General features: G+C 38.9%; 4 protein-coding genes and 1 long non-coding RNA gene across 20 annotated transcripts; 2 read left to right on the top strand and 3 right to left on the bottom strand.

The window, feature by feature from the left end:
- Positions 1-77,800: 77,800 nt before the first annotated feature.
- LOC122866320 lies at positions 77,801-90,343 on the bottom strand. Its single transcript, XR_006375671.1, has 3 exons — positions 90,209-90,343; positions 78,689-78,774; positions 77,801-78,156 (listed from the first exon to the last, which is right to left on the bottom strand). It is a non-coding gene; the product is annotated as an uncharacterized LOC122866320 (long non-coding RNA).
- Positions 90,344-93,861: 3,518 nt separating this feature from the next.
- cdk13 (cyclin-dependent kinase 13) lies at positions 93,862-103,321 on the bottom strand. Of its 2 annotated transcripts, XM_044175793.1 has the most exons (14): positions 101,175-103,321; positions 100,077-100,643; positions 99,802-99,960; positions 99,562-99,701; positions 99,191-99,361; positions 98,895-99,084; positions 98,724-98,780; positions 98,513-98,614; positions 98,333-98,410; positions 97,635-97,751; positions 97,414-97,545; positions 97,114-97,310; positions 95,844-96,344; positions 93,862-95,385 (listed from the first exon to the last, which is right to left on the bottom strand). In XM_044175793.1, the coding sequence occupies exons 1-14, from the start codon at positions 102,320-102,322 to the stop codon at positions 94,685-94,687; spliced, it is 4,260 nt and encodes a 1,419-aa protein (XP_044031728.1). In that variant the 5' UTR covers positions 102,323-103,321; the 3' UTR covers positions 93,862-94,684. The 2 variants fall into 2 exon arrangements, with proteins under 2 accessions (XP_044031728.1, XP_044031729.1); XM_044175794.1 differs by lacking the exon at positions 98,724-98,780.
- Positions 103,322-104,563: 1,242 nt separating this feature from the next.
- Positions 104,564-111,012, bottom strand: ralaa (v-ral simian leukemia viral oncogene homolog Aa (ras related)). 6 transcript variants are annotated; one of them, XM_044175811.1, is made up of 5 exons: positions 110,874-111,012; positions 108,618-108,735; positions 108,279-108,487; positions 107,879-108,053; positions 104,564-107,785 (listed from the first exon to the last, which is right to left on the bottom strand). In XM_044175811.1, the coding sequence occupies exons 2-5, from the start codon at positions 108,729-108,731 to the stop codon at positions 107,663-107,665; spliced, it is 621 nt and encodes a 206-aa protein (XP_044031746.1). In that variant the 5' UTR covers positions 108,732-108,735; positions 110,874-111,012; the 3' UTR covers positions 104,564-107,662. The 6 variants fall into 6 exon arrangements, with proteins under 6 accessions (XP_044031746.1, XP_044031742.1, XP_044031743.1 ...); XM_044175807.1 differs by having other exon boundaries at positions 108,618-108,870; positions 110,874-111,011; XM_044175808.1 differs by having other exon boundaries at positions 108,618-108,907; positions 110,874-111,007.
- Positions 110,475-117,482, top strand: zgc:111976 (uncharacterized protein LOC553663 homolog). 10 transcript variants are annotated; one of them, XM_044175803.1, is made up of 17 exons: positions 110,475-110,617; positions 111,514-111,605; positions 112,532-112,607; positions 112,681-112,751; positions 112,962-113,088; positions 113,175-113,203; positions 113,326-113,397; positions 113,481-113,555; positions 113,948-114,024; positions 114,097-114,159; positions 114,322-114,448; positions 114,560-114,684; positions 115,804-115,925; positions 116,067-116,253; positions 116,360-116,479; positions 116,696-116,798; positions 117,041-117,482. In XM_044175803.1, the coding sequence occupies exons 2-17, from the start codon at positions 111,574-111,576 to the stop codon at positions 117,396-117,398; spliced, it is 1,764 nt and encodes a 587-aa protein (XP_044031738.1). In that variant the 5' UTR covers positions 110,475-110,617; positions 111,514-111,573; the 3' UTR covers positions 117,399-117,482. The 10 variants fall into 10 exon arrangements, with proteins under 10 accessions (XP_044031738.1, XP_044031733.1, XP_044031732.1 ...); XM_044175798.1 differs by having other exon boundaries at positions 110,478-110,617; positions 112,697-112,751; XM_044175797.1 differs by lacking the exon at positions 110,475-110,617 and adding an exon at positions 111,149-111,290 and having other exon boundaries at positions 112,697-112,751.
- Positions 117,483-119,838: 2,356 nt separating this feature from the next.
- LOC122866318 (F-box/LRR-repeat protein 7-like) lies at positions 119,839-143,866 on the top strand. Its single transcript, XM_044175805.1, has 4 exons — positions 119,839-120,298; positions 125,071-125,160; positions 140,524-141,141; positions 142,183-143,866. Exons 1-4 carry the CDS (start codon positions 120,262-120,264, stop codon positions 142,917-142,919), a joined length of 1,482 nt encoding a protein of 493 aa, XP_044031740.1. The 5' UTR covers positions 119,839-120,261; the 3' UTR covers positions 142,920-143,866.
- Positions 143,867-144,179: the final 313 nt, after the last annotated feature.

Raw genomic sequence — 144,179 nt, 5'->3', positions numbered from 1 at the left:
TCAATTGTTTGTAAAAAAAAAAATTAAAATATGCATGAGAGACATGGATCAAGAGAGGAAGGGGGCCCACAAAGACTGCTTATGTATAGGGCCCAGAATTTTGTTATCTACTTGTGAGAGGGTGACACACACGAGTTATCTTCTTGTGAGAGAGAGGCCCGACTCAATTGCAGAATGTCAGCTGCGTAACACTGCTGTTCAAGATGTTTGGCTAGACGTCCAGGGAAAAAGGAATAGCGTAAGTGTTTTAACACCCTGCCATTATAAGTCAAACTGTACTGAACATCGGCCTCTAACAGTAAATGTCAAGGGCAGAGGCAAAGTCAGAGGGCTGAGCCTATGTACTGTAAAAGAAGCCATTTGTCACTGTCCTGCATCCCATTATAGAGGCTCCAATTTGTAGCTGTAGCACAGCACCATACAGGAAAAAGAGGGGGAAAAAATATCACCTCTTACAGCCCAGATAATCTCTAAAGCACCATGCAATACTCCTCCCGTCCTCTTTTGCATTTTGGAAGCATCCTCAGGAGGTAGAGTGGAAAATACTGTTAGGTTTTTGATTTGAATCAATGGTTTGTTCAAACCGCTAATATCATAATAGATTAACTTTGCTCCGTTCTTCTTTTCACACACCTGAAGGAAATGTTCTAATTGGAAGAATCAGAGAAAACCAGCTTTTGCTGCCAGATTTTCATAAAAATCCTGCAAAGACAAATTTTATAACAAAGGGATAATATACCCCGTGCAATTTGATCTTCTGTTGCTGAAGTAGCCTTAGATTCAAGCAATGTTACTTATGCTACAATGTAGTTCTCTCTATTTAGTCCATCTCGATCAATGCTCGATGATAGAGCCATTTTCTGGCAACAGGCATTAGTGCAGCCATTAAACTTTCTCTGATGCAGCACTTTCTGTGTAACTGGACAATTTTGCTGACTTTCCTATTGCAGGTCGCTGATAAATTGGATTCTAAGTAAACAGTGATGAAGCACCTTAAGCAGTCAGTATTGGCATTCATAAACCCTGCTCTATATCCCGGCAATTCCTAATCATCAGTGACAAATATACTTAGGAGCACCTTTGGGGCACCTTTGACAGAGGCATTGTGTGCACCTAAGATGAAACCCTCTCCCCCTGGTAGATCAGCCAGCCAACCTGACCTTCCTGCCTCCTGTTGCCATTTTTGGACTATATTTTCACAGTAATCCACTCATCTAACAGTATCTTCAAGCCTTTTCATAATAATCTTTAATAAGGACGACCTTTGATGCCACAGACAGCTTCACTGGGCCGTCTGATTTCTCCTCAGCATGTCGACAGGCTACTAATCCTCCTCTCTTATCTCGGCTCCCTCTGGTATCAAGGCTTAGTTTTCTTCAGGCTGTGGCAGCTGTTCGTAATGAACTTGGCATTTTTACTCCAGCACATTGGCAGTCTGAGTTAGGATTGATTGTCAAACCATTAAAAGGACATTTCTGTTTTGATGATATGATACTATGTCACTCAGAAGTTCACACAAATTGTGTTCCCTCTTCAAAAGGGGGCCAGAATATCAAGCAGTTCTGCAGCACTGTCATTTCACAAAGGCGGAAAATGTATTCACAAGTGTACCAACAGATTTTGCGGCATTCAAGCATTCACGGTGTCACTTTTCTAAGAAGAATATCAGGCCATTTCAGCAGAATGCTTCCTGTTGGGTAATAAAACTTAGCATGTACAAGAGTTATATGTCCCTGAATTCCCCATCAGGGCAGTACCTGTCAGCCTGTGCCTGTGCCACAGTGCTGAGCAGTGGAAACCGCCTAAGCTGAGCTGATAGATGGTTGAGCTGCAGGCATCTAGGGCTGCCAAGCATCAGTGCTCAGCTCACACCGGTCTCATGCTTGCAGCCCTGGGATATGCCAAAGAGGAGAGCTATTGGAGCACTATCAGTATTCTCTGAGATTATAATGTCATTATAAGCTTGTACCAGTGAGAATAGTACTTGGGAACACTTGTACACACTTCCAGAAGGTGCACTTTAAATGAAAATATATGCAGCGAAATTCAGACAGTGCCAGTGCTGTAAGAAAGACAGACAGGTAATGTATTAATATTCCCATCATGGCTGTCACAGCCAGTCATAGTCATGCGGGTCTCACCACTGAGCCAACATAATACCCTAGTGTCCAGCAATAGTTTTATGAGCAGGCATTAGTCTTGGCTCACTTAGGACATCATAATCTGGAGGGCATTGCATATTCTGTGCATTTGATATTATTGAAATTAAGAAATTACATGTAGCTGCTGAAGAAAAAAGTCAACACTAAATGAGATTCCACAGGGCAACAAGGTGACAACCAAGCAATAAAGTAAGAGGCATGCAGGAATAAAAAAAAAAAGCCCTGGCAAGGCATTTCAAGGCCGTTTCTGGTAATCAGCATCCACAGCTGTTTGCTCCAGAGAAGACACCAAGTGGCACTAACAACAAGCCAGCACCATATGTGTGAGCCATTAATGCTCAATATTTTAATTACTGTACAAATCAGGAGTGTTTCTATGTTGGGATGGGAAAAATATACACTCCTGGCTCACCTGTAACAGATGGTGGAGTTACATCTAAATTGAGCTGTTTATGTCTTTTTGGTCAAGGGGAATGGATTTAACAGGTCCTGCACAGTGGTATAACCTTAAGCCACCAAAAATAATTGAACTGAAACAATCCCCAAAATAATCTGCGCTTGGCTCTCTGTCTAGTGGTTGAAGCATTGCATGGTGTCTTTTCTTTTGCTCCCTCCCTGCCAATTGAAGAAATGCCAACCTGTAATTCTCTTCTCTCCTCCAGATCCCCACACTGACATCAAGTGAAACAAGTCCATCCCTCCTGTCTCCGGAGGCAAGCTGCCAAATAGTTCCATTAGCATGCCTCTAGAGGAACTAGGCCAGGCAATAACGTTGCTCATTCTCTGCAAGTCAGATGGGAAAGTGCTACTGCAACAAGGCACCACGGAGAGTCACTTTAGCAGTGCGATTCAATTGCAAAAGGTGTGAACAAATGATACATGGCTACATACAGATTAGACCATTGTGAAAGTTCCACTTTTAATACAATCTTACTGAACTACTTCTGCTCTTTTGACTTAACCCCTAAGAGGAACTCAGAGAGAAAAAAAATCTTTGCAGCTTTCCAAACAGTCAGGTAACTAGTCAGCTGAGAGATAGTAGAGTTTTGTGTTGCAACATACTGATTTGGCCAAGAATAAATTGACAGCACCATTAAAGTAGGTTGAGGTAGGATAAATGTGTGCAGGGGGACTAAAATCACTTCTATTGCATTCCCTGATATGTGGGAAATTCTAGAGTTTGGGAAGAACATTTCCACACTTGTTTAATACTATCATGCACTTTGTCTCATGAAACTAGCACTGAGTATGCATTTTTGTTACTCCCAAGTTTAGTGACATTTCCCCTGAGTCTGATATTAAAGTGAGACTGTGTAACCTTTTAAAGCTAACAAGTAAAAGTTGAATTCATCAATAAAACCAGTAGCTTATGGTGGATATGTTAGCTAATGTTAGAAACTTTAGGTCGATACGTATTTCCCTTAGTACTCATCGCTTCTGCAACTGTTATACTATGTTTTAGCATTAGCATTATCCCGTAATTGTCAATTGTGGCCACAGCCAGCTGTTCAGCAAAAGTTACTTCTGTTACTTCACCTCACTTAGAGCGAGCCAAGTGACAATTATGGGATAAAAGACTCATAAAGTCAGGGCGCCCTGGTAGCTCACCTGGTACAGCGCACGCCTCATGTACCAAGGCTGAGTCCTAACCGCAGCGGCACAGGTTTGAATCCATGCGCCTTGCTGCATGTCATCCCCTCACTCTCTCTCTCCCACATTTCCTGTCTATCTTCGGCTTCACTATCTAGTAAAGGCCCCCCCCCCAAAAAAAAGAGTCATAAAGTCAGCTCAGTAATGTCACAAAGCTAAAGTTTGCTAACATTTGCCACCATATACTGCCAGTGGTGGAAAGTAACAAAGTACATTTACTAAAATACTGTACTTAAATACAATTTTGAGGTACTTGTACTTTATCTGAGTATTTCCATTTACTGCTACTTTCTACTTCAACTCCACTACATTTCAGAGGGAAATATTGTACTTTTAATCCACTACATTTATTTGATAACTTTAGTTACAGTTACTTTGCAGATTCAGATTAATAACACAAAATATAATCAACAAATAAATTATGATGTATTATTATGGATAAAGATAAGACTATATTGATCCCTTGGTGAAATTCACAAGCTATCCGGCAGTAGGGCCTATATATAGTAAGAAATAATCCCCACCTTTACCATCTGCAACATTAAAGTAATGTAGATATTAATGCATCAATAATTATAATTCAATAATATACTATATATTATTCTTAAATGGGTCATTCTGCATAATGTGTACTTCTACTTTTTGTATATTTTGATGCTAAAACTTTTGTACTTTTACTTAAGTACAATTTTGAATGCACAACTTTTACTTATAACAGATGGTAAATGGACTGTACTTATATAGCGCCTTTCTAGTCTTTCAGACTACTCAAAAATACTATGGTATTACTACTTTTACTTAAGCAAAATATCTGGGTACTTCTTCCAGTAATGGCTACTGTATGATTTAGTGCTATAGCAGTAAAACCCAAGTATATTTAACTGAAAAACTGGGTCTTTTTACTTCTTATGAATTAAACTATCCATTTTTTCCAAGGAGGAGAGTGTTATTTCTTCTTTCAAAAATTACGTAGTCTCGTTTTAAGGTATTTTCTAGTCAAGATCGGTTCATTATTGCAGTTAAGGCTGCTGCCTTTGTTTTTCTTAACACATGCATGCATGAATGCAAGTACAAACTATATTTATTGTATTGTATGTGCTTATACGAGACCAATGTATGCTCTGTTTTTAGCAGATTATTATATAATATAACAATGTCTAACACTCTCAATATAACAATGTCTTTTCCTGCTAATTAGTATTCATTGCATGTGCTAAAGTGAAACTGAATATTTTAATAAATCATTTCTTGAGTGACCAACTAGATAATGTGAACAGTAATATTTAGTCCATATTGAAGTGATGAGGTTAGACAGTAGTGATACTGTCAACCAAGAAGGTGGTGCTGCCATCCTGATCTCAGCAGCAGTGAGAGTGTCTCCAACCACAGAAACATCACTGTTTTTACTGCTTCACCACACTCCATACAAATTGATGTAAATGTGACTTTTTACTAAAATATATATATAATTACAGGTTTAAGCTTTAAGTTAATGTCACAAAAAATGTCACATATCCACCTGCTTCTACTTGTCATCATTTCACCACTGTCTCTGCTCAGAAACTTAGCATTTAGGCAGGTTTAGGTGTTCAAGGATAATTCTGGTTATTTTCCACTTTTTTGTCATGATGAATGTGTGTGCTGCTGGGTCATAGCACGCTCCAACTGCCAAACTCAAAAAGTGATTGAGGCACATGCTTTCAACACACGGTAATAACACCCACGCTGCATGCGATTTCTTCACAAAGGAATTCGTGAGCATTGATGAGGAGTCTGGAGAACTGAACAACACTGAAACAACTCAGTGACTCGATCAGTGTACATGGAGCAGACGCCTTCTGGCTGCTGTGATATTCTCTCTAATGCTGGCTTGCAAACTAAATCAGCACACACACACTGCAGTCACACAACTTTAAATATCTGTGGTGAAACAATTATTACATTTCAAATATAACAATGCATTTACACTCATACACTTTGCTGTTTACTATACTGGTTTACTATGCTGCATGGCCATGGAGTTGAATCTCCAGATTTAAGCAATGAAGCGAATAAAACCTCAGCAATCCTCTTCTCCACTGTTCATCCATATGCTCCAACACTCATATTTTTGTTAAAATAAATGCACAACTCCCATCTCCATTCTCACGCACCAATCAGTCAATCTTGGCAATAAATTGGTTGTCTCCATGCTTTAAGCCAGTGCTGAAACAATTAGTTAATTAGAAAATTATTCTGAAACTATTCGATTGATGGAGAAGTCATTTTTCAAGCAAAAATGCCAAAATTTAGCTAGTTTCATCTTCTCAACCTTTAGGGTTTGCTGCATTTATTTGAATTATGTGATAGTAAATTGAATATTCTGGAGGCTTGAACTGTTGGACAGACAAAACAAACAATTTGAAGACATTAACTAGGGCTTTGGGAAATTGTGATGGACACTTTTCACTATTTTCCGACGTTTTATAAACCAAACAATTAATCACTGAATCAACAAAATAATCATCAGATTACAGTTTTTCTCCATTGGTTTGGCTCATTTCTTGAAACAGAAATTACATTCTTAAAACTACATGGACAAACCTCTAAACCCCTTGGCAATTGTTCACAACAGAATTGAATTTCTCATTCATTTTGCAAATTGCAACTGTCTAAGTACATGTCTCAATATCTCAGTACATCTTTACGAATGATTAAGTACAGGTAGCCTACATTTAGCACAATTTCCAAGTGAATAGATCTTGTTGATCTAAACTGATTGTCGATTCTCAGTCTAATGATTGTTTGCTCTAAAACGTGTCAGCGTCATTTCATTGTATAAGTCATCACATGCACAATAGTTTGTTCAATTGTCAAAATTACTCAAGAACATAATACCATGAATACCATATATGAATCCTTGGAACATATGATAAATTATTACAGCAATTGACATTCAGGTGAAACTAGAACTTGACTAATGAAGGAGGAGTTTCACACATCTCAGATGACCAATCAAACAGTATGTTTAGTTACCTGACAGGTGCTGTCCATGACTGTGAATGCTGCCAAACATGTATGTAAAGAGCTTGACCATGCAGGACCAATACAGTTTCTGAACATGGAGGTACCTGGCCAAGTAAATGAACAAGGGCAGCTACCTGCTCGAGGAAGAGGAAGAGGAAGAGGAAGGAGAAGAGGAGGAGGAGTAAGGGTGCGTAGTGGTGGAATAGGGGGAAGAGGCAGAGGAGGACGAAGACACCATGCTGTCCCGGATGAAATTCGGGCCACAATTATAGACCATGTCATCAACCATGGCCTCACAATGGCGGAGGTATCACTTTAATCAAGGGCACAAACAGTGTCTCCTTCACACTGAGTGAATACCTTTACTATCAAAAATGACAAACAGACAGACAGACAGACAGTTAGATAAGTAGACAGATAGATAGATAGATAGATAGATAGATAGATAGATAGATAGATAGATAGATAGATAGATAGATAGATAGATAGATAATGATTTTCAATATGGAATTGTGTTGACAGTGAAGTCTGATTTAGTCTCTTCCCAAAGGCAAGCCTCAGAGGACAGAATTGCACATTAGCTGCTCTCTCATCTCCACACCTGCATTTTCACCAGTGGCAAACTGTGTCTGCTGGTGCATGCCTTTAAGCCATTTTTGCATACATTTAAATGTGAAAGTACTTTTTTTGGAAGGAAAATGCATAGCAGTGGGTGGAGGTAGGTGTGGAGGTGGTGGAAGAGTCCTTTTGTAGCCTGCTGAAAATCTCATCAAATACAACAGAAAAACACATTAGGCTGTATGCATCATCACTGCTGTTATGTCGATAAGTGGTAATACAGATGTACAGCATGAGTACTAATCAAAAACCACTCGCTTTTCATGTATCGCAAGCTGCATGTCAACTAAGGAAAAATATAGTTGCTGTTTAGATTTATTTGACATTATCATATAATGTTTTTCAAGGCAGGAAACAAGGTGGAGTTGTTTGCACAATATGTTGTGTAAGGCTCATGCTGTATTGTGTGAGCTTGTTTTAAAGTGGACACATGTCTATCAGAAATGTACAAATCCCACCACCTGACTGCAAATAAAGAACAGGTAGAAGAGAGATGTCTAATATTAGCCCAGTAATACTCTCGACTCTCTGATGACAGAAGGACAGATGAACCTCTCTTCAGTCCTTGACACCTTATTTAAATGTCGAAGAGGAACATCTCTGAACATTAGTTTTAAACTATTCCTTTGCTATGTTCTGTCACTCAGCATTCACAGTGCGAGACAAAAGTCTGTTGCAATCCCCCAGTCCACTGTAATACAAGTGTACAGCTTTGTAGAGAGTGAATTTTAAAATATGTAACTTATCGTCACTCTGACATCAAAACTAGTTTTGTTTTTTTCCTTCTTGTGAGCAGGTATTATAACCATAACTGGAAAGAAAAACAAATCATGCAAATACTATACTAAAAACTGCCAGCGTCACACTAAAATCACTTGGTTTGTGAGTGTGGTGTTGCTTTTCCACAATGCAACACACACTACAGCTACACCCCAGAAAACAATCAAATAAAAAAAAGTAACAAATCATTAAATGCTAGCTATTTGTGAAGTTTTTAAATTTAAAATTCTATCCATGTAGTAAAATTGACATCCATTGACCTACATCAATAGTACTGATTTATTTTACAACCCCTGTTAATATATTATGGTTTGTATTGGAGAGAGAACTTGTCATTGTGTTGCAATTGTACAAACACAATATAGTATGTTGTGTTAATGACACATAGCGATACATTTGTGTGCTATTTGAAAACGGTTGAGCAAAACAACTCCTTCTCTTACTGGCTACCATTGACAGTTAAGTTGCGTTACACCTGTATAACCCTGAATTGATGTTTAGCATACTCATAATGCTCATAGTAACTTTAAACCAGTGGGAAAACCACAGACAGAAATATCACCTGTGAAATAACCCAGACTGTTGTAACGTTGGCAGGAAATGTTGTAGAAACCCATCACCCATAGTAGGTTTTCAAAATCAGGTTTTCAGGGCCTTTAAGATAAACCAAGAGGTAATAGGTACAGTCAACATAAGACTAGAAAATTAAATATTGCATTGCTGACTACGTACAAACACATTCATTAAATGCTGATTCGAGAGTGAACTACTGTCCACAGTGCATCTTGCATTGAAACTGGTGAGTATAAGTTTGCTGCTGCAATTTCTGCACTGCATCACAACAAAGTAATTAAGTTACAGGGTGCATAATAAAATTATTGGAAAAACATTTCATACAGTCTGAAATAGGTTTATCTCAGACCGCATGGGGAAAATAACTTTATTTTAACATTTTACAAGGTGAACATAAAGTGACTAGGAAGTCATCCACATTAATGCCCCAATTTCTCTTTGCGAAAAGTTACATAAGGGTACAAATCCACTCGGCTGTCCTGCATTTCCCTTCAGCCCATGTCACAAAAGTTGAGACTCTCCGAGAAGTGACTGAATTACCACTCGACTTGTGAATAATGCAGGCAGGATGTCAGTAACATAGGGTGGAGAGGGGTTTCTGCTGAGAACAGCAGGAGCCTTTCATCATCATGACACGAGAAACAAGTGAGACACAGTGGGGTGTTTGCTCAGCACAAAGATAAATAAAGCACATAAGCATGCATGCACGCATGTAGAAAGTGTGTGCTTGTGTGTGTTTCTGAATGTGTGTTTGAGGGCGAGAGGAAGAGAGAAAGAGAATCACATCCTTGGGGAAATTACCCCCAGAATGTGGTACTGAGTGTACTTTACTGATGGAAACAGAAGCATTTTTGAGTGCCCTGCCCAGCAGTGGAATTGAAGGGCGAATTGTTTTGGTGATGTGCAAATGAGTATGAAATAACGGCAGTAGGGTAAAGAAACTTGTAAACCAAGACTATTGTTTTTTCACGCCCACGAATAAGCAGAAGCTAACCCACTGACAATCAGTAGAAAACTGACTTTGTTGATTTATTCCACTTTTTTATCCAACAAATCTTAGAATCATTTCAAAAAACCAAATCATCCTGGGTCCTTTCAAAACATTCATTACTAATGGAACAGCGCATTGATGTTAAATAACTGTTCGCTCACATCACATGTGCAGTTCATGTGTGTTTTCTCTCACATCTCTGGCCAGTGTAGGCCGCGGCACATCTTGCACTAATGAACTCAGCTATCGTAGGGGCACGAAAGTGGAAAAACATGGCGCTGAAAAGCATTGGCATTCCCCTTTACGGATCCAGTGTAACTTTTAATCACCCTTGAAATTCCCTTTGATATGTGTTACCGAGAGGAGAAGGAGAGAGGAGATGAGACAACACATGCTTTCAACAGCCTGTACTGTATGATGATGCCTGCTGTAGATAGCTCTTCTTTCTAATTACCTAAACTTCAGCTGCGATTTCCTTTGAAGACAGCTGCCTCACAGGCATGATCAGACTGTGACCGTAGGCTAAATCACTCTAACATTCACTTCATGTGCTCAGGACTGTTGGGTGAAAAGCTGCAGGAGATTTAAGCGATGATTTGTCATTTCTATGGTAATTTAAAGCTGAAGTTTTGGGATGGAGTTCTTTGAAGCTGGATTTGTGAAGGGTCACATCATCCTAGGCAGCACAGTACATGCATAAAACGTTCTAGAAACAATGATTGTAATTCAGATAAAGAGTTTTGTTGTTGCTGTTGTTTTTCATCAAGTTCATCTTCACAGATCCATTTATACAGCCATAGATTTAGCAATATATTTTTCAGCCCAGTATGTCCACATTGTAGCGAGGTACAAAGTAAGGGTGTGGAGATCAAATGATGAATGGGCATGTAGCACGTCAGACTTTCATCCAGAGTTCACAACCATGTTCTTTCCCTTACCTTAAGTGTTTTATTTGCCTAACCCTGACCATACGTTTATTTGCCATAAACACATAAAAGTTGGTCATTAAAATGATAATTAAATAATTTTAAATAAAGTAACAATGATTAAAACACAACCAAATGTGAGATTTGTTAAAGTCGACTACTCGCCAATGTTGTTGAAAAATGATGTAATGATGCTTATTTTAGTTGTACCACTCTGATTGCATGATCCCAATATTACTGGACATATTGGCTTTACATCTAGCAATAGTCTTTTTAGTTTTTGTGTCCCCCTGAAAAATCTGATGTGTTGTATCGACTTGCAGATTTTCTGTATTTGCAGTGCATTACTCAATGGCCTTTATCACAGCAGACACTTTGACTTGTAGCAAAAAAAATACAGGTGTGACTAATAACATCAACGATGGCTCTGATCTATTCAAGTGTTCCAGTAAGCCGTGACATTGTGACAGTTAACCAGGATGCACAATACCAGGACCCTGAAACTGAAGCAATGAATCAGCCATTATTATTTACACCTATGCTTGTCCTACTGTGACATGTCAAAATGTCTTCTGTGAAAAAGGCCTCTTAGTATCAGCCCACAGTGTTACAGCATTGAAATGCATCCTAAAAAGAAGTGGATGGACATAAGGACTGTTACACAGTGGAACTTGAGCTACATGTTAAGTTTTCTAACCGGCAAATGCTAGCATGGCTCTCGGAAAGGAACGGAACCATAAGATCCGGCTCCCTTCAAAGAGCCGTAATTCCCATCATTACTCTCTGGCCACCGTAAATAACACTTGGCTACAACAAGAACATTTTTATTGAGCTCAAATACATTTTAAAGCTTCCTAATTAAAGCCATTGTATATAAGCAGCTACACCGACGCACTTATGGTGTTCAAACTAAATAAATATATTAACTAAATCAAGGATTATCACATGTATATAGACTCATCAATTACTCCTCCCTTATCTCCTTGCATCAAACACAGATAGAAGTCTAATTTTATACTATCAAATACTGAACAGATGCTGTTCAGTAATTTATTGAATTAGAAGCCAATATTTGTCACCTTGGTGACAGTGAGGAAGTTAAGTCAGCTCCGCCTCCATCATCTCAACTACTTCATATCCCCTTCTATCCCCTGTGGAGTTTATACTGTCTATATTAATCTTCAGCAAATCAAATCAACGACTCTGCCCTCATATTAGCTCCTCCACCTGTTACCATGGAAACCTAAAGGCCAGTGAATATTGTAGGGGGGAGGGGAAGGGATTGGCTGCTTAAAGCAAAGGGGGAGAACATGGCTTTGACACCCAGGAGGGGTATTAGGTAGGGAAGATAGAGGTTAGTGCTGCTCATACATCACATGTGCTGTCATCTTGAGAGTGTCACATAAGGGAACAGAAGGCGAGAAAATCCGGTCAGGAGAGTATAATGTCACTGATGTTCTACTGTACATCATCAAAGATCTGTCTCTACTGCTCCACTCTGCTCCACTCTGCTCCTCTACACTGTTCTTTATTATTATTTTTTAAATGTTTCAATGTCAAACACCTTTTTTTTGTCATATCCCACTTACAACCCCTACTGAGACATTTTCTTTTTTCCTTAGAATGTATTTTTGAGAGCTCAGAATACAACTCTGTGTGATATTTACATAAAATTTCTGCAGGATATTAAAGAAAGTAAGAATAAAGGAGACAAAAAAACCCCAGAAGAAATCCTGAAAGAAATACAGTATACATAACTACACTAATACAATCAGTGTAACAAATGGGAAATATTACCACCTCATTGACGCAGGGTCTCTCATTTACATTTTGTCCATAAAAATAGTTAACGGGTATTTTGTTACTTTGGTTTCAGGCAAGGATTACAGAAAGGATCAAGGTTAAAGGGACAATTTATCCCCAAATCAAAAATACATATTTTTCCTCTTACCTGTAATGCTATTTATCCATCTATATTATTTTGGTGTGAGTTGCTGAGTTTTGGAGAAATCGGCCGTAGAGATGTCTGCCTTTTTTGAATATAATGGGACTATGTGGTACTTGGCTTCTGGTGCTCAAAGAAAATCCATTTGAAAAACTCAATCTAGATGGATAACATACAACGTATCAGACACTCACCTATTTGCTCAGCCAACCTATGGAGCAACATTAGCATTCATTTCGAGCTGTCCACCTGGCAAATGTAAGTTCAAGAAGTTAAAATCTAGGAATATAATATAATATATAATAGAATACTGTGGTAGGCAGGGATACAGTAATGATCAAATGAATAAGGTCAGGTGCAGTAAAAGATCCTGGGTGAAAGAAATTTGGGAAAAGACGTTTTTCCTTTAAAAGTTAAAAGATAAGTGCACACCCTCAAATCTACAGGGAGGCTGATTCAGAGTCTGGGGGTATGAGAACTAAATGCAGCATGCACAGTAGAATTTAGTACTGCAGCAAGGAATAGTGAGAGTTCAGCTGCACTCAGTGATCTCTGAGGAGGTCATTGATGTAATCAGACTGTGAAGTGATTTAAAAACAATAAATAAACAACCTTTAAATCATTTCTGTAGTGTAAAGGCTGCCAGTCAAGATATTTTATATATTTGTGCTGTATCATTTACCAACTGTAGGTGTCTGTTCAAGTTCCAGAAATGGTCTGAAAATGGCAACCTTTAAGTCGAATGTCTGCTTCAAAGTAAACTACTGTTAACTAATCCAAATGACCACCACATTGCTACAGATGTATGTTTAGACAATTAGAGTAAGGTTTAATTTTGTAGGGTTGTAGGATAAGGGTATGCTTTCTGATTCTGATTGTACAATTGTGCCTCCAGTCGTGCAGATTTCCTCCCAGCTCGCTATGTGTGTGTGTGTTTTTCTGTCTATGTTTTCCGATTACAAAATAAAACATTACAGTAAATTAGTCATCTGTGTGTTGGCAAAAACTGGAAAATGCCTGGGGCCCTCTGTCAGCCAATGGATTCCACAAAAGAATACAATAAAATTAAATACATTTTCATCAAACTGAAATACTTGTACTTAATGAGCAGTCTTTATATATAAATACACACACAGAGATTTGTAAGAATAAAAGTTATTTTTATCGTGAAGTTGAAGCCACCCACAAAAACACGAACTGTGAGGCTACAGCACTTGTTTTTTAAATAAATATTGCCTGTTGCCTCAAAGCAAATTTCCCTTGTCATTGCATCAGTTGTTCCTTAGGCAAAAAAAAGAAAAAAACAAACATGGCAAAGAAGTGCAGAAAAATACAAAGAGACAAAACAGAAGTTGACGGCTTATTTCATCAAAGAATCAGTTGCTGCTTGTGATATTACAGCTGTCTCCAAACTCCAGTAACACAAACGATAGGTCTTTTTTCTACATCAACAACAACAACAACAACAACACTATTTTACTGTGTGGATTCAGATATTGTCTTAGTCTGGTGAGAAGCTCCAATGTTTATGTCATTGAAAAACACACCAGACCTTTTGTGCGGCTGCTTTGCTTACATCATGTATTAAAATGGGGGCTGAAATGGCGGACAGCTCAGGATTCATGGGGCAGTGATCTTGCCTTCATCTAAGGCCCCAAATGACAAAAACCCATGATTCTTTGCTTGATATCACTTATCCATCACTTATCCAGTTTCTGAGTGGGTGGCAGAAGATGTAGTATGTTGTGAGGAAAGTTGTTCTCATCATCTAGCATGTCAAGTGCATTGACTGATGATGTAATTCCACAGTAACTGACCACAGATTGCAAAAATGCAACCGGATCATCTTTTGCATCTGTCAAATAATCCAACTTGCTGTGTGTCTCTGTCAGACTGTCAACCAACTGAGATGAATATCCATCCATCCTAATGTATTGGATTTGTGGTATAAAATAGATTCACTTGTGGGGACAATTTTTTTGACCTGCAATAGTGAAAAAAGTGCAAAACATTTGGTATCAAATCTGCATTTGTGATGTGTCACACTAGTATGTGACAAGTAGCAATAGAATTAATTCCATCATTTCACTGCATTCATATCTCTTGAGCTATACATTAGAATTGTTAAGGGATTGACTGCTCTGTCTCCCAGGGAAATCCTTTGTCAAGGTGCTGGAGAGAAGACTCAAGCCTAATGGTAAAGCCTCAGATTCAAGAGTAAAAAATTTAGATTTGTCCTGGTCACGGAAGAATAGACCAGACCTTAGGAGATAAAATAAGGGCCAAGGGAGTTTGTTAATCCTAGTATAAGTGCTGTGTGGATTGGGAAAATGGCTAAAACAGTATTACCATGTTTTCTGTGAGAATACTCGGTACTAGATCCACTTCTGCAAGCCATTTAAAGGTTATATACAAAATACACCACTGCCGAATGGCACACGTCAAAACAGCCGCCCCTATTATTTTCTATGTACAACCCCACACAGCTGGTGGCTAGGCGTGCTCTGGCGCTCACTGACGTCCCGCCCCACGACACTTCACGCCACCGTCCTGCCTCGCTGCCCCTGAAAAAAACGCAGTTTTGTACTTTAATACAATTTGGCCTAACTACAGACGTTATTTACTAGTTGGTTGCTTACTATTTCACTTGTGCCAGTATCTACAAGGCAAAAATAAATTAATTAATAAACACCACTTGCTCCCTGCTTGTACATCCCGGCTCCGGTAGCTGCTCCTCTTCTTCTCTTCCGTGGCAGCTGGACTTCCTTTTTTCACCTCTTGCTGTCGCTGTCTCTCATGTGTGTAGAACATTGGCCAAACAGTGTAGAACAATGAGAGAGACTGGGTCTCGCGCCACAGTGCAACACTTCCTATTGGAACTCTCATGTCTGTATGCTAAATCTGAAGCCAGGAAATGCTTAGCTTAGCTTAGCATAAAGGCAGGAGGAGGGAAAAAGAGCTAGCCTGACTTTGTAGAAAGGTCATTAAAACATTATATTGTTTAATCCATACAAAAAATGGAATGTTAAAATAACAAATTGTGGTTTTACAGGGGGTTGGCCAGAAGTAGTAACATCCTGTCTCCTTTGTTCTGTAGGCAGACTTTTGGACAGAGCCAGACTAGCCGTTTTCCCCTGTTTCCAGTCTTTATGCTAAGCTAAGCTAACGGCTGGTGGCTATAGCTTCATATTTACTTTACAGATATGAGAGTGGCATTTTATTTATTTGTGATATTAGAGGGAATGATGATTTTTACATCATTATTCTCATTTTCATTGAAAAACATTAAAATGATTATAGTGTGATTTTTGCAGGGATCTGTACCAAACAAAGATGTTTTCTTAAGTCTGTAGAATATGATGTGTAATATTTACTTTAAAATGGTATTTTGACACACATTTTGCCTTTAACAAATATTGCGCCTTCTGCAACTTGAAAATTGCAGTAAGCTATATTGCGATTTCGATAAAATTTCAATTAACTGTTGCCCTACTGGTAATACAAGAGGCTAAAATGACGTTTATCAAAATGGCAGCTTGACTCACTCATAAATGTGTTCAGTGACCCAGGAGGACTTTCGAGTCAAAATGCTACTCTTCTGCAGTGTGTAAGGATTCCCGCGAATGGGAGGAAACCCCAGGGCAGACCCAGGACACATCCTCTCCCAGCTGGCCTGGAAACACCTCTGGGAATTCAACAAGGAACTAGAAAATGACAGTCAGCGTGACTGGTTTCTCCTTTTGCACTTCAATCCTGCCCTGGATAAGTAGCAAGCAAATGGGTGGATTAATGGAGGATTAAAACAAAGATCACATACCCAAAAATTAAGGATGTTAATGCACTTTTGTCAATATTACTACTGTAAATTACTCAACCGTGTCATAAAATAGAGATTCCCGGAGGATCCATAAATAGTATATGTGTGTGTTGGCAGTCATTTGTGTGGATTCTTCAGTTCAGCAGGTATAAAATGAGCCCTGAGTACCCACTTAGTGTTTTTTATGACAGTGTAAGTTTAAAAAGGCAATGGTTTTCATCAGTTGAGTACCTGCCAAAATTTGACCTTATACAATAGTGTTGCACTTCAAAAATATCTAACTTTAAAGTGTCAGTGGAATCATCTGCTTCTTAGCACTTCTGTTGATGCTAATTTCTGCATTTTAAACAACTAGCAACCCACTAAGAGTAGGCCAGACCTTTATAGAGTATCCACACCACGAAGCAAAGGCATTTTAAGGACTCGAGAAATCATAGATGAGACACAGGCAAAAGTATACACAACAATAATGAAAAAATGAAAAACGATATAGCTGTGATTTCACCTGTCTTTATATTAAAAAGAAGTCAAAGGGAGCCAGACAGTAATGAGTCTGCTTTGGAGAAAAGATGATACATCACCACTGCTCACTGCGCCCACTGAAGGTTACAGTCTGGAAGTGTACATGTAAAAGTGTCTCTGTGGAGCAAAAATCAAAGCTTTGAGACCAAAGCGGAGCACCTCCTCGTGTCATCTGTCACCAAGCTTCTATGCTCATTTTATTTTGCTAAAGGTGTCTTTTTTTCCACTGAGCCCATTGAGTGAGCGCTTAAAACAAAAATTTGAAGCAGATAACAGCAAGGATGACTTAAATCTTTTTAAGCTACAAATAGCTTACTTCCATTATCCTGCTGTGAACAAGTATTTGCAGCAAATTGTGGTTCTTAAATTAAATGGAGCCTCTGCACAGTTAAAGGCTTTTCATAAGCTATGTACCTAATAGGTTATGTATTAGGTGAACAAACTACTGTAAATGTGGCCTTAGTGCTGTCAAAATAAACCAATTAAATGCGTAGACTGATAAAATGCATACTTTACAGTAGGTACACACTTAACCAAACAGGTGAAAGTGTTTCTGTGAAATTACAAATGATAAGGTGTGATAAATTGCTAGTACCTGACAAAGGAGGTTTTATCTATTAGTATAAGAAATTAAGAAAAAATCAATTATAATTATACTCCTGAAGGATTAATTATCATATCATTAGACATTTCATCTACTGCATTAGCCAAATATTTTTGGCCTGCCTAGACTGTACCACATTCATTCATTCATTGTCTTTAGTCAAACTTATTATTTTAGTCATTTTTATTCTTCTTAGTCTAGTTTTAGTCGACGACAACTCAAAATGTTTTAGTCAACGAAAAGTCATTATATTTTAGTCAACTTTTAGTCAATATGTTTTCTTTCAACTAATTCAATTGCTAATACAGGTATCGGAAAGTTGCTTGTCCAAATATATAAAAACGTAAACTTACAGGCTATAAATGTTACAGCAGCAACATGCACATAATACACATTGGGGAACACGGCTGAAAAGCCAACACGGTTTTTCCCCATATGTTTTACTCAAACGATAGGACAATATATGATAAAGCATTTTACTTGTCTGACCAAAAAGTATACTTGTCCCGGACAAGTAATAATGCTAATTGTCAAGCCCTGCATGTTTCAGTCACAATCTTTGATGCTAGCAAACTGAGGTTAGCTGATACATTAACCCAGCCAATGTTAGCCTGGAAGCCAGGCTCATTCATTCATTTGAAAACTTTCTTTGCGAGAAAAACTGGCTTCCAGCCAGGCTAAGCCAACATGGCTTTCTAGCATAGAGTGGTGTGAAAAAGTGTTTGCCCCCTTCCTGATTCCTTATTTTTTGTTCTTTTGAAGAAGAACAAAATGAAGACTTTGTAGTGGCCTAGTCAAAGTCCTGACCTGAATCCTATTGAGATGCTGTGGCATGACCTTAAAAAGGCAGTTCATGCTCGAAAACCCTCCAATGTGGCTGAATTACAACAATTCTGCAAAGATGAGTGGGACAAAATTCCTCCACAGCTAGTTATCGCAAACGCTTGATTGCAGTTGTTGCTGCTAAGGATGGCCCAACCAGTTATTAGGTTTAGGGGGCAATCACTATATCACACAGGGCCATGTAGGTTTGATTTGACTAATATTTAAATTTGTTTGATGATCTGAAACATTTGTGTGTCAACAAGTGTGACAAACATGCATAAAAGTAAGAAATCAGGAATGGGGCAAACACTTTCACACCACTGTATTTGCAAAGTTGACATAGCCGACTGCCCAGTAACATTGACTTTATATGCTTAGTTAACATTAGGACTTACAGTTAGCTAACTTAGCATGGCATAAATAGCAGGGTTGGCTGTATTATTCCCACCTAATTTGTAGCCACATGGTATCTCTCCGTCTCCAGTTACTACACATTGTGTTTTCCTTTCTGCTGAATTATAAATAAAGTTTGCCCATAGATCTATTATGTCTTTCTGACCAATCCCTTTTTACATTGAAGCCATCATGTTGTCATTAACTTGCTGTCGGTTTGGGACAGCATCAGCTGCGATTCTGGGAATCTGCACACGTCCATCAATGACAGGGATGCACTGTTTATATTTTGACAGACAGACTACTGAAGATCTTTTCAAGTTCGTCTTAGTCATAGAAAAAAGGTTGAAAAACATTTTTGACATTGTTTTCATTAACGAAATTAACACTGATTGGTTCACACTAAAGGTGTAAGTATTAAAAATACTTAGACACTGCCATGTTGACTCTTAGTCTTCTTGTAAAACAATGGAGCTCTATGGCACAGACTAATATGCTTTATTAGCCTTTGGCAGCAGACAACAAGATAGTACGATTGATTCATTGTTGATTTTGGTCTTTTAATGGGATTTATTGACAAAATGAAAATGTGGAATATCACCAGCCTTATTATTTAACTACCAACTAGCATTATACAATATACAGTGTCTCTCTTATAGTGAGACTTTGAGCAAAACTTGCACTTTAAGTGAGCAAAATCTGATACCATAGATGGATTACTAAAATGACTTTCAATGAGATACTGATATTAGTGGACTAAGTTGACTAAATATTTTAAAGTAAAATACTGTGCTGTTTCATGTGAAATATTCAATATACTGCATAAAACATCAAGTAACATTCAAGTTAAGTTGAATGTCTCAAGAGAGACATAGCCAATGGTTTTATAGGTCAGCAGCAGATATAAAAATAAGTTAGTGAAGGGCTTCAAGAGATTTATGTTCAGGCCTGTCATCATGTGATTGGCTGTCATGTTCTATACTCTTACCTGGCTGCTCCCTGAAGGGACGAGCGGTCCCAACAGAAGGCAATGTCCTTCTATTTATGTCTGAGTAACTGCAAATGCTAGGAGACTATAATACACTAATACAGACATACTGTCCCCTGTCTGTGGGGCTTTTTGATGGTTTAATAACTCATTCCCTTTCATTCATCCAAAAAATTACATTTTAAAAAGCTATATAACACATCAAGTCAGATAAAAATAAAAACAAACCTTGTACCACTGATGGAATATGAAGCTTGAAAACCCCAATGAATTTCAACTTTCATCAGGGAGAAGACAATAAAAAAGTTCTTTATTTTCCTGTTGTAACTCCTTTTAATCAAAGCAGCTTTTGCAGTTTATAATTCCTGGATGTGTTGTGTTAGTTTGTACATCTGTTCATTGTAGCCAACATTAGAGGTCTGATTACTGCTAGAACAATGCAATCATGGTAGTGTAAGATTTTAAGTAAATATCAAATGTTGGCCTCTGGTGTTTGTTTTTGTGTATGTGTATGAGAACCAGAATAGTTATGGTTTAATTAGGCAATATTCCTTTTAATATAGCATTTTTGTCTGATCTTTTGTAATGTATTTTGATCAATAAAGGCTAACATCTAATTTATTTTATCTCATGAAAGTTTATTGGAATTCTCTTAGTGCTGTGTGTGTCTATTCCAAACTCCTTATGACTTTAGATACTTTCTTGGCCTCATGACTCAATGAGGTCAAGAAAAAACTTGAGAAAAAATGGTCAGTAAAGTACAAAGGCAATAATTTTCCCCCTCTGGGCCCAGACTACTGCTGTTTCCCTATTGTATAAGATAGTTAATAGCATTCCCTTTGCATACCAGGTGGTGAATCCCTGATTATATGACCAAAAGGAAAACCAGCAGGGCTCTGGGTGCCAATCACTGAACACCACTGCTTAAAGGTGGGATGAAAGTGTCCACCTCTATGCATATTCCCCAGGTCTCTATTGATGGTGCATAACTAGAAACTATGTTCTGTAGTGTATTCTCAGTCCCCTCTGAAACATTATTATTGAGTTGCATGAGTTCCAGTGAAGGTTATGATGGATTTCTTTAAGAACATTGAAAGAAACACACAATGGAGTTATGAAACTGCTACTGAATGGCGAGTGACATCGAAAGATTAAATATTCAGGCCTTTTATGTGAAAGCAACTGAAGATCCTTGGACACTAAGGTTAAGAGTATAGCCTGAATGGTGTGAGGGTTATATAACCAAATGCTATTGTGAACCTTGGCAATCATCAAAACTGCTCCTCCATCCTGCTGCACCTATCTTCCACGACTACTGCAACATTCAGTGCAGTCTAATCTTCCCAATGTGAAAGACAGAAATGTAGACATATTGTAAATCTGAATCTTCCAATGTGGTGTATTTTTTAGAAGATTGCGTGCACCTGAAAGCTGAATTTTTACAGCAGTAGCATGCAAGATCAAAAATTAGAGCTTCAGTGGCTTCTTCATACATCTCTATCTACAAATTTGCATGAACATATGTGCTCACTGCTGATTTTGTGTACACAGACGTATTTGGTTTAGGGTTAGCAGTAGGATGTTTAAATTCAATATATGCAAATACATCACAAATACAAGCACAAAATATTTGGTAAGAAGCTAAGCCAGGCCAGAAACATGAAGACAAATAGCAGTTTATTATTGTTTATGTTGTGTACAATAAGAGTCTGCAGCCATGCTAATGGCTCTGTGACACAGCGGTGCTTTGAGCAAAATGCTAACATGAGCAATCACAATATCAATGCTACAATGCAACAAAATTTCATGGCAAACCCAAATGGTGGTCCGACTGACTAACCTTCAGTTTGACATTGCCATACCTTGCTGCATACTGCTACCATGGCTAACAAATAATTCACTCAAAACAGTTGATCTCTTGAAACATGAAGATACATGTCAATTATCTGTCTATATCAGATATGTGTTTGTGTCAGTTGTAGTAACTTTCTTATTAATTTGCCTTCCTGCTCAAGGTCTTTGTCACTTGATCCCATAGGGGATCAACAACTGGAGGTTTGTTAGACACTGTTGTGTAACGCACAGTAATCACTGATTTTAAAAATGTTACACTTCTCATACATCTCTTGTCCTTGTTAACTCTTTAAGCTAGACTAATTTTTAAAAACTAAAGATTTCTGTAACAAATGTAATTAACATTAATAATTTCTTCATGGTTATTTTCTTGTCTCAGATGACAGTCATTTCCCGGATATTCATGTTCCGAGTGCACATAGTGGAATACATATTGTAGCCTTGAATATGATGCTGACAGCATGGTCTCGGTTAGTGGATGATGCTATTCAACCTAATGAGAGCTAAGCTTAGGCCAAGACTTGACTTTGATTTCTCTCTCTAGTATGATTTTGATGGGCAGCTCTGTTGTCTCATGGATATTCAGAAGCCGCCTCAAAAGGCTGTCTAGAAAGTCATTCGATCGTAAAGTGATGCCAGCTCATTTGGACCTGTAGACATTGAGACGCTCCCTCATTTGCCCCTGGCTGACTGCCCTCAGGGCCTGTCTGATGCTTCCAGAGCAAACTTTTTTATATGAAGTGGCGTGGAAATGTAGATAGGTAAACTGTTTTCTTTCAAGGATAGCCACTTCAGTTATAACAAGAAAAGTTGAGATTTTGTTTCATTGCACATTAGTGTGACACACAAGTGGTTCAAGAAGATGGAGCTGTGAAATTTAAGACCCTATATACATGTATAAACATGCAATCAGTATCTGGTTATCTTATCTGGATGAGGAAAAATGCATGTAAATGCTAGATGTAGCTACTGTAAATGCATGAGGAAGGCATTGCTAAACTCAGTCTCCATACCAGTGAATGTTAATGCAGGAAGTGTGCCCTTTATGTAGTAAGGTAGAAAGACAGAATGGTTGATGGCTTAACTATACTGTACTTTGCGCAGATATTGCAGGAAAAAAAATATTTTACACCAAACATTAAACAAGACAGAGTCTACAGCCATGCTAGCAGCTCTATGAGGCTATAATTAGGCACAGCAGTGCTTTGAGCTAAATGCTAATGTCAGCATGCAACATCATCACAGGGACAATGCTAACATGCTGATGTTTACAATGCTCACCATCCCAATTTAGCATGTTAGCATGCTAATATTTGCTAATTAGCACTAAACACAAAGTACAACTAAGGCTGACAGGAACATCATTATAGTTTTGCAGGTATTGGTCATAAACTAAAGTGTTGGACAAATTGAAATTTTGACCTATTGATGGCGCTAGATGAAAAGTCAGTAAATCCTGTGGGGAACATGATTGACTGAACCAAATGTTGTGGCATCCAATAGTTGTTGAGACATTTCACTCAAAACCAAAAATGTCAACCTGCTGACGGTGCTAAAGGAAAAGTCAGAGGATCACCAGTCATTTAGATACTTTATGAAAGATACTTAGGGACCATGAAATTTGACCATGAAAATTTCTGCCAATCCATCTTGTAAATATTGAGGTATTTCACTTCAGAAGTGAAAATTTTGACCAGCTGGTGATGCTAGATTAAAGTGGATCACCAAAGTCAGTTGGCTTCATCTGCTGGGGATCTTGAATATCTGTAAAAAAATGTCATGGTAATCCACTGAACACTTGTTAAGATATTTCTGTCAGGACCAAAGTGGTGGACAACCATCATTGCCATCTAGAACCACACTGCTAGTTGTCACTGAATGTAAATGGTCAGATGGAGGCAAAAAATCTAAACAGTGGGGACCAGCTGTTGAGATCTGAAAGTGTGCATTTAATGCTGGCAGTGAGCCACATGACAACGACATCAAATTCATGTGAGTTGCAATGCAGTTTCCTCCTCCCTGAAATAGTGTAGGATGACAAGACAAGAGCTGCACTAAAATAAAGATAGAGGGAAACTCACCTGTGATTAAAAAGCTGGTGGAGGTGACCTTTGCCAGTGGATTGTAAATTGGTGAATGGACTTTTTCAGTAGGTGACCATTCATTTGAATTAAATAATAATAATGTATCATAATATATAAAGTTGTCCTTATTTCCCTATTGTAAATATGTCCTTATTTTCCTTTAAGTTATTTGATTCAGTGTCCTCACTCCACAACTAATGTGTTTATACAGCCAGAAGGCAGCAAGCGCAGGCAGATGGTTAAGGCATTATGTGACATTTGGGCTGATTGATTTTTCCATGTTATTCAAACTTAAATAAATACATAATTTCTATTTAAGTGCCTTGCTGTATGGTAACTAACAACTTGTTTTCAATTAACCTTGACATTAGCTTCAGAGTAAAACCTCTTTGTACGTGAATGCATGCTTGATCTCTGTAGGAAACATAACATACAGTAAGTAACTGACTCTATTGACTCTACTGACTATTGTTTTTATGTAATGTAGAAATTAGGTTGTGTTCCGTGCTAAATCTGTATTGTCACTCTTTTCTTGGAACAACTTCACATCAACACAAGGCACAATATTGCCCAAATCAAATTACATGAGGAGGATCTGAAAATCTACAAAACATGGAAGGTTTGTTTTTTCATTTAACACATCATTTCCAGTAACACAGAGCTTATTGGCCTTTTATGACATGATAAAACTACACAATATCACCCTAATAACGGCCAAAATGCAATGGACATGAGAAAATAAGTGTACAAAATGACAGTTGGTCATTTTATCCAGGGACATCTTAAGACTCCCCAAAGCAAACTAGCATGTCAGATTTGTTTTTTGCCTTTGTTATCTTAGTGTGACAGTGTTCCCTTCTCCCTTACACTAAATATAATTCATCTCCCTTCATCCTTTTCCCGCCTATTGAATGTGTCTTCTCTGTAGACCAAGACAAGACAAGCCAAGAGCTGATTGTCAGACATGATCTAAGGAAGTATCCAGAGTGACTACTTTCCTAACATTATTGACTATGAAAGTGAGCCATGAATGGGCTTCAAGATCAGTATTCTTTTAATGTGTTTTTTTTTTTAACCTTATTGGTGAAAGTGAGTTTTAACAAAAGAAACACAACCTGATAATTTCAAGTAAATAAATCTTGACTCACAGAAACACCTTTCACCACAGTCGCTTGGGTCAGGTCAGAACCATAGGAGAATCATTAGTAGTAGTACTAGTAAATTAATCTTTCCAATTAGTCTTTCCAATTGACTCACTCAGTCCCTGTACTGCTGGTTTGACAAAGTGCTGAGGGACAACTAACAAACCAGATGAACTTCCATGCACCTGAAAGGAGAAGGCAAAACAATGAGGAGATACTGCTGGGTTCATTTCCCTGTTCACTCAGATAATAGATTTTTTTTAAACCTGTGAGCTGTTGCTTAGATAATCGCATCACCTTAGCCTTTTATCTTACTTATATCTGTGGCCTGCAAACTCATATCCATACAGAGTGATACTGCTGCTGCAGCAAAACCATCATGAATTAAAAGCTTTCAGCAAATTTGTGAAATTAAGATGCTTATGCTCCTAATGCCACATCATTTTCTGTGCTGTGTCTAACCACACAAACTCAGGGACTGCATACTTGGAGAGCATTAAAATACTGATTCTTATTATAACTAGATATGGGGGAAGGGGGGTTCAGGAAAAATACCTAAATGGTTTTGGTAGAAGGGTATAAACATATTATCCCCCAAATGGTGACACCTGCCCTGTCTCTGTCCTCTGCTTCAGACAATTCAGGCTCATTTTTAGGGAACTTTCCAGACGTTGCCATTCCTCACTTGTCACCCGCCCTCTGCCAGATACCTGATCTTGTTCCTCCCGGCACACCTGTCCACCTGTACATATACCGGCCTCTTTCCCACTGTCATTTGCTCAACACACGTAGGTCGTCCAGTGACTACCAAAACGACATACAGTATATGACCATTGGTAGAGTACCAGCGGCAGGCGTACCGGACCTTTGTCATCATGGTGACAAAATAAACACGTGGTAAACGTTGTGAAATGGTCGCAGTTTGGTTAGGTTTAGGAAAAGATCATGGTTTGGGTTAAAATAAGTACATAAGTTGCGTAAATTAAGTTACGTACATAAGTTAATCATGTCACGTGACTTACGTACGTCACGTGACTTACAAATGTAACTTAACTTACGTATGTAAGTCCTTTGCTCCTGTCATAATTACTACGGCCACTTGAGGTCGCGGCCTAACAGTAAATGTAAATATGGGTCCCAATAAGCTGCTTGCACAGATGACCTATACGGCCGTATTTTGGTGGAGCATGGTCTGCATTTGCTACAGTGTCAGTGTTGCAGTCCAGCCATTCCTGCCTGTGCCTATGTTCTTGCCTACCTGTTACCTGTATTTTTGATTTGCTTCTTGCCTTAGTCCTAACAGCTGCCTCTTTGGACTGCCTTCATGTTGCTGAACTGCAAGCCCATTTACTGACCACACTTTGAACTGAAGTGCCCTTTAACTCAACCTGCTTCATCTTTGTGTGTGCCTTTGGGTCCCCTTCCTTGTTCTCCAGTACCTTGAACAGTTAAAAATCAGTCATAGCTGATGACAAACATGCCAGTTTGTCATCAGCTAAAACAAAACTACCAGATTAAGGAAAGCTAATGTCTAAGAGGAGAAATCATATATACGTTTGTCATTAATTCAGTTAGAGAGCAAAAAATCTTCTTTAATGTGCATTAACTGTTTAAAATAAGATGGTACTTATATCACAACTTTACTTACAAATGCTGAAGATTTGTAAACTCACTGAAAGTACTCCCATGTTTGATCAACAAAGGATAAAGTAGACTAAAGGCCTTTTCACACAAAGTTTGAGAAGAAAACAGTTTTAAGTGTGCGGCTGTTTTTGTTTTTAGGGGTTCAACCCCAAAAGGGCTGAATCGCTTCAATGTTTGTGCCGGTTTATTATTGTTATTTGTTGTCAAAGTCCCAGCTCAGTGTGCTCTATCAAAAAGCTTCTTGGATCACTAAAATCTGCCTAAGTAGATTTTCTGCCATTTTGAACACATTTTTGACATGTCCTCTTAATTTTCAGTGGGTCATCATTGGATGAAGCTAATCAAAAGTTGTATAAATCTTGTTGATATCTTACATACCAAAGTCAACAACCGTTGGGCCAGTCATCACAAAACTTACAGCATATGTCCACAGAAGTACCTGAAACATACCCTGAAGTTTTCTTTCAAATCAACCACTAGGGGGCGCTACAAATGCAAACAAATGGGCGTGGCATAACACGAATCAGACTATGAATCAGAAATAGTTTGTTTTCTTCTATTTGTTAAAAAAAGTTGATTTCACTGCTTGTGTCACATCTAGGTTGACCAGGTCCCGATCAAAAGCTTTGAACTTTTAACTGCCGGCTTTTTTTTTTTTTTTTCGATAGTCCACAATATGAAAAAGCAGATGCAATTTTTTCCCCAAATTAACCTTTAACACCAAATCAAGTGCGAATGTCTTTTCTCAAAAGAAGAAGAAAATCTCATGATGAGCTGTGGTGAGTGACATGATCTAACATTATCTTATCTAACATCAAGCACCAAAACAATTAATTTAATAAATGGACTGATTGGGGTCCCCCCCCCCACCCAAAAAAAGTGAGTGCACATTGTACTTACAAGATAATTTATTACGTTATTCAGCCACAGCTGCAGTGAAGTATTTTTATCAGTATTTGTGTGAAAAAGCAAAACAAAGGGAAGAAAGTGAGGAAAAGACTGGTTGGTTTGGTTCTTTGTGCGTCACTACAAGAAGAGGAAAACTCTGATTGTCTGGTTTACACTCCCTGCCTCACTGTTGATGCTTTGCACCCAAATCGGACTGGGCAAGAGGAAACCAAATCCTTGTATCCATTAAAGTTGTGACACTGAGGGGTCTGCAACAACTTCAGAGGCAGAATTATTCCAAGACAGATGACTCTGGGACAAACCACTGGGCAAAATCTGCCCTGAGCATTACAGATTCCAAATAACCACCCTGCCTAACAGTTATCTCTCTTAACATATGGTTTCTAATATTAGAAAGAGATTACTGGCTGCCTTGAATCACCATCAGAGCATGCAAGGGTGAGAGAATGCAAATGTATTACAAGGAATATTATTTGAAAATATTTGCAAGTTGTTTCTCAAGGTCAAATAGGAGTCCTCCTTTCTGTAAGCTGCTCAAACAGGAAGGGTTGTTGGTGCTAATGCCAGAGCATTTTGATCTGTGATTACCTTCAGGGGTCTGAAAAAGTCTCTAAGTGTGAAAATATGGAAATTGCACTATTAAGCAAAAACCTGACTGCCTGTGCCCTTATTGCTCTGAGTGCCAAAGTGTCCCATTTTCAGAAACTTCATTTTGGTCCTGATGTCACACCATAGAGGCATGTGGGCAGTCTAATGCCCCTCTGGTCACCATTAGTGTCCTTCTGGTTGGTACAAAATACCCTCTGGTCAAATCAAGTGCCCCTCTACTGTGACAAAATGAAAAATGAACAATGGCATTAACCCTGGACATAACAGTTGCCCCCATTTTCCTTCCTTCTTTATTTTATTTTTTACATTTTTACCCCACTCCTAGTCTTTCTGTGCACACCATTGCCCATGGATGTTTAATCTGAAACTAAATTAAGAAAAGAAAAATCTGTTCCAGAAAAAGATGTTTGGCACACTATTCGCATATCAAATTGTATGTAGCATTTTGATGCTAATTTAAACCACTATCTGCAATTCCATGTTATTTACACATCCAGCCGAGAAGGAGCAATTTTGGTATTCATTTGGAGTTGGGTTTCTCTCCTTTTTTGTCACTCTCCTTTTCTAGCTCTGTTTTGCTCTCCACCAACTCCTGAGGGAAATATCTGGCTGTCTAGCAGCTAAATGTTCTGTTCACCAGCTAGTCACTAACTTTGTCTTCTGTTTGGTGTTGGACAGGTAGCATACAGTGGGTTTTTGAGCTTTTTTGTTAACCGCTGCCGGTTAATGACGAGAGCAGTTAGACTGAATCAAAACAGTGAAGGGCTATTACTCACAAGGGCTCACATTAAACATACTGTAGTAATTTGAGCCACTGCATATTTGAAATTATTTATTATAACAACTCTAACTCAATGTCCTTTTATTAGCTTTTTCCAGAGTTTTCAAATACATCTCATGGTCTTCCTCAGCAGATGTGATGCTCAGTTGTCATGAAGAGACAACCCACTGGGCAACATTTCCATATTTGCCATATATTCAAAGACAACTGAACCATCTGCATCCACTGAGGAAGACAGTGAGATGTGGTCAAAAGCTTAGAAAAAGATAGTACTTTTTTTTGTAAAACAATCATTCAACTGTTTGCAGTATAGGCAAAATGAGACAACTGTTGTACCTTTCCCCAGTACACAGTATATTCATAATCATAATGAGCTAACAGGATACACGGAAAACTGGGTGGGAATTTCAGAATCAGAAATACTTTGATTCCCGAGGGGAAACTCTTTTGTTACAGCAGCTCACGATCACGTCAGTGCACACAGGGATAGAAGTTCTAAGCAAATCAGAATATAATGTCAGTCTGCCAGTCAGTCTGAAGCCAGTGATGCTCTTCATGCCGCTCTATACCTCTCACATGTTGTTCTGCTGGAGCTTCCACTCCAGCTTCCTCCTGTACTCCTTGGCCTCCCTGATCACAGTGCAGCAGAGTATTAAACTGGTTTCAATCCTACTTAAAAGGACAGGGACTACTTTGTGTCTATAGGTAATTGCGCATCTTAGTGGACAAAAATTACATGTGGAGCTCCCCAAGGCTCCATTCTGGGTCTTCTTCTGTTTAACATCTACATGCTGCCACTGGCTCAGATTATGGAAAACAACAAAATATATTACCGTAGTTACACAGACAACACAAATTTAAATAACAATGTCACCAGGGGATTATGGTCCAATACAAGTGCTGAGTAAATGCAATGAACAGATCAATGATTGAATGTACCAGAATTTCTTTCAATTAAACAAAGATAAAACTGAAATAATTGTTTTTGGAGTCAAGGATGAACGATTAAAACTCAGTGCTCAGCTTCAATCAGTAATGTTAAAAAACACAAACCAGAATTAAAGGACTTATGTCTCAGCAGGAAAAACTTGTCCATGCCAGTATAAGACAAATAAATAAATAAAAAATAATCGATCAGACAGCTGCAGCTGATTCAGAACACTGCTGCTCGCATCCTCACTAAGTCCAAGAAAGTGCACTATATGTCTAAAACAAACTCCCAGAAAACTGCAGGTCTGCTGCAACTCTCAGTTCTTTTAAATCAATGCTGAAGACTTTTATTAAATCATATGATTAATATCTTAGTATTAATTAATTTATTAATATCTTAGCTTGCCTTGCCTTAATCTAAATAGCTAAGCAGCACCTTACTGAATAGACTGATAATGGACGAGTTGACTTTTCAGACTTTTTGAAGACATTGCGTAGCTGCAAGCAACGTTTGGTAACTAAAAACGACTGAAGATGCCCTTGATCAGGTGCAAAGGTGTTACTGTGTGTTAGGTTTCATGATCTAAAAGACCCAAAAGTAGAACACAGCGAGGGAGAGGACTGGATCATAGTTCTGGACAGGATACTGCAGAGATCAGGTAAACCATGATGGCTGTGATCACCAGCAGGAAATAAATCTGCAGCAGAAACAGACAAGGTCACACAGGAGAAAAAAAAAAATAGCAACAAGAAGACTTAACTGAGTCACACTTTAGGCCAAGGAAAAGGTGCCACAAGGGTGCACTGAGACAATCTGGCACTGGTTGCATGGTAGAGCTGGCTAGATATGCTGTGAGGCTTGATTGGGTGATGAACGTCAGGTGTGCTGGTGATCAGCAGCAGGAGGGAAAACCAGAGTGCCCCGCCCAGGCCAGTACTCACCCACACACACACCAAGAGACAAACAGAGGACTGACAAGGAACACAGGGAGGGGAGAGCAACACTAGAGTACACAAGGATAGGAGGAGAGATGTGGTTAAACTATGACACTGTGTGCTTCAACTATGTCAATAAACAAAATAAACAAGGTTGAGACAAATAGTAAACTTGTGGGCCCACAGTGCAATTGATTATCTACAAAACATTTGTACAGTAGGCTATTATGTTTAATGTGATACTGGAGGAATTAGATGATCATTCTGTGTTTTGTAGATGATATTGTGAACATTATTTCACTCAAATTGTAATATACCAATTCATGTTTAATTAATTACCAATATAATGTAACAGTAATTATTCTTTAGTTTTGTGTTTAAACACAGTAATGTAATTTTTAACAAGATCCTTACATTTTTAGAACATTTTAGGTATGAATTTCATATAAAATTGTTATTTGGTTTTCTAGACTAATGCATGGTGTGGCATTTTGGTATAAAGTTTTTGTATGTACAGCTGTTTTGGGGCATAAATGGTGGCCTGGAGTACAACCTGGCTTTAAAACTACAAGACCATGAGCCAATGGGAAAATATTTTTCAGAATAACAACCTCAGGATCCTGTCATGATACATTTTTATTGAAAATCAATGCACTAAATGGCACAAATATCTTGATTTTTTTTCTACCAGTATTGCTAAAACTGGCATACTTAGACCTGAGATGTCTCTGCCGTTATCAGGCCAGCTGGCAGCCAGTCCACACCACTCACACACCGTCTTGAAAGGTGTATGGCATTTTGATAAGAGGTTTTGAGTTTACCTGCATTACAATGTTTCTTGCTGGGTGTTATGATGGCCTGTATTACTCTATGGGGTGTTGTGTCTGCCCTCCAGGCAGTTTCACTGTTATCTGGGCCCAGCCAGGCTCACACAGGAGACCTATAAATGAGCACTGAGAAATATGATAGCTCATGTGTGGCCATACACTACCTTTTACTCTCATGAATAAAACATGAGGAAGTATGGACTGTTTATGCAAGAAACACGTGAGGATCTATCCAATTACATGCATATCTGTGTGTCTGTGTTTATCACTAGCCCTGTTCCTGTTTCTCCCCTACACATAGAAATTTGAAATTATTTTTCCATCAAACTCCCATTTTGTATTATAATGGCACTCTCTGGCTCTCCAATCATATCTTAATGAGAGGTTGGATTGTGGAGGAAAAACTCTTTCTTTCATTCTCTCCATGAGGCGTTCCTCCTCTGCTCCATGCTCTCTCCTTCAAGAGATAAACAGCTTACCTTTGGCATGACCCATTCCACTTTAATAAGCGCTAAGCACTCCACTGTCCCACTTTTCAAAGCTGTTAATGTGATAAGTGAGGGGATCTCTCACTTAGCAATCATATTCTGGACAATTAAACGCATATCTGAAGAACAAGGCCTGTCTGGAGGGCTTTTTAGTACCAATTATGTGGAACTGTTTGTCTCAATGTCTAATCTCTTGAAATGAGCCATTGTTGTCAGAGAGCCATCTCCGCTATATTGACATAGTGTTTTGTCTTCAGTTAATTTTAATTTAAACATGGAGGAACAGGCTTTACTCTTTCACTGATGTGATGTTGATGGTACAATGGACCCAACAGCACAAAAGTGAGTGGTCTGCTCCTGTGTCAAATTATCTGAACCACTTATTTGGAGGTGTGCAATTTTGGGCTGTCCCAGACTAAAGATGGCAATTGTGAAGGAAGCGTGGTACAATCTTTGAGGTCCTAGATATGCATCAACATTCTGACAGTGTCACAAATTTAGGGCCAAAATCTCTCAATGTGCTACATCCCATGTTTTTCAAACAAACCAATAATTGTTTTCTCTTCCAAATAAGTGGTAAAACTGGAGCTTTGACATGTCTGCTCATGCTCCTGCTTGTATTCGTGTTTACATCATTTTGGACCTAATCCCAAAACAAGCCCAAACCCGAGGTGCATAAATCATAAAATTTTTTTAAAGGATCACAATCTGAAAGGGACCCAAGGACAGTCAGACATGATCAGAATAGACCTGAGGACAATTAGACCTGATTCAAACAGTGGTAAACCCAGACCCTAATACAGAGAGCACCTGAACACTGGCAGCAGCATTATTGGACATCGATTAACAAACAGCTACAGTAGGAAAGAGTAGCAATACATGTTGTTTTTCCTAGACTTAATACTTCACACCCTCCATTTCACCGCAAAAAACATAGTTTTTCCACTGTGACGAATATGATGTAACACATGATCAGGGCTGATAGCTAGCCTGCTTGGATCCCGTCAGGTAGTAGACATACTGACACACAGGCTAAAAACCTGCAGCAGTACAACGTAACCCTAATCAACCCGATTACACTGAATATAGTGTCATTTGGACCCTGCCAGACTCAGATTGGGTCTCAGATATCAGAAAGACCTCTATTTCCTGCCCTGTTGGACTCTGTTATAACAATGGAATATATAGGAATGATAACCAAAATGAAGTCACAACCCAGGTTGTAAAAACAAAACAAAAAACAGCAACAAAAGAATTCTCCATTAACTTCCCTGAATTAATTTAGTCGGGCAGCAGGTAGGCTTGTGGGTACATCGACCTGACTGACCTGAGTTCAAACCCACCGCCAACACCCCCTTCCTCCTGTCCCAACATGTCAAATGAAGAACTATGAGGCTTTGGAACAACTGGATAAACACAAGCAGCAGAGCCAACAGTGTACAGAGATCAGTCAAACGTCATCGCCTTTTGACAGCTGGGTCATCCAGGTCTCATATAATAGTGATGAATGTTCCCTCTGCACTGATGTGAAGTTTCAAGTCCACAAACTATCAAAACCCCTCAACAGATTGTTTATTGCTATATTTGTACTTTCAAATACACCTAGTGGTCTTATTTCTTTCACATTGTGAGTGTGTTTTATGGCAGTGAGTGAGTCATTTGTGTGATCACAGGAGAAAATACTCTACGGGCATGTCACTGGCCGATTTGATTAGACATTCATGATGCGAGCTTTAGTCACACCATGATTCAGATTGCTATTAAAAAAATTAACAACATGTTCGAGAAGAGGCACAAGAAGAGGCACATGTTGTCATTTCACTTTCAAAAGAGGTTTTAGTAATAATCACATCATTACATATCTGAATGGGAAAAATAACTCAAACTTTGGTCATTTAAAAACATTGCAGGTAACTCTTTCAAACTGTTTTCTGTGACATCTTAAAAAGAGCTTTGTACTAGTAGCAGAAATGGGACAGCACACTTTTGGGGTTTGTTTCTGTCTAGATGTTTTATCTGTGGGACAAGCCACCTTGTTTTGGTAGACGAGATTAGATCATGATTCACTTCATGGAATCAATTTCACAGTGTATTACAGCAGCATCCTCTGCAAGATCAGTCTGAATGTCATTTTGGGGAATGATTTGTCTCGCTCGGAGTGCAAAAGCATTTCCCACTTACTGTACCTACACTCCTCAGTTTATCATATTTGCCCTCTGAAAATCTTTATTAGCGTAAAAGGCTTGCATTGGGTCTCATGGGAGAGCAGGCTGGCATTGATGCAGATGACAGCAGCAGTCTCTTTCACACTCTGTAGTGTTGACAGACATGGAAATAGTAAGGATCTGTCAGGAAGCACTGCAGAACTCACTGCTCGAGCTGCACCCGCTATAAATATTTCAGGAAATAACAATCGAGGCTGTTTATTCTTTGCGAAGTTATCCGTAAGTATGACTGACTTGTTTTGAAGATGGTTGTTGTTTTGACAGATTTCATGGCTGACAGTGACTGCTCCCTGTCTGTGTGGTGTGTGCATGCTGACGCTGTGTCTACCCCTTGTGCTGTGATGAAGCCAACAGGCTGCGAGTGCACGGCAGAAGCAATAGTAACACTACAGCTACATGTCTTTACTTGGCTTTCTCTGAAATGTCTTGTTTTTCATAAATCTGCACATATTTTTACATCTGTGTATTTATCAGAGATGGATAAATATAGAGCCAACAAATGAATGTAGTACCAAATTGTTGGTTTAAAGTATTGCATTCAGGGATATATAGGGCCTCAGCTACCACTGAGGACACTGAATTCATGTCCATAGTATTTACTAAATATACTAAGGAGTTAATGTAGTCCTTGGTATTTTTGGGAAGTCAGCCCACCACCTTGGTCCAGACTGAAATATCTCAACAATTACAGGATAAAATTTTGTACAGACATTCATGTTCCCCAGAGGATGAAGCCTACTGAGTTTGGTGATCCCCTGACTTTTCCTCCAGCACCATCAGCAGGTCAAAGTTTTCACTTATCCTGTGAAATAACTCAACATCTACTTGATGGATTGCCAAAAAATTTAGTACAGATATTCTTATACCCCTCATGATTATTGTAAAATAATGTAATGTATTGTTCATCTAGCATCATCATCAGGTCAAATTTTTGTCCTTTACTTTGTGTTTAGTGCTAATTAGCAAATGTTACCATGCTAACACGCTAAACTAAGATGGTGAACATGGCACTGCTTAACATACCTGTTAAACATCAGCATGTTAGCATTGTCATTGTGAGCATGTTAGCATGCTGACATTAGCAGCCGCAAGCATGGCTGTAGACTCTTGCTTTAGACTTAAAATTTAAAATTTTGATTACTTTAAGGCTACTAAAAAATATTAAATATTTCCCCACCACACTGTTATGTTGTTTCTGGCAGTGTGGATGAGGCTTTGAACCGACATTTAGATCATGTTAAATCAAAATGTAACTAAAACATCTGACAGAAAATATAATTAAACAGTTAACTGAAGTAATAAAGCATGACAAATACAAATTGTTAAAACATTTTAATTATTTTATTATATATTTTTGGTGTCTGGTCCAATGTATGTGTTTGAGGAGACTCGGACTCATAACCTCAGTATATCTAAAATCCTGACTACAGCCCTGCTGATATTGAGCTATGCTATACATTGAGTTTTTTTGTATTTTATACCAAGCTAATATTCTCAAGTAATGATTTTCATCTATTTAACAAAACAAACTCAACACACAACAGCGATTTTGAAAGAATTAGAGACATCAGAGAAGAACCTAAGAAAAAATGTCAAATGTCAGTGACACTGTTGTGACAGTAGTCCTTGATCACTTTCAAGACTTGAAAGTTCAAAACAATCCCTGCAGTCATTTGTTCTGCAGCCTTTTTATTTTAATTTTTTTAACAGCCTGGAGTTTGCAAAAGCTACGAGGTGACTGTGACTGATATCTTTGTGCAATTATTCACAAACAGATTAGTAGTTGAGCTAAAATTAGCATCAGACAAACAAGGAATGATTTAGAACAGACCATTGATTACTCCACTGTCATGTCCAATGATGCTAATTAGCAATAGCCTTTAGCCTCACTGTCAGTGTCCTGCCTCAAAAGACTGATTTGCTCAACTAGGTGTTAAAAATATGCTTTGGCAGAACACTTGAATTATGAAACAACTCTGCATTATATTCATTATATTTTTTTCCCCCAAATGCAATGGGAACATTTTTTTCCAAAGCTGTATTCTTCCAAGATCTTGAGTTAATAAAAACTCATCATGATTTTTACAATATTCTTCTGAGCAGTTATTCATACAGTCTGTTATCTTGCAGATAAGCCAATAAAATATCTTGAAAAATGCTGTCATCACTTATTTTTGTAGTCAGTATTAAGGCAAATTCCTAGTAATAATTGAAGTTAAATGTACTTGCTTGCACTATTCTGCATGCATTCTCACAACAGTCTGAAATAAATCAGGGAATCTAAAATTACAATGATAAATCACCTCAACAATGTCAAGGCAAAAAGATCTTGTGAAAAATCTATTTGTAATCCAAGAAATGTCTTCTGGTTTGTGGGATAAATCAAGAAAAAAATGCCTAAAAATAACCAACAAAATTGAGCCATGATTCTTGTGAACACATCTGACATGGCTAAATGTAATGTTTAGCAAATCAGGGCAAGAAGGAAAACAAATAATGTGAAAAAAGGCAGACGAGAGGTGTGAGGCCTTCCTGAGCAGGTGGCAGAGGTGTCCAGATGCTGCAGAGATGCAGCGAAGCAGATGATGTCCTGCCTAGATTACCACCAGGGCCTGATTACAGTGGATCGTCCTCATATGGGTCAGCTAGGAGCTGGTTCTGTAGGGATCAGCTGTTCCCACTGTTGTCCTGATGGTCTGAGGTCTCATCTGTCCCAAAACACAGAGGTTTGAAAACATCTGTATGTGTCATAAAATTGAGTGTTAATTTCAAAAATGTCACTTATCCACTTAGGGAAACAGTTATGCCTGTAACATAAAGTACCAACTCTGTTACATCAAAAAATATTTCAACGGGTAACATGCTAAAATCCTTTTTTGGGGTAGACACATGTTAGTCAAACAGTGTGGCTGCTACTGTCTTGCTTGGTTTTCTGTTGATGTAGCATTCAGACTGTGACAAGTTAATTTCTGTAAATTTGAGCCACTCCAAATAGCTTGATTGCACACTAGTGATGATATAGTATTACACAGTATGTTTATTTTGCTGTAAGTTATGGCAAATGATTTTGCATCTTCATTCAAACAAAGATATAGCATCTATTTAAAGGATGAGGGTGGCATTATTGTAGGCAAATCCCATGGAAAGACCAAAACCAACAATGCGTTAGTCTTATCTCTTAATTTCCAACTTTTCCCTGTCTGTGGCACTCAGCCCCAAGCCCATTTGTTCCCACTGAAGATGTAAATATTTAAAAGGTGTCACAAAAATACAGTTTCATTTAAAGGCTAAATAATTTCCTAAAACACCTGGGCACTGTAGTTTTTAGCAAATATTACCGAAACAGGAGTAAGTTGTGTATTTTTGGAGGGACTATTTTTCGCTGTGGATTAATGTGCATTTGGCTAGGGAGTACTTATGACACAAGAACTGCATGCCCATATTCATGATGGGGGAACACATCACTAGTGCAACAGTGGTTTAATAGTTTCTGGACAACAATGAAGCTCTGTGGCACAGAGGAATAAGAGATATACATACATCAGGCTTTTGCTATTCAGTTTGTTAGCAGGATCAATTAATTGGTGTTTTCATATTGTTGTTTTTTGCTGATTAGAAGTCTTTACCACCTTGTTTTTATTTTATTTTTAGAAATAATTTTGTTTAACCTGACTTAAAAGGTTCATGTCAGTTTGTATAAAAACTGTGCCTCTTTGATTATATGGGTTTATATGCAGGATTTAGAATTATAAACCTACTAATAACTGATGAAAGAGTATGTGTTAATAGCTGATGATTAGAAAATTTTCATTTCTGACTCAGCAAGGCCTCTATCTTTTCATCAGCTACCATTGTCTAACACTGTTAACCTAATTGGAATATGACTGCCTGCACACCAAGGGACTGATGGTTATTGCTTATGGTGGTCATTTTGTATATTGATGTAACTTCCAAAATTATAAACCCCAGAGGTTTAAAATCCTAATCATGACCAATAACCAACATAGATTAGATACTCAATCTTCAGACAAATAAGTGTAATGCTTTTTTTTCTTTAATCCCACAGAGGTACCATATCGACATCAGCATGACCTGTATTAAATGATTTGTGTCAAATGAACAATATGTATTGCATTCATAGTTGTTTTGTTGGTGTATTATAACATGATTTGGTCTTAAAATGAGGTCCTGCTTCTGGAAATAAATCGAAAAACTGTCAGATTAATACGATTTGATACTTTTCTGGTTTCCAGCGATAATACATTTGGAATCATACAAAAGGCAAGCTGCATATTTTAAAGGAATAGTTTGACATTTGGTAAAATACGTGTATTCCCTTTCTTGCCAAGAGTAAGATGAGAAGATTGATATACTCTTCTGTCTGTATGGTAAATATGAAGCTACCTTGAGCAACTGGTTAGCTTGGCTTAGTATAAAGATGGTCAACACGGGGAAACAGCTCTGTCCAACAGTAACAAGATTTGCTTACAAGCACCTCTAAGGCTCACTAATTAACACAATCTTATTTGTTTAATCCGTACCAGTTGCCAGGCAACCAGCAGAGAAGTTTCTGAAATAGTCCGGCTCATAACCCTCCGTAAAACGGCAAATTGTTGTGTTTATAGTTTTTGTAAATTAATTAATTAAAATGAGATATAACGTGTTAATTAGTGAGCTTTGGAGGTGCTGATACTTTTGGATAGAGCCAGTGTAATGGAGGGAAGGTTACCTCCTGGATATTAATTTGGCTGGCTGACTAACTCTTCAGATATTACTATGTTGAGTGGAAAAAACTCAGGTTGAGACGTCTGCAGTTAACATATTTTACTGATGGTGGAATGAGTAGTGCTACCAGTGGTCCAGTGGTCTGCAATAAACATAAATTACAAACAAAGAAACAAAGTACAGGATTTAGTAAAATAATTTAATCTACATAGGGATAATATCAAATTAAACATTCTTATATGATTTAAACATTATAAACTCAGAGTGACAGTTCCAAACTTTTACATAATATCAGATTATTAATCCTCACTTGCTGATTACAAATGAAATAAAACAATATATATACATATTTGTATATATAATTCACCAACTAGGTAGACATTCACGCATGGCAACACATTGTTGAACATTCACCAATCACCAAGGAAAAGCAGGAAAAAATGAGACAAACAAACTGACATTATGTGTCACTCAGTAAGGGGTTTCCTAGTCTGGTTTGCAGGCGCTGTGTCCTATTAACTGCCTAGCAACATTGGCAGCCTCATTTTCATCCATGGGACTTTCGCACAGCCAGGCTAGCTGTTTCCCCCTGTTTCCAGTCTTTATGCTAAGCGAAGCTAACCGGCTGCTCGTGGTAGCTTCATATTTACTGAACTGATGAGAGTGATATCATTCTTCTCATCTAATTTTGGGAAGTAAACCAAATAAGCATATTTCTCAAAATGTCAAACTATTCATTTAACTGCAACATGGTAACATGTACTATACACCCAATTTTGAATACCCAATGATCAAAAAGGATTTATCTCAATAATAGCAATAATAGCTTTTAATAACTGTATTATCCACAGTCAGTTTTATTCACTGTTAATATGCTGTTTAAATAACTTAATGTAGGCTTTACTAGGTTGTCATTACAAATAGAGGCATTTTCCTCAGAGCATCACATTTTAGTAGTTATTTTAGAGTAGGAATAGGCAAAGAACACATACTCTAATGTTATACTTTTATTTGCTTGCAGTTCACCTGCATTTTGACCTCAATGTCAGATATCTGCTGCCGTACTCCATGATGTCTTATATGTATTTAATGAAAGACAGAATTGAGTTTGTTGTGTTTTATCCCCTAGCATCCATCTCTTTGTAAATATACTCTTCTTTTCTCATCTAATGGATTTTTGTCCACATGTTGACATGTAAATAAGATAAAATTTTTACTATCGATTTTCCCTCCGTGCTTAAACGTTGAAAGAAACCAAAGCTTGTGTGTGCGAGAAGTGTAACTTGAGAGACGGAGAATCAGCTGAGAGACACTTGGCAGTGCCATCGTTAGAGAGTGCAAACATAATTAACTAATCATGCTGGCTGACACGTTACAAATACAGATGTAATTGACTGCCAATGTGAGTTTGAAATATTCATACAGATGAGTCGCAACAGTTAGACAGCGATACTGTAACAAACACAATCCCAAAACTAATTGGGTCAGCCACTGCTCAAAGAGGCAATTTGGAAAGCAATTACGGTCTCCAGTTTGCTCATGAGCAACTGATAACCGCGTGAAAATGTTGAAATCTTCTGAATGAATCTCACCAAAATGGAGGTTTGCTCTTTTCAAACATGACTTCACAACACCTAATCAATTCCAGCATCACAGGTAAGTGATGAATGCACAGATATTGCAGCTACCAATCCTTGAAATGAATTATATTCTGTAGGAATGTGTTCAATCCTATGATCCAATCCCATTATCACCAAAGTAACGGTCTCTGGCTGCTTATGATCAAACACTGGAATTGTGCCTCTGAAGTTTCACTGACTGAAACCAAATCCAAAGGAGTTGAAAATGGAGCGACTGATGTTGAAGGTGAATAAAATTGCTCACACATTCACTCTTGTATAAAAGGGTAGCATGTAGAAGGCAACCAATAGAGAATGACTGGCTGATACAAAGTGTCACAGTAATTACTCAGGTATGAATAAAATAATTGATGTCAAGTCAATTCCAAGTTCAAAATTAAAAGGTTATCACAAGTTGTTAACTTATTTTTGTTTATTTCTTAAATGTTTAATATAGTATATTGTGGTGATTGTAGGGTCAGTTCACCCAAATTACAAAAATAAAAAATATAACCTTTGTTCTCACTTACCACTAGTATCTGGTAATGTGAAGATTTTCAGATATCTGCCTCTGGGGTAGATTACAACCCCAATAGAAATTGTGTAAATTTCACGTGCATTGCTGCCAGCTTTGAAAAATGAAAAACTCAAAAGCAGGGACTTCAGAAACAATGTCCAGGTCAACAGTTTTCAGTGCTTTTTATCTTTAATAGTAAATAATTGCCAGTGAAAGTTATTGACAGCAATGTCTTTGAATTTCCATCCCGTCAAAATTCCGTTGAAGGAGTTGATCATGTGGGGATCATCAATGTGCTCAGGAAAACTGTAACTAATAAATAACTTTCAAAGTGCCTTAATGAGATGAATAAAACTAAGTCTACAGCCCCAGTGGTTCTCTGAGGTTGTTGTGCTCATTGTAAAGAAAACCAAAGAATTGAACAAATGGAAATTTTGATCTGATGAAGGGCTGCAAGAAAAGTCAGGGAATCACCAAAGTTCACAAAGATCATGAATGTCTGCATCACATTGCATTTCATTCTGAACCACAAATGTCAACCTGCTGTTGGTGCTAGAGGAAAAGTCAGGGGATCACCAAAGTGATTACAATTCATCCTCTGGGAACTATGAATATCTCAAACAAAGTTCATGCCAATCCATAGCAATGTTGAGACATTTAATTCAATATCAAAAATGTCAACCTCATGGTGGCGCTGGAGGAAAAGTCAGTAGGATTTATCCTCTGGGGACCATGAATAATGGTTAAAATAGTTAAGAAGATATTTCCATCTGGACCAAAGGGGTGGGCCGACCAACCAACATTGCCATCCCTGGAACCAAGCCGTAAGTGTGGCTAAAAAACTAGATAGTAGCAGCAGAGATTAAAAAACACAAACATATATTTAAATGTATAGCATATGAAGAGAATAGCCAAGGCAGATATTATTAGAAAGATAATGTAAAATTACAGCAGTCAGTATATCATTGTGCAGAATATAAAAACAGACATGCATTAGATAAAACTCTTAAAGAGTGAATACCTAAAATGGATACATTAATTCATAAAATACATGATCACAGTGATGATCACAATATATCCTAAAATTCTGAGCAAATCAAATTGTTTAAAAACACTGACAGCAAGATCAGACTGCCTCCAAATCAGAAAGAATTGTTTTGAATGTATGCAAGGATATAGATTCCTGCAGTTTTATGTCCAACTGAAGCATGTTTAATTCGAGGGAGTAGCATAAATTAAGTCTCTCTTAACTTTAAGTACAGATTCATCTAATACTCATTAGAGTTTGATATTTTTTAAGTGGAAATGTTAGCCTAATTGTAGCATTTGAAAGTAGATCACCAAAATATCAGGGTTCATCCTCTGGGGACCATTGATATTCACAGCAAATTTGATGGAAATCTGGCCATTAATGCTTGAGATACTTTTTCATGGACCAAAGTGTTGCTCAAGGGGAAATTTGGACATGATGGTGGTTCTCGACACAAGGTCAAGATGTCAAGACAATGACCAGGAATCATTCTCTGGGGACCGATCGCCCCAAATTCTTCTGGCTTGTAGTTTCAGGCTAAGTGACCCAGCAATTAACTGACATCCCAAAATACTCTTTTTTTGGTATGTATTTCTAATGTGCAACAGAAATATTGTTAAATATAAGGTCTACAATGATCATGGATAAATTTAAGACATCCTATGTTTGCTGTAGCAACAGGGGGACGTCTCTGACACCACTGCTGCTTTGCAAGCAAATAATGATTCACAGCTCTTTCAATTAGCTCAGAAGACCTAATATAGTAGCCAGGGAGCAGCACATTGCCTCAGTCATAAATCAAATGGAATTACAAACTAGAAGACATGTCAAGACTGAACATTGAAATGCATCCCACTTCTAAATATGCATCTACATATTCCATCCATTCATTCATATACTATAATTTCCACATCCATCAGTGCATAGCTTGATAAAGATTAGTCACAATGAGTGCCTTGAGTCAGCTAATGCTCAGCTAAATCATTAATTTGCTTCAATTAAAGAGGCGAAAACCTATTTCTGGCTCGCACACTCTCGTCTTTGAAACAGCTGCGTTATTAGTTGTTGATTAAGTTTGTTTGTGAGCTTCTGTTCATTTGCATTTTTGAAGCTCCTTACAATTTTCAGCCTCCAAAATGCATCCAAAGGCAGCCGGCAGATGGCTGCTATTCAGTGTTTATCAAGCAACACTAACTTTTATGTCTTTCACTATGGTCTCCAGAGACTCATTATCAATGCTAGTTAGATGCTATAGTAAAAGGCAGTTCAGAGGTTGAACACCTGGCAGCAGAGATGAATAATATTACAGAATTCCTTACTTAAGATCCATAAGACATATACTATATAGACATCCCACTGGTCTGGCCATTCATTGATGACCCCCATGATCCTGTGTAAATAGACCATCCTCAAATTGTATTTGTACATCCATCAGTTAAGCTTATTTTCTTTCATAGCCAGGCTTTATCAGTGAGCGGTGTCAGGGCCCGAGGCACAAACCTACTGAAAACCATCAGAATAATTCAATCAGATTGCCCAGAGATCTCATTACAGGTCTGGAGCGGGACGTTAAGCATTAGACTTTCAGTGTTGCCAGCAGAGGCTCTTTGAAGGCGGTGGGTCGGCTGATTAACAGACTGAAGGTTCTTTCAGGGTGAATTCTTAGTTAAATTGCCTTCTGCTCCCCATTCTCTATATCAGTGTTCTGTCTCTCAACTCACATTCTCTGATACCCACTTTGAAGTCCTTCATGTAAAAGGTATAGCTAACACACATAACGATACATTTCATCATAAAAGAGAATAAAATTGTATTCGTTTTTTTCTGGTTCTTAGATGGGCTGCCAGATAGTTCAGTAAAACCAGGTCTTCAGTATAATGCATGTGCTTCAAATATTAAACTCACCTAATGCATTTAGATAGTTCTTTAAATAATGTCTTTTTTATTGTAACTAACTAACTTTGTGTTTAATGACTTACAGTCTGGTTCTATTGGTTGTAATTGGCCATGCTAGCGGCATGGCTCTAGGGATGGCAATGTCAGTTGGTCAGTTGGTCCACTACTTTGGTCCAGACTGAAATATCTCAGCAGCTACTAAATGGACTGCTATTAATTTGGTACAGACACTCATGATCCCCAGAGGTTTGAAGTCTAATGACTTTGGTGACCGCCTGACTTTTTGTCTAGTGCCACTAGCAGGTCAAATGTTTCACCCATCCTGTTAAATATTTCAGCATCTACTAAATGGATTGGCACAAAATTTGGTACAGACATTCATTGTTCCCTAACGATGTATCCTAATGACTGGTGAACCCCTGACTTAGCATCACCATGAGACTGACATTTTTGTTTTTGAGTGAAGTGTCTCAACAACTATTGGATGGAATGCCATGAAATTGTGTGCAGACATTCTTGGTCCCCACAGGATGATGTGTAATGACTTTGGTGATCCCCTGGCGTTTCCTGTAGCGCCATCGTGAGGTTTACATTTTTGGTTTTGAGTGAAGTCTCAACAACTACTGGATGGATTGCCACGTAATTCATGTTCCCCTCAGGATGAATTGTAATAACTTTGGTAATCCCTTAACTTTTTGTGTAGAGTCAGGTCAGTACTTTGTTTTATGACTAAATACCTGCAAAACTAATGTCATTCCCATCAGCTTCAGCTGTACTTTGTGTTTAGTGCTAATTAGCTAATGATAATATAATAACATGCTAAACTAAGATGGTGAACATGGTAACCATTTTCTGCTAAACATCAGCATGTTAGCATTGTCAGTGTGAGTATTTTAGCTGATATTAGCATTAAGCTAAACGCACTACTGTGCCTAAGTACTGCCTCACAGAGCTGCTTGCATGGCTGTAGACTCTTAGTCTTGTTTTAATGTAATGAATGTGTAATCATAGTGGCTTTATAGCAAAAAAAGATATGCTTTCTGCCAAACTGCACAAAAACAATTTCTTCAAGAACATTTCTCCAAAAATATTCATGTTATCTGCGTGACTCATGGGACTACAAAAGATCTTGCCAGTTATTAAAAGCGCCTATATATATAAGTAGAACATCGTACCTGGAACCATGTTTACTCAAAAAAAATCTTGAGATCATTGGATCTTTTTCTCTCGTGCAGTGTTCCTGTGGTGCAGAAATAGAAGTGATTTTTCAAATAGTCTCAAGGGCAAAGTGTGAATTGTACATTGTCAGATAAAAAGCTGTTCAGCTGCTACACAGCATCTAACTAATGAATACAAATCTCAGTTTGAAGCTGTGCTATGAATTTGGTGTCGGGAATCTCTTTATATGAGCCTAACTACAGCATCTGGAGAGAAGACTGTGCACATTTTTTTAAGCTAAAGTCTCTGCTGGGAGCTGCGGGTTTAATGGCTGCTGGATGCTTTGCAAAAGGCTTTTACTTTGTCATGTTTTGTATTATACAAGGTATATAGGGCATAATCAGTAAAATACAACAAGGATACTACTTGCTCATATTCCCCAAACTATACTACATTTGTAGTATACAAAGTATTATTTGTACTAACAAATAGTCACATATGGCTTGTAACAAACTGTTTATTGCACCTTACTTTTGTTATTTCTGTCACTTCACCTCTTTCATGAAGGTTGTCTCTCCAAAAGCAGCTTAACCTGACTTCACTAACCTGTCTTACTCCTGCTATCCATCTCCCACAGACTTGCTCCATTTGTTTTCCAATTATATTCTATTACTGGACCAATACTAGGCTGGACCATTTAGCTTTCTGACCCCTCTTTCTCTGTCTCTCTTAGTCGAGGGTGTCGACCAGTCCATGTGACTCAGATTTAGACACTGAAGAAAGCGGCAAATCCACTGAAGAAGACAAACCAAAAAAAGAAGTAGAATAACAGCCGAAAATAACTCGCTCTCAATAAGGAATACCTTCCGCTGTGAGTGGCAGTCTCTAATCAGAATCAGAGTCGGGTTTATTGCCAAGTAGGTTATTGCATACAAGGACCTTTAGTTCTCAAGTGACAGTTCTCTAAACCCCTGCCCCAAACTGTGAATGTCCAGTCATAGCTTAGCAACCGTTACCAGGCACGCAGGCCTGTCAGGCATCCTGTTTGAAAATATAAACATGTACAGTATGTAAGCTAAGCAGCCTAACAGGATTATGTTTAAACGGAATAACAGTCTGATCTAACACTTTGCCTTATCATACTACGATTATTGTTCAACACTGCAATACAAGAATAATGTTGCTTCTTTGTTTCCATGTTTTCTACATGGATCATCATCTGGTGAGGATGATAACTTTTTGCCTGGGACACGCAGCTTTTGCCTCAGTCTTTTAGCATGCAATCACGTATGTAGCCACAAGTGCATATATAAGACCCGCTTACAGGGTTCATTTTATATGAGTCAGGTGGAAACATTAAAAAGTCAGATGGAAACAGCATTTTCAACCAACTCGTGGACCTAAAATTAGCTTAATTAGCTATTTAGCTACTGCTGATAAAATCTGCCAGTTACAGTATAGCCTGCAAAATCGTGGGCTAGAAATGAGAAGCCTGCGACTGTTGACCCTCTGTCTGAAATCAAGGACCCATTGTTTAAAAAATTCTAAGAATTTCGAGTGGTAAACCTGCTACCATTATCATTGTAAACTGTCAAACTTGACAGGGATAGGAACATTTACTAAGGGGGGTGGGGCTTAGCTAAATGTCAATTGTGGATAATCAAATTTCCATTTTTTCTTAAGCACATTAAGGACAAACTTTAAGGCACATGCCATCTGCAGAGGAAGATCATGTGATACAACTATTAAATTGGACCAGGTAGTGAGATTATTTTCTCAACAAAAAATATGAGGAATATAAGGAAGCAAAAGGTAAAGGAATGTGGATGAAACCTGAAAAGATACCAAACATCATTGGAAAAATGAAGAATTTTCAACACAAAATACAATGCATGCATTTTCTGCAGTAATTTTCTTCTTCTGGTTGGATTTTAGTTACATGCCAAGGCCTTTTTGACACATCATGTGTAATTTATGAACAGTTTACAGTTTTGTTTTCAAATATAAGCAAGCTTTAAATTCCTTTACCACTGTGGTAACCTCCCTAGGCAGCTTTCTTTCAGCTAATCTGGGAATTCTCCTCATGTGACAGATGAATGTTTGTAATGGGGCCACATCTTGCATATATTACATTAAAATAGCAGCGGAGATAAGGAATGCAATGTGTGAATTCTTCCCATGTTTCTTTTGCCCTCTGGCTGCTCTTGTTAGTGTTTAATGAGCACTTAATCATATGTGATGTCTTTTTGGTCAGTTAAGGATAACATGGTGATGAGTGGGATGAGGTGAAGGAGGTCTCCCTAATAATAACTTATCTTCCAGCCCTTTAGTAAAAAAAATACAGCACATTAGGGACACTTGTGGCCTAAAGAGACGTGGGCTTGTGTCTGCAAGGTCAAGAGTTCAAATCCTAGCAGTTCATTGACCAGTTGGGAGAACTGAGTTGGTGAGGTTGCGTGAGTCATGGTCAAAGTGCCCTTAAGCAAGACACCTGGCCCTGAGCTGCTCTAGTGAGCAATAAGCAGAAGACTGTGGTTGTATTGGGCAGCTCCCAAGAGTGAATATGTGTAACCTTATCGGCTAGAATCCATAGCCATGCTGTGAACAAGTTTGTGTGCTCAGCAAACCTTTCCCTGCATAATTAACACTTGGAAAAATGAACTTGTGTGAATACGGGATGAGGTCAGCCTGCTGTTACCATCTGTGCTGGAGGGGTAGAGGAATCTTTACTGTTCTGCGTTGAAAAATACTGAATCAAATCCACACCACCACATCCTCAGGACCCTCTGAAGTATTCAAAAGCACAGGAGATCTCCAAATCCACAATCATAAAATGTCTTTTCAAATATTTATATGGTTTGGTGCTCAGTTGTGAGGTAAATTTGTGAATACGTTGCAGCCCCTTGGTACATCTGCCAGGGTAAAATATAGAAAATGCACAATCCTTTTTTTTGCTCCCTTTATGAGTCTGATTTTATCTTTTAAGGACACAAATAAGGAACTCGTTTACTTTGGAATTTAAAATGGCTTGATTATTTTAAAATACATGAAAAAATGTATTGCAGAATTAACACTGCAGCCATGCATAAAAGATAATGTTTAAGATAAGTTAAGCCCTTAGTGTTACCCGGTGGGTAAATTCATAGAGACAGGCTAAGAGGTAAGAAAACAGATTAAAAAAAAAAAAAAAATGAATGCAATACGTAAATATGAGATAAGAAAGTTAAGATAAGAGTGTTAGTAAAAGGCCGAATACATTATACAGTATAGATTACAATACCTTAGACCGCACAAATGAATTTGATAAATATTTGTGTGAAAGAAATCCAGCAGTCCAACTCTGGTAGCCATGACATGTGTATAGTATACATAATATAAGGTTTATAGGTTTAGGTATAAATACAATACACATAAGAATATTTTAAAGTATATAGTGTTATACATAATATGTGCAATTTGTGTAATATAAACACACTATACAATGACAATACAATACTGAAATACTGTACATATAATAACAAGACTAAGAGTCTAAAGCTATGCTAGCAACCCTGTGAGGCTGTACTTAGAAACAGCGGTCCTTTGAGCTAAATGCTAATGTCACCATGCTAACATACGCACAATGACAATGGTAACATGATGATGTTCAGCAGGTATAATGTTTACCATGTTGACAATCTTAGTTTGGCATGTTAGCATGCTAATATTCGCAAATTAGCAAGTAAACAGATGAGTTGACAGATGAAAAGTCAGAGGATCACCAAGGTTATTACAATTCATCTTGAAAGGAACATGAATGTTTGTACCAGCTATACAATTCATTGTGTGGGCACCATGAATGAATGTACACAATTTGGTGCCAATTCATCTAGTAGATACTGAGATATTTCACTGGATAAGTGAAAACTTTGACTTGTGGTGGTCCGTAGGATTCATCTTGTGGGAACCATGAATGTCTGTGCAAAATTTCATGGGAATCGATCCAACAGTTATTGAGATATTTCAGTCTGGAAAGTGGTGGACCAACCAACCAACATACTGACATTGCTATTCCTAGAGCCATGCTGCTGGGGTGGCTAAAAAAGAATGCCATGACATAGCATATAATATAAAAATCCAATAATATTAAACAGTTATATGGTGATATAATTAATATAATATAATGTATAGAGTTAGATGTGTTACTGCTGCTTATATTACTACCAAAGTAATAGTAATGTATAATCGCGCACAAGGTGCAGGTGTATTATTGTGTCTGCTTTGATGTGCAACATTAATGCCACATACTCAATCAAGAGGGTGATCGAGAGGTATTTGTGACATTTGTGACAAATGACAGTGTTTAATAGTCATGTGCTATTATTTAGCTTTTTATTCTGGAACCTTTTTAACTTTGGTATTTATATTTAGCTTCACATTGATGTGGAGGCATGAAATCAAACCCATCTACAATGGCAACAAATGGTACATGAATGTAAATTAAACACAATGTAAGCTACTCTGCTGTGATACAACACACCAAGCGGCTGATTCTGAATGTGTCATTGTGTTTGTGTCTTTCCCCATTCACATGAACCGTAACTAACTGAAACAATTTTGTTCACTCAGCAGCAAGGCTTAGCCAGCGTCTGCTGCTTTGCTGGCTCCACTGCTTGCTCACTTCAATCTGTGCCAGGGGCTTTGTCCGTCCAGGAGATTCACTGCTGTGTACTGAGCCCATCAAGAGAAGCACTTTACTGTAAACAGAGGAGGAAGCTGAGGTCCATGATGAGGTTTTGAGGCTGGGAAAAGTGGAGTGGGTCATGGCACGACAAATCAACAAGGCTTCACCAGCAAAATGTGATCTGGTCCAGAGCCAAATAATTACAGTAAGAGGAGGAGAAAGGTGAAGAATTTACATTTTAAAATCAGACACTTGAAGGTAAATGACAAAGAATACAGACTTAGAGGTGTCAATGACCTTCTTGTGTCACAGGTTTTCTCCACCATGTGTCCTTGAGCAAGACTTTTAAAACAGCTCCTTCATTTTAAGTTGCACGCAATTAGGCCATCAGCAAAAGTTGTAAAATTAAAATCTAATTATTGGTTTATGGGTAACCCTTTAAATCATTTGACTGTTAATGGACGTAACTGCAACATCAATCCCCTTATAAGAAGTCATCATCAATTATTGTCTAGTTTCAAGTAATTGCTATTTAATAATGAGTCTATCCTCAAACTACTCATACATTTCATTCATGGCCTGCAGTTTTGGATTAATTTATTATGTTACTGCGAGTAGAGTCTGTCCATTTTTGTGCTTTAGTTGAAGGCCTGTTAGCTTAATCAGCATCTATCACTGAACTTCTCTTTTTATCTATTAAGATTCCTAAGAGTGTAGATTTCTGTTAGGTCCTTATGCAATTATATATAAATGAAACACCTGTGGTATTGTTAACTAAATTAAGTTCCTAATAATATTCATTCAGAATAATTTACCAACAATAAATACAGCTGCTGACAGTTTGGAGCCATAATGACCATGACTGGATTACCAAAGCAAATTTGGCAACTCCCCAGGACCCCATGCTAGATTCACTGAGTTTTGGAGATATCAGTTGTAAGAGATGTCTGCCTTTTTTTAATATAATGTGACTATATGGCACTCAGCTTGTGGTGCCAAAAAAATATATTTGAAAAACTCTACAGTAATGTCTCTTTCCAGAAATCACTCAAGACAATCCACAGACCTTGAGCATTTTCATGTGAGGAACTAATGGTAGAAAGAAAATAGTTCCTACATGAAACTGCTCACAACCAATCTCTATTTTTTGGTGCTTTGAGCACCACAAGCCGAGTGCCATCTAGTTCCATTATATTTGAGAGATGGCTGATATCGCCAAAACTCGGCAACTCACACCAAAACAATCTAGACGGATAAATAGCACTACAGGTACGAGGAAAAATATGTATTTTTGATTTGGGGGTAAACTCTTCCCTTTAAGTATAACATTATCTTATTTACCCACAGAAACCCTGGGACCAGGTAGATTTACTGGTCTCGGGTCTCTAGTAGTCTCTACATAGTGTGTACTTGATGGGAACTTGGCCACACTCTTCTTCATCATCTCTCATCTACACAATTTTAATCAAACAACTCTACAGTAATTATTATATTTAATTTGCAGTGTAATTAATGAGATAATCCTTTGGTTTGGCAGTTGTCTTTCCCAAATTAGTGTTAATCTCATGGTACAATAATCCTGATGTTATCTAAATCTATAAACAAATGAGTTTTAACATTTATCTGTTATTTAACAAGTAGTGCAGATTAGAGCTATTTGTACATACAAGTTATTAAAACCAACACTGTATTCTTCACGTCAACAATTCAGTAGTCGTTACATACATACGTGTTATAAGACATTTGTCATCAAGTTATTTCTGTTGCAGGGTCCATTAAGTCAGAGTTGTGTCCAATCGCTTCTTCTTAATATGTTTTGGAGTTTTACTGCGTGGATGTAAATTTCTCCCCTCAAATTGCCAAGAAAAAGAAATGAAGCCTTCAGCTTGATTGCCTGTACAAAACCTATTAGATATTTGACCAATCAAACCGTAATCTCTGGTAACTGGGAAATTAAAATATATGTGATATTTTTTAATGCATATTAATCATGAAAACAGATATATTCCTATTACGCTGAGATTACTTGCCTGTGGCTTTCTCTGGAGGAAGCATTCTGAGAGAAAATTGATGTGAAAATCGCATCTTAATTGAGTTTCTGGCTCAAGGAAGGAGCCATAATGGAACCAGCACCAAAATATTTGTTGTTTTATGCTTCAAATGTTAAAGTAAATCACACAACTTGAGGCAACTTTATTAGGAACATTTACAGGATACTAATGGTGACAAGATGGACTGGGAAAGTATGTGTTTTATTTTCATTGAGTTTAATAAAATACTTCCCTATTATTCATACATTGTCACTTATTAATCAAATATTTCTATGAAGACTGGTTTAAAAACTAATAACTTTTATATGAAAACTACATTGCCATGATTGTGATGTCTGAAAAATGTGAATCTAATCTAACCATGCTTATATGAGATTTATTTTGATGGGAAAATAAATAAAGATGTCATGTTACCAGAGATTTTTAAGGCAGGAAATTAATAATAAGAAATTGTGTTGATCATTTTGCGGCCTCTGACTGTTCAGAAAAACAACAAAAACCTTCCAAAATACTTTTAAAATCACGCTCCAAGAGTTTTCCCCCGTCACAGCAGAGTCAACATGTGTTTCTGCAGTCAGAAAATCCCTTCCTCAGGAGCCTGCTAACACCTTCTATCACACACCATCAGCAGGATGTTTATTTTCCAACACCCTGCTGCTGATTGTGCCGTGGGTGATTTAATAAGCAGAGAGAAATTGACTTTGCAGGGTTTGATGCTTCACCTCGTGAGGTTAGCTGCATGGAGCACACATTATTGGAGCAGGAGTGAGCGTTCGCTATTCACTGGGCCGGCTGATGCATAGACCTAAATGGTTACCTGGTGGCTCAGCTGCAGTGAGTCTCCTCAAGATGTTTGATTGCAGCAGTCTCCTGTGTGTGCTGGTAATCACACATCAAGCTGTGTACCTGCTCCAATTTGTATGTGACAGAGTGCACAGTGTGATGTATAGGACAGCACCTGAGAGAATTGGAAGAATTAATATATCAAATTTGATCAAAAAAGTACAAAGACAATGTTGTACTTGACAGCAATGCATGCCGATAAACCCTGATACCCCCCACGAATCCAACTTGGGGATGTTGAGATAAATGAGCTAAAAGCAACACAGACTGCATCACTTATCACCAGGTTGGTTTTATTTTTCTACAAACTCAAACAACATGTATGCCATCAGAGTTATTTGAAAGATGCTATTACTCCATAAACTTCTAACTGTTCACATTTTGTGTTTCAGTAGCTGCGTTTCAACCAAATAATACCACTACCTTTCCTATGCTTAAGTAAACTACTTAACAGATTACAGTAGCATTTGGTGGAAAGTGATGCAGATTCAGGTTGCAGGTGCAGAACCAGGAAAGTTTTAATAGTGCAAGATACTGTATGCAATTTGTGCTAAATATGTTTTGTTTGAACCTGGACTCACATAAAAGAAAACAGTCACAGTCATATGAGGTCAGTAGGAAGCTTTTAAATATTTCCTATCAGAGTTTTGTGGCCAGTGCCTTGTTTTATGCTGCTGTATATTGGGGGGTAAGCATTTCTGTCAGTGAGAGGAGCAGGAATTTTATTTTAAAAGGCTGGTTTTATAATTGGTTTGACTGCCAATTCATTAGAAAAGAGTTTGGAGGAAAGAACCAGGAGGAGAGTTCAAACCATAGTTTAATTTCAAGGTCACCCCCTGTGTTTTTTTTTAGTAATCTAAAAAGTGTGAAGCGTGACTGGTTACGGATCCCTGGATGCTCCACCTAATGATTTAGAAGGTCTTTTGGCAATTGGTGCTTTTCTAAATTATGGGTTGTATTTTGACATCATCTTTAAGTGTTTAATATATATTGTTATTGGAATTGTTATATGGATATGGATTTTTACTGAATGGCTATAGGCAGGCTCCTGAGCTACACTAATGTTATCTTAGAATGTGTGTTTGTGTGTAAGTATTACTCCTGTAGTGGCAGTATGACTTGTGTCACTGTACATGAACAAGTAAACGAGTTTCCCCTCTGAGGATTAATAAAGTTATCTAATCTAATGTGCACACAAGTACGTAGGCTACTGCATTTCTACAAAGCTGAGGGCCTTGGGAGAGACAGGTTTGAAAAGGAATGGTCAAAATCAAAGCCCAGATATCCTGATTTTTAGTCCCAAGTATGAGTCAAGATCCAAAAGTATCCTACATTCCCCATAATTCAACCATAAGCGCTGATAAGTATGTGTTATACTGACAGGTGTTTTTATTATTTTGTCCACCCCATTTATATCAATGAGGGTAGGCTAACAGAAACACATCTTAGTATAATGCAGTACAGTTCAACAGCACCACAAACTGCAGCCTAAAACTGAAACAATACCTCTCTAACAGTTTTAACAAAAACTGAACATTAAATGCTCTTTCGAACTCCACACCCTCAGTTTTTAATGTTAGCCTGATAATCAGGCTTAATTGTCATTTTGTGTCACGTCATTCATTCATTATATGAATCACTGAATAAATCAGAAATGTGAGCTGTGATTCAGGTCTGAAATCAGGCTGTTGTTACTCAGGCTTTCTGTGAAAAAAATAGTAGTTTCCAAGCCCAAGCAGAGATAACCAGCCAGAGTTAGAGAAGTCTAGTTATACATTTGGTCACGGGCTGAGTAGCACTCATTGTGACAAGACTGATATTCATCATTTGTAAAAATCAGTGGGGGTCCCCCTTTAAAAATTTCTAAGCATTGCCTCCTTTGTGCAGCCTTGGCAGAGGAATGTGCTCATTAAGTGCTTTCTAGTATTGCTTGCAATACTACTAAGCAGAATGATTACTGGCCTATCCTTCAAATACTCTGCAATGTATCCAGTTTAGGCCACAGCTCAATAAGTATTGATAAATAAGCCTTATGCACTGCCCTCAACTTACAGCACCATATCATCTGAGTCAGCAGATCATTTCTCGAGAGCAGTCTATGTGTGGGGATTTGTTGCTGCAATATCTAAAGCCATGTGAGTCCATAATTAACATTTCCACTGGGATGTTTAGTGACCATCTAATAGAGACGAAGTGAATCCCAACCAGCTCTGCAAGTCCTCTGAGAACCATCATTTCAACTTCATCAGAATGCTTTCACCTCCAATTAATTAAAAAAGGAGAAAAGGTTTACTTTGCCGTCAGGAATTATAAGCAGCTACTAATGTGGGTTCTGAGTTATTTAAAGGCAACAAGACAAATTTTTTTAGATTAAATAATATTCTTAGAGTCACACAGGGATTCGGGCCTTGAGGAAAACTTTGCTTTCATCACACCTCTCTATTTATTAATGCAGTTTTGAACATGCTACCTTTCAACATCCCCCCAGTTTAACACAAGGACACCCCGGCTTCAAGGTTGCATCTTATTTTATTGAGAAGAACTGGGAATCACTTTTGCATATGGAATGTTATACTCTTTTTAGCCCTTGTTACTCAAAGGGAGGTCACTGATTTACATAAATGGACACTGTTTTTCTTCCAAAGTTAGTTACGTCAGCATGCAAGCTAATGTAGAAGTTGACATTTGATGTCGACTGATCAAAAGTTAGCTAATGGCAAAATAAAACTCCAACGAAAGTAATATATTTCATAAATGATTGAAATTAGGCAATCTAGCGTTTACAATTGAAATGAAAATTGCTTTTATGTACAGAGGAGGAAGTGTAAAGAGGCAATCTATTTGTTTGGACTTCAAAAAAACTTTTTAATTAAGCCTGAATCACTGTAAAGGCGAACATCTTCAATCTTATGCTCCTTCATCTTCTGCCTAATACACACAAGTATCCGTTCATAAATAAGCTTAGGCGTGAGTCATTAATAACAGGAGAAAGTCATTACATCTCTTCCGCATGCTGAATAATTGAGCTGCTGGTCGCCTCGTGCGCTCACTGTAAATATGCTCATAAGCTCAATTTTTGGCTGGCCATGCGTGGATCGAGGACACATACAGTCTAATCAGGCTCCCGCTCCTCCTGCTGCTGCAGAGCGACGGCACAACCTTTATCGCCACTTTGGCTCGGGCGCATCACAACCTGAACAAACACACTTAATTGGATTAGTCTGCTGGATGCTGTGTTCTTACAATGTCCTCGCAGAGACAGGAGTCGCACACCTTTGATCTCTGAAGAGGCAAACAGCCTGTTAACACGGCTGAACAAATCAGAGGGCATGACAACTACAAGAACAGGTGACCTTTGCCATTTTCCACAGCCACCTTTGCAGCTTGACAAACCTGTTAGTTTCATTTTTTTTAAATGTGAGGTTCTTCAAGGTTATGTTATTGCTTAAAATGAAAAGAACCTTTGAAGATATCTAATTGCTATTCATAAGAGAAAATACTGTGCAGACAAAGCCTTTTAATTTTCTCTCTTTTTTTTCCTCTCATGACAAAACGCATTTAAGTCACTTCTGGACCAAGGTTGCCGGAGAGCTGTGTTGAATGTACTTGTCCTGTTTGTTAATGTGATCTCAATGCATCAGATCAATGGGCTGTATAGCAGTGCTTAAAAATGTAACACAAATAAAACATTCTGCATTTACCCACTCACTGAATTAAACTCCTTTTCATGCCTCGGGAATAGAGTGCAGCTTTTAAACCTTTCACCATGGTCCATTCCAAAATGTATTACAGCCGGCTGAAGAACAACGGTCTGTAGACATTTCTGAGAACACTGAAAGCATGCGGGTATACTGGCTGAGAGGGAAAATAAGTATGCTCTTCAATCTCTGAACACTCAGTCATTACTGCAGAGTGAGAGGATAGATTTCATCATGGTCTGTTTCCTTCTACATCATTATGCAGTATGTGCACAGTAATGCAGAATAAATAAGCTTGAAGATGGTGCCTTAAATTAGGCACCAATGAACGCAGAATTCGTTTTATGAATTAATTGGTATGAGAACATGCAAGTAGAAATCCACAGTTTAGCCAGTTAGCCTTCACTTTATGCTCCCCGTCTGCTGTTAATGTATGAGTCACTGCAATACAATCAAAGTGAATTGAATTGCGCTGTTCACAGCATTGAAAAATGACATTTAAAGAATCCAACAGCACCATCTCTCAATGCCCTGGTTACACTTGATAATCTACAGAATGAGACTCCCTTTACAAGAAACACAACTGTCATTTGTAGCATTTGTAGGTCCAAGTATCAAACACAGAAGTGACATTGTTAATGCCCGGTCACACCAGAAAGTGGCACAGCAAAATTCATCCACACATTTTTACTAAGTATGTGGTTCTAGAAGCCTGGAGACATCCGCTAGCTCGGTTGCGGATGTAACAATACGTTAACACAGTATTCAAGAAATGTATTTGGGCCATCGACTCTTGTCTCATAGCTGTCTGTTCCTCTTTTGTGGAGCTGTCTATGCTCAGACGAACGAGGGTTGAGTAAAAGTGGATGGTACAACATAGCTAATAAGCTATAGCTTCATATTTTTGGACTCTCCAGCTCTGCGGTCCCTGAAATGTCACCACTTTCAAGACTTCTTTATCGCACAAAATTGAGTGTCAAGGTTCACCAAAACTTGACATAAAAGATTCACACAGATTTACTTTTGCCGTTTTAAATGCTGGTGTGACCGGGCTTCATATTATCACAAAGTGTCTTAAGGTTAGTCGAGATATCATGAGGCTTTAACTGTCTCATACCAACAGTCAATATTAGTTTCTTCAAATCATGACAGCGATGTTCTCCAAATCTTAACAATAATAATGTTCTTCCCCAAGTTCAACCAATGAGTTTTAGTTGCCTAAACTTAACCAGACCATAACCAAAGAGATGACGGATCATAAAAACACTGTAACGAGTCATTTGTTAAAGTTAGCTGGGGTTTTTTGTTTGTTTGTTTCTCTAGTATCATATCTAGTGACAAACACACTGTCAAAAGTTTTTTGGGACATAGTTTATGTTGCATTTTTCAATGCTGTGAGCACCAAAAATAAAATTCAGTTCACCTCCTCTGCATTGTGATGAAGGAAGAAATTTCAGAGACATATATTTTAAAACCTGGACCAGTTAAACCAGAACTATCTGCATGGCTAGATACCACTAAAGGTAGGTGAGAAAATATGTTAATTTAATTTGGATGACCTTTTAACAGCAAGCACAAGGTGGTGGGGGGAGATGCAGACAGCATGTGACACTGGTCCCAGGCTAGATTCAAACCATACACATCACACCTAACATTGTACAGTATGTGCCTTATCCAGCTGGGACACACACAAACACAGTCTTTCAACAGTCATTAAAGAATATGTATTTTTCCTCAGGCTGTACTACACTTTACTCAAGCCTTTTGCTCTGTGTTATACATCAAATCCATTCTTTCCTCCTCATGTTAATAAGTTTACTGCTTTAGTTTCTCAGTTTATGTTGTAGGTTCAAGCAAAAAAAAAATGTCAGGAGGGATAACTTGGTGAAGAGGAAAGAATGAGGGCACTGTTTATACTTAATCCCTGTCAAAACTGTACAGGGAGCCACATTTCCTTTTTTTTTGGCACTGACAAGTACGATTATGGGTGCTTGTATGTGAATGTTAATATTAACAGCAACAACAATGGTCAACAACAGTGTAGGAAGGCGTGTGAGCGAGAGGAGAGAGCATGCATGTTGAAATAATGCCTTTGTTGTTCGGCTGTTCTTAACAAACACAATTACTCAACTGGAAACAGTGTAGTGATTAGAGTGTCAGGCATTTTTGTTCGAATATTTCAAATAACAATCCACCCACTACAGCAAATTCATGTGTGATTGTATCATCATTGTTTAACTTGCCTGTTTTCTTGTGGGTAGCAAAGTTAATTAAACTGTCATTGTTTTATAGGTAATCTTGATGTAATCTCCATCCTACAGAACATTTTAAAGACTTTTATGTTAAATCAAAAACTGTGAAAAAAAGTGAGCTTCATTCTTATGCAAATTATGAGAAAATAGTGAAGGACACAATAAGAATCAACCTTTAGGTAAAAGTTTTCAAGCTGTGATACCTGATAGCCTTTTGATTTCTGAATTATGTCTTGTGAATATATAAGCATAAAATAGCAACTTATTCTCTGCATGGTGTAATATTTGCATCAGTAGTGCAGTGCTGAGGAGTATTTGCTAATATTTCATCATTCCAGTTTATTATAGTTTTAAATACATGTCTGTCATTGAATATTGTTATATAATCATGAAGAGAGGAAAGGAGCAATTTTGTGAAAAATGATTCTATCCCCTTTATATTTGTACCAAAACTGAAAAAAACCTTCAGATTAGGAAACAGGGGTGATTTTCTCTTCTTTCTGATTTATATTTTCTTTCTATAAACCTGGGAATTAAGGCATTGTTTAATGTTTTTGTTTCCACTCAAATGATTAATAAATGGTCTACTGTGGGTTTAAAGATTTTGCCATTCTAGGATATTGTGAAATCCACTCAAATCCCATTGGTCAAACTCAAAAATGTAATTGTCAACATGAAAAAAACAGGCTGCTTTTAAAGAGTTGACATTTTGGAGATGCAAGGTGCAACATACAAAGTAAGGGCTTTGTAACATGACAGGTGTCTAAATACAGAGGCTGCAAAAAGGTTAATGTGTTACAAATTACAAATGACAACTCAGATTGTGGTCTTTTATGTAGTCTTTTTTTTCTAGCAAATACAGAAACATTTTAAAAGCCACATCGGCTCAGGGTATAGACAATTTCATAAGCGTGGATGCACCGGTAACATCTTTTTCCAGGCTTTATCACTTGCATCAGATTCACCTCTTCTATACCTCCCTGTCACCATGGCAGCAGCAATAGGAAGCAGTTTGATAACTATTTCTTTATCAAAAAAAGCCTGGCTGACATTTGGACCAAGTTAGCTGATATAGTGTCGCAGTTGACATTCAACCCACATCCTCATTTCTTTACATATTTTCATAGACGAACAATCAGAGTGAGGACTGATATGTTGTGATAAAGCAATAGAATAAATTGTTGTTTGCAACACTGTAGTGTGAAAATGCAAGATGCTGCTGGTTTATCCTAAATGAGATACTGAGTCAGTTCCAACTACTGTACATCTTGATCCCACCACTGCTAAATGCAGTATGTAGCCATTTTAAAGATACCTGAAAATTAGGTACTTTTGTTCTAAATCCTGTGAGGCTCTACAAATAGACCTTTTCATAGTAGACATTTTGACCTGTCATAGCAGGAAACGCACAGGTGTAACTAATAACGATGGCTCCGCCCTGGAACTGGCTCACCTAAGTGGGATGCAACCGTCGTTAATGTTAGAAATTCTACCTGTGCTTTTGTTGCTATGACATGTCAAAACATCTGCCAAGGAAAAAGGGCTGTGTCCATAATGACTCCCTTGTCCACTCCTTCGCTACTCCTTAGTGATCCCAAACCAGGGGGCACTTCTATAGTTTCCTGGGAGGTATGTAGAAAGATTATGCAGTAGCTCGAGTTATATTAAAAAAAGAAATGATGATTTGTTTTCAAATATTAATATATATATATATATATATATATATATATATATATATATATATAATTATTATTATTATTATTATTATTATTATTATTATTATTATTATTATTATTATTATTATTAAAGTAGTTAGCTAAAATTAATTTCATGGACACAACTTTTTCCATTCCATACTGGGAATTATATGGTAAATAAATCCTATACTCTGAATTCCGATACTCAAATAAAATGGCGGCAGTAAAAATAGTGCACTATACAGTAAATAGAGTTGCTAATGCAACAATAGGCAGGACATTTCTTGACGTGCCATAACTTTCTGGATGGGGTTGTTGCCTTGATGGTTTGGCTGAAATTCAACCTTTCTGCATCAGAAAGGTCAATATTGCCCACTGTTTCTCAGGTTATAATATGCTAATATTTCTTTTCATGATTTCTCACCAATCTAGTTAATTTTTGGTGGTTGATTTAAAAAATAAAGGCACTCAAGAGTCTTAAAAGTTACTGCATCTATTAAACAAAGGTCAAGGAGAACTCCATTGTATTAGCATTTCTTTCTGATTCTGATAAGGTTAGTGCCACAGTGGATGATGAGGTAGTAATAGAAATTCCAGGGCTGAGCCATCGTTAATATTATTAGTTCCACCTGTGCTTTTACTGAAAAATATCTGTTGTGAAAAAGATGTATGTAAGAACCAGAAAGGCTTGGACTTAAAACAATCCTCAATCTAAATTTGATCTATCTACCTACCTATCTTATTTCTTAAAAACATTGGGGACTTTAGCTCAGAAATGTAAGTGAACATTTCTCAGTGAGTTTGATGCCTGAGGAGGACCACACTAATTTATGTTCAATTAAATTAGTCATGTTGAACGTGATAATTACTCATGTTAAGCGAAATGATCATCCAACACAAGACACTGATATAATGTGCCATGACTATAGCTTGTGGGCATTTTATTTTTTTAGTCATAACAGCTGGGATGGACCGGCTCTAATTTAAAAGCTTTCCAGGCTTCCAGCCTGAAAATATTCCAGCTAAAACTGTGTGTGTGGTACAATACACACATGTACTGCTCACCCTTTCTGTGGTCATACTACACAGAATACACATTTTTTTCTCTATTTTCTCTCTCTATTACTATTGACCCTTACACACAGTAAATGCTCCATAGGGTCATAGTAAAACCAATAAACAAATTTAAAGTAAAAAAAGAAGAAAAACCTTAATAAAGCATGTCATTGGAGGGATGAAATGTGGTGGGTTGCAACAGTGTAGCGGCTCTGGGTTCTCCTAGCAGGAGTGGTAGTTCTGGTAATTGAGGCTCATTATTGATGATTTGGTGCACCTGCTGTTTGGCCTATTTAAACATCTCTCTGCGCTCTTTCATTGTTTACTAGAAGGCACAACCTCTCTATAGAGAACCCAGGCCCATTTAGTGTTTTGCTTGTGTACAGTACCTAAACTGTCCCAAGTCCATGCACGATACTAAAACAAATTCTAAAACTAGTTTGGTGTGTTCACATTCGAAAACTGACAAAATTTAAGTGTAGTCAAAGATGTCAGAATGCATGCAGAATTTGTTTGATTTCTGAGTGTGCTGTTGATGGACACGGTTTCTCTTCAACATTTGGAAATATATTTCGCTCTTAAACAGGCAATAGCTTTCCAAAGTTGCTGTTTATTGTCTATTATTACACGGCTTTGTTGAATACTTGATTGCAAGTGTCTGTGTAATAAGGGGGTCATTGCAAAATTAAGTTTTTTCCCTTACATAACATGTCTTGTATCATTTCCTGTTTGTACAAATCTTAAAAGTATTCTTGAATATTGACTTAAAGAACACTATAGTATGTTCTAGAGTAGTATTAGAAAGTGGCATGGCGAAATTTAATCCGCACGTCTGCATGAAATAAATGGTTCTAGAAGCTTGGCAACGTTGAATACTTACAGCGCTAGTTGGCAAGCTAATTGCTAACTTGCTAGCCAGCCAGACTAGCGCTTGTCATTCACAGTTAGGGTTGCCAACGGTCCCATGGGTGAGTTTTATGTTTCAGTTACTGTTGGAATTTTGAGTTTCATTGAGGTTCAGTTAAGCATCTTCCTGCTTGACCACATATATGCTGCTGTGTGTGTCTGCAGTTGGATTCTAGCCTCTGGTCCTGCTATAGAAAAAGGCCTTTTTGCACAAATAGATTTTGAGAGGTGATTTAAAGGATGTTGCAAATTCAGCCAGCCTGAGCTCCTCAAGCAGGGCTTTCTGAAACCAAAAACCAAGTGATGTTTTGTCTTTAGCCTAGATATAATTCTAAAACTAAAAGGTTACTTTTAGATATATTTGCAGGGAGTTTTGTCTATTTAGATAGCTGAGAGAGAGATAATGACTGACATACAATGACTCAGAGCTGAAAGCATGATACAGTACTCACATGGCACACTTATTTGATGTGGGTGTATTTAAACACCAGAAATTGTGGTTTTTGTTCCATCTCCTAGTATATTCTTTTTTTTTTTGTAAACCAAGAAGACCTCCCTTACCTTAACAAAGTAGTTTTAGTTGCCTAAATTTGGGGAAACTAGACCAAAACAAACAGTGCGGCTCATTTTGTTGTTTATGAGTGAGGATTTGTCACCATCTTTAACCAAATTTCCAAGAACTTGGCCCACCGAAGCCCATGTGTCAGCCCCTGAGCCTGCAGTGTTTTGAGCCATGGAGAGCCCACCAGCTAGAAGATCCCTTCACCCTCACTTTCATCCCCGCTGGAGCTCCAACCATGCCTCAGCCTTTGTTTTTGCAGCAGCTTGGCTGCTGAATCGGCTGATGCTCGTGCCAGCAGTCCACACAGTGCCTCTGCTCCAGGGTGAAGGTCGAACTTTACAGTATCTGCATGTAGGCGGCCTTCTGCTAACACTCCTTTTTTATCTTTTTGCCATGGCCCATTACTGTTATCCGTGGCAGTAGCTCAGTAATTTGAAATGAAACTCTAGGCAGTCTGTCTTTCCACAATATATCTAGAGAGACAAACAATCCCCTGTTGGTTTACCTACAGTATTTCTACACAGAAAAAAAAACTCTAAGCAGCCCTTGTCTTACATCTTAACAAAAGATAATCTTACAAAAGTTCAGCCTGTTATCATTAATTCCCATTTGTCAGTGTTACTTTTAATGTAGCCGAAGTTCAGCTGCAGTCCATTTATTTGAAACCATTTTCACAATAGTATGCGCAAAACTTGAAGGAAACAACTGTCAACAACCTAATCTACTTTCATAATCACCCAGCTATTTTTGTGGTGGAGTACAGAGTTCATTCAGAGTGTTATTCTTCATAGTTTACAGAAATTAATGTTTTATTTTTGACTGTGAATCTGTGAATTATGAACAAAGCCAGCTGGTTTGACTTTCGTTCCTGACATTTTCAACATTGTTTTTGGCTGCAGGCTGAAGACCTTGCAGTTGTTTTCAAAGCCTTTTTTGATGCTCCTTTTAAATTAATGATTTTTATTTTAAGTTTATCAAGCTGTGAAATGTTCCTGTTAAAGCTCACTGACTGTGAACAGTGATGAAGTAAATCATTACTGCAGATATTCATTCATTCATTCTTATATCATATTCAGATTATGGTTCATATTAGCCACAGAATATCAACTGTAAATCTTATCTTTGTGTTAAAGCTGAGGTTAAATTGTAGACATTGCATTTCTTATATCAAACTGCCTTACTCTTAATTACTTTATTCTAATTTTCTCAAAGAAACAGACATTTTCTAGTATACATATTTTTACCTCATGAGACTGTCCACATTTCATTACCTTAAAAATTTGATAATGCGATTTACTCTATACTGGGGGGGGGGAATAAACTTCCTGACAACTGAACTAAAATTCAACATTATAACATTCAGTCATTCAGAAAAACTACAGCTCTTTTTATAGGTTTCATTTCAGCCAAAGATTCAAAGACTCCTAATTGTGGAAATTCTTTGGGATCATGACACTTTTGAAAAGTGCAGGTTTTGACCAGCATTGTACTACTCTTGACTGCTTATAACCACTGACCATTAAATTCTCATAGTAACACTTAAGCAAAGGGTTGGTAATGATTACTACTCACCGGAAATGGTTCTCATCCTACCTGCCAATTTGAAATTCTTGTCCTTTTGCTGGTGACCATCATGTTTTCTTTGTTTTCTTTGATTTTGTATTGTAATAGACTGTACTGTTAGTGAGCTTGCCTTACAAAGGACATGCATCAGTGAAAATCCCAGAATAATATGCTATACAAAGCACCAGTGACTGTTTAGGGAGCTCATGGGATCCATATTCCCCCACTGAGCGGTGCCTCGCTGCATACAAGACCTCATAAACATTTTTTATGCTGTTAGTCCTGTAAGGCTGCTGTTTTGATCGCAGCTCTGAGTATTTAGTGTGTGGTAGCTAAATAAACTAATCACTAAGCTAATCATGTCTGTTTCATTTTGAATGGGGGGGGGTTAAAGGCACCAAGAAAGACTCAAAAAGGAATGGTGCAAAAATTACTTTGCATGACAGGGGCACTTATTATCCCAGCCTGATTTAGCCATCTGTTAAAATTAATGTCATACTACCATTCAACTTCTAAATAATTTAGTGTCCTACTGACATGGACAGTATACTTTCTGCAGCAAGACACATACATTGTCAGACAGCTATCAAATATTGAGAGCAATATCTTTTTTTAGTATCATGCTGGTATGGTGGTAAGAATATGTTACACACACCAGATGTTCATATGTAGTGTTTAGCAGATTTGGTTGCTGTGTCTGTGTATTAATTGTGTGGTGTGAAGTGTTTTTTTGTTTTTTTTTGTCCTGTACAGTACAATCCCAAAACAGCAGGGGAACAAATGAGTGATTGCAGAAAGGCAGCAGGGACACAGTGATCTTAGCAGTTAGCATTTACAAGGATGCTTATATGAACCAGATATGGTAAGATTCTCTTTATTGTCAGGTTCCAACCTGTGATTGCATATTAGCTTGAGGTACTGGTGCTCTCCAGCACTGTAATTACCTACAGTAAGTGTCTTCAGCCTGGAGAATGGCAGCTCGCACAGGCAGGGGGTGGACTTTGTCTAAATTAGTCTGCTCTGTTCCATCTCCTTCCTCTCCAAAGACATCAGCATGGAGATTGGCGTTTGTCCTGCATACAGCTGGTGGGCCCATCCTCTCCTTGACACAACAGAGAAATGTCACAGAATAAAACAGGACGCATTCAAAAGCTTTCTTTGAAGCGAAAGCATTCGTTTTGAAGTCTGACAGTGCTCTACAGTCGAATTTGTGATCTGCAAACAAATTGCATCCTTTCTGATGAAGGAACTCAGTAGTAACATCTGCTGCCTTCTGTGAAAGCAGCCTCTGATAGAGGTTTGATAGCTGACAGCTTTTGATAAGTCACTTATGACAATTTGTCTTTTTGTCTTCAGTGTTTATTTCTGCTGCTCCTGTTAATGCTCAGTCTGGGGAAGGCCGCAAGGTTACGCCTAGCTTTGTTGACATACATTATCTAACAGGTGTTCGGTTCCAGAGTACATTTGAATGTTCTACCTGTCATCATAATAGGGCAATCAGGAAATAGGACAACAGAACCTCTCTAGAATCACATAAATGGAAGATAAGCTTTCATCGCATTCATACACTTACAGACATTATTATAGTACAGTGCTTGTTTGAGTACAGTATACTCAGGAAGTCAAAAGGTAGCCTCACCTGACCTCCCAGAGCACTTTACAGTCATGTACCAGTGTTAAAACAGAGACTGAACCACCTGCAGGTCTTTGCTCTCTGTGCATCCATTTCATCATGTTCCAATCCACCACGAGCTATATACGGTTACAAAAGCTCAGAGAGGACAAAAGGCAGAACTGTCATCATGACAGGGCACTGGGGTGTCAAAGGGGCAGGCAGCACTACAGGCAAGGTCTGCCAGTGCTATATGAGGATTTTGACAACAGTCAGAACAGTACAAAGCTACAAATGTCTCACCAGCCCTTCATGTAAAAATACCAGAGAACAGGGAATGTGCAGTAGGCAACCTGCATTAGGGAATATTTTTACAGAGAAATACATCTCTTTTTGTCACCCACAATGGTGCTCCTTCCATTCTCACGCCTTGCAGAGTTGAGGTGTTTTTATATGCTGCAAGGGAAAAAAGGCCAGTCACTTTCCAAAGAAGACATGGCAGCCTTGGTCAGAACAGACAAGTTTACTGATGTCATGACCTGACCACTGGTTTTGATTGATGACTGATGGATATGATGGGAAGATCCAGCCGTTTTTCTAAAATAAAGACTAGCAGTCCATTTTTGAAATACATTTTTCAAACACTGATGCAAAGCCCTGTTTGTATTTTCATTTTCAAGTTTAGAAAGCGTATTATCTGCCAATTTGAAAATGAGTATCAAAGTCAAGGCTATACTTTGGTTTATTTGGCAATTTTGGCAGTAATTATGCATTTGCAAACATTAACATAAAAAGCAGTTTTCAGCACAGCTCCACTGTAAGGGACAGGGTTTTACCAGCATTTATATCTGCAAAATGTTGGGACTAAAAGCAACTCAGTTTCAGTGGAATCACTGTAATGAGTGGATCACTCATGGAGGTGAAATAAGTTAAACTTTGGTGAACTCTGACATGCAAAATTGCACCATTGGCCAATTGCAAACTGGATTGGAACTGCAAGTCCAAAAGAGAGGAAGCTATTATAGCTGTGTCTTACCATCAAATTCTATATAATTCTGCTTTGCTGGAGTATGAACCTGCTCCACAAAGACATGTAGCATGGTTTGCAGTCAGTCATGAGACAGGAGTAATTAATACGAAAACATTACCCCAAATTAAAGCTGCCCTAAAGCTTTTGCTCTTACAAATGGGTCCCCGTTTTGTGTGTACGTTGTTTTGCCAAGCTGTTCCGCTGATCGACAGTTCAGTAGGCGTTACCTAAAAATGTTTTTGAATGTGGTTTTACAAAACAAACAAAAAAGCTGTGTGGAGAGCGATAATGTTTTTTCAACTTCTGATTTATTTATTTATTTATTTTTTAATGATCAGGATTTACAAGAAAAATCAAGCTTGTCCAAGGCGCAAACTTCACTTATTATTCAAAGTAAAATTAAAATCCTAAAATGTAGAGTCAGTTTATTTCAGGTAGATTGTGACACCCATATAAAATGTGCTCCAGTAAGTTATGATTCACTTAAATCAAATTATCCACAACTTTATGTTGTTTATGTTTATTACCTTATTCACCCAAATGATGTGGTCACAACTCGCACTAGAGAAGCTGATTTATACTGTAATGAACCCAAACACATACTACCACTTTTAATGGCCTTAAATAGTTGTTTTTCATTGTGCCTCCAAACTGTCAGCCCATCCGTTTACTCATTTTAAAATCTTTGCAGGTACATTCTGAATTCACCACCCACACTGTTTTTGGGCATTGTGAGCACTGACACCATCTGGCATTAAGTGAAGCACTCTGAGAAATATAGCTGCTGCATGGATGTCTGACTGCCAAGGGGAACCTGGGGCAAGTGCTTTGTGGTTGAAGATATGTTTACAGTGTCTAATAGATCGGCACAGAGCCAGGAATCTGACCGTCCACCTGAGGCCACACACAAGGGTCAAGCAAGTCAGTGGAGTGAAATGTTGAGGTTTAATCACCAAGCAGTGAAGTGTTGAAGGGCGACCAGGAAATTCAAGCCATGAGCAAATGTATTTGCAGGTGTTGGTGTGAAAAAATGAGGTGGTGGAGCCATGTTTGTGATTTTACTTTTTACTACAGTCCCCTTTCTAATATAACTGCCAAGTCATTTTCTGTTGATGGTTCACTTTAATGTCAAAACTCCTCGTCTGCAGGCTTGAAAAATTTGCATGCCAGGTATCATCTATTCCCCCAAGTCACAATCCTCATAAAACTCATTGCTTCCCCTCCTCTTGCCCCCTGCGCAGGTGACAAGCTAAAATGAGAGAGAGCTCCATTTGCTTCCTATAGCTAATTGGATTAGTGCTTAAGGCACTACAATAACGGCTGAATTTAGAGAGGCAGGTGGAGAGAATGGGGGAGTGGGGAGCTGAGTGGTAGAGCCAATTTTCCAGTGAAATGAGCTTTGCTCCAGGTGACGAGAAAACTCCTGCAGAGAAATAGAGAAGCTCTGTGTTAGAAGATTTTATGCTACCAGACGCAGTAATGTGTCACAGAATTTACATTCAGTGTGTTACAAGAAGGGGCACACAGTAGTGACATGTTTATATCATCGCCACTATGCAGCAAATTAATTACATGCTGTAATGGGAGATGAATGTGTACTTTTTATATCATGGTCATGGAGAATACTTGATTCTGATTAGCTGGAGGATATGCGTCAATTTTACATAACAGTGCAGCTCTGATGTTGTATACTTATCATCATCATAAATTCATATTCAAAGGTGTATTTAAAGGTACCATGTGGATTTCTTTTTGTAAATGGACACATTTTGGTGAGAAACTTTCAGTGTTTCTCACTGACAAAACCGATTTTGAAAGTATTTTGAAACCTGCATTGTTTACATTCTTCTTCCTGCTTTTTGCTTGTACATTGCTACGTTTCTCGGTGCATTACTACCACCAAATCAGTAGAAAAGCCCGAAACTGGCGGCAGGAAAGTATATCGCATCATGCATGTGCGTCCTTCAGGACATCAGGAACCCGCTCATAAAAACACAGCTCTATAGCACTACCAGTGTGTGTGTAAACTCAACTGGATACCTTCATCGTATTTACAGTCGGTATATTTAAACATCATAGATTATACCTTACATAGTAGCAAAAGAGTTATATGTCAAGGTTTATTATGGACATGCTTTTTATATTTAAATGACAGATAACGTATCATTTCAATCTATACATTTTAGTTACTACGTGTAGAAGTTTGGTTATAGGGCTGGACGCATTGCTGTCTGCAACTCTGTCATTCTTGATATATCCACCAGAGGGTGCCAAAGTGATAATGTTTTTTCAATCCTATACACAGTGACTTTAATATTTGGAGGTCAAAACTCCAGCATTTTTGAATTTTCTATTTCAAAAGTTTATTTCCAGCAGGCATGACTCAATTAATTAATAAAATTATTCTCAATTAATGAGTTTTTATAGTTTTTATATACTTAAATATCTCTCTTTTTTATGATGTATTGTTTATGATGTATTTGGCATAGTGGCATGAAACCTCCTCACACACAAAAAAAGCATTTTCGGTTCACCTGCAGCCACCTTTTTTCTGATAATTTGGTTGACAGTTTCTCTGTTCACCACTCACAACTTTGCAAAACGTGAATATGCAGAATTCATGTAACCTGATGGAAACTCACACCGCATACCCGTGTTTACTAATTAGTTTGTGATGCTTCACATAACAGGGACAAGTGAGGCAAAATTCAATTCAATTTTATTTATATAGCGCCAATTCATAACAGAAGTTATCTCATTGCACTTTTCCTATAGAACAAATGAAATGTTGCACTTTTTAAAAAAATTTATAAAAAAATCATTAGTTGGTGGCTGAAATAGGTGGAGACATGCCACTCATTAATTCCATAAAAAGTCTTTATTTTAGGCATCTCATCACAAGTACCTTTTTTAAGGTGCACTGTGGAGATTCTGTAAGCAAATAAAGTAATGTTTACATTCAGTGTGTCCTTGAGGCCTAATAAATGTGTTGAAGCATTCTTTAGCTTTTATTTAATCAAGCAGTCTCAATGAGATCTCTTTTCCAAGAGCGACCTAAGAACAAGAAAAATGAACAAAAACTCAATCAGCAAACAGAATCAACACAACAACACAATAAACAAGGAATTAGTAAAAGCAGTTACAAGAATGCTTGTAGTCCTCTTTTCCCTTGCCTAATCAGAAAGTAGCCTAATCAGAGCATACTACTCAGATGATCCAGGAGGAGCTGATTTTTTTGGAATACAACTTTTTGTTGGTGGAAACCGCCTAAATGGTTCAAAAATTATCCCAAATTATAACAACCCACCCAAAACAATGTTTATTACAAAATTACTTAAACAAATTGCCCAATTGGGCGGAAAATAAATAAATAAATGTAGCAGTCACTGTCAGGAAACCGGGGAAAGAAATCAGTTTGAGGCACAGTATTAAAACATGACATGAAATAGAAAATTGCTGAGATGCAATGGAGAACATATGGACTCATGGCTATTCTGCAGTGCTGATTTATCTGATGAGAGTGGCAATTTAACACTTCTGCGCTGATTTGTGGGTGTTCTTCATGCCCTGTCCACCCAGATCAATATGGGTGTCAGTGCTATGGCCTTAAATTACTGTTAGATGCTCATTAAGAAGCAAAGCTCAATAGAACTGGGGGTGTTAGTGTGGTTTGTGTAGGTTTGTGTGTGTATATGTGTGTCTAGTGCACCTGTGTGAGTGCATCTTTCTGAAGTGCCTGCCAATAAACACCAAGGCCATGAGGTGGTTTGAGTTGCAGAGGTTTAATCAACCAAAGGCATGATCTCTCCCTCTCCCTCTCACACACTCACACACACACACACGAAAAAATATGAACTGGGGGAGACCAAACTCTCCTTGAAGTTACCTTCTGAAACCTCAGGTCTCTTGGTATACAATATAATATATAGCAAATAATGTTGCAGTGCAGATAAAACACGAAATACTATGTCCACAATGGGATGATCAAAGGCCAGAAAAAGCAATAAAAGAAGTGTGTCTATCCATCAACGAGCTGCTGAACACCAAGAATGATCTCAGTCTCAGGTGACGCTCTCCTCTCTAAATCACATGGCTGCTTTCTTATTTCCTGGATGACTGACTGGACAGTTTCTCCCCTCAGCCATGTACAAAACAAGCAACTTCTGAAAGGGAAACTTCTCCGCCAGTCAATGGTGAGTCACATTTATGTATTATAGATTTTTTTTTTTTTGTTCCTGCTCACAGCCACATCAGTGCATCTTATGAGGCTTTAAGAATTAATAGAATTCATCACACTCTTTGTAAACAATAGTATTTCTACTTGCTTTCTGCTTTTGAAATGTAATATTTTTATGGGTTTACCAACTATTTTCCTTAAAATATATATATATATATATATATTTATTTATTTTTTTTTTTTCAGATCACCAGTTGATGATCCACGTAGAGTACAATTGAAATATTGAAGAAGCATTGTTCTTGTAATATGGTGTATAAGTGCTAGTATTTTTGAGTATGTTAAAGAAGATGTAAGATCAGACTTTTGTTCTAACATACCAGTTTGGCTCCTTAGCTTAAATACTTCTTCCTGTTTTCTAACAGAGTGCTTCACCTTTAACATTACAGGAGAAAAAGCATTCAGCATGAGGACTAACTAAAGTGTTTGGAAAACGTAACGCTAACTCTGGTAACGCTGGCTGGGGTTGCTGGAGCGTAACGTTCCCCAAATCCAATAAAGAGCACGACAGAGCTGCTTCCATTAGCCTAAACTCTGATAGCATCCAAGGCTAACTTCCTCACAGTGGGGAAATATGACACAGTGGATGTTCGAGTCGTGAATAAGGCTTTGTTTTTAACGTTCCCTGTCACCGCACAAACTCATGTAGTTAGTTCATGAAATGCTCATTGACCTTGGAAGTAATGACTGGTTACTACTGTAGGTAGTAAGCTAGTTAGGTAGACATGCTAAAGATTGCAGCTTACAGGACATTATAAACACACTGTTTAATCCATTCCTTACACTTTTGCATTTGTGTTTTTAGTTTTGGGAAGGCTAAAAAAAAAGACACCACCCTCAACTCTTTAAATGCCACGTATCACTCTTACTTCAGCCTCTTCACAAACCAGTGGCTGATGTCAGAGACGCTACATCCATGTTTACTGACAGTCTATGAAGCGAACACAACTTGAAAAAAGGACATGCAAGACACACAATGTCTTGTAGCCGTCTCCTGTTGGATAACGTGTCCAACACCAACGCCTCCTGTTCTTCATGAAGAAAATACCTTGACAGTATCAGACTATCAGTTACCTTGCTCCCACACCTGCCACTGGCTGATGTGCTTGGCTGCCTGACTGTCTGAGGACAGTCCTATGTCCCATCCTAATGAGACATAAGAAAAGCGCAGAGGCACATCTGGGTGTTCCAGCATGTGTTCGTGTTAAGATCACCTAGGCACTGAAGGCTCACACTGAGAGGTGGAGAGCAGCCATAAAATACACTTTTTATGTATTCAGAAAAGGTATTCTGAAGTTGCATTAAATTTAAACCACTTAATCATTGTATTTAAACAGGGTTTTGTTTATACTCAGAGTTTCTCACTAAAACACAGCGTGCATCACGCCTAGCACACATGTTGAATGTTTTTCATACCTCAAAACGTTTGCAATGGGGTTTTTTGTTTTGTGTTTTTTTACATGTGCAGAGCAAACCTGCATTGTTTGTATGAGCTCGCAGTCAAGGTATTAGTGCAATGCTACTTTTACAGCAACATACTCCACAGGGTATGTTTAAGTTGTGTATTGAAAGTTACATTTGATTTATGAGTGAGTGAATAAATGAAGGCAGCACAAATTAATAAATGCCAGAACCAAAATGCTGTGTATACATTTTCAAGCATTACTACAGTGTCCAAAAATAAAGAAATACAATTAAAATAATTTTCACAATCAGATTTTAAGACATTTTTTTGTGTTGACAAAAAAATCATAAATTGACAAAACACATGCTGTATAATACTGGAGTCCAAAATATATATTATATATATTTAAATAGTCCATCTTGCCTTCTTTTGAAGGCTTTTAAGACAAATCTGGCAAACTTAAACACATCAAAATTAAACATCCATTCCAATTTCTGCTCATTTGTATACCAGAATATTTCAGGGTTTTGTCAAGCCAGTTTTGAAATTATGCATACATGTATTTTCATGTACTTTTGAATGACAAAATAGTACCACTTTTATACTTTTTAGTATCAGAAGTTTTCTTCTGTACCTAACTGTATTACTGTTACTACAGTACTACACACTTTCACACTCCCTTTATTAAATATTTAAACTGGTGAAGCTTCAAACAGTTGAACAGTTCACTGGGCAATTAAAGGCCTAAATTTGTAAAAGCCACAACCTCCCAGACTGTGTGACAGGTGTTTTTCTTTGGATTCTGGAAGTGTGAAATGTTTCCATGTGGTTTTTATGGTTTACACATTAGCATGCTGTATTGAACAATAAACAAAGTAAATTCAAAAATAGGTCAATGGAAACACAATTTGTTTTCATATAATATATACTTTTCTCATGTAAGCTGTGCCAAACTGTTAAAACGGTATTTTTAATGAAAAGCTATATAGTTTCATCTTTTAAAAAAAAATTTCAAGATTCATATCTGTTGTCACAACCCTTCACTGAGCCCCGTTGCTCATGTAGGAACATTTTGGAGAAACCATGTTGCAAGAAGAGCACAGTGCATTCTGCATAATTAGGATTTTGTTTGGCAGTGTCTCCAAAGCTTGTTGCCTCTGTAGATAATCCTAACAGGCTACACAATGTGTTTGTCTGTGCTATGGGAGAACTGTGAACTCAAGCCTGAGCCTGTAAGCTGCCAAAGAAGAAAATGAATGAACACCCACATTCACAAAGCAGACTTTAAAAGAGAGAGGCAGGAAGAGAAAAACAGAGGCAGAAAGGTGGCTGTTCAAGTGATGACACAGCATAGGTCCATTCTGCAGCAGAGAAATTACTTTAGAGACTGTTTGTGTAAAAACTTTTGTGTGTCAAGTCAGCCCTACATTTGTCCAGCAGTTTCTCTATGAAGAATACAATATTTGAGATCACCTGAATTATTCATCATTTGGGCTGCATATAATTTCTATATAAAATACACTTGTTCTTTTTTTGCTAAGAGTTAGATGAGAAGATCGATACCATTCTGAACCGTGGGCAAATATGAAGCTTGCACCAGCAGCCGGTTAGCTTAGCTTAGGGGAAACAGCTAGCCTGGCTCTGTCCAGAGGTAACAAAATCCGTGCAAAGTTTGTCACTAGAGAGGTGTTTTTAACATACCTCTACTGAAGGGAGAGATGTCTGTACACTCCCCCAAAATCTGAGATTCAAACGGACTCCGGGCAAGCTAGATTTGGGACATCACAAATTCGAAAGCCAATTGCAATGCCACCGGCAAAGAAACCTGAAACCTCAGCGGACTTGTCAGTACAGAGAGCACAGTTTGCACTAAGTTAGCATAGTGAAAGTTTTGACAGCAAATATGGTAGAGTGTGCAGTTTTTGGATGTGAACGCTATCAATGTAGCAGATATTATTGTATGTTTCACATGCTGTGTCAGCCACTGCCAGTTTCAAGCAAACAAACAAAATAAACAAATAAAAGATGCTAACTACACTTACCATTCTGATATGTCTGCAAGTTGGTGCACAATAGACTACTCATCTGGGTCTGACTGAGGCTCAAACATGTATGGCTGAATCTCTCAGATGTTTCCTCTAACTCTAGCCAACTTGATGGGCACCACTCTCTCACCATGGATGTACAATAACACGTCTCTCACCCACATCTATGCTCTCACCAGCACCGGTCAACCTAACACGCAGCGGTGGTGGGCGGGGCATTTATAGATCCAGAACTTCTAAATGAGGAAAAAAGAGTAGATTTTAATTCATTAATCAAAGCAGAGTATTTTTACATACTTTAAAACGTGTCTGGAGGGGAACTTTAGATGTCATTTTTTTTGAGGGGTCACATGCTGGACTATTTCCTGGCTAGGAGCAGCAGCTTCCTGGACCACAACTTGCTTTTACACTTTAGTTTTTGTACAGATTTAACTAATTATATATTACATGTTAATTTGTGGGTTGCTGGTGGATGCTGTGTCTTTATGCTAAGTTAGGCTAACCCTCTCCAGGCTAACTTCCTATTAACTATAACTATAACTAATGGACAGATATGAAAATGGTATCAATGGTATCTTTTCATCTAACTCTCAGCAAGAAAGTCAATAAGCATTTTGAAAAAAACACATTCATATTGTTGACTTTATATGTAGATAAATATTATCAATTTCATAAAACGTCATACCTCTGAAAATTATTTTATATTAATTTCCCATGTAACAGGTTTGATCCGGCCATACCTTAGTAGGTGACTAGAATTAATATAAACCCATTGATTTTCATTTAATTGTTGATGAATTTGTGAGTCTGGGGCTCATTAAAACAACAGCGTGATGCAGATGCACAGCTTAGCGGCGTCAAACTTGGATCTGTGACCTCCAAGGACCAGTGCGTTTAACGGGGAACTGCCTCTCATTATACCCTTCTTTTGTTTTTTTGAATTTTTGTACTGTCTTTGCAATGCAAATCTTCTGCTTAAATCAGCAGCTCTGTGTATACAAAGGCAAGGAAAAAAATGACTCATCCTATTAGTGTTGAGAAATGTAGGCACTTGGGGAAGTAGTCAGGGTGTAAAAAAGGGAAAGGCTCTGAAGAATATTCCCATCATCCGAAATGTTGCTTTTTTTTCAACTAAAGTATGATTTATATGTGAGAGAAAGACTTCCTATAATCTTTGCAGTGCAGCATCAGGTCTGCAGTAAACTAACGTGTATAGCTGATATGCCTTCCTGGATGGTGGATGATAGCTCATGTGTCATGACTGCAGGCCTATCATTCGCTGCGTTCCCCCCGCAGTGTGAGCCAATATGTTCAGTAGACATAGATGTGGGCATTGCCTAATGGAATCCAGTCAGCAAGGCTGATACCATCACCAAGTCACACTGCCAAGCCTCGATAACACCAGGCTCTCTCCCTCTTTGGAGCTATGGCAAGTGTCCTGGAGAGCCCTGCAGGATGTTACATATTAATACTTCTCGACATTTTGTGGGTGATAAGGAGCCTGGGTATAAATATTTCTTTTTATGAAACCACTTTGGCACAGCTTCCTCTATAGAAGACAATCTCTGGCTATTTTCTCGTCATGGACCTTTATCTGAAAACAAATGCTCTATCCTCAGTAACCTGTGCTTATTAAAGATGCATCACCACATGAAGGTAAAGCAATGCATAAGGGAAGGTATGGTTTGAATAGGATTCATCACTATATTGTATTATGTGGCATTTAAGGAATAGTTTGACATTTCGGGAAATAGTCATTCACTTTCTTGCAGAGTTCAGTGAGAAGATCGATACCATTTTCATGTTTGTATGGTAAATATGAAGCTACAGCCAGGAAACAATTGGCTTAGCTAAGCATAAAGACTGGAAACAGGGGAAACAGTTAGCCTGTCAGGTAACAAAATCAGCCTACCAGCACCTTTTAGAGCTCACTAATTAGCATGTCATATCTCATTCGTTTGTACAAAATTCTCTATTTAACAGGGTTATGTGCTGGACTATTTCTTGGCCAAACCAGTAGGCAGATAACCAACAGAGCCTCCAGGAAGTTACCGGTCCCAGTTAAATCACAAATTGTTGTTTTTACACTTCGGTTTTTTTTACGGATTAAACAAAACAAAATATAATGTGTTAATTAGTAAGCTTTAGAGGTGCTGGTAAGCAGATTTGGTTACTTTCAAACAGGGACAGGCTAGCCCCTGGTTTCTAGTCTTCATGCTAAGCTAACTGGCTGCTGGTGCCAGCTACATGTTTACCGTTTAGTCATAAGAGTGGTATCAACTCTCGGCAAGAGAGCAAATAAGCGTATTTCCCAAAATGTTAAACTATTCCTTTAATGGAGAGAGAATTTTCTTACAGTTATGAGCCACATAGTCACCAGCTATGAAGCTATGAACGTGTGTGTGTGCGTGTGTGTGTGTGTGTGTGTGTGTGTGTGTTGGTTTCTGTGCATGTACCTGTGTCTGCACACTACAGAACCTTGAAATGCAGAGTGAAACGAATACAAACCACACAGACCTTCTTCTCCTGCCTCTCTCTGCCGAGTGAAAAATTCATGTTCTATTATGCCATCAAATATGAATTGCAGTTTATAAGATCACATTTGAAATTCCAGGTCACAGCTCATGCATTCCCAAATACTTATGGTAACATCATCTGGGTTTATTTCTGGATCATAATGCTCCGACTGATAGAAGTAGTTTACAAATGTGTTTTTTTTTTTTCATGTCAAAAAAAGGTAAGGGAGACTGTGACAAAGAAAGCCATAACAGTTTTAAATTCTGAAATAATGAAGCAGAGCTACTGTATATGGAGATATATTTAAATGTGTGCATCCGCTACCACAGCGCTGCATGAGTTATGAGATTGCCTGATCACTTGTCATGGGCTGGCATAAGGGAATGAGGCATTTGTCATATCTTGTTTAAGCAGCCTGATGCAGTGTGTTTTGGTGGATGGTTCACAGCGACTCCTCAGCCTCTCATTGCAGCTCATGTTGTTGAACGGTTCCTCCCCTCCGGCTGTTAACTGACTGGGGAAGTTTTCTGCTGGATACCATGACGACGGCTGGCATATGTGCTTTGCACCTTGGCAAATGGAGGTCATCTGATGAGACAGCACCCTTACCTCTTACCTTCACCGCCACTGCTGCCATAGTTACGTGAGCAGACAGACTCTCTCAGCCATCCCAGCATGCAGTTCACCTCTCAGCGGGCTGGAGCTACGCATCCGTTCCAACGTACATATGCTCATGCAGAGGAATTCAGGCGCCAAGAGACTAGCGCAGCATGTGCTTGCATCTTTTACAGATCCAAGTCCTTGGGGCTTTACATATCCAAGTCCCTCCAGCTCGGTGTAGAATTCTACCACAAAAAAAAAAAAACACAAGAAGCTGCTGCAACGAGTTCAGCACTCCCCTCTTGGCAAGTAGCCCACAGCATAAAATTATCAAAACACATTAATTATTCATCACAAAGTAAAGATTCCATATCTCACGGTGTGCATCAAGAGGATATTGTAAGAGATGGTTTCTTTTTCTGAACCCCTCAAAATCCACAAAGTTACTGGTAAGATTTTAGGATTTATCTATTTGTGTTTTTGTGTGACGTTTTTCATCTGTGCTTGGATTTTCTCAGGTCATACATCTATCTTACAGTGTAGCATTAAAGTCATGATCATAAGATCTGAGATATTAAACTAGACCAATCTGTTTTGCATTATTACACATTTGACAAACATTTATATGAATGTAAATGATTTATTTCACTATTGAACTGAACTAGACAAGCCTTTATGGTGCTCTTACATGAATACTCTTTTGGTGTCAGTGGTGCTTGACTCAGTTACAGAATGTCATGATATGGCTCTGTGTCTGGTGCTGCGGGCAGTAAATACCTGTGATTGGAGGGCTGTGATGAAAAAAAGAAGAATACAGCACAGCCTCCTGCAGTTAGAGAGGACAGGTACAGAGCAGGATGAACCTGCAGTGGATATACAGCACAGAGAAAAGTGTTCAGCTGTGAAATATCAGACATATTCAGGGTGGTAATCAAAGACACAGGGTTTAGTGAAATCAGGTTGACAAGACTAAGAGTCTTCAGCCATGTTAGTGGCTATATGAGGTTGTACTTGCGCTATGGTGCTTTAAGCTAATTGCTAATGTCAGCATGCTAACATGCTCACAATTATAATGCTGACATGCTGATGTTAAGCAGGTGTGTTTACCATGTTCACCATCTTAGGTTGGCATGACAGCATGCACATTAGCACTGAATACACTGTCATTAGTTTTGCAAGGATTTAGTCATAAATCAAAGTATTGGACAAACTTATATTTTGACCTGATAATGGTGCTAGATGAAAGGTCAGACGATCAAAGTTATCATAATTTATTCTAAGGGGAATATGAATGTCTGAACCAAATTCCATGGCAATCCATCTAATAGTTGTTCTTTCAAAACCACAAATGTGAACCTCATGGTGGCCCTAGAAGAAAAATCAGGGGGTCACCAAAGTTGATTAACATTTCATGGCAATGTGATGGACCAAAGTGGTGGACCAACTAACATTGCCTAAAACATTGCATACAAACAAAATTCTGCTACATACTGTAAATGTTCATTTTTGGGACTTTAATTCTCCTCTCTGTTTTGTGAAATATTGGATAAATCACTCTTTGGTGGACTTTCTAACAACTAGACATTGTATGCATTAAGGGCACTAAACACAGCTTTGCCCAAGCCAAGTTTGGGAACCACTTTAATCTTTAGCAGTGCATTGTATTGTATAAGCTTAGTATTATGTTTTTAATGTAAAATCTCAATTTAAAAAATAACTACAGCTGTCATATACAGTACATGTAGTTGAGTAAAAAGTGCAATTTTCCCTCTGACATGTAAGGGAGTAGTACAAAGTAGCATAATATGAAACAAGTCAAGTAAAGTACAAGTACTTCAGAAATTGACTTATGTACAGTACTTGAGTATATGTACTTAATTACTTTCCACCACTGGACATCAGAAAGAAAAACCTAGAAAAGTTGATTAATTTCAATATCAAAATACATAAGGATAATGCAAAAAAGACAACATGAAAACAAAATTGTAAAACTGAATAATTGTGCACACCATTCTTAGAAAAAAGCCTGTTCTTCAATATTGCATTCAGCTAATGACAGTGAGGAGGACAGTACAAGATGAATCTACAGTGACAGTGGAGCCAAATGGCATCGCAAAGAGTCGAGAGTATGAATAACAAACTGAATCAAATATTAAATTCGTTCAAAAGGGGATAACACTGGCAATGACAGCGTAATCAATCCACATTTTGGCCTGATCTATTGTATAACAGCTCAGACAAAAGAACACAAATGAAGAAAGAAGTCGATTCCTCCTCCGTTGTGAAACCTATTTTCCTTTCACCCTTTCTTTCTGTCCTCACTCATTACTTAATGTTCCCTTCCTCTTCCAGATCACTTCCAGTCAATTTTCTACTGCAACTTCAGTATATTACAGTTTATGTGTGATAGTATGTGGTAGTTTCACATTTTAGAGTTATTTGCGGTGGTTTATATGTGCTACCACCACAGTGGAGAGACCGCCTGCTCAATTTCTTTCCTTGTGACAGATTTCATCCCCTACGTATCCATCTTTCTTACCAGCTTGGGCCACATTGCTTCTGAAATAGGAAGAAAAGGTCGCAGCGTTAATGCACAAAGTGACAGCAGATACATCACCTAAATCTATGGTGACTTTTGGCAATACATCCCACACATGGACACTCAATTTTCATTGGAGGAAAACAGGAGTGATGAGAGAGATTCGGAAACACACAAAGTCTCTTCTTGGCTCAAAAAGGTTTTGTTTTATTATTTATTATTTCTAATTGTTAATGTTTTTTAAGAAGGAGATAAACAGAGAGGAGGGGAGTTATTCTTTCTAATATAACTAATATTAAAAACTTATAGACTCTATTTATTTGTCAATAAATTAGTCTTAATTTTGATGATTTACAAACAGATGGCAACAATGCACTCCATAATGGAAACATACTGTTTCTCAAGATTGTGAATTTGAACCATTAAGAGACACAGCTTGAGACATTTTCTTTAACAAAGCATTTGCGTTTTAGCTTTTACCCATTTTTCTAAGTTGTAAATATAGCCATGTCACCAAGGATACTATGAAAGTGTCCATACTGTTTATTTCTGTTCTTGTTTAAAGACATTTCCAGCATGATTGGAGGTTTTGGGTTTTTTATTTTGCATTTGGTGCAGCCTTATACTGATTTCCACTGCTTTAAACTGTTTTCCAGCAGGTTTTTCACACATTTCCCTCATCTAAATTGTACTTTAAATGTTTTTTAAACAAGACTTCCTCACAGTAAGTAAGAGGGCACCAATGATTTGAGTTGATTTTATGCCATCATGCTTTATTTTACATTTATCCTGCAGATAACAGCTAATGGAAACATTTTGCTTTTGATTTGTCGGTTGGCTTCACTGGGTTGTGACTGACAGTTGAATATTTATCTTGGAGCCAAAAAAATTGTGGGAAATCAGGGAGGCAGAAACTGAAAGTAAGATGCCTCTGGCTCTCGCTGTGTTCCCAAATGTGCACATTAATTTGAGAGTTTTTCAAAATGTTCAAATGTATAGCCTGATATTGGCTCTCTGCTGCAGTTTTGCAAAATGTGATTGATGTTCTTGTTGTTTACTGTGCCATGTTGAAGTCACTGAGAGTGAATGAGCCTGAAAAGCAACCCTGGCTATTAAGAATAAAGTGGTGAAAAATAAGATGAGAAAAGATAGAACTTTATGCATCCCAAAGGAAATATTTGAGCTCAAGATATTTGGTATACATAGAAAAATTAATCAATATTTTACATTTATAATATTTAAACAGTTTGCTGCTATATTAATGTTCAAAATCTCATATACAGAACATTTAAACAACTATTTGCTATGTAAAGATATAGTGGAGAAATAGCGCTGTGCAGAGAATGACACACACGTCACACTCCCTCTGAATGTGTTGTCATCCGAGCTTCTCTGTTCTTTGTTTTGGCGGTCCGGTGAGTTCCTCTCTGTGAAACTTTTGGTTTTGAGGAGAGCGACATAACGGCTGGTTCTTTTCTCAACTAACGCGGTGAATAAAGGATTTATGTTGACCAAACCAGAGTTGGTGATTGTTGGAACAGTGGAAAGACTAACAAAGATGGTTTTGGTGAGTTTTATTTTGTTTCTGTCCAGTTCGAATGAAGTGTGTGTTACAATGATCAGCGAGGTAAAATGATTGTTTTTATCAATGGAGTCTGGTGTCGAGTGATATCACGGCTGTTTCTGGTTAAACAAAAAGGATCTTACACTTTAACAAAAGGTTTATCTCTGTAAGGATCCTTTCCATAATGTTGCAAAACACTTAGAATAACAAGCTGGCCTGTCAGTGACAAAAACAAGTATTTGTCCTCAAGGATTATGTTGCAGCCATTGCTGTTAAATTAACAGTTTATTAAGACCAAACCAGAGTTGGTGATTTTTGGAACAGTGGAAAGACTAATGAAGATGGTTTTGGTGAGTTTTATTTGGTTTGAATTTTGGTTTGGTCCAGTTTGAAGTGTGTTTTACGATGATCTGCGAAGTAAAATTACTGTTTTTCTTAATGGAGTCTGGTGGGCTGTGGCCCAGCATTAATCGACATTTTTATATCAACAATGAAAAAAATTACTATGTGAAATGTATATATGCAGTTCCCCTCAGCTCTACAGAGCATTTTAACAGCTTTCAGGTCATTGTTTGGGTTTTACGACCTGACATTTCACTGTTTTGGTCACCGCTCTTATCCACCTCATTTCCAGCCCACTGTTTTCAGTAAAAAAGATCTGCTAAACCATTTGAACACTAACTACCCGCAGCACCAAACAGCAGACAAAGTTAGAGACCAGCTGGGGAACATGGTGGAGCATTTAGCAGCTGAAGAGCTCAGGAGTTTGAGACCAACACAGAGCTAAAAGGAAAACGAATGAATTGGATTTGCATTCATCAGGTGGCCAGAAACACAAATCACAATAAATGCTATTGTTGCTCTTTGTCTGCTGGATGTGTAAATAGGCAACTATTTGCTAACATGACCCCAAGTGGCCCAAAAAATTATTAATGCAGGTTTAAATTCATATACATACAAATGATGGTGCAAAGCAGGAATGGAAGTGCAAGGAACCAGTTGTTACAAATCACAATAAATGAAATGTACAGAAAGGAACATCTGTGTTACTATATATCACTATAAAATGTAACAAAAGGTACAAATGTGTTATTATGTTACAAAAAAAACTAAATTGAAAAACAGACAAAAAAAATCTCAATTCGTTCTTTTTTGAGGTTTTCAAACTCCTATCACAGTCTTCATAAGTGGTTCATGATAAAAGGTTTTCCCAGAGCTTTCAACCGCATTTCACAGTCTTCATTAGTGAAAGGAGATTGTCTTTGTAAGTGGACCTTTTAGTTAAGTTTCCTTTTTCTTTTTTTGGTCAAACTACTATTTCCAAGGTCAAAAATGAACTTTTCACGCTCAACAGTATGAACTGCATGAAGAGGTGCATCACACTGTAAGTAAACAAATGAATAAAAACAAACATGTTTTGTGAAATGTAGGACGTGAACTAAACTTGCAATCATGTTAGATTTGTGCTGTAACAGAACAGGTCAAGATATTATCTCATAATCATTTCATAGACCACAGTACGGCTCTGTTAAGAAAACTGGACTGAATTGTCCAAGGGCAGATTTCTGAGTTAATGAATGAGAAAGTAATTTTTATGATCATTAGGGTAGATTTTTCGTTACAGATTCAGTTAAATGTCCTGTAGATTGCAGGCTGTTGGAGCCATTAGTAAGGAGGCTTTTTTCACACCCTCTGTCTCTCTCTCTATCACTCTTTGTCCTTGTGGGTGATTAGAATGCACCCTGGTTGTCTGTCTGCTTGCTCATTAATCACACTGCGAGAGACTGGGTCGAGCTCTAAATATACAGTTTGTCCTCATCTCAGCACTCCACACAAAGTGCTATTACAGCAGAAAACCACACAGGGTCATAAATGACTCATAAGCAAGGCTAGGGTTTGGCTAGCACTCGTTATACTAACCCTACCATAACGTAAGGCAGAGAATGACTCCCCAGCATTTATGTAAAATCTTACTCCCATTAAAAACAAAATCTTGGATAACCGCAGCATTTACAGTTGGTCCTTCAAAGCCCAGCAAATGAATGGCTAACTCCTAAACTTTAAATGAACATAACATTTAGAACAAAACTTGTTCCTTGTTTTGAAGAAATATAAATCTGGATGCTATCAGTCTTCATCTCTGCCTGAATACTTTGGCTCTCAAGCCATGGAGTCAGTGAATCTTACAGCGACAGACAATAAATCTCCTGGCATTGCTGTAAATAAGAATCAAGAGAGTATTTCAGCAGTCTCACCATCAATACACAACATTGTATGCCATTGACCATTCACTAAGCCCTGTTCCCTGTTTCAGAATGCATCTTGAAAAGTTGTGTACAACCGATGGTCACTAACCAAGCGGTATATACCATCATGCATTGCACTGAAAGAAAACAACGACATTGATCTGGCACGTTTGAATTGTGTCACTATTTAGTTTTCTACATAGAACTCCCTAGATAGTGAGTAGGAAGTAGTGAGTGAGTGATGATTTCAGACACATCCGTGGTCTCCAGCTGACTTTAATGTTCTCAGCTGACTCGTTTTCAATATAATGCTAAAATAGGCTAAAGCTACATGTCTAAAAAGTCAGCATCCTCACCAGTTGATGATCCATGTACAAAATGTGAAAATAAACAGCATTGTTTTTGTTTTGCAATGTGAAGCTAACCACTATGTTTGGCAAATCTTGTCTGAGGTTGCTGGAGTTTTAACTTCCTCATGATCCAATAGAGAGCAGGTCGGAGCTGCTAGCATCACCATAGCATCCAGGAGCATGCTTCCACGCAGTATAAAAATACAACACAGTGGATGTGCTAGCTGTGAACGGGTCCTTTTGTTTTTTACATAACCTTTAAACCCAAAAAATCTAGTTAACTAATGATGGGCTACCCCGTGGCCTTGGAAGTAACACCAGGTTAGGTTGCTACTGTTGGTAGGTAGTTAGCTGGACATGCTAACGTCTGCATCTTCCAGCAGATAAACACAGATCCTTCTAATTTGTACTATTTGTAAGATGGTAACATAGATTCACCTTTTGTACATTTTAGTCATTGTTTGTGGTTTCTTTAATCAATTCCTTACACTTTTGCTCTAAAATGCCACATATTGCTGTTACAGCCCCATGCACACACTTGAGCAGTGAAATCCAATGCTTGACAGGCCTGCCGTGCCTAATTAAGGTTGGTCAGATTGGATAATCACTGTTCAAATCAAACAGCTTGATGTTTTTATTGCTTGATTTTCATCCTTAGAGAAGACTGAATGGAAACTCTGCCAGTTATACCATAAGTACCATAAATTAACTTTTTGAGCCCACAGGTGACAAAGGATGCAAATGAGGACATTTTCTTTCATGAAAAAAAAAACAGCTTCAGTAATTAGGGCAGACAACATTCACCCCTCTAGCCTCACTGGTACCAATCATTTTCGACAGGTTTAAAGACAGAGGAGGATATTTGTGATTCAGAAGAGAACGTAAGTCAACAGACAGACAAACAACTTAAAATAAATTGGCAATATGCCTGATGTAGTTAACCACTCAAATGCCAAGTCAAATCAGGTCTCCCGGGAGGAGAAGTTGCACTGAAAAGAAACATACTTTACCAAGAAATACATAATATCCTGTGACATCAAGGATATGACTAAAAAGATCAAGGACACTGTAATAGGGACCCCTTTTATATTCTCCTTTCTCTAATTATTCTGCTTTAGATGGGCCTCCACATTCAAAGACCAACCTAAGGGCAGCCATTTACCTGCAACCTAAACTCATAAGCCATTATTGCTGCTTGATTCACAGGCAAACATAATGAGGTTGGAGCAGTCGCTCCCCTAATGGAATCCAAACAGTCTTCTTTAGATATTGTTTTCTGTCCAAGGACTTGCTAGCTGTGTGAATGTGGATTATTTTTGCATTTTTAGCATTAAATGTCTGCTCTTTGACAAATCTGAAGAAAATGATACATGTCCAATTAACTAAAATAAAAATAAAAAAATATCTACTACAACAACTGCAGGTGTGAGCCTTAATTTGATAACGAGTCTGTCTCTAAGATTCTTCCTTGTCTCTTGGGAAAAGGGATGACTACGAGACTCATTTCCACTGGGAGATCTGGGAATTGTGCCCCTCAACGGGGCCTGATGGGGGAATATAACCCAGCGTGTGAAAACAGTTGTATAATATCTTTTGTCTGTTTATTACAGCTGAGAAAATCACTCAAGTGACATCACTTGAGGCTACAAAAGTTTAACAGAAATCCTGTGCCTCTGCTGCGGATGGTGTGAGTTTGAAAGGCGTGGGTGTTTCCAGGCAGTTGGTCCAACAATAGACATGGTTGGGTTGCATTATGGAAGATCCATGGTTTTTGGAGCTTAACCCAAAGGTGGGCCTAAAAGTCCAAATATCTCAGCCTCTGCTGCACTGATTTTAACCATTTCTTTTTCAAATCTGTCTCTTGTGTGTCCCCCAACTTTATGGAGGTACTACTATGCTAAACCGTTGGAGCACCTCTTTATTATGTAAATGATAATCCATCAACACAACTAAAACCTCAAAAATTAAAAAAGCACTTACCAAAAACAGTGTGCAATGTGTTCTGCATATACATCATCTCGTTAAATCACATGATCAGAAGTTTCACACACACTATTGTGTAGAGAACAGAATTTCAGTCACATTTACAATAAACACAATATATCCACATATACCCATCAACTTCAAAATTGTTCAAATACACATGTAATTCAGAGGAAATCTCAAAGAAGACCAAACACATACTACCATATTATATATAAGATTGACCTACATACTTTCATCCAAAAATACCCACATAACAAAATATATAAACACTTAAAGTTAATACTTAGCTGTGAAGTTACATTTGTTTTATTTTATTTTAAGTACTACATTGCTTCTTCTTATGTTTAATCTGTTGGTTGAATGTATAAAATATATATGTTTATAAGCCGTGTTATTTTTTTGATGCACTGACAATTAAAAAACAAAAAACATGAGCCAGTATGTATTTACATTCCTCCCTACAGCATATGGAATATTCCCTAAACAGTGTCAATCATCATCATTGTTGATGCTTTTCATTTTTCATTTCATAAACAACCAGCTTCAAACTGTTTTATTTCTTCCACCTAATGGGTTCAAGAGTCTCTGGGGTGAGTTTTCCCTCTGGGGAAAATATGCGTCCTGAATGTGAGGTGGCATGTTTTTCTCTGACGGGTTGTTTTGCTCAGGAAGATGTCAGCGGTTCATCTGCAGCATGTTCACTTTAAAATAACACTTAAAACTCAACATGGGAACAGTGTGTTTCTGCAGGGAGCCGGTGGAGAAACAAGCTGCAGAACAAGATGTACTGTACACTTCACTGTATAAATATACGCTATGTCTTCCAGTGCAGTGTCAAGGTTTTACTGTACGGCAAACAGAACTGCTGAGCACAGAGTGTACAGTATTTGGGCAAGGCGTAATCCACAGAGCAAGCAATGAATCATAAACAAGATGTCTTATTGACTTATCGGCCTTTACACACGTCAAAGTGGTCCCCAGTTATTGTGGCTCAAATTGCCATTTCAATTTGAGCCACAATAATTCTCTGGATTGCAACTCTCACATTTCATGCTTGATTTCATATTTCTCTCCACATCTATAGAAAAGCAGTTGTGTTTGCTTACGCAATTTACGTTAATGGCTCTGAAGATTGTTTTTGCTACGGCTTGGACAGCCATAATATGTGGGAAGTTGCTTTATAAAAACAGTTGTACTCTCTGTCACAGATCATTTAACTTTGTTTCACCTTGGATATATGAGATTTTTGATGGCATAAAGCAAGAAACACACTGATATAACATTACACTGTCCATTCTCTAAACATGATTTACCATAATCCTTTTAAAAATTACACGGTGATAAATAAATAGACTTTATATTTTGAAAAACCGACTACTTCTGCCATTGCTGCTGCTGTCCCTGCTTTTTTCCATTTTAAGCAGAATCTTATTGATCCAGTAGCAGATCACCAATATTACAACCAATCACTGCTGTAGTCAGAGCCACAGCTCATTGACAACTACCAATAACAAAATACAATGAAATAATTTTGTTTAGAAGAGGATGAGGTGATGACAGAAGTATAGAAGTAGAGAGAAATAAACAAAATGGAAAAACATGATGGAAAATAACTTTTTACCAAATAACCAAGAGTATAAAAACTGCAAAATTATTAAACCTGTCGAAGAAAACAGTCTCGAACATCATGACCAATGAAATGACAAAATATGTCAGAGTCCAGCGCTTTCCTTGACCTGACAACGAGCAGTAGGGCTGTCCCTTTTTATTCGAAAATTCGAACCACTGTTCAAACACAGAAATAATTCATGCTAGAATATGTTGCTTTTGAAAGAGTAAACAGCACAATCTTCCTCTTATTGGAAGAAATCTTAGCTTATTGTGGCAAATGTTAGTGATTGTTAGCTTACTTTAGATGTTTTTGTTGTTGTATAAATGAAATTACTGAGTCTGTTTGCTGATGACCACTCTAAAGTTGTGCTACTGTTACGCTACGTTTTAGTTCATTCACACAAGCTAATGATGATGTCTTTAAGGCAAAGGGCTCAAGAGAATCTTGGGAAATGTAGGGAAATTCACTGTGCCATTATTCTTTAATTTACTACTTGTGGCCACTGTTTAGTAAAAGTTACATACTCTGGCTTCAAATATTCGATCTGTAATGATTTATTCAAACAGAATGTGAGACAAAAAAAATCTCAACACAAAGCATAAATGAACAGACCGTTAATTCTACAACATAGTTGTAGGCTACGTGTGTTGCATTCAAATCATTTTGAGCAATTTTTCATTCTTTCCCATTTGTTCAAACTGTTTTTTGAAAGAGTGACAGTCCTAGCAAACAGTAAAAACACAGCATGCCTCCTTCGTGTTGACCAAAAGTATATATTTGTGTATAGATAGAAACAGAGGGGTAAAAAGATGGCTGCACATAACACCATCTCCCAGCTCAACAAGTCTTCATCCTCTTTAGCCATTAATATTCTTTACAAGCGCAAACAGCTCTCAGAGCAAACATGCAACAACGGGGTCCGAGCTGCAGAAGTGTTTGCCTATTTAAACTTCATGCAGTCAAACTTTTTGAATGAATGTTCTCTAACAACTTTAGCTCTGAAGTGCCCTTCTAAAATAAATCCGGGGGTCAAGATGGTCGGTGCAGATTGGCATGGGCAAGATTCACTTTTATAATGACTTACTAGAGACTGACCTTACATGTCAAAGGTAAGGTGTGAAGTGAAGTCGAGCATGACATTTATGGGTCATATCTGCTGTAAATGATTGGAGCGCCCTTTGTCTTCGTGGTTGGAGTTAATGGGGATGTCAGGGAGAAGGTGAGGCCATGTCTAACAGTGGAAGAGAGGAAACAGAGATGAACAGTGCATGGGAAATCAGCAGTTTCACAGCACACGTGGCTATCAATAGCCATATTAGCAGTCATGTAGATCAAATACATGATCTTTCAGTAATGTGATGGTTTCACTAACCAGTGGCTATCTCAGTCACCATGTGTGAAAATAGCACAATAAAGGTCAGTGCAGCATAACCTTCGGGCAGAGTGTCACCTTGCTGCTGAACACAGACCCAATACACAGCAGCAGGATGGAAAAGCTGCCCTTTAACACTCCGTCGTGATTGATCGGCTCTGAAGGCTTTCCTCTCCTCATTCAGTGAATATTAGGCAAATCACTATCTCTTAAATTACACAGTTAATACTGAGTCTTTAAAAAGAAACCACTCATTAAGAGAGATTAACACCCTCTAATGTAGTGATGCTAATGGTTGGTATTCTACCTAAGCTTAAATAATATGCAGCAGGTGTAATCACTGACACCGTGAAAGTTTTGCTGTGCATGCATGTGGAAGATGGCACAAGTATTGTTTCACTGCCACTACTTTTAGATTTCACATTTTAATTAAAAACTGCTGTGAACACAGCCCCAGGAGGAAGTCACTCAGAAAATAGCAACAAAAAAATTGTAAACAAAACATTATCTAAAAATGTCAGCTGCGTGCATTTTCTCCCCCTTTCCATTTCACACACACATAGACACGCAAAAAGAAAACAAGGTCTGACGAGTGGCTATTAAACAACCATTAGTTCAGCTGACTCACCTCTTCAAGGAGCATTATGGCCCAAGGCACAGTGATGCACTGTGGGTCACATTATGGTTCAGTTACTGCAGAATCTCAAAGGTTAATTCAAAGTCAGCACATTCATTCTTCAATAAATCATCCTTAACTCCTAATTATTTTCCTTCCCCATTCGACTGGCAACAGTTAGCGCAGGTAGTGCCTCTTCCTGTCCTCAAGCCGCCTCAGAACAAATAATGAGTTAACAAGCTCAAGTCCAGGTAAATCTCTGATTAGCCAAATATGATAAGCTTGCGGATCACAATGAAATTATCTGTATTCCATTTTCAACAAGAGCCAGCAGCTAAAGAAGTTAAAGTCTTCAGCCCTCTGCCGGCTCCCTCATTCATTGAAGGCATTCAAGTAAGAATGAATTCACCCTGTCAGCTCTAATGGGCATGTGTCCATATTTATAGGCATTGGTTCAAGGATGAAAGGTATATCTTGGTCAAAATTTTCAGTTTTGCAAGATGCTTCTCATTTTCATTGACTTCTTTCCAGTCCTTTAGCACCACACTGTGCCTCAACTGGGTAGTGAGAGAGAGAGAGAGAGAGAGAGAGAGATTTCAAAGAGCTAAATGACCCCTCAAAATTAAAAATACTCTTAAGAAAAGGAGACAGGGAATGGGCATGTCTTGTTGCCCAATATATATCAAAATGTTGCAGTGTTTAGTTTTCACTTTTTGTATTTGTATTTTAACTTTTATTATTATTATTATTATTATTATTATTATTATTATTATTATTATTATTATTATCCTATCTTACTTATCTGTATATATTTTAATATCATAATTCTTCTGTTTTACACATGCTTTGGCAATGTTAACAACTGCAAAGACCTGCCATGTGTGTTTAAGTTAAGTGTGTATGGAATTCTGCTGAGCCTCGCGGGTTTTTTTTTAGAGGCTTATGGTTAGGCATGGTTAGGCATCTAGACAATTTAAGGCCTTCACAAGTAGAGTAATACAAATGTGTGTGTGTGTGTGTGTTTGTGAGTGACAAAGAGTGGGAGAATGAAAGGACCTGTCAGAGTAGAAAAGAGGGACCATGCTGTGACCAATTATGTGATGACACGTTTTTGTTTAGCTTTTTTGTTCCCTTTTCGCCAATTTTCCTGTCAGTGTGGTTGTTGCATGCCCCTCTCTGCAACATTTACCTTCCACCTCAAGAAATATTCATCCCATCTGCATTTGTTATTTTAATCCTATCTGGCATTGTTAAGTAGCTATCTTCTTTTAAAAAAGCAGAAAAAACTCAAAACATTCATACTGACAGAAGTTTATTTTAAAGACTAGTGGGGGATCCCATGTCAGCATGAATTTTGGGGAAATGTGTCTAAAACGATACATATATACAATGTTTCCAATTGTTTGAATGGTGCAGCCATAAAACTAATCATGGAATGCTTAAGAGTAAACGTCATGTGGCTTCAATTAAAGGAAATGAATCCTTGCTGAGAGTTAGATAAGAAGGCGGATACCACTGTCTGTAGGGTAAATATGAAGCTCAAACATGAGAGTGGAATCATTCTTATCTCTCAGAAAGAAAGCGAATAATCGTATTTCATTTAAGAGTTGGAACAGACACAGAAGTTTACTGTATGTGTAATGTTTACAAGTAGTATATAAATGTTACTTTTTTACTTAAAAGCTACTTAAGAAGGGATCAGGGTTTAAGAGTTTAAACACTGTTGTTTTTTTATAGGTGGGAATTCATAGAAATATCCATTTTTTGTTACCTGACATAAAGTCATGTGATTAGCTCACCCGCACGCAGCTTCTCTGTATGGTGTGAGTGGTTTTTGAACTGGTGAAACCAAAAGCATGGTGAGTTCCACTGGATTTGTTCTTTAAGTTAAACATTACTACAATGGCTAAATAAGGTACGTTAAACTGCATTAAGATGAGAGGCCCAGTGTAGCATCAGTTTTTTCCCCTCAGTGTCGCATAATTGAAAAGTAGGATTTTGTCTTTTTAAAAGCTGGATTTTAGCCTTTTTTAAATATGCACAAGAGCCGTGTTGTGGTTAAAAAGCCATGGTCTACCATACCTTTCCTGTCTCACTCTGCCCCTTCTTCTCATCTTCTCTTTAAACTGTACTCGCTGTTGTTTCAATCACTCACACAAAAAATATGATGCTGCCAGTCTCGCTGAAGCTACCGTAAATTTTCAGCAATCCATCATCCACGCCATATTAATCACAGACTAGCTGCCATCCACGTTCTGAATTAGCTTTGCATTACGGAACCCCTCTGAGATAATCACTTTCTCATCACCAGCAATGTGATGTGTGGCAAATGCAGATATGGATATGATGGGTAAAACAAAGGACAGATGTGTGTCTCTCTGTTCAGCTGCATGTAGAATATTATTTAATGGACGATGCTTCTGCAATTGTGGCTCCAGTATGGTGTGTGCATCAAGTTTTTTATAAATCTTCTTAAAGTCAGTTGGGCAGCGTTTAATGTCTATTTAAATTGCAAATCCCAATATTTGAATATTTTCCAGTAGAAGTCCTTGCACTTGGATCCTGCACATGGAATGGGGCGTAATGAGCGTCTTGATGCTGTGGAGCTTTTAAATAGTGATTCAGTTGAACTTGATTGGAAAGGAATTGTATTTCCATCTTTTAAATTGTTTTTTCTTTTTACTTTGATAATAATCTGTAATAACCAGATATATTTTTATCTGGGTATGGCATCATATTCCTGTGGATTTAAGTAAATTATGAATTGTTCCAAGTGGACATCTCTCAGAAGATACAATGCCTGTTTCATACATTTATCCTTAATTTGATGCTTCACAAACATGAGTTGTATCTCTAATTTTCTCTATAGCGAGACACCACTGGAAAAATCTTTTCATATGAACATGATGTGCAAGGAAAGAGCTTTTTTTAAAAAGCTTATTTTATTTGAGAGCAACATTTTATTTGATAAAGGTGAAAATGGCAAAAAGGTCTACTGACATACAGAAAAAATCACATCAAAGTTGGCATTAAGAGGGAGCATTCAGGAGGACTGGTTTGTGATCTCTGAGAAACAGTTTTCCATTAAGTTCAAAAGCTTGAGTTAAAGTGCTTGAAGATTGAGTCCACTGGGAGCTGTCAGCTATTGGAACATTTTCTTTCTTCCCGACAGTCGCACTGCTCTGTATCTGTGTTGGAGGTTGTGTCTTAGTTGTATGAAACTAGATGTGTGCTGCTATCTCCTTTTGCCATGTTAGCACTACTGACTCTATATCAAGGGAGACATGGCTGTGGTTTTTTTTTGATAAGGGCTTTCATGCTACAAAAACAACCAAAATATGTCTATTTACATTATACCGACTTACTCAAGGAGCTTGTCATCTTATGAATGGTGTATATGCTGAGAGTCAAGATTTAGCAGCGGTGAAATCATGGCAGCTAAGGCTTATTGGTTTTGAGTGAGACTTACAAGAGTACATTTGCCTGCAGTCACAGCACTGAATGTCAGTCTGTATCACAGAAACCATATTCATCTGTTGCTATGAGCGCACACTGCAGGTAAGTGAGTGTGGTGATGTTTGACGTGACACTGCCATCCAGTGGTGTGATCTATGAAGTCATCACATTTACGAATGAACAAGTAGTAATTCAAACAGACAATGATATGTTGTTGGCATTTCTTTAATAAACATTTGCCAAAGGAGGAGGGAGGGGGACAAAATCATTTTAGTACAAAAAAAAAAAAGACATTGTTTCCTTTTTGAACTTGGGTTATGTGTGTTTTTGTTTTGCTCATGATTTTACAACACCTATTTGCAAAAGGGCATGTGGAATTTAAAGTGAAAACAGCCTCTCCGTGAATTCAGATTAGATTTGCTGCAGTCGTCCAAGTGCTACCAGTCTCTCTGGAACAGCCCTTTTCTTCAAATAGCTCCCTGTGCTCATACCTAAGCCATCAACGCAATCAACTGAGCCATCACTGTTTCAACATAATCAGGGCCATAAAAAATAGGACACTACATTACTGGTCATATTCCTAATTGTGCAGATAAAGCACATCATCCATTTCCTTTCATAGCTAAAATAGTTTCCGCCTACTTCAGTCAGTAGTGCAAAACATTAATACTAGTCTGCCCTGGAGCAATTACAGGAAGGCTAAGGTAGAGATTTAAAATTTACCCGGCCTGATAAATGTACACTCAAAAAAGGTAAAAGTTTAATTTAAAAGACAGCAGAATAGATTACAAAAAAATATGAAAATGGTATGAGCAAGAAAAGCTCCTCCGGTGTTATTCAGCTGTCCTGCTGCAACATACTCCACATTCCACATTGAGGAGGAATACAATGCTTTACACAGATTTAAGTTATTACAAACTGAGTGTGCATCTCCACATCTGTCTTGTCTGGCCTGAGAGGCTTCAGGCTCCAAACTGAGTCCTACAGCCTTTTGTCCATTGTCACAACCTGCCAGTTCATGTTTCCAGTCTTTCAGAAAGGCAGGCCTCGTCCTCTGATTGTTGCTGTTGAGTTCACATGTGGGACAAAACCGAGGGGTAGTGGTGGAGCCCCGACTTGGGAAGGGGAGCCCCAGGGTTGTCCTGGTGCTGGGATCGGTGGGGGAGGAGGTACACCATCCTTTCTAGCCATGGCGTGGTTGTACAGGTGGATAGCACTAGGGCTAGGCTGTCCCTCCACAGGTAAGGGGCTGTGATTATACTTAAAACGGTGGTCCTTGTCCCCAGTGAACACCATGCTGCTTGGTCCAGTGGCTCCACCGCCTGGAGGGAAGGAGTCTGGGTGGGCCGGGGCCAGCGCGCCTGCAGCAGACGAGGAGCCAGCAGCCTGGCCTGGTCCACTAAACACTTCTCTCAGAGCGTGAGGGGGCATGCCTCCACCTAACATGTGACCCATGTAGCCCTCCCCAAACCCTGCAGGAGTGAAGGGTGGAGGAGGTGGATGGCTGTAGTCTCCCCCGTATCCTGGTCCCTCTGCAGTAGGGAGAGGTGGGTAGTCTGGCTCGGGGGGTCTCCCTCCATCACCTCCACCTGCAGACGCAATAGGGGGAGCGTGGCCAGTCTTGGGTTCAGGTGGAGGCTGCCGGTAGTCCAGGTCAGCATGTGGAGGTGGCTCTGGAGGCTCAGGTGGTCTCTGGTCTGGGGGCAGGATGGACACTCCACCTACTTCAGACACTGAAGGACATAAATTACAACATTATATTAGGTAATTGGAATAAAGTTCTTATTGTTATTTATTCATTTTCATTGTTTCCTAACTATTCAGACTTTTTCTTGCGCTGCTGTAGCGTTATTTCCCCTGCTTCTTATCTAAGTCTTGAGAAATGGTGTGGAAAAAGTGTTGATTTTTTTTTTATTTTACACAGATTTTAACTTGACCTTGATCCTAATGTACTTCACTGGTTTTGCTCATATTTGACATGCTCCACCTGTTGACCACTTTCCCTTGGATGCATTCTTGGCCTAATCTGTTTTCTTTATACATGATTCCATCTGGTAAACCAATGCTCTTTAATGTCAATAACAGGTATCTCGTTGACATATAGTTAATCTTGCAGGACCCCAAGTAGAAAGAGAGATTCCACTCTATGTTCAGCTGTCTGACTGAAAAGATTAAACAGAACAAGGGTTACCTGGAGAGACTGGGCTGGGCTCTGGAGGCTGTTTGACCTCTGGAGGTAGAGGCTGCCCCCCTGGTGCTCCTCCTGCAGGATTGGTACTCTCCGCCCCTTCTCCACCATCACTTGGTTCCTGCCTCTGACCCTGCTGAGCCTGGAGGAGCTGAGCCAGCAGCATCGTCATGGCTGTCTGCGTGGCAGCTGCGGCCTCTCCTTCTGGAATACCTGACGGTGCAGACATGGGGGGTGAAGGAGGCTTGGGCATTGGGGGTGTACGTGGCACTCCTGCAGGAGCAGCGGGCTGGGGAGGCTTGGCAGGTGTAGGTTGAGGAGGAGGCTCAGCTGGTTCAGTAGGAGCTAGGGCTTTGGAGAGCTGCTGTAATGTTTCCTGATTGACCTTTGTGCTCATGGATTGGACAAACTGGGCCGCGTTGACCGCACTCTTGGGCTGGCCAAGGAAATTCAGGAGGACCGCCAGCTGCTCCTGGGTTAACTGGGAGTTTGGACCCTTTGGGTCTGTAAGAAGACAGAAAACTAACCTTAACATGGAAGTTCATTCTTAACCTTGCGAACACATATCTGGGATGACATTCATTTACTATCCTTTTCTGGAGCTTTTGACCGTATCTGAGACTCGACTGAAAGCTCCAGTGTACCATATTTTGAAAAATATGGTAGAAAAATTTACTGTATATCACAATGAGTCGTAATATTTTAGACATAATGCCAATTAAAACGACATACAATCACTCTCCCATGTGAAATGAATGTAAAAATTAAAAAAAGTTCGGCAAGTCAGACTACAGGTCCACCTGACGAAGCTGATTCATCACTAGAACAAGGACAAATAGAGACATAGAAGTTAAGAATACTACTCAGTTCAACAGTATTGTAGAAAAGGAGCTGACTACATGAGTGTGGGTTCAGTGTGTTGACTATGCACATATGTCTTCTATAGACCTATGACCTTCAGAAGACATGGGAAAGACTAAAATTTAAGTAATTTGAGTAAGTGAACAAATGAGTTACATTCTGGGTCCAAGAAGTGTTCTACATTAAAGACCAATTACTCTGCAAAGCAGCCAAGACGGCATGACCTCTGAAACTGATAAGTATTTTGCATCCATATTTCCAAGCATAATATACATGGAGTTACCTGTTTATCATGTACACCAGTTGCACTTGTTTTGGATGCATTGCATCATACAGGTATGTACAATTCAAAGTTCTTTACCAGTGATTGACAAGCTAACAACACAGTACAAATACAGACAGTTGAACTCACCCAGTAGCGCAGAAGCAGCTGCATTCTGAGCTTTGATACCTCCAGGAGCAGGGAAACCCTGGGGAGTGTTACTGCGGCTGTCGTCAAGGCCTAGCTCTTTACGGGGCGCCTTAGGGGCTGCCAGTTCCTCTGGTACCTGCTTCTGTCGCCTACGTTTCTTACTCCACAGCTCATGACAGTCCTGCCACAGTGGAAGACTGGAGAGATGGAAACAGTTAACATGGTGAAAAAACATTAAGAATTTTGTAATCCTGGTAATAAACCGTAGGATAAAGATGATGCAACATAAACAAAACATACTCTGGGGGGGGCATCTTGTCTGGGTCCACGTCCTTCAGGAACTCACTGCCTAACGCTTGTTCAGATGTACAGCGTTTGCTGGGGTCCAAGTTTAACATGTGGTCAAACAGATCTAGGGCAGACGGAGGGATGCTGGACAAAAGCATAAGATTTCAGTATAATGCACTGCTAGAGGGCCCAATCCTTAAATATTTAATTAGACATCATATACATTCGCTTACAAAGCATACTCCTCTCGTAACCGTCTCCTATACTGTTTCTTTGGTTTCATGGTGTTGAAGAAGGGAAGTTTAATCACATCTGGCCAGACAGCAGGGCAGGGGCTGCCACATATTCGGCTAAAAGACAGAAATTTATTTGTTTAAGAAAAACGTGGCAACAGGCAATAGTGACGTCCTACATATCCCACATTAACTTATGACAACACCCAGAGAACTGGCCTGACTCGTTTGTTTAAAGTGCATCACATTAGCCTTCGCTAGAGATTATTTTCTTGCTTCAAAGTGAATAAACAAAGTGAGGTAAGTAAATGAGAGAACAAGTAAAACCAATACAGTTGTGTATCTACCATTTTATGCTGTGCATAGCTCACAGCAAAAAAGATCTGTACAAACTTTCAAGGTTTCCTGCAGCAAAGATGGGCTGCCTCCACAGAATTAATTACTACCTTCACATTTCCTCTGACAAGGGCAGTCACAACAAAACACATCTTGTGGCTGTGTAGCTTTATGGTCGATTGAGACGATCAGTGGAAAAAATTAGTACTGCTTTGTCTTCCTGTTTTAGATACCAGAAAACCCTTCTCAGTCTACGTCTCTGGTTCAAATGGGTACACCACTATGTGGGAACCAGTCAAAAGTTCAAAATTAAATCTAAATTTTAGACATCAACATTTTTGCCTGATTTAGCCTTAACTTACCTGATAAGCTCTAACTGGGCAAGCTCCTGGTTAGCTTGAAAAATTGGTTTCTTTGTGAACAGTTCTCCAAGAATGCATCTGTGATAGACAAAGCAATACACAATTCATACAAAAAAAGTGGTCAGATAATCAAGTAACATACAGTAAGTAAACTTAAGTCAATCTCAGTCCTGCTCTTACCCGCAGCTCCACACATCAATAGCCGGTGTGTACCTCTCTTCTCCCAGAAGTAACTCTGGGGGACGGTACCATAGTGTAATCACTTTATTGGTGTATGGACGACTGAAAATGAGAACAAAAGGCAAGAGGGTTTGTTCGTATTATTACACACAAGAGTGAAAATAACTGAAGATTAACAGGTGTATATCTACCAAGAACATAGGAGGCTCACCTCTCTTCAGAGTTATACAGCCGAGCAAGACCAAAGTCTGCAAGCTTTATTTGACCTCTGATTAGGAGGGGGAAAGAACTAATTAAATGTAGTCGGGAAAACGTGTATGACTATGTAGTAAAACATGAAGACTGTTCATTCTGTTTGAGTGTAAAAATATTGAGGACTCACTTGTTATTGAGCAGAATATTGGAGCACTTGATGTCTCTGTGCAGAAAGTTCTTCTTGTGGCAGTAATCGAGGCCTTCCAGCAACTGTCGCATGAAAGACTTAATGTGGCTCTCGTTGAAATGGACCAGGCCAGACTCGAGCAAACCCATCAGGTCGTGGTCCATGTATTCAAATACAAGATAGAAAGCACCTGAGATGACAGAATAAAGATTTAGTCATCAAAAAGACCATGTCTCAAACAAATTGATGTTCTGCGGCAGAATAATAGAGCCACTACAAGTAAAAACATAATGTACCTTTATCATTCTTGAAATCTAAAGCATCTTCCTTGTCTGTGACAATCTCCTTCATGTTTATGATGCTCTTGTGGTTGAGTTGTCGCAAAATCTTAATCTCTCTGATGGCTGTGATTGGGAAGCCCTCCTTTTCATTGTCCAGTCGAACCTTCTTCAAAGCCACCATTTCAGCTATGAAACAGAAGAAAGAATAGTGTTTCAAGACTATATCACAAGCTGGTGTCACCCTAAACAGATTCTTATCTATGTGTCCACTTGAATTTATCATCATTACCATCCTTTATTTCACCTCTAAAGAACATTGAGAATGGATCCATGTTAACAATGTTGATAAGGAGTTGTGAATGAATGTGCATCTTCAAAACACTCACCAGTGTCTTTGTCTTTTGCTTTGTACACCTGACCGTAGGTGCCTTCCCCTGTGATTCCAATGATCTCAAACTTGTCCACACAGCGTTTGCCCCAGTCTATCTCAGTTTCCTTAATCTCCCCGTATCTTGGGCCACAAATTCTAGGAATGACAAGAAAATATTTCAGTGGAAGCAAAGTGAATATACATCAAACAATAGCAGAAGAAAAGATGATATTTCACTAAATGCACCATAACATACTTAGGTCTTCGCCGAAGTGTTTGGGACTTTTTGTCCTCAGGCGGGCTGTGAGGGGAAGACATGCTGCCAGGAAGTTCAGGGGGCAAAGGCAAGTCGGTAAGAAGCTGACGGGCCTTTCTCTCTGACTTTTTCTTCCCTGAGAGTGAGCTGTCCTTCAAGCTGATTGTAGAAAATGCAGGAGATACAGAGACAAAGAGAGTGTGAGTAAGTCTTGACAATCAAGTATAAAGGTGCATAAAAATTCTAGGTCAATTGGCAAAACAACACACCCATACCTTTCTCCTTTATCAATGTGCTCAAGAACTGTTTGGGGCAACGGTAGGGATGCGAGAGTAGAGATGAGTGGACCAATGGCTCGTTCCTTGTCTTTACTCTGTCCAGATGCTGGTGCTTTCCTTTTGTCCCGATGTACAGGGTCATCTTTCCCCTTACCATCTCTGTCCCTGCTGGTCTGGTGGTCAGTGGTCCTCTTGGACGACCGGTCAGAGGGGGATTGAGGCTGGCTCGATGTGGGAGTTCTGGGACCTTTCTCTGGTTGTGGTGGAGAGGGAGGGCGGCCCTTTCTAGATGAGTGATTGGACTTAGGGCTGGGCTGGTGAGCAGATGAGGAACCCTTGGTTGGAGTAGATGTGTTGCTGGAGTTCTTGGCCTTGGCAGCTGCTTCTGCGGCTTTAACCTTTTTCTGCTTGCTGAGTTCTGCAGCAAGACTGGTTTTGAAGGTGAGCGTGCTTGGTGAGAGGCTAGAGGGGCGACTGCGGGAGCGAGAGTGCCGGTGACGGCTGCGAGAACGTGAATGCCTTGAGGATGAATATGGACTTCTGCTACGTGACCTAGCAGATCGCCTGGAAAGAAAATGACGTGGAGAACTTTTTAGATTTTGTTTCACCATTAACAACACTTCAAGTGAAGGTTTACTTGCATGAGATAAAAAAAATCTAGTGGGTATCTAAATTTGAAGAATGCTGTACCATGAATAGAAAGACATTCTACAAAGGCCTTTTTTCCTCACTCAATAGACAGTTTGGTTAAAGGCTTTTGGAAAGGCATAGGCACACCAGCAAATATTGAAAGAAAAGATGGAGCCACAATAAACATAATTATCACAACTTTGTCCTTGTTTGGGCTGCACAATTATTTCAAACTGTAAAAATCTACAGTTGATGTGGAGAATCAATGCCCGACCAGTGAAACACAAAATTTGTATTTAATTTGGTAAAGCTAGGTTTGTGTTTCCAAAATCAAGAGGCTAAATTGCCTCAAACTTGAAGCAGGGCTTGCTTATTATAAACCATCATAAAAATACACCACACAATCACATTACCGCCAACAAATGAACTACATGTCATCCTATTAGCTGCTTTATAAGAACTCACCTGACATCTGGACTTGGGCTCAGGGACTTTCTGTATGGACTTCGTGATCTCCTGCGGTTTCCATAAGGACTTGAACCAAACTCTCCTTGCTCATACGGACTGTGTCGGCCATAACTTGGAGACCTGCGCCAGGTCACTGGGCTCACAGGGGATCGCTTCCTTTTGTTGCTGGAGTATGAACTGGGTGACTTTGTCAAACCATATGCCCCATATACATCTACCTCCCGGCTGTAATATGTTGAACTGGGAGACAGTCTTTTGCTCCCATAAGTTGGACTTCTTCTAGATATTAGCTGATTATAACCACCGGGAGACTGGTAGCTATATGAATATGATGTCCCATAGGGACTTTCTGCTTTCAAACCAGGACTTCTCCTGTATGCCCTGAGGTCTTCACGGTCATCTCTGTATGACTGTGGAGCATCTCTATATGAAGATGGGGGCTCCTTATCAGATCTTGTTTTGCTTCTGTGACTCTTTGAATCCCTTTTATCTGCAGATTGTGAGGACTGCGATGTAGATGTCCTTTTACCATTTCTGTCATTGCTCCTTGTAGTGTCTCTGTGATTTTTAGAGCCACTAAGGCTACCTCCACTCCTAGCTTTTGAGGAGTCTCTCTCACGGCTCTGGCGGTCCTTTTTCCTGCCTAGCTCCTTTTCTTGCTTGTTCTTCTCAGATGGTCCTCTTGTTTGTTCGTCCTTACTAACGCACACTCCCTCTCGGTCTCTCGGGTGACTTCTCTCTGGGGATGCTGGTCCATTATAGTCACCAAAGTCAACATCGCTGAGTCGGTCCTCTGACAGCCTGTCAGCATGGGGGTCAAGTTTAGGAGAGGGGCTCCCAGAAAATCGCTCTGACTGGGAGCTCACGTCATCATACTCTACCAATGTCCGAAGTTCAGCCTCCTTTTCAAAAGTGCTTTTTCGGTCATTGTCAGGGTCTCCTGTTGTACCGGTATGCCACAAGTATCTTTCCTTGGCCTGTCTGCGTTTCTTTCTTCCAGGAACCGATGACCGCCTCTTCTCACGGTGTCTATCTCGCTGAGCAGCACCGCTCCCTGGTTTACTACGCCTGTCCTGCCTGTTAGCATTTCTCTGTGCAGAGGGGCTCCGTCCCCGACCCTCACGAAGCACCTCTGAATTAGGCATTTATCTACAAAATAAACGCTATAGCCACGTTGAGAATAATCTTTATATTATATACTTTACCTAAACTATGTTCCTTGTTTTGTTGTGGAACAAAACATTGGGCTAGCTGTGTAAAAGGCTAGTTAGCTAACGTTACAGCAAATTCACAATTAGACAGCCAGCTAGCTGGCTAGCTAAATCACAAGCTTAACATTAGCATTACAACGCTAGCTCGTTTGAGGTTCCAGAAAAAGTGAGTTACCACAGACGGTAATTCATGACACTTGGTGCCTGCCGATTCCGTCACATAAAAACCACAATATGGTGTTTAGTTATAGAGCCAGTCGGTACTCAACCATTGTACTCCAGGACGGACATCTCCCAGATTTGCTAGCTAACGGTAGTCTGTTTAGCCAGCTAGCCTCCAATAGCTAACTGTGTCCAGCTAGACAGTCGCATTCCATTTCATGGTCAAAGCATAGGCCAAAAGCCGCTCTAAATTTAAAATCCAGTTCTTCTGAAATGTTTTAAGCCGTGCAAGTATGTAAATCCATTAACCGGATAGTGTTAAAGTGGAAGTAAAAAAAATCCGTCTCCCTCTCACAAACTTCTTCTCGCCTTCCATCACACTCCAATGTGCAATAAGGAAGTGAATAGCACACGAGTCGGCTGGATAGCCGCCGCTAGCTATCTAGCCGCTAGCACCGTAGCCAGCTAGCGTTCTTTTCTCCTTGCGTGGAGTTCAATGCAACTCAGTCAAGATGTAATAAAACAATGCTATTCAAAAACACGTCTGCTTCCACGTATCCTGCCGAGTTGTTGCTCCCTCTTACCACAGCATGGTCCAAGAGTAGCAAACGTCTTTCCGGGCAAAACGGCTCAACATTTCCTTTAATTCATTTCAAAATATTGTAACTTTGTTCGCAATGTGGCTACTCGCCTGGGCCCCGACAGCTTTCAAACTACAGGCCTTGTGCGTCGGCGTGAACCAATGATACCCGTGTGCGTAATCCAGATCAGTGGTTACGTCACAACAGAGGGAAACCCCTACCTTCAAAATATAACACAATACGATAACACAAAATAAACATTTCGAAATCACCAAGGGTTTATTACAAAATGTAGTATCTTCTTTTTCACGAACCACATACTAGATAATTCAACATTCATTTAGGAATTATTTGATTCGATTCTCTCATAAACTTCACACACGTAACATGGAAATATTCATAAAACAGAAGCAATGCTGTGTCTCTGCTACGCTACAGACTTAAGTGAAAGTTGACATTCAGATTTAATTATTGTAGGTATTACTTGTATTACGCAAATAGTACACGTTTCCTAAAATACTATTCACCCATCTCTCTTCTTTCAGTTTCATTTCATTTCATTTTCAGTCTTAACATCTGTTTTTAAAACGAATAGATTCCCGGTATCTCACATTACCTGGAAAATATTAATAAAATGTGTTTATATTAAAGCTGTGTGCATGTTGCCAATTATATAACGATTTCACTCAAATCAAAAGTATGTTGCCAGTAGTCTAAATTTGGGCAATGCAGGCCCCTCAAAACACTAAATGCTATTTTTTTTAACACTCAACAAGTTCCAGTTATAACAGTATACAGCAACTGCAATATATCCATGTCTGTACTATGGTAAATCAATACTTCCCCTTGTCCTTTTCCATTAGGAGGACCATATACACAGCACAAAGAATCAGCATTATTGTGTAAACACAGAGACATGTGCTGCGCCAAGCTGTCTGTGTTTGCATACACTATAGTGCAACAAGAACAATTCAGTGCTGTCAAATGGTGCCTTAAAAGCTGCCTACACACAAGGTGAAGTCAGAAGAAAATTAAATAATAAAGTGAAAAGATATATCAGAGAATTCACTGCTTGGCTAGTCTACACTATGATTTTAAATTATTTAAATTCACCTCCATCTAATCAATAGCTGTCACTCTCAAATTTGTGTGGCTGACATCACAGTGACAGTTTCATGTTTCTATGATGCACAAAAATCACAATCAGGTGGACATACTTTGACTACATCTGTTATGATGTGATAATGCTGCCACATTTAGAAAGGCCAAGGTCTGCAGGTGGTGGGATGCAGCATATTCACAGACATTTGAGCAGCAAAATGTGCAAACTCTCAGAGGAACCTTCCTTTTGGCGATCAGTATGCCTGCTCAGTGTAGTAATTCAAGTCAAGACAAATCTTCACACAAAGAATATTTGAATACATTTGGAAAATGTTATTAGTAATATCCACTTTATTTGCCATTTCCAAATAACTCACAAAAATGAATTGAAATGTAAGCTTCACCTCTTGCATTCACAAACAGATAGGCTACATTAGTGGTTATGTTCAAAATAAGTAAACATGAAGGAAACATTTAACTGATGCCATACATACAACCATCCAATCGAAGACATAGATATCTATTTTTTATTCCAAGGGTATTTATATAAAAGGCAAAACAAGTTATTTCAATACCCAGTAGGATTGTTTGCTCATAGCTTTCACACAAATATCTGTGTTAGTATCACCCCTTAAATCCCACTGAAAATATTTGGGCCATCAAGTCTATTAAACTATACATGAAGACAAAGAAGTAGAATAATTATGAATAATGTTTGCTTCTGAAAAAGCACTGAAACAAGAATTAGACTGTGTTAAGCCAATGTTAGAGTAAGCAAGCACTATGGCGGTCACTTTAAGTATAGTAGCTTCTGCAATCCTCAGCGATGAAGACACACAGCAGTTAATGTAATGGCCATAAGCTAAGGAAGGTATGCATTACCAAACTGTGATGCTTACACTATATGTCAGTTTCTGCGCCTGTCACTTTAACTTTCAGGGGTGTTTCAATCATGTACTGGAGGTTAGCCCTTAGAACATACTAACCCAAACTACTTTCCAAACATTCTGATGCCATGGCGTCCTAACATTTTGGGTTCGAGTTTGCCTCACATGTCCAATCTCACCCTCCCATCTTTAAGCTCTAACACTGTGTGCTTTTCAGTTAACAAGAAATACCGCAGACATTCTTTTGCATTACTGTCTTTTTGTTCAATGGGCACACTGAACTATATGATAAACAAAGCCTGTAATCAAAGCCAGGGATTCTTTAGTGTTCATGTATTAACTCAGGGAAGTAATGACACAATGTTAAGTATTTTGAAATATAAAACACAAGTTTTGAATGATTTTTGAGCTGTGGTCAGATCTCTAAAGAGCATGCAACCTTACATGCTTCTACTGCACTCAGTCATATTAAAAGTAGTTTAAATTGTTTCCAAGTTTCAGATTCTCCTCCTCTTTGCAATTACAATCATTTTTGCATAGACTCCAGTGTTGGGCATCCTATTGGTTGAGGAAATCCTTTAATGTAAATGGTGAGCGGTTGCTGTTGGCAGTGCACACACACGTTTACTCTTAGGTTCATGACTTAAGCTGGATCAGAGGGAAATGTGGCAACAACCTCTGGATGGTCGTCAGACTTTAAAAACTAAAATAATACAATAAGTTATTTTAAATAAGTTAGAAGTTTTGTGGTAAAAAAAAACAACAAAAAAGTGGCTCAGTCATAAAGGAAAACAGAGAATGGAGGGGCAGCTTTCACAGTGTGTTTTGGTCTATGCAATTTAGCTGTTAATCATGTGTAGCATTCCCATTTTGCCAATTTTTAATCTGTAAAATTATTACTACATAAGCAAGATCAAAGAAACATATCAGGTATTTCATTAAGATGTTACTACAGCAATCTAACACCGGGTAGCCTTACACAAAAATGTAACCAAAGGTAAACAAAGCAGAATGTCAGTGACCTCTAAACTCTGCACATCATAGGCAGCCTAAGATTACAGGCAAACAGAATGTGTATGGAGGGTTATTCACATTCACAATGGACAGAGGCAACAGTGATGCATTGTACATGAATTACTAAATCCCTCGTAACTTTGCATTTCTTTCCTAGGCCATTCAGAATGACATTCTCTAAGTTCCCCTTCAACCTTTGCCTCCATCAGTTTTACAAAGATTTTTACACAAACACTGCACTGTTTACTTTTGATGCTCACTATAGCAAGTTGTCATTCACTTAAATTAATAAGTGGGCACTTGTTTGTACTAGCTAGCATTTTTCTTTGGTGACTGAGAGCAATCTTTTTGGACAGGTATCGCATCACTTCTATCAAGCCTGCATTCATTTTGAATATTTTATGCCGTAAAATTTATCTATCCATTAATTTATTCCAACTTACTGTAAGTCCCTATTAAGAAATACATTTAAGATTAAAAAAAAAGAGAGGGGAATACAAGGTTGGTGATTAAAAGTCTGAGCCAGGAAAAGTAAAATTGCTTAAAGAAATGTTTACATGAGTGGAAGCTATATATTTTATCAACTTTAAGATGTGTTCAAGACAGCATGTAGTGTTATGGAATCACCTTTTATCAGAGCACCAGGGATTCCTTTATCGCAAAAAAAGGCAATGAAAGTCATTAGCCGAGTGAGGTAAAACTTCTGAAATATTAGAATTGAAAAAAGGTTCAAGTGTTGTAAAAATTCCTCACAGATTTAAGGGCAATGATCAATGTTTGTGCATTTGAGAAGACTCAACAAAGTGGCCCAAAGGGGAAAGAAAACGGAAACATCAGTGTGCTTATTTTACACTGGTTGATATGATAAGAGGAGAAGAAAAGAAAGGAAAAAGTTTGACTTCACAGATAAAAAGAAGTGTTCATAACCATACCATGTAGTAAAACAACAAATAGGAATGGCATCAAATTTCAGCTCTGGCTTAGTTAAGCAACAATCTTTCAATTAAAATGCTTCATAGATTCACCAGTGCAATGTACATTTCCTTGGTGGCACTTGATGAATTCTGGGTTGACACTACACTACTGATTCTGTTTATTTTCCATTTCCTACCCAAGCTCCAGTTACATCTTCCCCATTTAAACCTTGGTTCTGACACCTTCATTTTATCTTTTGAACTGCACAGTTGTCTGAATATATTATACACATCAAACTTTACAATGAAAGGTTTTGTAACCTTTCAGGGCTTAGCCTTTTGTCAAGCTTAGCCTAAATTAAAACACCATCCATTTATTACACTCTGTAATGTGGTCAGAGTAAGAGAGAGAGAGTACGTAAATTATTTGTGTCAGCACATAAAAAGTTAGAGCTATAAATGGTGTATGGAATGCCACCTTACTACTCCCTGACACACGGTCAGATGTCCTGTTAGCCAGGAACAGAAAGTCATGGTCAGGTATGGGCACAAAATAAATGCAAAAGTCTGAGAAATGTATATGTACACAAGCAGCTATCCTGCTCTCTTTTACCACTATAAAATACAGCATCTCTCTCTAATTCTCTTGGCCAAACTTTTACTTTTCTTCTTCCCGTTCTTCTCTTTGCTGTCCTCCATTTTCCTTGCCCGGATCTCTCTCATCAGGTCAAAAAACACCTGTTAAAACACACACAAAAGTGGGGTTTGCTCAATATCAACGACGTAACCTTATTTAGCCAGGGGTGCCTATCTTTAGCTAGTCAAACTTACCTTGTCAACATTGGCACGAGTTTTGGCTGAAGTCTCCACATAGCACACGCCCCACTGCTCAGCACGTGCCTTCGCCTCGTCTGCGCTGACCTGCCGTCGGTCGTCCAAGTCTGACTTGTTACCAACCAGGAGAAAGGGCACGTTCTCATCCTCCTTCACTCGCAGAATCTGCTCTCTGTAAAACAGGAAATGTCATTCATCCATGAATTATGTAAAACAGACGACTGCATGCTAGCGTTGAGTGTAATGTGAATGAGGTAAAATTGTAGAAAATACAGATGTTACAAAATGTCAAAACAGCTTACATTGTTTATGCATTTTAGCAGGGGAAATATACCTAATGGTCACTGTCATTAAATTCTAATGGATGGGAAACTGTCTTATTGAAATGCTACTGGACCTGAAGTCTACTGTTGCTGCAAATGATTCCAGTTCTGTGATGGAAAATACACAGAGGAAACCCTCGCCACTGCGGAAGTAGTTATCCCGGATGGCTGCGTAATCCTCTTGTCCAGCTGTGTCAAGGATGTCAATCTGTACCTCCTCTCCATCGAGCACCACTTTCTTCCTGTAACTGTCTGCTTTGGTGGGCTCATAGTCTTCAACAAACTACGGGGGAAAAAAAAGTTTATGTTAACAACTGCAGTCAACTTGGTCATCCATTATGCAAACAAAGAGGAACTTTCCTACCTCAACAACTTGTGAATTTTACTTGACTGCTGTGATGCAAGTTGCTCACCTCATCATACATGAACTGGAGAGTGAGCGCTGATTTCCCCACTCCTCCACTGCCCACCATAATCACTTTGTGAAGGGCTAGAGAGTTCTGCCCTTTCGGCTTAGCAGCTGCCATGGCTCTGTGTAGCAAGAGATCCAAGTTTAAAAGGGAGAAAGTTCAAGGTGGAGCTGGAGGTGTAGGGAAGGATTGTGAAATGAAGACCGTAAAATCAGTCCAAGGATTCCAGCTGCAACAAAGGGCCGAATGCTAATTCCTGGGGAGAACAAAAAAGAAAAGAGAGAAAAGAAATCCTAAGATGTTTCAGCATCATTTCCGAGGCTCTAGATTCCATGTCTGCTGTTAGACTGCGCAGCCATCATTTTGTCTCACAGCAATAAAATAAAACCAGGAGAAACTGCCATTACACCACAAATGCAGTGTAGAGGATTATTTTCTTTACCTGGTTAAGTCTACAACAATATAAAATGTAGTAATGACCAGTGGCACTAGATTAATGCATTAGAAACTGCTTTTTAATCAGTATTTTTCACTCCTTCCTGCAGCTATGTGACCACAGAAAGATTACATTTCCCTTAATGTAGTTATAGTGAACACTGTTCCTTTTTGTCTTTATTTGTAATGACAACAAAAAGTAATAGAAATAGATTTAATTACTGGAAAAATTAATCATCATGGCAGCGTTTCTCCATACAATATGCGGAAATTATCTCTGTGATCCAAACAAAGAGATTATTTTGTACTTCTTTATTTATAATTTATTCCTTTCAGACCTCTTGCACGAACATGAAAGTTTGAAGAGAAAAAGGGTCTGCCAAAAAAGATGCATTCACAGTAAATCTGACATAAGCAAAAGGCCAAATCAGAAGCTACCTTGTGAATGTAATGCTATTTTGCAGCCAACTTTCACATGCTGGATGTCAGACAAACACAAATAAATGTGCAACCTGTGGGAAAATACTGCTTGTGGCATCCTTTGAGAAAACCTATCAAGACTGATGACATTAACTACTGTACATCATGACAAACAGTTCCACTAACCAAAGAGGAACCTGTGAAAGCCATTTAGCAATGAAATAACTTTTTAAAAGCTTCTGGGTAACATCTGGCAGTGTTTTCCACACTTTGACAGGACTAGATAAAATCTGACACATGCCAAAGCGATTTAGTGGTCAGTTTCCCATACTGGACAGTCCAAGAAGATCATGGGAATACCATGATGTCCTGAAGTGTATTAATGCTCTTTCCTATCACAGGCCCACACAGACCTCTGGGGAATCAGGGATAAAGTTGGGAATACAGCCAATAGGTCATTATACAAATTAACAAAAGAGGTCTATGCACTGAAAGTCAATATTACGATATAGTACTGAAGGCAATGTCCTTTTACCTTAATCATTTAAACCCTCATAGTGAGGAAATATCTCTCTTAACAAATAGTTTTGAGGAAAGATTATGTTAACCCATATCTATCCACATGTAACATTTTAAGAAACGTTTACAATGTAACAATTTCTAAACAAAGTGACAGTGATAAAGATACCAGAATAGTCTAAAGAAAAATAAATAGAAATCCAATAACAACAAGTATGAAGGTTTCAATGATGACCTCAACATTAGGTCTAAACTGTGATTCAGTGTCATCACACCCGCTTAACGAATTTATCAGCGGATCACGAAATTGGCTGCTCAATAACGTGCACTAGCACATCAATAATACAATAAAATCGTCTATACTGTTAGCTGAGCAAATGGCAGTTTTACCTTATTATTACAACAGACGACTGAAATCGCAAATAATGATGCGCAATACTCTTAATAATCATGTTTACTCATTAGCAAGTTAGCTGGTGACATGTCAACTGTAGGTAAACTAGCTAGCAGGTTGACTACAGTGGGCGATGTGGCTAACAAGCTAACTAACCTAACAACCAGGTTAATGTCACCTAACGCTAACCGTTAATTAACATTTGAGGAAATTCAAGATGAAGGTAGCGGCTCAGGTAACGCATAAAAGACTAATCCTTAAAATCGGATACCCAGCAACAGATGTTCGGTCGATCCTTTCAAACTCAGCAGCTTCCTCGCTAGCCAGCTAGGGTGGCCACACAGGCAAAAGGCTAGCAAGCGATAACAAGCAGCTAATCACAACTAAATAATGCAACGTAAAAAAGAAACCAAACATGACCAGCAGCAACAATTACGAGAACGGAATATGTGTGAATAACATCACCTACCGGTAAATTAAACAATATTCACCTTGGCACGACGTCTGACTGAAGGTTGAATTATGGTGGCAAATGAAAAGACTCAGCTAGCTACTTGTTAGCTCATGGCTAGCTCCCTAGCTAACTCCAGAGACTTGGCTGGTAGCTGTTAGCGGCAGACTGACTGCACGTCCTATGGGCTTGGCTCCGTCTGACAACGCCCGCCCGCCTGGGAGAACCAGACAACACTCAGTTTTACTTTTTGAGAGTGTAACATCAATTTCTCACTAATAAAAGCATCGCCTACAGTTATAAATAATAACACAGTGAGTTATTTTGGTTATTTTCTTCGTGGTTGGACATAAAATACAGATTAAGGGCAGTGGATTGAACATGCCAGATAATTGATTAATTGGCTAATCCGCATTTAAATGGTGGCACGTCTATTCAGGAGGAGACCCTTTGTCAGGTCAGTAAGAGTGAAACAGGCTTTCAGAAGCCAGGTAATGTTGGTTTAAAGTTGTTAAACGACTGAACTTTGTACTATTAAATCCAAACACACAAGTAACTGTTTATTTGTAACTCAAAAAATACTTGTCTACTGAGAATATATACTTTAAAATAGCCTAAAATTAAAGAAAAGGCAATTACAAATTTAAAGGTCATTTTCTTTCTCCTTATATTTGCTTTAGTGATGAAGACCAAATCCATAATCTCTGAACTGCGCTTGAAATTTGCAGAGAAGACATGGAATGAAACATTTCAGCTTGTCCGAAGATGCATGGTAAGACTAATCCCTGTAATCTTCTCACATACATGCTGTTTTCATCAGCATGTTAGTTTTAATACCACGGTGCAAATCATGTATGGGCAATGTGATGATGTGCTACAAATCAGGAACTGGTGTGGTGATGCATTGAGAATGATATCATCTATCCTGGAACACACAAGTCTTTGTTGGTGGATCAGCAGTCTGTGCATTGAGGGTTACTTGGATTCACTGGCCTTGGCTTTGTTTCTAGTATGTTTAATACTATCCTGTTTGGCAAGACAATCATTATCTGTTGGCTTCAGTCATTTGCTTTTGCTATATTTACCCTGATTAACCTTTATGCTCCATTCATTGGAAGATGCATATCATTTGGCTACAGGTTTAGTGGTCCAAACATGCAACACTTTATAGATGTCTTTTACAAAACAACAAAAAGGTTGTGAAGTGTCTTTAGCACTGCTATACTAACTTGTATGCTGAGGCTATGAGAGGGTGTGTTCGTTTTCTTTAGATTTGTCATGGGTGGAGCAGCAGAGTAGATAAACTCTTGGCAGTGGTCAGTCTCTGGAGTCTGGTAAAGAAACTTGATCACTTGGTGGTCTGGAGTGATGTGTGGTCCAAAGAGACAAGGCAGCTGGGGCTAGTCATACAGTTTCCTGCCAGCAGTGATGAGAAGTGGATGTTTGTAGGACCAGGCGTCTCAAAAAACGAAGTACCGAGGTCAATGCGCAATGTGTTTTCACACACTCTTGTGCAAAAAAATGTCGCAGCCTCCCTGGTTTTTAAAAACACTTCCCTTTGACATGTTGTCATGCAGTTTGTGTGCTGCGTTGCGGGATGGGCAGGGAGGACCGAAGACTGTTTATACGAGGATGACATTGCCACACAACTGCTCCATTGTTGTTGTTTTCACCCCCCTTCCCTTTGTCCTCTAATAGGACAAAACCAGAGATGAATCCAAACCTTGTGAGCTGCTGGTTAGATCCCTGGAAAGGCTCCAGGAAGTGTTTAAGGGTAAACAAACACATACAAATGATTCTGTATGTATTTTAGTACATGTATTTGACTTTACCTGTGAGTAAGTCAGTCTCTGTATGTTTCAGTGTCCTCTATGAATACCATGAAGTCTCGTCTGGAAGTGATTGCCAAACACCAAGGGTAGAGAGTTAGCTTACCAATGCAGTTTCCCTGTCATTTGTGACATTGTAGGCTTGTGATATTTGACCTCACAGCTCTACCAGATCTCCCCTTTTTATTGGTCTATTTTTTTTTTTTTTAAACAGCTTCCTCATCATATAGCTTTATTTCCATTTTAATATAATGTGGTGCCACAAATCTTCTTCCATATTCACGTTCTATCCTCCCTAGAATGGGCTTTCACATTACTGAGGCCACATGCTACCTGACAGCCGATTTGTTTTACCTGGAGGTGGTGTTGCTGCCATGTGGCGGGGTGGAGGAGGTAAAAGTGGCCCCACATGGAGCATCCCCTGTTGTAAGTGGACTGCACTGTTTTTCCAACACTCCAATCACATTACTCCCCTTTACTCTGCGTGGTAATAAAATGAAATTGTCTTGCAGCCCTGCGAGTCTCTTCTTCATCTGCTGAGGTAAGCGTTAGAGCGAGGGCTATTGTCCCCTAAACTATAGAGCTGAAGATGACAGTGCTATTTAAATGATTACCTAAAGGTAAATTGTTTTAGATGCTAAGTGTACTGTTTTTTTGGCACAGGTCAAAAAATTTTGCTGAGTTCTCCATGAAGTTGGCAGGCCTCTTCACCCAGTACAACATCGCTGGAGACAAGTAGCCACACTTAAAATATTCTTTATACCTTTTAAATTTCTGGCCCTCTTGTAGTCATTAAGCTCTGTCATCTTTTGTTTCAGTGAAATCAAATTAAAACTGTTTGCTTCTCTACAATGCCTCGGGAAAGACTTGCAGCAAATATCACATTTGCCAAGGTAAGTGACATGAAATTACGATTAGTCAATTAATTGATTTGTCGAAAGAAAATTAATCAGCATCTATTTTGTTTATTTTTCAAGCAAAAATGCAAAATATTTCCTGGCTCCTGCTTCTCAAATATGAGGACTTGCTGCTTGTTTATCATATGATGATAAATGAAATATTATAAATAAAATAGCAATTTAAGAACATCACTTTGAGCTCTGGGACATTGTGATGGGCATTTACTACTTTTTTGGCGTTTCATAAACTAAATGATTGATAGAAAATCAGCAGATTAATTGATAATAAAAATAACCGTTTGTTGCAGCCCCTATACATATTGGAATCAGCACAGACAGCACAAATTTATTTATTTATTTATTTATTTATTTATTTTTGCTTTCAGGGTGCCAAAGGACTCTGACCCCCAAGTGGACACAGTTAACAATGGCAGGATTGGGTGTCTGATAGCTGGAAAAGAAGGTACATAAGGCCAAGAAGCAAAAACACAAGATGTTCATATATCTTCAACTGATATTTAATTTATCATCTTAGATTGTCCCCTGACTATCCAGTTCTATATCACCCCGACTGATGGAATGAAGACCTCAGATTTATGTAAGCTGTCAAATCTCCTGCCAAACAAATTCAAATTTGGCCTGGTGGTAAACTAAAATAGTTTACTAATAGACCTGTTACATATTTGAATGCATGAGGTATATTGCTATATGCATGTGAAGTTATTAAATGGCCTTAACAATTGTAGTTTTTCCTGAAAAGCTCTTGTTGAAGAAATGACAGAGACAGTCGTCCAGGCAGCCCAGGTGACCGTAGGTGTCAGTGATGTGACTCACAAGCTTCAGATGGCATCTGTGATCCCACAGCCTCCACAGCTGGATCCCCAGGGGTAACATGTTACTGTTTAATCTCTCACTCAACAGGATATTATTCATTTTACACCCCACAGTCAATGTGAATGCCAGTGGTGGTAATCTAGTGAAATTGCGTCCTGTGGCAGTTGTCCTGTGTTGCTGCCGTTGAGTGAAGGGCCGTATGAGACGCTGCCTGCCTGCTTTCTCCTCAGACTGCAGCCAGCAATACCAATGATGCTGTCTTTTGTAAACAAGCTCAGCCAAATTACAGGTCAGGCACTTTTCACAATAAATATTATATGAAATGTGTGTTTGTTTTTTTTTTGTTTTTTTTAATGCCTCTGCATTTCACACAGATGTTTAATGGGATACAACCAAGCCCCCAGGAAGTGCACCAGGCTTTGAAGCCAATTTTGCAACGTGGCGAAACTGTGCAATTACATCATGTGATTCACATTGGCCCCAAAATACTTTTTTCCCATAGACTTGCATTGTGAGAGAAACAGCTGTAAAACAGTGGCAAATTTTGGGGTGTGGGGGTCAAACCCCAGCGAAATATCAGAATTTGATCCATTCGGTCCATTAACATTTGGAAAGTCTAGAAGACCCACACGTTTAAATCATTTCATCTCCATTCGAGTAGCGGAGGGGTAATCCGGAAGTTAGCCGGCTCTGCGGCAAAAGTCTCTAGTGGGCTTGCTCCTATGGGGCAAACAGTCAATTTCACTGCGACAACATAGTGTCCAGGAAAAACACTTGTTAGCCATTATTCAACACCTTAAGTCAGGAACAGAAGGGGAGATTGTGACCGGACACTGAATTGGTGACACTTTTGACTCAAAATAGGGTTTTAGCCATGTAAGGATGAATTGGGTGATTCCAGATTTTACACGCATGTTGACTAGGACGACACAATGAGTAAAGAATAACTGGCACAGTACAGGCTTTCCTCAATCTCGTCCATTCTGCCTTTCACTTCCTGCCTCGTTCTAAATTTAGAGCGTCATCTGAATCACGTGACTGCAAACAACATTGGAGTGTGCCTAGCTAATCGTGATCCCGTGTGTTTGCTGCACGATATGGTAAAAAAAATCATTGCAATTATTTTTGACAGATTACGATTGCAATATGATTCATGATTAGTGGGAATGGTGATTTTTACATCACAATTTTCATTTTCACTGAAAACTTAATCATGATGTGACATTTGTTGGGGTCTGTACCAAATAAACATGTTTTCTTGCATCTGAAGAACAAGATTTGTAGGTCAGGGCATCTCTGCAGCACTACAGTACTTCATTATAATGCTGTTTTGTTGCATTTTGCCTACAAGCCTACAAGCATCATCCCCTCACTTGCTCTCTTGTTCTCCCTCTGTGACATTTCATAGATGTGACCATACCAGATGTTGACCTGCAGTGGGCACCCTTACCCAAGCTTCTGATGAGCCGTTCACAAAGTGCAAACAGTCACGCGGAAACATTAGATGAGCAGGATACTATTTTTACAGTGGTATGTGTGTGTTTATGTTGTGCTTTAAAGATCGTCACACTTGGGTTAAGCTCAGTGCAAAAGGTAATTGGGTTAATTTCAAGCTAAATTATTATGCAAACCTTGTATGACATAAAAGGAATGAATACTCTTTCTGTCCAGCCTCTTCCTGGTGGTGTGATGCACAGTTATGTTCTCCCTGGAGCAGCATGGGAGAGGGGAGCTGTGGTGGACAGTATTCCCTTTACCCACGCTGCCCATGTCCCAGCCCTGCTGGAGCTGCTTCGACATCAGTGTGCCATTAACACCCTGCTGAGGAGCTGTATCACCTCTCGGTGTGCCAGAACAGGTGGAGTATTATTACATCACACAATTGGTTAAAATGGACAAGGTCATCCATGCAAAGTTGAGAAAAATTTCATTGGTTATGTTTTGTTGATGGATTCTGCTATCAGGTTCGGTTTGTGACTTGCACTTTGAAGTCCTTCCGGAGTCCAAGACCAGCTTTTCTGTGACCTTCCACCGACCTGACACTGATTCCCTCGCTGTTTGTGAGCATTCACCACAGAACAGAGGTTTAAGTATTGCTGTTTAGACTAATTATCACTGCCTGAGAGCCTCAACATCTGAAAAATAACTTTTCAGAATCAACAACGATCTGATTTTTTTAATTTAGGCCATAGGGTGTATGATTTTTAAGGTGATTGCAAATAAAACAGAAATCTGACTCATTGGTGCTTTTTTTTTTATTTTTTATTTTTTATTTATTTATTTATTTTTTTTTGCCACAGTGCTGGTGAACATATATGATGCTCATCAGATTACCTGCACTTTGTTCGGAGCAGGAGTAGGGCATCCCTCTATGGATGATTACCTTTCCGATGTCATGAAGAGGTATGGCTTTGTAACCTTTTATCTACCCCTTCTTTCTTTACTGTTTAAGACTGCGATGGCTCTGGGCCTCTCTCCTTTAGTAGGATCAACATCTTGCATCACGAGGAAAATCAGATTGATTGTTTTGATATGCAGCAGAATACAATGGATGACTTACACACGAAATGTCACCAAATTATATTTTAGCGTGGGAACCCTGCCATCTTTGCATCCACCTGATCTTTTCTAATACTGTGTCTCAGGTGCATGTCCATTCCTGTGACCCTGAGGGCCTTATACAGCAAGCTAGAGGAGATCACTTCTGCCCCACTTTCTCCCAGCCGCCCGGCCACCACAGAGGCTGAAAATGACCACTTGTCTCCCTCGAGCACCACTGTGACCGACACGAACAGCGCCTCGACCACGTTCTCCCAGAGCGCAGCTGTGCCAGAGGACGGCGTCAGTGTTTCTGGTTCAGCCTACTACGCCATGTCTGTTGCCAAATCTGAGCTCCTTCCTGAAATAAATACAAGTCCTGCTGTCAACCTTTACCCATTCACTCCTGTGGGTGTGTTTTCACACTGGATGACCAATAATGGCCAACTGTCAGAGCTGATCTGACACTGTATGCGCATTATATGTTTAAGCCTTTTTTTAAATGTGTGAATTTTTTTATTTTTAGAATTAAATGTTTTGGTAAAGCAACTGTTTTTATTCACTTATAACATCAGGATTACCATGAAACATGTCATGTGTAACATGTACTTAGTAATTTTCTGACTTGTCTCTTAAGAGATGCTGTGGAACTGCAGCAGTTTGACTTTATGGTAATTCAGTTCATGTATGATCACATCACATCTCCTGCAGAAAGCTGAAGTGCTTCTTATTATGCATTCCAGTGTGGCAGAGATTGTCGGCTGTAAAGGTTTGAGGTTTGGCATTTGACCTCTCTCAGACAGCCAAGAGCCCAGTTGATTGGTACCATGTGAGCCAATTAAACATTGTTAAAGTACATGATTCATTCTTGGTGGCTCGTAAGAGTAGAAATCAACACACTACACATCAAAATAAGAAATAACTGCTTAATTTTCAAGGGGGTAGAGCTTGATTGTGTTAAACATTTAAATATTACAGATGTGTCATAACTAATAGTACACTTAGTCATTTTCTTTCCCCCATTTAAAACATTTTCATACAATAATAAATGGCAGTGGGTGTGAAAGTGTACGAGTTCAATACCTTTCAGAATGGAAATGTAACCCTGTTTTCTGGGTTGGTAGCATTCTCCAGTCCTTTTGGCCTGTGAGTAATGGCCGGGCTACAATCCCTTCTTGAATAATCTTTCATTTAACACCAACATGGCAAGACAGTACACACCTAACTTCACTCTCTCGGGGTTCGCAGCAGATTATCCACTCTACTATTGCACGTTACTCTGCGTCCGTTACACTCACAACTGTCCCTCATAAAACAATGGCAGGTAGGAACTAAAATTACTCTTAGCCAAAGGGGACATGAAATAACAGCTTAAATGTTACACATATAAATGATAATGAAATAATTGATTTGTAATAATTTAATTCTGCAAGTCCAAAATAATACTGTGGAATTACTCCTACAGAAATACATTTCTTACCACAGTGTACCGTACAGCTTAATAAACAACATAAATTAGTACTTAAGTTATTAAAATAGCCCAGAAAAATAATGTGTACAGTAACTAAGGTTACAGAAACTCCACAGTCTGAAATCTCTTACAATAGTGCTTTACCTGGTGCCAGACAGGACAGCCAATATAGCACAAATATGAGTTACCTGTAGACACATATACTATCAAATGTGTTTGCCATATAATGCAGAGAAACAAAATATGCCTACATAAAGCTCCATGCAAAATTAGCTGCACTTTTGAAGAAAGTTGCCCTTGATCTTTTGTGAAGCGTATAGATTTGATAGAAAACCAGTGGTGCCGCATTAACCTGTGTATCTCATTAGAGAATATAAGTCAGTATAGACCAAAATACCACATTATCCTAAATAGGCTGTGTGCATTTAGAAGGGAATTTCAACTTGTATCTAGAATATTAAGTCACATGTCAACAGCAGACAACTGGTTTTGTCCAGTGCCTTTACTTCTAGATATCCAATGACCTGTATGACTGCTATTCATAGAAACATTCCGACATGTGTGGTTAAACCATTCTCTTCTTTCAGTAGGTCTATATCTTCCGAATATTTAGGAGATTATGTGTCCTCAGTGTCTGATTGGTTGAATGTGAATCTCTAAAAGTCACACCTGTGATGACATACTTCAATATTAATGAGGTATATAATGGGAACTAACTTAATGGGAATCTGTCACCTTAGAGCAATGGTGGAAGAAGTACTCAGATATTTTCCTTAAGTAAAAGTAGCAGTACCACAGAGTTAAAAATACTCCTGTTACCAGTAAGTCCTACATTCACAAACTTAAGTAAAAGTACAAAACTATTCAAAATATACTTAAAGTACCAAAAGTACTCGTTGGCCCATTTCAGATATCACAGGATTATAATTGGTATATATAATTGGTAAAGGTGAGGATCATTTTAACTACTTTATATACTGCCCTGTAGCTTAATCCATAATTATAATAACCATATTTTATTAGCTGATGTATATTTTGTAATAATAATCTGAATCTGCAAAGTAACTAGTACCGTTGTCAAATAAATGTAGTGGAGTAAAAAGTTAAATGTTTGCTTCCAAAATGTAGTGGAGTAGAATTATAAATATACTCAAGTAAAGTACAAGTATCTCAAATTTGTAGTAGCCTACAATACTTGAGTAAATGTACTTAGTTACATTCCACCACAGGATTGATTTAATTCAAGAATAAAACTTGTACTTATGAAACAATTTGTCTTCTTTTCAAAGCATTATAAAATCAATAAGCTGCTCCAGTGCAACAGAGTATGGTCATGTGTTGTGATTTCGCTGTTTCTCAGTCACAGCCTCGGCCTGTCTTTGGCTTATCTTTTTTTAAATCTCCACATCTCCCCCTCTGGTCTGGTCTGCGGTCTCTTTAAATCCAACTCCAGTGGACGAGAGCTGCGCGTCCTCACAAAGTTGTCTGGCCGCGGAGATTGCCCGCACTCAGCCTGATAAACAGCTGCTCACCATTTAGGGCACTTCACAGAAGTTTTCTCCAAACTCCTCGAATCGGGATTAGTGTGTGTGTTTGTGTGTTTCTAACGCTCTGTGTCTGTGGATGTTCAGATATAGAAAGTCTGCACCGCTGGAAGATCAAGTCCGGATTCTAGGTTTGCGTAATGCTGAGGCGTCCTCTGTTCAACATCTGGATTAACTATTTGGAGTCAGAGCTAGCGGCCTTACACGGAACTCTGACTGTCTAGCCTATCTTTATGGAAAGACTGCCCTTTTCTCTGGAATTTAACTCCTTTTGATAAACCGAGTTTTGCGCATAGATTATGTATTCTTTAAAATGGGTGCGAACAATGGAAAACTGTATGGAAGCGAGGGTAAGTGCTGTAATTACGACTTTAAAACACGTTTTATTTGAATTCCACTCAGAAGGAAGTCTTTTTATAGACTCTACTATGTTACCGTTAGTTGTGACAGTTTCTCATTGGCGTCCAACGCAACTAAAAACAGAAAACAATGCAGCAGTTTCTTATTTATAGCTTCCTTGAGTTTGTCTCTGAACATTAGTTAGCTAGCTTAAAACTAGCAGTATTCACTCTATATCTTTAATTTTCTTCCAGTAAGTGTTTCTCTCTGTGTGTAGAGTTGAATTTACACCATACTCCATTCAGAAATCTTCAAATTGTTAGCATATGTGCTGCTATGGAGCTGATAGCAACGTGTGACATTTTATACTTTTTAAAGATGTGCAACGTTTATATTCTTCATATAAGATAGAGAGTGACATCTGGTGGTCGTATTTTAAACACTTTAAAATGAGCTGTTTCTAACTGTACAATATAACAAAAAGCACTTCCAGCTGCTTTCAGTCCACCCACTTCTCTAGATTTTTTACCCCCCTTTTTCCAGAAAAGTACCTTTTGTTGTCTTATGTAGCTTCACTTAAAGGCATTTTACATAGTGCTATAATAAAATTGTAGGAGACATATCCTATAACTTGCATAGGTATTATTTGACATGCAAGTATCAGCCTCTTGAGTTTAAGTTAGTAGCAAAGGTGATGTTTTAGACCAGTAAGTAAGTAAGTTTAAATCAAATATCACGTCACACAATCACAAGTCACAAACAGCTGACTTGGCAGGGCAGCCAGTTCATCAGGCAACACCAAGTGGCCTAATTTATGGCAGATTCTTTTAAAGAGTGTATTCCTGAAGGTTTAGTGGAGGTGGGTCAAAGGACGTGAGTGTTTGGGCATGTGGGCACTTAGTTAGTTCTTATCTTGATAAGAGCCAATTCCAGAGATTTTTGTCCACTGTCCCTAAACCTATTGTTGTTTGATTTGGCAGCCATTTTGTGCATATTGGTCAATACCATGTGATCCTTATGTAAACAAAAATATGTAGTAGACACCTTGAAAAGACACATAATAGCTATAGTTTGCTGACAAGTGTTAGAGCTTCTATGGAAACAGCTCCTCCTTAGATGGTTTCTTGCAGTGGACACACCTAAAAGTTATTTATTTCTTTATTATTTTGACCATAATTTGCTCTCCTGCAACTGATTGTTAGATGTTGTCTTAACTAAATGATCAGAGATTCTGATCATAATGAAAATACAAATATTGTCCCTCTGGCACAGATTTCCTCTCTTATTTATTAGTGAAAATAATGAAAGATAAGCAATTATGAAAAAAAAAATCAAATGGCGCCATTTTTTGGCTCATTACCTTAGTATAAATAATGGGACAGTATTGGTCTATAAGGCAAAACAAGTCATTAGTAATTAGAGCTGATGGCCAAGCAAGCAGAGTCATTCACTATCTCACTCAGCTATCAGATATATTCAGACAATTGTTTCACCCAACTGGAATGCAGCTTAAATCCAGGGAAAAAACATCATTAGACATTTTTATGTGATATTATAATAACCAAAATCCATATCTGTCGACTCTCATATCACAATACTGATCAAATCTCCAACCACAGCATTAATGAGCCTGGATTATCAGCTCAGCAGAACAGTCACCTTCATTGCAATAGGCACAATCAGTTAGTACCAAGAATATTAGCTTTCATATTACCCCCTACCTCCTCTCCCACCCACTGTCTTTTTCCTGTCTTTTTCATCTAATCTTCAACATTACTCATTCAGAACTGTGGTCCAACTCTACCAAACACTGTTACTTATTTCTGTCTCCAGAGCAGAAATGTTTGTCTAAATAACATTCCAGTGTGCTCTATTCCTAAGTCAATAACTGCAGAGAAAAGATTGGAACTCATGATGTTAAAAATAACAAGTGGATCAGTTCCACCTAGGAATCCAGCCTGTTAAGGTACATGAACAGATTCTGTCACAGATCTGAGTCCTCCTTGAGCTGATTTTGCAACATACCGACCTTTTTTGTTTACTCTGAGGTTAATAGTCATTAGTCAGGTTGGAAAAATATGATGTAGGCTATGCAGATTGTATTCTTGTTGCACAAGACACCTATAGTGATTAACAAGGTCTTAATTCTCCCTTTCATTGCAAGATAGAAGAATATATGATGGTTGGTACTTGCCAAGATTACACCTCTTTGATGAAACACAGGCATTACATTCCAAACTTAGTATAACTACTAGTGCAAACATAGACTTGTGTTTTTTGTAGATGTTGAGATGATGATGTCTTACTTTCCCAATTAAAACTGTGATCCTTTTAAAATCCCTGAAAACATCCCTTTTATGATTCAGCATTGATTCATCTTAAGTTTCTGGTCTCTGGTTTAATTGCATACGTTTTAATACTCAAAGGTGTTAGCTGATTGTCTGAAGTGTTTACCTCTATCGAAAAAAAAACATTGTTTAAACCTTAAAGTTATAGTCCGTAAGATTTCAGTCGCGGTTGATTTGGTGACACCAGTGGTTACTGGTGGCTACTTTAAAGTAATCTCTCAGAAATACCCCGGAAGAGCAATTGTTTGTTTGGCTGCACTGTAAACTGTAAACAGTGCAGCCAAACAAACTCACGTTGTTTTTAGGGCTGCAACTAACGGCTGATTAATTGATTAATTGTTTTGTCTATAAAATGTCAGAAAATAGTGAAAAATGTCCATCCGAACCAAAGGTGAAGTCTTTAAATGTCTTGTTTTGTCTGACCAACAGTCCCAAACCCAAACATATGCAGTTTACAATCAAAGAAGATTAAGGAAACCAGTAAATATTGACAGTGGTGAAGCTGGAACAAGAATTTTGGCATTTTTTTCTTTAAAAAAAAGATTTAAAATGATTCATAGTTATCAAAATAGTTGCAGATTCATTTTCTATTAATTAGACAATTAATAATCACTTAATCATCTAATCATTGCAGGTTTAGTTGTTTTAATAAAGAAGTCAGTCAATAATTTTCTTTTTTCTAACCGCGATCTGATCCCTCGTGTGCAGGTTGACTGTATCAATACAGTAGAGCATGGCGGACTCCGCCACTAACAGTGAAAACTACTATATAGTGAGGTAAATACAGAATGTAAATACATTGAATTGCTATTGCTGTGAAAATGCTGAACATTAAAAGTATCCAATCTGGGATTAATTTCATGAAAATCTTAAGGATTATAACTTTAATATTAACCTTACATTATGTAAAAATACTGTCACTTCACAAAAGAAAATATTGCATAGTATTTATGGTATCATCATCTTGATAGACCAGTTACAAGTGCAGAATTCTGCAGTCCGTCTGCCCACATCTGTTTTCAAGTGTGACTCCACAATTAATTACACACTGATCACAACTATGCAACAACTCTCCACCAACACATTATATAAGCACAAGACAGGAAGCAGGAGCTTTTCTGAAAGTTGTTTTTCCATGAAAACAATCAGCCTTGCACAGATCCACATGCGTCAAACAAACAGCACTGCAGAGTTCCTCATGCTGAGAAAAGAATGCTGTAACCAGCTAAATATTATAATATATTTGCTCGTGTTTACCCAGTCTCATGGTTTCTGCTCTGCTTAAATATTAGAAAAGTGGTCTCACGTTGACATCTGCAAGCTCCTCATGAATTTCTGAGTCATTTTTGGGGACTGAAGGAGCCATAGCAGATGTGCCGGCTCAGTGATGTCACCACAAAATTCATACTCATACCATATGAGCTGCATTGGTTTAAAATCATGTTATATTTATCCAGTGATCATGTCTTTCGTGCAGCTGAGTATGGAGTCACAGGTTGCATTTTATTCTCCCTACACAAGCTTTCATATTTACGACTTATTTCAGGAACTGTTTAGTCTGTTTAGGTGGCTGCACTTGATGTGCATGTGGCTGCAACTGTTTGGGAATACCTCTTCGGCCTGCCGTGCTGGGTGAAAGGCACATACTTAGTCTCAGGAAAGCCACAAAGCTGCATTTATGATCTGACAGAGGAATGAAATGCCATAAACAACTACTCCGCAGGCAGCCTGCAGTCACCATGGCAGTCGTATTCCGTCAGCAGAGGCACACATTCAAAGAATATTTCTTTGAAATGTAGCTCTCCTGTGTGACTGTATAGAAATCCAAATCCTAAATCTAATAATACAAGGATAGCTCATAAAGTAAGAGTTGTAAATTCATGTAAACTTAATAAAAAGCACTTTCATGTGTCAGTTATACAGACCTAAGAAGTATACCACTGATGATACATTTTATTGTAATCATTCATTAAAGAGAGCGACTGCTTGTATCTCGCGCAGGAGTGTTTCCTCACTTGTCCTCCATGGAAGCGAAAGGCTGAAGGGGATTTCAGGAGACTTTATTCTTCTTCCAAATATCAAAAACGGACACTTACTCAAACAAACCAGCAGAGACTTTCTGCATGTGCCAAGGCCAACCATTCATCCAAAATTGAGGAACATAAAAGTCATGAAAGCAGAGAGTGATGGGCTTTATATTTCCTTACACTTCATACCTTCTTACTGTCTTACATACATCATCAAAATGCAATTCCACCCTATCTCTGACAGACACTCTTCAGGAATTAAGCCTCAAAAGTGTTTTCTCTCAAATGAAAGGATTGATTTTCAAAAGGTTGTGGAGTAAAACCAATAAATCATAACTGCAGTTTGTCATCTTAAAGTTGCTATACTGTGTCCCAGCAGTTTTGTTTTTCTTCCCATTTCCCCTGCAGGTAAAGGGAGCTCAAGCATCTCTTCTGACATAAGTTCGAGCACAGATCACACACCAACTAAAGCTCCAAAGAATGTGGCTACCACTGAAGGTAAAGCATCTGGTGCTCATTAACCAAACTCCCCTCCCTTCTTCTTTCCCTCCTCTTCTTCTTCTTCTCCTCCTCCTCCCGCCCCTCTCTTTCCCCTCCTCATCCACTCTCTGTACTGCCTATTTTTGGAGAGAAACCTGTGTGTTCCTGGGATAACTCTAAATTGAAAACAAATTCACAGCTCCCATCAGAACCCAGAAACCAAAGGCATTTCTTGGGCTTTGTTTGAGAAGACCAAAAAAAAAAAAAAAAAAAAAAAAAAACACTTCTTGCTTCTCATTGTGGAAGAATGCTTATCTAAACTGTGGTCGTATCAGGCTCAAAGCGTTGCCAGGGAGGGAGGTACGTGTGCTTGAGAGAGGAGGGTGAGAGGGATTTTGCTGGAGACCGAGAAGGTGTGGGGAGTGAAAATGGGAAAAGAGAGCTTCACCTTCTGCTCAAGTTTCTTGTGTTGTTACTCCTCTCCATGCAGCTCTCTGGCTCCCTCTCGCCTCCCCAGCACTCCTGCCTGCCCAGGCAATCTTTCAACCCTGGCAGCCTGACTGTAGGGAACCGCTCCTCTTTGTCAGGAGTATATGTGTTACGTATGTACACTGTATGCTCACTGTAATAGTTCAAAAATACTTTGCAGCTGACAGATGCCTTTTGAAACCTCCTGTCAGCAGTTGTCTTGAATGCAGATAGGTCAGATACATTTTTAACAATCAAAGCAGTCAAAGCAGAAGTTTTTTTTATTTTAAAAGAACACAGCAACATCTCTCAAAGTCATTTCTTAAAAGTACTGCAATGCCAGGTGCTGTATCCCCTCTTGTAGCTTGTGCTCTCTAGGAAATCATAATGTGTTGTGAAAAACATTTGTATACTCATTAAAGCTTTCAGACCACACGGTCTCAACCGGTCTGTTTTTTAATTTATTTATTTATTTTTACTATGAATTTTCTTATCGAGCAAAATCCTAAGCTAAACTTCCACAAGCTCAAACATAATCATTATCCCATAACCTTTGGTTTCCCTTAACCAAAATGTTAACTACACAACTCATACCTTGACCACTAGGTGCGCTATGGAGCAATGCTTTTACGAGTGGGTCCCAAAACTGAAAACACAACATGGACATGTTATCAGTTTATAAAGTTGATAAAAATTAAATCTCCATTCAGCATACACAAAGCAACATTAGCATTCATTTGCAGTCATATTTCTGAATGCCATCCAATATTTACACTCCTTTTAGCTCTGTTTTTGGTCTCCACCAATTCCTGATGAAAATATCTGGCTCTTTAGCAGCTAAATGCTCCACTATGATTACCAGCTAGTCTCTAACTTTGTCTGCTGTTTGGTGCTGGGCAGTTAATGCACAGTGGGTTTATCAGAGCCTTTTCCATTGAAAACAGCTGCCTGCTACTGCTAGAAAACGATAAAGTTTTGGGCTATAAAACCAAAACAATGAGCTGAAAGATGCTAAAGCTCTCCGTAGAGCTGAGGTGAACTGCAGAGTTGGGTGATAATTCGCTGTGGGGTAATTTTATCCATTGTTAACGTAAAAATACTGATTAGTTATAGCACCTTTTAAATATGTCTTGGCTAATGTCAAAATAGCATCCTATAGCATCCGCATATCTCACAGTGTTTTACAGGTTCTGGGAGTATGTTAACCTTCCACTGGGCAGGAAAGAGTATGAGTCAAACAGTAAAAATGAAATCTCAAAACGCAGTGAAGTAATCTCTGAGTTGTTGATTTTGATCAAAAACCTTATCAAACTCCCCACAGATACATTATGGTCTCTCTCCATTTGTGTTGTGGTTTCTCTGTCTTTCTCTAAGTTGACCAGTGACTCACTGACTGTTCTGCACGCTCATACACATACACATATATACTCCTCTCATGCATTGTCATCACCAATCTTAAATTTGCTCTGGCGTGATGAATGTAGTATTCTTGTGGTTTGGAGTTGACCACAAGAAAACAAATAGCAGCTCCAGCCTGTGTTTATAACTGTCACTCAGCTGAAGATTTCAAGGTGTTTCTCAGAAGAGAAGAAAAGGAGCAGAGAGAACAAAGCACCAAGGCTAACTCCTCACGAGACATCAGATGTGCTTTTGGTTTTTTTGCAAGATGTGAGTCAATTAGTTTGTTTAGCGAGGTTAATTCACTAATTAACCTTACTAAATATAGAGATGTGCCGTCCTCCTGTGAGTGTGCATTAGGACGAGGCAGATAACTGTTACTCATTTGACTTTGCTGGAAATGCTGACTCACTTGGATCTGTCCATTGAGGAGCTGCTGGAAGTGCACACAGAGTATTTTGGGGAAATTGATAATTGTCCTGAATGTGTCTACTTGGAGAACAACCTGTGCAGATAGAAATATATAGACTGAGTATAGACCATGGCCAGTGGCTTCCCAACCATAATTTCCCTCCTGTGTTAAGACTGAAATTGTTATTTTTTTCTTCATGCTAAGTGGGAGTAAGTACATGGTCTGGAACCACCATGGCCACAGTCAAATCCCCCCTCCTTAAAAACACACACATGCACATGCACAAATACACACACACGCATGCATACCAGCATTCACATACTCACACACAGTGGCAGATCACACAGTCCTTGCCCACCTCGTCCTCTGGTCCACTAAACTAATCAGGAAGCAGTCTGGGCTGTTTCCCCACCACATACTGGGAGTATTCATATTAGTGTCTTACACAGTATCCTCATGCTCCCTATAGTAAGTTAGTTATTTAGTTAGTTAGTTAGTTAGTTAGTCTTTATATTTGTGTCATGACACAAGACACCATTACATCAAACATTTTCTGGTAACACATACACAAAAGAAAAACATTAACAGTCATAACAATATATCTACATCTACATACTTTGAGGTTTTTATGCACAATTTCAAATAAATTGTTCACCGAATAGCAGAAAAATAAATGGTACAAGCCGAAGGTTTATCCTGATTGAGGACTTTTTTCCTCATCTCCCATTCTTTGTCCAAGTAACTGGCTAAATGTTTCGTACATGAACAGCCAACTTTGTTTCTGTTTTTATCTTACGAAACAACATATTATGTGGTTCCCAGTGAAAGAGAAAAAGAAAACAAAGTAATTTTCTATATGATTGATGATGAGGAGGTAATAGATGAAAGAATACTGAAACCAATATCACAATATTATTATTATTACTAAATTTAGTTTCTCAATATTGTTACACTTCAGGGTATGAAAAATGTATACAAAATCACATGTAAAACAGCCAAACTGATCAATGCAATGAACTGTGCTTCGCTGTTATGTATGTATATTTTTTTACACTTGTTAACTAGCTGCTGGTCATACCAGACCAAGTAAGGTTGTATCTACAAAACCCCCAAGTGTATTGAACTGAGAAAGAGTGCACTTTAATGCTTACAGATTTAACTTTTCATTTGTAAGAGAAAAATTGGTATTTCCTCTTTCAAAAGATACATAATCTCCCTTTAAAGCCCTGTGTGTACGATCCAAACCAGAGCCACTGAGAATGAATTGCTGGAGACTACAAAAATTTCACCAGAATTGTTTCATTTTTCTACAAATCAAAATTTATGCCATGAGAAGCATCTGAAAGATAATCATCTCAAAAACTCTTCACATAGTGGCTTTAAAGTCAATAAATCATAATATTGAAAAACTGTCCAGCCCTAATATCAGCATACAGATGGAAAGTAGGCCATTGCCTATCTTCCTTCACCAGTCCAACATGCATTCCCACAAAATCAACATTAGGAAGTTACACTCATTCTCCTCCTGAAAACAAGCCGAGGCGGGCAGTCATCTGGCAAGTTTTTGCAACGTGTCTCTGTTTTCATTTATTATTTAGACAGGCTTGCGGTGGCCTGACCCAGTTGAGATGCTTATTAGCTGCAGACTGAAAGGCACAGTCCTGGGCAGTAAATCCTTCCTGTGGGATGAAACTGACTATCTCCCAGCAGGGGTTACACTGTGACCCTGTCTGGGCCTCAAGGGTTTGCTTTGGCACAGCCGAACTAAGGGTACCGTAGGAATGTGGCTCAGACATGGCAGGAACTAAACTGACAACACCCTGAGATGTTCGGCCTGTGTGTTGTAACTCTTGCAGACCATTTTTGATCCTCCTATATCAGCTGGAGCCTGTGCCAAGCTTTAGCCACTGATGTAACACAGACTCACAGGGGCGTTGATCATGTCAAGCAGCCATGCTTTAGGGGTCAGCTCCTTCACCCGTTTATAATGGCACCAGGAAGCTAGCTGGGAAACAGGGAACGGTGGGAACAATGAACTTGCCGACTTCCTTTCTGCCTGCCAAGGACCAAAGAAACAGTGATAACAGTGACGGGGAAAAGCTTACTCTTGACCTTCCACACCAGAAAACACTGTAGTAAAAAATTACACTGTAAACATGTCATGATTTATATGCAATTCTCCATATTTATCAAAAGGAATATAACATTTAGATTCTCCTTCTTTACAAATCTCTGTTTCCTGCATAAAGTCATTACAGCCTTACGGTACAAGTAGGATTAGACCACACAATATCAGGCCAACTATGGCCCAATCAGACAGTCATGGCGCGTCAGCACATTTGTCATTTTATCATAGTGAAAGACAACTAACGCTGCATGTAGGATGTTTCCTGACAGAAAGATTAGCATGTTTTTTGGAATTTTGGCAAAACAAAAGGTGAAATCTGGGCGTGCCTCCATCAGCTACCTTTACACAAGTATATTTAAGAGGACATTACAAGCTAACAATGAATTTATCGCAACACAGCATGCCATTGCTGCTTTGCACTGATCCTAACCAAACCTTAAACGGAGCATTGTCACACCATAAATTTTATTTATTTTTCAACAGTCAACGGTTTTGGATGGCACAGACAAAGGATGTCGTCCTGCAGATAGGATCAGAACATGCTCCAATGTTTCATTCTAGAGGGCATGGACAAACAACATATTTTATCATTTGGAGGACTTGCTGGGTTTCTAAATAGTTTATTTAGATTAAAGAGTAACTTAGCAGGCTGAAAAGCAGTGTTTCACCACCCTATCTGGTTGAAAATTTCAAGCCTCTTTTTCACCTCTTGGGTGTGGTCAGAAGTGTGCTCTGTTGCACGTGTAATCACACCCAACCAGATGTCACAGGGTCCTGGAGTAACACCTGTGCGTCACTGCAGCAGGGTGAGAAGATTAAACCACTGGAGGTCAGAACAAAAAAAGATTTTAAGTGGTTACTCTTTAACAGTTTTCTCAGCTCATAAATGAAAATAAACACTTGTCCTTCACCAAATTTTGGAGATACATGGTTTTCACTGGACAGCTTTATATTTTTGAAAATGTTTGGTGTTTTGGGGGTAAACTGTAAATGTGCATAAAACAAGTGGATGGAAATGTACCCATAGTGACTACCAGTAGTGGAATGTTACAGTGTACATTTACTTAAGTAATAAGTGCAATTTCGAGGTACTTGTACTTGTATTTCCATGTTATGCGACTGTATACTTGTACTTTATTAGATTTCAGAGGGAAATATTGTACCTTTTACTCCACTACATTTGGCTGATAGCTATATTTACTTTGTAAATGAAATGCTCTGCACATCCACAATGTTTTTTGTTTGGCTGGAGAAGAGAATGATGGAAACACAAACTCTAATATAATGATATTAAAGCAATACACACTTCTAATATTGATCAGTCTTAGTTCACAGTATTCCCACTTAGTTTGTGTGAGGGTCAGCTGTTCAGTCTAAACAGCCCCTCTAGAAAGCTCCTGTCTCCAGCATGTTAATATTTTTGCAGTCCCAAAGGCAACAAATCCCTCACACTTCATCTGTAAACTAACCTCACGCACCAATGACCCATTTACTTGTGTTTACTCAAGTAGATATATAGAGTTTCACTGTTGATTTTTGCCTTGCCAAATACGAAAGAGGCTGCAGTGAGGTGTTTGTGTGTGTCATTGCCGTTGGGACATTTTCAGTGCAGCGGGAAGATTTAAAGTGTTGTCCCCCACTTTTGTCGTAAATGTAACTTTTATCAATCATCAGTAGTCATTACTGCAGTATATCTTTTAAGCCAAACAACTCTGGGCAAACTTCGAGCCGGTGTGACAAATTTATCTTTTCGAAGACTTGGTGAAACTTAATGCTGCATTTGTTCTGCTGCTCTGCAGCTGTGTTAGAAGTTCTCACACAGGCAGAGACATTTGTTTAGATGAAGAAGCGTCTGTTTTTGGAGAAAAATGTTTGGCAGATGATTGACTATCTTATGGAAGATTAGAGGAAATAGTGTTGTAGATTGTTCTCATTTTATGCACAGAAATTCACAGCCTTGAGAAGTTTGTAAATGCAGGCAGTACTGGTGGATGAAAAATCTGTTCACCATTTTGACTTAGGACACAAAGCAGCAGCCTGCAGTTATTTTATGACTTTTTTAACAAGCCTATAGCAATTGCAATGAGAAATATCAGTGCTTGGCTTCTAATCCTCATTGGAAATTGTCTACGTAAAGAAAGAACACAGAGAGGCAAAGAATGCCAAAGCTATTTTCCCCAGATTTTCTCCATCAGCTGTCCTCGCTCCTCCCCCTTCCTTTCTAACGCTCCTAGAGCCAGGAAATCTGAGCAAAAAAAGCACAGAACAAGGCGGCGAAAGAAAAGAGAAAACAAGTGAAAGCAGTTTGGCGGAGGAGGAGGGGAAGGAAAGTAAAGGCAGTTCGGGGAGCAGAGTGCTCCATCTCATAACTCTTCTCTGATTACTGCTCGGTCTTCTCATTCTCTGTCTCAGAGAGGAAGCGCTGGCCCTGTTGTTTTGAATGTGTTTGCCATTTTCTTCAACTGGGCCACATTTTTAAATTCTACAACAGGAGCGTGTTTGAAAGGAGATGGGAAAGACCGAAAGACCTGGCCGAAACGCATGTTTGCTTCCTGTAAGATTTTGGCTGGCAAGTGATGTTTTTACTGTGATACACCTAGTCTTTGGACTTTTATGTGGCAGTATGACACACAGTTGTGAACCAGCTGAACTGACACATTGGACTTCCCCTCCCCTCTTTTCATTCTGTGGTTTGTTTCATTACATAAGCAGGGAAGTGTCAGTTGTGGCTGAAGCTGCAATGGTACAAAAATGAGGGGAAAATCTAGACAGTGTTCTCGAAGGGGTCTTGGTTAGATAAATAGAACCATGTTTTTTAAACAACCTGAACAACTAAATTACTTTTTTTTTCTATTTAAATAACAATTCGTGGTTGCATATTACAACATTCTTCCTGTGACAAATTTTGAGGTGGATGCCCAGGACTGTGGTATGTAGGTAGTGTGATGGTCCTGCACAATGGCATCTTCATTCTATACAAAATAATTAATATATACAGTGCAAGACCAATCACAACCATGCATAGTGCTTCAAAAACTCAATTTAGCAGAAAAACTGAGATCTTACAAAGAACCTTTTTGAAGAGTTTTTCTCTCTCACTAAAGGCGCTTCTACTATTTGAGACAAAATAACCTCTTTCTGGAGTTAAAGTGAACCCTCGTTCAGAGTTTATAACCACAAAAGTTCCAGCACTTCCCTTGTTCTGTTGCTTCAACCACATGAGATCATTACATTTGCTCCTCATCACAACCAAATCAACCGTTCAGGCCAGCGCTCGCTTTTCCATTCCTATCTGATGTGCAGTTCTTCTTGGTGCTGTGTGTAGCCAACGTTACCCTCCACAGCCATTTAACACGACTGTCACTCCACACTCTAACCCTCCTCTCACACTACTGCCAAAAAGGATAAACTGTACAAAAAGGCATTTCATGCACACGATCGCCCCATTTTTGACATCCTGAATTAACAACCTGTAAAAGAATTGAATTTCAGTGATTTTCCAAAGGCCAGATCAGTTTAGCATGATGCCAAATTGCTTTTGGAGTCCGAACTGTCATCTCTATTCTGGAACATTTGTGCTGTGATGAATAGACTCACACAAATGCTCATTTTTGAAGGAGTGCCTTTGAGTAGATCACGCCTTCAAATTTGGTGTTAAGATATTGGAGCGTCTGCTGTCCTCCTCAGCTGAGGATTTATAAAGTGACGAGGGCAGAGTGTGGAGACGTTTGTGTCTTTTGAACTGACAGAAGGGCTTTAAGAGGCGGAAAACTCCCTTGAGGAAATTAGTCGTGTTGTGGGGAAAGAGCGTTATAGTTCCTGGCGCATGTATGGCCGAATCTGTTGCTGCACAAGCTTCAAAAATGAATTTCGAGGCTGAGTGAGTGTGAGAATAGCTGCAGTAGTGGCCTTGTGGGGGTTGTGTGGAGCTAAGGAGTCCATTTCCTGTCCAAGTGTGCACATTGTAAAGGAACCAGCAGGCCCTATTGTCTTTCAGGTTGTCCAATGACGTAAGACCTTCCTGTAGTGAAGGCTTTACTGATAGCCCAGCCACCACACTGTACGGTAATATCAACTTCCATGTATTCAATAAAAACCCAAGACAGACACAGATGTTTTTTATCCCAGGAGTTCTCTCTCTCTCAGTCGGATGTTTCCCCTTTAAAAACTGGAGCACATAACCGTTTAGTGCTGATAAATCATTTGTGCTTTTGATTCTCTTTCAGTTGAATCCCTGCTGCCTGGTTGTTTTTTATTAGCTGATACTTCTGTTATTACACGTCGCCCCTCTTGTATTGATTTGGAAATGATCTCTTGACTTATGAGCAGAAATGAGCATCTCTGATTCCCTCACATGCACCACACCACACTGTCACGGTCTTGGCGGGGAGGAGCACAGTGAAGCTTGCAGAACAGGAACACGTCACAGGGTTAATGGCATTGAGGTAATGAATTGGTCTGTTCTGCCAGGTGCAGCAGTAATAATCCTACGAGCTCCAGACAGGGTCTTAGCAGAGCTTCACAGCGATGCAAGATCCTGAATAGAATCCCTATAGCTTTAGTTTATGACCATACTGCGTCAAAGTCTGGACTGACCCTGCCTGTGCACTTGTCTCTGTCTCTGGTAAAGTCTGCAGTTTCTTTTGCCAATTTATCTTCCCTCTTTCTTTTCCTCTTGCCCCTATTTTCTTTTAGAGGCCCTGAAATGATCCCCTTAAATCTGTTTTTGTGCGTCCCTTTTTTAAAAGTTCATCAGGTTTTTGTCATTAAGGCGACATCACTCCGAACCTCCAGCTGAGCCTCTTCATCACGCAGGCATCTTGTCTTTTCAGTGATCACTTCGATTGATTTACATTAAACTTCTGGTACCAAGGCACGATCCAGATGTGTCTCAGAAGTAAGGCTAAGTTGATGTTAATGGGATCCTGCTGCGGCACTGCTGTGGATCAGCATAGATTTGGGTATTAGTGGCAAATGAGTTCAGCCAAGTATGCGTTGCTGTGGCTATATGCACATTCAAAATGCATGAGTTTCTCTTTCATTTCACCACTGTTCCACTGTTCTTTGTCCAGGGTAAAGACCAGATGTTCCACTGTTTCTCCTTTGATTTCCTAAACCAAACTGAATCTTCCACCATCTGCACTTACAGTGACTTCAAGAGCAGTTTAACAGCTGCGTGGTATTTGTTCTGTTAATGATAGGTTTGCAGTGATGCAGAGATATAAAACACGACACCACTGGTTGACTTGTACAGATTTCAGCAGTAACTGAGAGTTACAAGGTTTATTCTTTCATGCTTAGAGTTTGGAGATGCAGGTATATGTTCTGCACTTGTCCATAATTCCAAACAATCCTAACTCAAGGTCCACTTACTGGCTTTTTCTGGAGCTTTCAATTGTATCAGATGGTCCTTATTAGTGGAAAGTGTTTTTTTAGTTGTCATGGAGATAGATCTGTTGACATGCAAGCTCAGTAGTTGTTATGTTTTCATCCCTTGGACTTCTCAGGTCTGTTGGCCTATAACTTAAGTACGTTCATTCTTGACCTTGGAAATTGTACTAGACTTAACGTTCCCAACTCAAAAAAAGTTGAAAGCGCTGGAAAACACAGTGTAGTGGATCTTGAGTTGGGCTTGTTTTGTCAAGGTCAAGACTGAACTTTTCAGCTTAACACTAAGATAATTAAGAATATTGTGATTTTTCTATGGCTTAACTCCACAGCTCTTTATTTAGCCGCATTGTCTGCATGGTTGGCTTTGAAACAATGTCTTTGTCTTACTATAGACATGGGACTTAGTGTCTAATTGCTAAGATTGTATGTCCTTGCAAACGTCTGTTTTTTGAGAATATGGGAAAATGTGGATTGCAAATGCATCATAGTGTAGCACCATCACAGAAAAAAGACTCACACACAGCTGAAAAACTAATAGAGGTTTGTCAGATGCTAAAAGGACACAATTCATATCCACAAGTGACAAAGTGGGAAAAAGTGAATATACCAATCATAAGATCGTTGTCAGCAACAGTGTTACTGTGTTAATGGTCAATGGTGATTGGATAAATAGATGCCTTACGGAGCTAGAAAACAGATAACACCTGGACGTCCTGGAGACCTAGCTGCTATCTATCCAAAATCCAGTGCAACTAAGACTAAAGCTGTCTTCATTTAACTTTTCCCACCAGCTGTGTGGAAGTGTGACTCTGAGAGAAGGGAAAGGGGGTGGATGAAGTCTAATTAGAAGCACTGTGTTTCTCCGGGCTTGGAGCACTCTTCTGATCATGACACGTGTAATTATGCAGTTTGGAAGTTGCTCCTTAGCCAGTGGCAGATGAGTTTGTCTCCTGCTTGTAGAATCCATCGCGTTAGCTTGGACTTGGACAAGAAAGAAATGCCTCATTCATCCCTCAAAACTAACGACTCAAGAAATGTGTCCTTGTTGTGCATGCACACGGCTCTGTGGAAAATATGATCTTCTCCTGGATGTCGTGATTTTTGCATTGCAAGACTCGTGTGGATCTTTTTGTACTGATGTCACAGGATTGATACTTGTATTTAGATTTTAACCCTAAATATATGAGCTGAAATCATTAATATTCTTATTATTTAATGAAAACATTTTCATTGCATGAGCCCATTTGCACCAGTAAAAATATACTGATTTCCACTTGTTTGAATAGCTCTTGTTGCATAGTATGTGGTTCCAGCTATGTTGGATAAATCCACAAACACTAGGTATTACCTCAGGAATCTTGCAATATTTGCAGTGTACGTGAATAAACATAAAAACCCCAGCACCTCTATTGTCATGACATATTTGGACAGGTGTGTGAAATTCGAAATAGATGAGGTGTTTATAATATCCTCAGACCATTAAATCCTTTGTATTAAGCTAAAAAACACAGACCTGAAGGAAATAATCCTACACATTTAAAGTTTAACCAATCATAGGCAGACCACCCACAAGAATGTGATGCATTAAGCCCAAACTGAGGTCAACGGTATCCCACAAGAATGATGAAATCCCAACATCCTCCTGTAAGCTGAATGAAATGAGTTTGGTGCAGATTTTTAACATGCAACACAGTCTGGACGGCGGCTCTCTGTCGTTTTGCTCCAATTTGGATGCAAGTGAGAATTTTAGGGCACACAAGAGGGAGTTTTAAAGTAGCCGTGAATCGGCGGACATGTTCCCGAGAGGATGAGTCTGTGGATGTCATCAGAGGCGAGGCGGGAGGCAGACTGAGCCAAGGTCTGGAATACAGATCTGCAGGACAGTCGTAAGGACGGTGTGACTGCCCAGCTGTCTGTCTCTGCACACAAATCCACATGACAGGCAGGATGCTGTCCATTTGTCATGAAGATGCTGACACACACTGTGTAGAACCAGCTGACTGTCGGTCCTGAAGTATCCATTAACAAACATTCAATTATGGTTCAATCTACTTGACTGGGACTAGCATTGTAGGTTAATACAGTGTTAACACAGTGTATGGGAATCATAGGGGAAAGGCGGGTAGCAAAAGTACTTATAGGTACAGTTAACAAGATAATGTTTTAAAATACAACACTGCAAACTACCACCTAAAAATCACCATAGAGATGACTCAAAACTGGCAGTTTCAACCAAAAACAAACATTATAAGCTTAATATTGCCAATATTTTTGACCGAAAACCCCCGGAAATAAGGAGCCCTAGGAACTCAGAAACAAAATCAATTACCAAAAGTCAATTTCAGCCCATTCCTGTTTGCATTTCCACAGCATCTGAAAAAACAAAGTTAGACAAATCAGACTGATGAAGGATTAAAGGAAAAGTGACAGCTTTGTTTGAGCTGCAGTTTTGGCACACAACAGCAGTCTGATTTAATTTTATACACTGAAGGCTTGTGTTTAACCCATCTGCAATGTTCAGCACGGCTAATTCCACTCCAATAGTTCCTGGGCCACCAGAAAGTACTTGAGCATAGACTATTTTTGGGGATAGGAACTACAAACCAGGAACCACTGAAACTTGCTGCAGTTGAAATTTAGATCAAGTTCCTAGAAAGGTTCCTAGAAAAGTTCTTGTGGTGGAAAAGGGCCAATAGGTGTTTTTGTTATTGTGTTATTGTGCTCTTTTAATACTAACAACCTAAATGAAAAACGTTGACCAACATTGATACGGTATATTTCCTTCTTAAACAATAGACAAGTTCCTGAGTTCCTATAAAGGTTCTTGGGTTCTTGGAAAGTTTCTTGCAAAGTTAAAGCTGTAAAAGTAATACTAAATACATAAGTAAAAGCCTTTGACCAAAAACTTTTGGAATCATAGTCTTAACTCAAGAACAGTTTCACCACTTTGTAAATGTTTTGTTAAGACAGCTTACTTGAGAAAATAGAAATGAATTCATTCTAGACGTGCCCTTATTATCACATGACTATTATTCTCAAACATGCAGAAAGATCTTTATTTTGAAAGATGATAACGCCTCATTTTTTTGGACATAAAGCCTGCAGACTCATAGTAGGACAGCTGTAAGTGACATCATACTCGTGACTACTTGAAATGCTTTTAGTGATGACTATCAATCCAACTAAATGCCTCGAGATTGGACAAGACGAAATTGGAGAGGCGATGAGGAGACACAGATAGCATCAGAGAAGAGCACACAGTGTCCCAGTGTGAGGGGTCGCCCCCCGAGAATCAGATCCGACGCCCCGGCTTCCGAGGCGGGGGTCTTCGCCATCTCACGCCACAGTGATGGGATCCAGCCAGCACTTCTCACAGCTGCATCTTCAGACGTGGCGGCAATCAGCGCACATCTGTCAGGAGGGCCTCAGTGTTTACATAGGGCTAACTGTACATTGTCAGCCCCAGCACCAAACTCCTCAGCTAGCCACTTTGAAGCCACTGAGTTCATCTGATGAAGAGGCCCTATGACTGCTGCCCAAATGCAGGGAAGATAAATGTGACACATTTTTTCCCCAACGTCCGAAAACATGATAACGAGATCCATGGAAACTCCTCTTCATTGATGATAAAAGCTGGTGTGGTTATGGCACCATCATGATGAACCCTGCACTTTCTGACCCATTTTATTGGCTTTTTGCCTATTTTTCTTATTCCCACAAATGACTGACAAATATAATGTGGCAATATGTCATTTCCAGCATAGACACAGTGAAGATTAATGGAATAAATTAATTTCAGTGATCTAACACAGCAATGGTAAAGATCAGGATTTGGTGTGCAGAATGAAACACAACACTGAGTCATACAGCAAGAAATTCGTCATAGTAGAGGAAGAGAGACCAGTGTCTCCACAGACAGTGGCCTCAAAGGTCCAGAATGCAATGTAGCCACATCATGTGTTTTAAAGGGGCATTCCATCAATTTAACACATTAACTTTGGTTTACTGGTTGAAGGGGAACTCCACTGATTTTACACATCAAAGTCTGTTTACAAATCTTGGAGAGTACTACTGCAAATGTGTAAAAAATTTTAAAAGTTTAAAGCTGTTTGTGGCTGCAGAGGGAGATTTGTGAAATCTGATAGATTGCCTCAAGTGGTGTAACTTGAGTCATCGTCGGTTGAAGCTGAAGACTACAAGTTTGAATATTAAAAAATCTGGGGGTGTGGAGTTAGAAGAAAGTGATCTTACCAGACCTCTGTTGCCCACTCCTCATCTCTGCTTGAGGCTAGCTGCTCGAAGCTAGCTGCTACTAGCATCACACACGGAAATCACTGTGGGCGCCAGGTTTTGACAAGGAATAAAAAAGATCTCTCTCTGGTTCTGCTGCATCAGTTGTGATCCTTTTTGTTTTAAGCTGTCCATCGTGAGTCCAACAATGTTATAGGAAAACAATGCTAAATCGGTGGAGTACTCTTTCAAGGGGAATACTGCTCAGCCTGTGAAAACAGCTGCATAATGTCTTCTGTGACTCTGAAGGGTCCTTGAGCGTTATCTCAGCTTGGGTTTGGAGACTACAGTTTTTCCACAGAAAGCCTGCATTACAAACTGGGGGCATGAAGTTCCAAAGATGTTGGCTGAAAGGATGCTGTAGGTTGCATTATGGGAAGTGTAGGATCCCACCCTGCTAAGGCCTAGATTATTTATTATAATCTCATGTCACTTGTTGCTGTATGAACTTTAATGTAAAAAACATTAAGTTTCCCTGTAATGAAATGTGCTATATAAAAAAATGACCTCGCCTTGCCCAAAACTCAGCCTCTGCTGCTTCAATTTTGACTATTATTCTTTTCAATCTGTCTCACGTGAAACCCCCAACTTTATGGAAGTGCAATACTGAATCCCTGGAGTACCCCTTTAAGATGCTAAGATAGTTTTTCATGCATGGAAACTCTTTCATTCTTGGTCTTACTGACAGGATCACCATTAGCTGCTCTCTCCACCTCTTTAAAACCCACAGATGACAGTACAGTCATTGAGGGCATGTTTCTTTAGTTGTCAAAAGTCATTCTGGGAAATGTAGGAAATTAAAAGTGCATGAGTCAGGTTTAAGGAAAGTACAGCAAAAAGGTAAATTTTAGTTTTCATTGCAAAGTTATTCCTGGAATACATTCAACTTCATTGATTATATTAAAAAAAAATTGTTAAGGTGGATTTTTCCTTTAATAGAAGTTGGTACAGTCTGCTCCACATTCAAGGATGGCACTGAATTTGGCTTCTGTGACTCTGAAGTTTCAGATTTGTGAGACCTTTATTCTCTTTGTGAAAACAAGAAAATGAGCGATTTAACAAGATTGGAAATAAGGAAACAGAAACACCACACATATACATAGTTTAACCTCTTCAGAGCTCAGAGACATATGAAACCAGAGACCCTTAGTTTTACAGAGACAAAAGCCAGAAAATTCGGAAAGGGTACCTAAACAAAAGGGACTTAAAAGGAAGAAACACTTTTTTGTGTTGTCAGACACTAACTCTGTCCTTCTCTTTTCTCTCTTTTCCTATCTATCTTGTCGTCCTTCAGGTTTAGACTCCAGCACACGGACTCTGAGCACCCCAAGCCCCGGTCTCATCCTACCATCCAAGTCCTCCTCTCTCTCTTCACCTGCCCTCTCCAGTAACGGCCATGAGACCAACTCCTCTTCCTCCTCCTCTGCCCCCGCTGAGACCGTTGCCGTGGTCCACTCTCAACCTGGCACTCACACACGCTCCCGCCAGTCAAAAAGCCACCACCACGCCCCCATTGACCTCCTCCCTGACCACACCCTTCTGCAGATCTTCTCCCATCTCCCTACCAATCAGCTGTGCCGCTGCGCACGCGTATGTCGCCGCTGGTACAACCTGGCATGGGACCCGAGGCTGTGGAGCACCGTCCGGCTAACGGGAGAGCTGCTTCATGCCGACCGTGCCATCAGGGTCCTGACCCACCGGCTGTGCCAGGACACCCCGAACGTGTGTCTGACCCTGGAGACGGTGATGGTGAATGGCTGCAAAAGGCTCACCGACCGGGGGCTACATGTGGTTGCTCAATGCTGCCCGGAGCTACGTCGCTTGGAGGTTGCTGGCTGTTACAACATCTCTAATGATGCTGTGTTTGAGGTGGTGTCCCGCTGCCCCAACCTGGAACACCTGAACCTCTCAGGTAAAAAGAAATATACTTGAAATCAAAGCCATCTTACCTTAATTGGTGGCCGATGGTAGGCTCACTCAGTTTTATTAAGGAGTGCCTGGTACTCTACATCACATGTGGATTTACCTCAAATAATTCCTCTTCTCAGTCCCTCTCAGTCTTTCTACTAAAGCTGGTAAAAACATTAGAGGAGCAGCAGAAGCTCTGCCAACCTTAAGCTCCCATGTGGGAGAAGAAAGGCTTTCTTTAGCTGAAAGCAGAACTTACCTCAACTTGAGTAAGGAGAGCGGTCTGCTGCTTTCATTAAGGAAGTGACACAAATAACATTGACTTGGACGGGACTCTGGTGGCAGAGCAATGTCTGCACCATTAGCACCAGGAAGTAAGCCCTTTGTTGTAAAAATAGCCTTTAAAAAAATTGTGGCTTTTATTTGAAAGGCGCAAAATAATGAAATTAAGTCTATTTTTTTAACTGCTAAGGACATCAACCTTTGATTTTTTCCCCCCTGAAAAGTGACCACAATTCTGGTTTTCTTGGAGTTGTTTGCACTCAAACATTTTCATGCTTCTAGTTGCAGAAGTGTAGCCAAATACAGCAGGTTTTACTCTGGTGCCCCCAAGTGGCCTCTCATAATTGAGACTCTAATAATCTGTGTCTCCCCTGACAGTTTTTCTTTGCTGAGTTGTGGTATAGTGACTGTGATTCAAAGAGGGAATTTTGTACTAAAAAGACTGTAACTTTGGAAGATACTCACTTGATTTAGCTAAGTCAGACTGCTGAAGCCTCAACTTAAATTCAGCTAAACCATGAAATGTATTTCTGCTGTAGATAATCACTAAAATTAGAAGCACATAGGGAATGGATTTCTTAATGGCCAGTATGATGAACGGAGGAATGATTATAGCAAGCAAAATCTGTTTCATTGTTCATATGGGCACCTGACTGTTGTTTTAAGACTTGAAAAACTGTGAACTGTCCTTTAAATAAAAACAACCTTCCTTGGAGAAATAATTTGATTTTAAGCCGATAACCTCTGCTTCCTCTTCCTCCAGGCTGCTCCAAGGTGACATGTATCAGCCTTACCCAAGAGGCTTCTCTCCAGCTGTCCCCTCTACATGGCCAGCAGATCTCCATTCACTACCTGGACATGACTGATTGTTTTTCCCTCGAGGATGAGGGCTTGCGAACTATCGCTTCCCACTGCCCCCGCCTGACACATCTGTATTTGCGCCGCTGCACCAGACTGACGGATGAAGCCTTGCGCCACCTGTCTCTCCACTGCCCTTCAATAAGGGAGCTTAGTCTTAGTGACTGCCGCTTGGTAGGGGATTTTGGCCTACGTGAAGTCGCCCGCCTGGAGGGCTGTCTGCGCTACCTGAGTGTGGCCCACTGCACCCGCATAACTGATGTGGGCATGCGCTACGTGGCCCGCTACTGTCCAAGACTGCGCTACTTAAACGCGAGGGGTTGTGAGGGGCTCACAGACCACGGCCTGAGCCACTTGGCCAGGAGCTGCCCCAAACTCAAGTCTCTGGATGTGGGTAAGTGCCCGCTTGTGTCGGACAGTGGGCTGGAGCAGCTGGCTATGTACTGCCAAGGCCTGAGGCGAGTAAGTCTCAGAGCCTGCGAGAGCGTAACAGGCAGAGGACTCAAAGCTCTGGCAGCCAACTGCTGCGAGCTGCAGCTTCTCAACGTGCAGGACTGCGAGGTTTCGCCAGAGGCTCTGCGGTTTGTTAGACGCCACTGCCGGCGCTGTGTCATCGAGCACACAAACCCTGCTTTCTACTGAGACGGGGAGTTCTTGGACTGGTCCTCTGACAAGTGGATGTTCTAATATTCCTGCTATGGAGTTGGCAGAGTTCAGCGGCTGATGTGTCAGAACTGGTTGAAAACTGGTGTGCAATACGGGCCAGAATTTGTCTCTTTAAATCCGCTTGGTGGCTGTTAATGCTGTCCTTTGAAAATACTTCCATAGAATGTATTTAACATATTTATCTGTAAAAAGGCAGAGAAGGGCAGTATTTCAGTATATTACTTTTTTCAACATCACAATTTACAATGTAACACTACAACACTGAGCACTGGGTACAGTTGTGTTACCATTTAAAAGCATTGTAATATATTTTATTATAAAATTCATCACCTTATGGCCCTGAAACATAACCATTATCATACATTGCTACATCTATTTATAAACAGCAAGTATCTTCAGACTAAACCACTAAGAATGTAGCTACAAAGCAGCAACTAAAGCAGATCTAGTGACTTAAAAATATTCTCAGTTTCACTTTCTTTATGTTGTGTGCATATGCACTTTATGCAATAGTGCTGACAATCACTTCAACTGAGCTCAAAGTGTCATCATTTGCTGACAACTGATTTGCTGTAAATTAAAAGTTACTATTAGCCAGATAATTGTTACTGCCAAATAGCAACAAACTGTAATGGGATCATTGTTGAAAATAAACAAGAACACATTGCTGCTATAACTGTGCCAATAAACTTCTTCAAAATCCGCCTCCACAACTGAGTGTTTTACTCAAACCCTCATTACAGTCTTAAAGGATTTAAGCCTGCACATGTTTGTGGTAACTGAGGAATATCTAGGAATGCCATATATGGATTTGTAAAATGTTGTATTAAGAAATAAAGTGTATGGGTTCAAAGGGCAGTGAGCACAAAAGGTGCTTCCTGCTTTCAGGCCATTGGCTGAAATAAACCTGCTTGTAACCTGCTTGTAACTTGCACCTGTCTGTCCATCCCCAAAGCTATCATCCACACACACACACACACACACACACACACACACACACACACATATATACACTTTGGTTATAAGATTGTCTATAAGTCATAGCTCCAGTTATATTTGTTTCTGTATAAAAATATTGCTACTGGTGAATGTGAGTTGGGTTTGTCTTTACTAGAGATTACTTTTCAGTCCTTTACCAGAATCAGGCATCTGTCAGCTATGGGAAACCTTCTCCTCCACCTGTTCATGATTGTTGCGCTCCTGCAGTGTTCCTTGGCTCAAGCAGGCAAGTATATG

The sequence above is a fragment of the Siniperca chuatsi genome, linkage group LG19 (genome assembly GCF_020085105.1).
Source record: "Siniperca chuatsi isolate FFG_IHB_CAS linkage group LG19, ASM2008510v1, whole genome shotgun sequence".
In the NCBI taxonomy this organism is placed as follows: Eukaryota; Metazoa; Chordata; class Actinopteri; order Centrarchiformes; family Sinipercidae; genus Siniperca; species Siniperca chuatsi.
The sequence above is the reverse complement of the archived record's forward strand: the minus strand, read 5'-3'. Positions and strand labels throughout refer to the sequence as shown.

Excerpts from the sequence above, each read along its gene's own strand:
- zgc:111976 (XM_044175795.1), top strand. Across the intron at positions 113,556-113,947 it reads CAAATATCACATTTGCCAAG|GGTGCCAAAGGACTCTGACC; the intron begins GTAAGTGACATG and ends TTTTGCTTTCAG. Across the intron at positions 116,799-117,040 it reads CTTTCCGATGTCATGAAGAG|GTGCATGTCCATTCCTGTGA; the intron begins GTATGGCTTTGT and ends ACTGTGTCTCAG.
- ralaa (XM_044175811.1), bottom strand. The coding sequence starts at position 108,731 with ATGGCAGCTGCTAAGCCGAAAGGGCAGAACTCTCTAGCCCTTCACAAA. Across the intron at positions 108,054-108,278 it reads GCAGCAACAGTAGACTTCAG|AGAGCAGATTCTGCGAGTGA; the intron begins GTCCAGTAGCAT and ends CCTGTTTTACAG. Across the intron at positions 107,786-107,878 it reads CTCGTGCCAATGTTGACAAG|GTGTTTTTTGACCTGATGAG; the intron begins GTAAGTTTGACT and ends GTGTTTTAACAG.
- LOC122866318 (XM_044175805.1), top strand. The coding sequence starts at position 120,262 with ATGGGTGCGAACAATGGAAAACTGTATGGAAGCGAGG. Across the intron at positions 120,299-125,070 it reads AAAACTGTATGGAAGCGAGG|GTAAAGGGAGCTCAAGCATC; the intron begins GTAAGTGCTGTA and ends TTTCCCCTGCAG. Across the intron at positions 141,142-142,182 it reads GGAACACCTGAACCTCTCAG|GCTGCTCCAAGGTGACATGT; the intron begins GTAAAAAGAAAT and ends CTCTTCCTCCAG.
- cdk13 (XM_044175793.1), bottom strand. The coding sequence starts at position 102,322 with ATGCCTAATTCAGAGGTGCTTCGTGAGGGTCGGGGACGGAGCCCCTCT. Across the intron at positions 99,085-99,190 it reads AGATTTCAAGAATGATAAAG|GTGCTTTCTATCTTGTATTT; the intron begins GTACATTATGTT and ends CTGTCATCTCAG. Across the intron at positions 98,615-98,723 it reads CTGTATAACTCTGAAGAGAG|TCGTCCATACACCAATAAAG; the intron begins GTGAGCCTCCTA and ends TCTCATTTTCAG.